At 43.0% G+C, this 122313-nt stretch overlaps 5 protein-coding genes across 5 annotated transcripts; 4 read left to right on the forward strand and 1 right to left on the reverse strand.

Moving 5' to 3' along the window:
- Positions 1-24693: 24693 nt before the first annotated feature.
- LOC306914966 (cytosolic carboxypeptidase 1-like) lies at positions 24694-28107 on the forward strand (the record flags this gene model as incomplete). Its single annotated transcript, XM_079492208.1, has 1 exon — positions 24694-28107. One exon carries the CDS (start codon positions 24694-24696, stop codon positions 28105-28107), a length of 3414 nt encoding a protein of 1137 aa, XP_079348334.1.
- Positions 28108-59509: 31402 nt separating this feature from the next.
- On the forward strand, positions 59510-67535 carry glp2r (glucagon-like peptide 2 receptor; the record flags this gene model as incomplete). Its single annotated transcript, XM_079493587.1, has 10 exons — positions 59510-59603; positions 60428-60534; positions 62626-62782; positions 63741-63900; positions 64233-64293; positions 64396-64462; positions 65740-65828; positions 66444-66582; positions 66830-66871; positions 67161-67535. The coding sequence occupies exons 2-10, from the start codon at positions 60434-60436 to the stop codon at positions 67533-67535; spliced, it is 1191 nt and encodes a 396-aa protein (XP_079349713.1). The 5' UTR covers positions 59510-59603; positions 60428-60433.
- Positions 67536-68605: 1070 nt separating this feature from the next.
- Positions 68606-70829, reverse strand: rcvrnb (recoverin b; the record flags this gene model as incomplete). The annotated part of the gene is made up of 5 exons (XM_079492719.1): positions 68606-68724; positions 68844-68955; positions 69074-69224; positions 70417-70554; positions 70738-70829. The coding sequence occupies 5 exons, from the start codon at positions 70827-70829 to the stop codon at positions 68606-68608; spliced, it is 612 nt and encodes a 203-aa protein (XP_079348845.1).
- A 2776-nt stretch (positions 70830-73605) lies between these two features.
- On the forward strand, positions 73606-79281 carry pts (6-pyruvoyltetrahydropterin synthase). Its single transcript, XM_079492648.1, has 6 exons — positions 73606-73730; positions 74506-74585; positions 75813-75835; positions 78427-78483; positions 78571-78641; positions 78763-79281. The coding sequence occupies exons 1-6, from the start codon at positions 73633-73635 to the stop codon at positions 78878-78880; spliced, it is 447 nt and encodes a 148-aa protein (XP_079348774.1). The 5' UTR covers positions 73606-73632; the 3' UTR covers positions 78881-79281.
- Positions 79282-95542: 16261 nt separating this feature from the next.
- LOC306914967 (uncharacterized protein) lies at positions 95543-120567 on the forward strand (the record flags this gene model as incomplete). The annotated part of the gene is made up of 6 exons (XM_079492209.1): positions 95543-95800; positions 112954-113181; positions 116150-116254; positions 117691-117777; positions 118761-118906; positions 120528-120567. Exons 1-6 carry the CDS (start codon positions 95669-95671, stop codon positions 120565-120567), a joined length of 738 nt encoding a protein of 245 aa, XP_079348335.1. The 5' UTR covers positions 95543-95668.
- Between the last annotated feature and the right edge of the window lie 1746 nt (positions 120568-122313).

The following is a 122313-nucleotide window of genomic DNA, read 5'->3' on the forward strand; positions in this document are numbered from 1 at the left end:
TGCCAGTTGAATAGTAATTCACCCTTTGTCAGCCTTCTGATTGGTCCCTGACTGACTAACCAGCTGTTAGTGTTAGCTGTTGTTGTTGTTGCTGCGAGAGTGAGGTCTAGCCAACACCAACTCGGGATTCCTGGATCGCTGCCCTCCACAATTTCCTATCCAACATCAGGTTCTTGAGCTCTGCAGTGTTGTCAGCCAAGCTGTCGCACCGCAGCACGTCTACATAGGTGGTACACTTCTTTCCCCTCCTGGCTTTGCCCTGGGTTGGCTCCCATAGGGTCAATTCATAACGAAATTGCTGTTATGACCGATAACCGATATTACTGATGTTGATATGATCTCATTCTGTATTAAAAAATATATAATAATTTTGTCCATTCTGAAAAATACATGTAACAGGGTAGCACCGTAGCAGGCTTACACTAGTCAGATTTAACTTTAATACCTTTATATGTAATATTGTGAGCTTGTAGATCTGTTCAAGCTGTTACTTTGTGGCTTATTTATCTGTAAAGACGATTAATCTAAAAACAACTAGAATCGTCCGATACCGATGTGTTTGCCGATTAATCTCCCATCACTAATGCCCAGTCACCGTGCTGCACCTCTGATGTTCCTTTTTACTGACACCAAGTTTAAAATAACAATTGAGTGCACAGAATATCAATATGAAGCAACTGACAAACATGTTATTTCAATGGTAGTGGATGGAGAGAGAGAGGATTTTTTGTCCAACCACAAAACGGCAACCAATGGGTGCGAAGAGGGGGCACAACCACGGGCGGGACTTGACAAAGGGTGATATTGGTGGCAGTGAATTGCCAATTAGTTTTGTCCCAAAGGGACTCTGTGTCCCTTTTAAAAGGATTAAATAACACTTTTTAGTCTGGTATAGCCAGACTTTAAAAAAATTGCTGTTTTCATTGCTCTTGATACTTATGCATGGGCAATTTGTCAGGGCGGACACATAGAGAAATTGACTGGATCGGAGAAGTCTGGAAAGCTGGCATGCCATATTAATTGCCATCTGTAGTCTGTAAACTTAACCCTATACGTCGTCGCCATGCTCCAAAGCTGTATGGATTAGTTTGCTGTCACTTTCCGTTCCGGAAACCTTCCATTGCGATTAAGGGGATTAACCCATTTAGGCCTGACATCGAAATTTCTAAAATGTCTTCTAAATCCTGACAGTTTTCTGTCAGGATTTGCGCCACATTTTCACGATGTTTTCAAAAATAGCAGACCTACAAGCTCATAGCGCGCCACTCGGTGGCGCGCTATGAGCTTGTAGATCTGCTATTTTTCAATAGCTAAATTATAACATAATGTTTAAAACACCAAAGGGGGTTCCCGCCCAAAATGGATTAAGGCTAGGCTGGACCCAAAGAACACTCCTACATTTAGTAAATAATTCTACTGGTTCCATGGCAGCCATGGACTACATTGAATCATAACCATGTAAATACATCAAAAGAGTAGGTTACAGATGAGACTAAAGGTGCTTTGTTTGGTCTTAATCCAACCTGGAGCACATTTGGAGTTCACCGTCTCACCACTTGCCTCGCATGCATTCTAATGAACATTGAAATGTCACAGACAATAAGGAGGGGAAGGTGAACCACAAAGGGCCGCGTGTAGGGGCCAGGATTAGTATGCTATGCAGCAGAAAGGACTCCTTTTCGTCTGAGGAGTGTCATGATGTGTTTGGACCTTTTGAAGGACACTGTCACACAGACGGTGTGTTTTTGTGGTGATTTGTAGGCATTTATTGGTCGATTAATGACGGAAATTGGCAGTACTTATCTGGTTAAATGTGTGCTATCTTGTGATGAGGTTCGACGAATCTAAAAGGGGGGAACACCCTCCCATTTCTTCACTTGATATTCAGATTCTCCGTGTACAGCAGCATATAATTGGCAATTACATTTTAATTTGAATCACTTTTATCGTCAAGACAAGGAGGGAAAAGAGAAAAATCTAAAACAAAAGAACAAAGGTACATGATATATTTATGGTGGGTTTTTTGATCAAACAGAGAGATTATTAGTGTTGATGTGATGTGTTGGTGGGTGGGGTGAATCACTAACGCCATGGAGCATGCTGCGTGGGTCACACGACTCACGACTGAAAGAAGTGGCTGGCAATTCCCTTAGGGATAGGATAAGAAGCTCAGTCACCCGAGAGACTAGAGTAGAGTTAAGGTGGTTCGGGCATCTATAGTATGGATGTCTCCTATCTCCCTATAGGGAAGTCTTCGGAGTATGTATCCGGCTCGGTAAAGGCTAGCCTGGCTTGGCCAGCCTCATAGCGGGGATTCACTGAAGATTCTTCCCCGCATATGAGTCTGGACTTCGGCCATAGGCAGCTTGAAACATCAGTGAACCCTCGCTATGAGTCTGGCCGCGCCAGGCTAGGTAAAGGCCACGGGCAGACCATGGACCAGATCGGGGGTTTATATCTCCATGCTGGCCTTGCAATGCCTCGGGGATAACACAGATTAAAGGAACTAATGTGGCCCGGGAAAGAGAAGTCTGGGACTCTCTGTTGGAAGCATTGTCATCAAACAAGATGGGGGTAGCCTATATGCTCATTTCAACACAATTAGACATTGGGGAATTTGGGAGTTTCAATGTTTGAATGTTTGACCTATGCAGATAGTATCAATGTGCATGTTTTACGCATGCATCAATCATAAACTAACTACTGTATCACTCCTTAAATGTTCAGCTCATTTGTGATGACAGCCTAAAGTTGTTTACAGGCTATTTTCCAAAAACATGTTGGCATGGAGGGATGCAGCTCCTTCTGTGGCATATAGACACGTCTCTGGGGCGTTATTTCCTTGGTGATGCGTTAACTTAATATTCAAAAAGTATTCCAATGATATACCTGGTAATCCCACAGGCAGGCACACCATACAGACATGGAGGCTCGACAGTGTGCCCAAATACGCACAGTAGAACGTTTCGCCATCGAGCTGCTTGGATAAGTGAGGTGGTGTGGTGTTCTTCACAATATTGGGATAATCTAGAGCGTTGCCTAGCGGTCTGACTCTGCATTTGCTTGCGAACCTGCACTTTGGCACACAGTAAGGGGAAACACACTCTGAAGTTTGTTCTACTTTTTCTTCCTTTATTTGTACTATCTGTTTGTCTTAATTGTCTTCTGTCTGTGTTTTTTATACTCTGGGCCAATCTATCTGTTTACATTCAGAGGCTCAGTTGGCACACTATCAGTTTGTATTTCTGAAACTGAACAAAGAGAGTAGGACTAATTGCAATCAACTGAGCTATCAATAACAGCCCACTTGATCATGTATTCCGCTTCCTGATGTCGTAAACCCGATGGCATCTGAAATGTGAATATTTATGGCCGTGATATTTAAGCGATGATCGTTTTTTCAGCCGTCACATTTATCAACATCCGTCAATTCTTACGATGTGATATGGCTGTTTCATAAATCACGTGTAAACCCTCGTCGGGTGATGATTCCTGTGGTCAAATCTGCATCGGTTCCTACATTATTTAGATGAGGGCCTGCGAATGACAGGGATGTAAAAATATGGTATTTTTACTGCTGTGATTGAGAGTAGACAAAAGACATGTTCAAGTCACTCCATCTTGTCATGCATATGGTGGGGAGTAGATAACAGATCCCCACCCCTCTGTCATGATACAGGATGTATGGTCCATGTCAATCCTTTCAACCTAAAAAAAGAAAAGAAAAAGAAGAAGACAGAATAATTTTACATTGTCACTTCCTTTCACAACATAATAATGAGATGGATATTGAAATTCCTCAGTCGCCACTCACCGCCATGTCTGCTCATTCCAGGATTTCATATTGATCTGATTACAAATGTTCAGATGTCATCACTTTCATGGATCAATTTAGATAAAATTTGTGCTGAGAGTTAGTAGGTCGGGCGTGGCTTATTGTCGGTATCAGCCGGTAACACACAGGAGTATATCCCCGTTACAACGCGCTAGACCCCTGGGAGATGGATTGCTGAGGTGGAGCGCCACACCTACCATCAGCTCCCAGTACTTCCCACACGACTTGCCGCACCCAAGCCGTGCTACTCATACGCTGAGTTAGCGGTGCCCGGGATCGAACCCATGAACTTGTGGTCCAAAGGGGAGAGCTTTATCGACTGAGCTACCCGGACACAGGTGTTCCATCTGATTGTCAATCAAGGGAGAACCCAAATGCTGATACGTGAGGTACTATTATGTGAAAATAAGGCCTTTATTAAAACCAGCCAGAGGTTGAGAATCGGCAGCAGGTGAATTAAATAGGCTCGGTAAGTGGATCCACTGATATCCATGCGGTGGTTTGGCAGAGGCAAACCCGAGGGAAAGAGCAGGCTGGCTGTTTGGCAGACACGTAATCATGAAGACAGGCAGGCATGCAAGCAAAAATAAAAAAGAGAAAAAAAGAAAATTGGCAAAGAGACCGGTGTCAGTCTTAGAACATCATGGCATATTGAGAAACTGTGCATGTGCACAAGGACTGGTTGTTGTTGCAGGGTAGGCCTACTAACTTGTGGTGTCATGGAGATGGAGATTACTCAACGATAGCCACTGATTGCTGCAGATGAGAAGGTGTCCAGAGAGAGCAGAGAGGAAGGGAACGAATTGGCGGACAAACAAAAACACACCACCACACATGCCAGAAAAAGGATGGGTTGTAACATTGATGTATTCTTTCATATAAAAGTAGCACATCTACACAGCATGTATACACATTTATAAAAACGTAATGATACTGTATGTAACATAATTCCGTCGTGTGACATCACCAATAATTTGTGACAACCACAAATTAAGATTACGATTTTTTTTATTTTTACGCAATGTTTTGAAAAATAAAATGAATAAAAAGTAGAAATGGCTAACAAAACAACAACAACAACAACGCGATATTTACTGCGTCCCATAGAATACGTCCCAAACCCTATGTTTGGAAACACTGTTCTATTTCATCAGTCACAAGGTGGCATAAACAAGTAACAATGGAACCATGTATTCGTTTTTGTTTCTTGTTAACAGCAAAGTACAGCAGATTCAGCAGAATGTGCAATAATATGGCATAACCTGTAGTATTGGCTTATACTGTGGTAGGAACCTTTGTATCTGGGCACGGGGGTTCCGGGGGACAGTTGAATAAAGCACACTAGTATTAATGCAGCATCGTGTTGACTCTCCGTCTGTATACAATATTACAATATACTGTGCATATATTACACAACTCAACATGGTATCAGAAGTGGCCAGTATTGCGTGCCAGTAATAGCAAGTACTTTGGAACCCGCCGTTTGGTGTTTTGCTTCCGTGAATAGTAACGTCGTTGTTGTGTGTTATTTTAGCCGGCCGGCTAACGTCACGACAGCGCCATGAATCAGTTTCAAGTTCCCCCGCCGGAGAAGTTCTCGTTCAAGACGGTGGATTGGCCGAAATGGATCAAACGTTTTGAAAGGTTTCGGATCGCATCAGGATTGGAGACGCAGGCGGACGAGAACCAGGTTAATGCTTTGATCTATACTATGGGAGAAGAGGCAGAGGACATACTTGTTTCACTGCATCTGACAAATGCGGAAGCTGCCGACTACACTACAGTGAAAGATAGGTTGGATGCCCATTTCATAACACGCAGAAACGTGATTTTTGAGAGGGCCCAGTTTAATCAGAGACACCAAGAAGTGGACGAGACTGTGGACTGCTTCATAACAGCGTTGCATTGTCTGGCTGAACACTGTGGATACGGAGCCCTGCATGATGAGCTGGTGAGAGACAGACTGGTGGTCGGGTGTAGAGATAAGAAACTGTCTGAAATGTTACAAATGGACCCTAACTTGACATTGACAACAGCTGTTACCAAGGCTCGACAGAGTGAGCAGGTCAAAAAGCAACAGGAACTGCTAAAGTCTAATTTTAAAGGGGACATGATGAACACACAGCTTGACAGTGTATATGCCCAGCAGCGAGGTGGGGCTAGGTACAAGCAGACCAAGCCACAATTCTCACAGCCTCAGTCATTCAGGAAAACTGCACAGACAGAGCCCTTCAATAAGAGACAGTGTAAATGGTGCGGTGACACCAGGGGCCACAGCCAGCAGCAATGTCCAGCTAGAGAGGCTGTGTGCAACCACTGTAGGAAGTTTGGACACTACGCTAAGGTCTGCAGAGCCAGGATGGTCCATGAGGTGAACGTTGCCTCACTGTCACTAACAGAGGATTCGGAGGATGAAGCCGCATTCCTTGGCTCAGTGACAGCTGAGGTGGATGAAGGTCCATGGATGACAGAGATAAAAATGGACGACTGCAGTGTAGTGTGTAAGATCGACACAGGTGCAGATGTGACAGCAGTCCCAGAAACATTGTACAGCCAGGGCCAGTTCAATAGGCTAGAGAGAACATCAAAGCATATATATGGCCCAGGGGGGATGCCATTGAAGGTAAAGGGCAAGTTCACAGCTACGCTCTGCAAGGGGAACAGACGCACGGAGCAGGACGTTTATGTGGTGGAGGCGTTGGCCACACCATTGCTTGGCCGACCGGCTGCCACGGCCCTGCATTTAGTAGCCAGGTTGGATGCTGTCAGCCTGTGCTCAAAGGACACGGTGAGTGCCCAATTCCCCAAACTTTTCAGTGGTCTGGGGAAAATGCAGGGGGAATACAACATTGTGCTGAAGCCGGGGGCAAAGCCTTTTTCCCTCTCTACAACCAGGCGCATCTCCCTCCCTCTCCTACCCAAGGTGAAGGAAGAATTGGACCGCATGGAACAGCAGGGGGTCATTTCAAAGGTGGAAGCACCTACCGATTGGTGTGCGCCCATGGTGGTGGTTCCCAAGCGCACAGGGAAGGTCAGAATCTGCACTGACCTCACAGAGTTGAACAAATCAGTCATGAGGGAGAGACACCCGCTCCCCTCAGTAGAACACACTTTAGGACAGCTTGCTGGGGCCCGAGTGTTTTCTAAACTGGATGCCAATTCAGGCTTCTGGCAGATCCCTCTCTCCAGCGAGTCCTCCCTGTTAACGACCTTCATAACGCCGTTCGGACGATACTGCTACAATCGTTTGTGCTTTGGGATTTCTTCTGCACCAGAGCACTTCCAGAGGCGCATGTCTCAAACACTCGAGGGTCTGGAAGGCGTTCTGTGCCAGATGGATGACGTGCTCATCTGGGGGGGCACACAAGAGCAGCACGATGAAAGGCTGCATGCAGCACTGTCACGGCTCCAGGCGGCTGGAGTCACGCTAAACGAGAAGTGTGAGTTCTCCAAGAGAAGTATAAAGTTCCTGGGGCAGGTCTTGGATGCATCAGGGGTAACTGCTGACCCTGACAAAGTGGATGCTGTGAAAGCCATGACAGAGCCCGACAACATCAGCAAAGTGAGAGGACTGCTGGGGATGGTGAACCATCTCGGCAAATTCTTGCCCCATTTAGCTGAGAAAACCCGTCCACTGAGAGACCTGCTGAAGAAATCAAACATGTGGATGTGGGGGCCCCCACAACAAGAGGCTTTCAACCAACTTAAGAGAGAGCTGACGACACCCCCTGGCCTAGCACTGTATGACGCCAACGCTGAGACTTTGGTCTCCGCCGACGCCTCATCATATGGGCTTGGCGCTGTCCTCCTCCAAAAGACTGCAGCCCAAGGGTGGAGACCAGTGGCATATGCTTCGCGAGCCCTCAGCGGTACTGAACAGAGGTACGCACAGATAGAGAAGGAGGCACTGGCCTCCACGTGGGCCTGTGAGAGGTTTGCTGAGTTCCTCATCGGAAAAGACTTTCATCTTGAAACGGACCACAAGCCTCTGGTCCCCCTTCTTGGCTCGAAGAGCTTAGATGAACTGCCACCACGCATACAGCGCCTTAGAATGCGTCTGATGAGGTTCTCATACACTATATCACATGTGGCAGGGAAGCACATTGCAACGGCGGATGTGCTGTCCAGGGCCCCCGTACGCAGCACGGCGGAGGGCCTGCGGGAGGCTGACATAAACCTCTATGCTGACTCAGTCATGTCGAGCCTGCCGGCTACAGAACGGAGGCTCAAGGAGATACAGACCCACCAGGATGACGACGACACACTCCGCCAGCTGAAACGCTACTGCATGGATGGCTGGCCAGATAAATTCTCAGTTGAACGTGAGTTCCAGCCTTTCCTGCCATTCTCAGGAGAGTTTACTATACAACATGGTCTACTGATAAAGGGGGAGAGGATTGTAATCCCCAAATCACTCCGAGCAGACATGTTGAGCAAGCTGCATGAAGGACATCTTGGCATCACAAAATGCAGAGAGAGAGCTAGACAGTCTGTCTGGTGGCCAGGCCTCAGTAAGCAGCTGCAGCAGTTGGTGGACACCTGTGACGTGTGCGCACGTGAGAGAACAAACCTTAGAGAACCGATGATGCCCACTGAATTCCCTACTAGACCATGGTCCACTGTGGGGGCAGATCTGTTTCAGAGAGAGGGCAAAAACTACTTGCTCATTGTTGACTATTTCTCAAGATACTTTGAAATTGCCAAGCTGGAAAAGACAACGTCTGAAGCTGTGATCGTGCATTTCAAGTCCATATTTGCCCGCCATGGCGTTCCGGCGGTGGTCCGATCTGATAATGCGGGTCAGTTTGTGTCTGAGAGCTTCCGCAAGTTTGCGCAGGACTGGGGCTTCAGCCAGGTGACGTCCAGTCCTCGTTTCCCACAGAGTAATGGGGAGGTGGAGCGAGCTATAAAGACAGTCAAAAAGCTCCTGAAGAAGTCAGGGGACCCCTATCTCGCTCTCATGGCCTACCGTGCTTCCCCACTAGCGAATGGATACAGTCCCACCGAGCTCCTCATGGGGAGGAGAATCAGAACACCTGTTCCAGTCATCCCGTCCCAGCTCGACCCGGGGTGTGTGGACATGGAAAAGCTGAAGGAGACAGAGCGAGCATACAGACACAAGCAAAAATGCAACTATGATCGACGACACAAGGCGCACAACATGTCTCATCTGCACCCAGGTGAACATGTGTGGATCAGAGACACTATGGAACGAGGCACAGTGGTCTCTGCAGCAGGCACACCCAGATCCTACATCGTGGAGACACCAGGAGGCACCCTACGGAGGAACAGGTTTCATCTCTCTCCAACCCCAGTGGCTCCGGAATCTGCTACAGGCCTATCTGACTCAGCGGCGGAGACAGACACATCAGCGGAGACGGACACCGGTCCATCAGCAGCAACATCGCCTGTCTCACCGGAGGTCCGGGGTCAGCATCAGCAGCAGCTGAGTCCAGAGGTGGCGGGCCGATACCCATCCAGAGTGAGGCGACCTCCAGGGTACCTACGTATGTATGTCACCGAGTGAGCATGGGGCAGAATAATCCCCACACCAAGTAGGAGTGTGGGCAGTCTACCCCACACTTCAAAAAAAAAAAAAAAAAAAAAACACTCGCACACACACTTTGAGATGGGACGTTGAACTTTGTTTTTTGTTATTGAATTTCCCTACTGTTGAAACCGTAAAAAAAAAAAAGAAAAACTACTGTGTTATGGTGAAATTGTTTCTTTCCAAAAAAAAAAAAAAAGAAAAAGGAAAGAAGAAAGGTTGTTAATGAAGAAATATGTTGAACTGTTCTGACTGAGTAGTGAGTTAAAATGTTTACTGTTCACACCTCCAGGAAAGAGACTCTATCCCAGAAAGGAGGATGTAGTATTGGCTTATACTGTGGTAGGAACCTTTGTATCTGGGCACGGGGGTTCCGGGGGACAGTTGAATAAAGCACACTAGTATTAATGCAGCATCGTGTTGACTCTCCGTCTGTATACAATATTACAATATACTGTGCATATATTACACAACTCAACTCATGTATACAAATACATCTGTATACCGCCCTATACATTGTGCTGTAACAATTTGAGCAAATTAGTTACTAGTACACAGGATTAATTTTGAATTCAGTTAACTGGTTAATTGGTTTTGGTTTGGGTTTGATTATTCATATAACGAATAGCGGAACTAGCCGATCTACAAGCTCATGTCACAACTCACAATGCAATGCGGTAGGAGCTTATAGATCTTTTTTTTAAGTTTGGAAAGATGTCACCTTTAATGGCATGCCCTCGAACATGCATGGACATTAGACACACATGGACACCACATGTACAATAATAATTATGCACTGTATACTTTGTATCCTAGGCCTACTATTGTTACATTTAGCTGATCGTGAAGAAAATGCAGATTTTTTTAACTACAGCAAAAACGAAAAGGGAAAAATAAATCATTGAGAATAAACTAGTTTTCTTCCCCTTTTCATCCTTTGTATAAATTCCATAGTGGATGCTATTCTTGAAAGCAGCCATGCATGGCCATGTGGGTGTGACTGTATGGGGAATGACTTACCGGTTCAAACACTAAAGCGCTACGCGGGATCATCTGAAGAAACGGATCGGAAATCCCGACACAAAGTGAGCCGCCCGCCAGTGTTCTCGTACTTCTACTGCAGCCTAATGAGCACCGTTGCCCCCACACACAATTCAGGCTGTTCGTCAGGGATTCTCAAAGTCTTTTTCAACTTAACTTTTTTTGTACCAGAGTTTCAAGACTTTTTTTTTATTTTCCTACCAATTTTTTCAATTTACAATTTTGGCATTTAGCCAGACGCTCTTAACCCATTTTGGACTGATGGCGATTTAAAAAAATGTTGTTCCAGGGACCCCCCAGAAGCAAATATTTTAGTTAAAAATGTTCGCTCTGAAATATATATTCAAAGATTTGCACCACATTTTCACGACTTTTCAAAAATAGCAGATCTACAAGCTCGTAGCGCGCCACTCGGTGGCGCGCTATGAGCTTGTAGATCTGCTATTTTTCAATAGCTAAAGTATAACATAATGCTTAAAACACCAAAAGGGGTTCCCGCCCAAAATGGGTTAATCCAGAGCGATTTACGGTAAGCAAGAACAACACATGGTAATACATCAAATACATACAAAGAGTCATCAATAATCATGCGTAAGCAAAGAACCTAGCAGACACCGAGTTGATCGGTGTGAGTCTTCACTTTAGGCAAGTTGCATTAGAGACCTTCCTTCAGAATGATACATTCACACTGCGAGCCCCTTGTAAAAATAGTCTTGAGAAAAAATGCTGCTTTTGTTCCAAAGTGACTGCAAATAAAATGCAGCTTTTGTCCCAAAGTGACTCCAAATAAATTGCTGCTATTTGTCTCAAAAAAGCTTTATACCCTGTATAACGTCTAACGACGCAATCTGACAGCTCTGTTTACAACATGCTGAACCCCCTCCAACTGTATATACTTTCCCCAACTGTTTGTATTATATTTTGACACTTGCTTTGGCAATTAAAAAAGCCGAATTCAAAGCTTCGATGTCGGGGCCATAAATAATGAGTCAGTGAATCGTAGAGCTCAAGCACATGGCTTTGAAGGGTAGCAGATCTATAAGCTCTCAACATGACATGCTGCAATGTGTTGTGGGCTTGTAGATCAGCTATTTTGATCAAATGAAAATATAAACTGAAACAATAATTTCTTTTCAATTTCGTGCCTTCAAACGAAGCTTCGTCAGCCCTACCGGAAAGTCTGCATTTAATAGTCATGAGGGAAGTTGGAGAGGAGAGGAGAGGAGAGGAGAGGAGAGGAGAGGAGAGGAGAGGAGAGGGGGGTATAGAGGAGAGGAGAGGAGAGGAGAGGAGAGGAGAGGAGAGGAGAGGAGAGGAGAGGAGAGGAGAGGAGAGGGGGGTATAGAGGAGAGGAGAGGAGAGGAGAGGTCTTCTGGGTTTAAACATGGACTCTTTATGCCTCCGCTTCTTGAATCGTCTCAAAGGGCTCTTGGTTTTTAGGCTTTATAAAGCATACTAATAACCCACTTAGATGTGGAGCTGTGGAAACAATCTATCATGAATTCTCAAACACGTTCTCGGGTTCGGCCAAAGATTACAAGCTAACTGACAGGCTCAGCTCTGAGCAGTGGGGTGTGGGGGTGGGGGGGGGGGGGGGAATAAACCAGTAGTTTTCAACCCTTTTCATACTCTTTTCATTATCGTTGGATAAGATTTTGTCCGCAATTCCATGCTGTTAGTATCATAGGAGATATAACAGGCAAACGACAAAAGATGAAAATCAAAATAGCAATAATTCTTCTACATTCTCTCTCTCTTCTTATGTTTTGGATAATCCTCCCTACTATAAATTGTGCTGACCATATAAGGAGTTCCTCCCTGTCCCCAGTGAGCCCCTGGGGTTTGGGCTTTGGGTGGCAAAGCTTTCATCCAATCAGGATGAGAGGGGCCTTCCTCCAATCATGATTGAGTGGGGCGGGCCTTGGTGCACGTGCTGTTGGTCTGTTGTACTTCCCCCACTGTAGCGTGTGCATGTGCACATCTTGTTACCGGGGCGGACCAGGGTTTTTTCCAAACCACCCAAATCACTGAATGCTCCTTTAAGTAATACAAAATGTTTAACAGTAATTCAACTCTTGAGAGCGTAACATTTTTTACGCTCTTTTTGCACTCTCAAGAGTTCATTTGGTCACCATCATTTAGCTGGGGACCACCTGGAACCCCCTCAAGGCCCAGTGGTGGTCCCCGGACCACTGGTTGAAAACCACTGACATAAACTGTTAACCCTCACACTGGACAAGAACTGCTACTGAAAGTGAAGTACAGGAAGTAGCCTACCTCCCAAAGAAGTTAACATTGATGCTGTGCAGATCTGTTTACATTCCTAGGGCATGAAAACCATGCTGTGATTGGTAGGGGAGGAGGGGAGGGGGGGGGGGGGCTGCTCCTGGGGGAAGTATATACTGTACAACAGAAGTCCCACAACCTATAGACAGTTTCGGGCTGTATTTTCTTTCCATGCTTTTCCCCTCATGGGATGACAAAAGGCTGGTAGCTGCCTGTTCCACAACAGCCTTCCCAGCGCCCCAGGTGGAGAAGAGGTGTGGAAAAGAATCACCCACATTGTGTCCTTGGAACCATATGCACGTTTCCAGTCATTTCTAATTAATCACATTTCCCAATGACACTATGGTCATTAATAGTCTATAATAGCCTATCAGGCTATATAGCTGTGTGTGATTGCATACGCACAAGCCTTTTTCTGTGTGCGCAGGTACAATATAATACTTATACTTATACTTATACTTACTTATATTGTACAGTGTATTATTGCTCAGGCGAGTGCATGTCCATGTGCTGCAGGCTAAAGCACAGACGCTCTGTGTATTCGCAAAAATATGGTAGATAATTTGCCATGGAATTATTAGCCTACTTTACAAATTACATGGCTGATTCGCACAGGAATATAACTATAAGAAGTGCCCCTCGGGGCACAGTTCTCCACCAGGATAATAGCGTTTGTGATGTTTGGACAAAATGTGCAGGAGTAATATGAACATGTTTTTTTGTTTGTTTTTGTGCAATAATCTGACTGTCGTCTGGTGGTTGTATACCGGGGCAATACAAATGAATTAAATATAAGACGTAACAATGTGTTCATAATGTGTAGTAGTGCATATACAAAGTTGTACACAGATCGGTGCAGTTATACTGTAGGTGTAAAGATTTAAGTTGCATTTCGTCCTCTGCCTGGTGGAAATGTGTGTGCATAATTGCATGGAAATCACACGCTGTGTGTGTTAAAGGACCACTTCACCACTTTTCAACTTCTCTTCCTATAATTGGTCCTAACTAATGTTCATGATACAATACCACCATTTTTTCCTACTCAGTCTGTGTCTCATAGGAAGGCTGTGGGCAGTTCAGAAACCCGTCCACCAGTGACATCATCAATGGTGAATCCAAGCTAATAGAAACGGCAGGCTTTCTTTTCCTGAAAAGTTGCAATGCAAAAGTTGAAGCCATCGTTCTCACGATAAAAAAAAAATCTGCCTAAGGATTTTGTTGAAAATGGACCAATCCTACAAAGTTTGGAAGGCAATCTTAGCCAATCGGGATGGAATATGGGAAAGTGGACAGATGCGTGTTGATTTCATTACTATGGAGATAGTGTATACCGATTTGCGTGATGTATGGATAAAATATGTATGAGTAATGTACAGAAATGTGTTTTACCAAAACCGGCCTCATGGTGGCGCTCTAACCGGCAGATGTGGCATTTCCTCCTCGGCCTAGTGGGAATGTGTGCATAATTTCACGGAAATCGCATGCTGTGTTAATAATTTAACAAATCCTGCAAACTTTGGAAGGCAATCTTAGCGATTGGGGATGGAATATGGGGAAGCAGACAGGTCCGTATTGATCACATGACTGTAGAGATATGTAGAGATGTGTAGCGATTTGCGTGATGTATGGATAAAATCTGTATGAGTAATATAAAGAAATGTGTGTAACATTGCACCAAGTGCAAAACATACTCTCTCCCTATGCCTTCGGCCTGGTGGAAACAATAACAGATGTCCTCCGTAATTATTGCAAACTAGATGTTCAGCTCACTGCCCGTGCAGCCTTCTAATCTATTCCTATAGTGCACTGCCCAAAACCGGTTTGGAAGTGGTTCATGTCAGGAAATAAGATTCGCACCTTATGGCACCCCTTTGTTTATGTGTTTATGACCCTGGTGACCAAGATCTTTGGAACGACGACGTGTCTGGAACACTCGAAGGAGAAAAAAAAGATGCAAGTCCATCCATCTTTCTCTAGCTGCAGGTATAATTCCCAGAATGCACTGCGTTGACTGATTTTTGATTAAAGGCCTGTGGCCTCCCTTTTGGCCAGTACGTGCCAGATGACATGAGAAATGTATCTGTATTTTATCAAGGTCCATAAAAGCAGAGACACTTTCAGACAACGGAGCTGGCACAGTGGCGCCAGTGTAATGTTTTCCCCCGGTTTAGTTTGTGTGTGGGTCCTTGATCTGGGGGAATAACTGCAAATCAATGCTTAATACTCATCCTTTCTCGGGAGAAAATAGGCTCTGGTCTGGACATATCTGTCTCTTGGTTGCTGCAGCAACACAGGGTACAGTGTGTACCACTGGTAAAAGGATGTGACACGGCCACACTGGTGTGTGGAACACAGCCGCCTACAGTACGCGCCCATGTTCAGCATGCATTTTCTATTCATACACCGTGTATCACTGATATGGACTGGAAGGTGAAACGTGACAGAAACATCTGAATAGTAACACTTCATGCTATTGTACCATGCACTCTAATTAAATATGCATAATTAATTTAACAAAACATATATCGTAACTGTACATTCATCTATTAAAGTGCACTAAATTAATTATCCTCTGAAGCCTAATGTACTTTATCCGTTTATCGTATGACAAATGTTTTTTTTTGTTATCAAATGTTTTTCATTTAAGACAACATAGCACAATAAAACATGTTAACACCATGAATGAATAAAGAAAACAAAACAAGTAACATGTACAACAGCAAAAGAAAGGAACACAAAAACAAACAACAAACAAACAATCCCACCCACCCCTCCCCCCGGGACCAAAGATGCCACAAGCTCACAGTGTGTTGCGATGTTAAATATAGACAGGTCTGAGGAGAACGCACAAGTTCTAGATCTCTGTGTGTGTGTGTGTGTGTGTGTGTGTGTGTGTGTGTGTGTGTGTGTGTGTGTGTGTGTGTGTGTGTGTGTGTTCGGGGGGATTGTAAGCACCAGCTTCCCTGATTTGCTAACCCCAAACCATGGGCTACACGGATTGGTAAAGCATCACATCACATATAAATGGAACGACGTCTTGCATCGTTCCCGACATGCTTCACAATTCACACCAGGTGGGCCAGGGTGCACCATTTCTCATTATAGCATGACACCATCTCTGTCTATTCACTAGCTGAGTTTCTGCTTCGGAGATGGGCTGTGGGGACAGCCCATCTCCGAAAACAAAACCTGTCTACCGATGATATCGTCGGTGGGGATTCCAAAGTTAATGGAAGACACAGCCTTTCTCTTCCTGGGAAGTTAGCACATTGAAATAAATTATCTCTCTCACTTCTCTCTTCTCACTCTCCCTTTCCCTCTCTGCCCTCCCCCTCTCTCCCCAGGTTGTATTTGTTTGAGGTGACCTCATAGAGAGGAGCTGGTGTATGGAGTTGCACTGTACAGAGCCAGGAGACGACCTTTCATCTCCAACAGCTTCAACCAGTACAGGGAGCAGGAGACAACATGCACAGTAAGCAATATACGTACTGTATGTACACACGCACTTGTGTGCATGCGCAGTCGTGCACGCACACGCAACACATACTGTACAGTAAGCAACCTTGAACCTACACACAACACATACTGCACAGTAAAACTCAAAATGGTCAGTTATACTGTACAGCAACTTTCAAAACATTGCATTGTGTATTCATATCTTGAAAGAAATCTTAGAAAGACATTTGCCGCTGATCGGTCCAGCAGTTTCCGAGATTAGCTCTGGAGTGGATTCACACAAAAACATAATCTCTGTCATTCCTTTCTTTTCAAAATCTTTTTATTTCCGTTTTATAACAGTATGGGTGTCAAGTCACAGGTTCATAGAAAAAATAAAAAATAAAATATCAGATTTTATTATCAGTGACTGAGGTAAACAAACGTAGCCTACTGTATGAATCAGAGATCGTGGGCAGACATAATGAAATTACTTATTGTGCAAAACATGCCCCTTCAAGACAAAATAAAAACATTTTCTCCCTTTCAAGTCCCAATTTAGTAAAGCCAATTCCCAATTCCCCAGCCTCTCTACAAGTACTCCATCTCTGCTAACCCCCACAATCAGTCATTGGGAGGTCTCTGTCATTCCTACCTGGTGGCGATAACTATTCCTCAATAAAGGCAATACGCAAGTCAGTAAGTCCACTGTAAATGCCATTGACCTCTCCTTAGTGATGTTTAATAAGAAACTATTATGGCCTTTTCAAATTTAATTGGTCAATTAGAAGAAAGAAACAACAGCTTTTCAACTTCTCTCAGTATTGCAAAAAAAAAAACCCCACTAATAACTGTTGATTATAATTACTCAAATAAGTGGCTTGAATCAACCGTATAATTTGAATCACACAGCATTGGAAAGGTTTCCATCATGATAAATCAACTTCATTATTTTAAATTTGGAACCTACAACTGCCTCCTCATGAAGGCAATTAATATTGATGAAGTCATCTAGCATCTCCAATATGCTCTTCTATTTATGAAGAAGATTCTGCATCGTCGTCAATCTATTTGTCGTGAATCTATAATCTGCTGGCATGCTGACAATGCACACATCTGTCTTTTCATATATGTGACTAAATTTGACTGAGGGACTGCCATTGGATTTTATTGAATTTTCGTTTTTTCATGTCATATGAAAGCAGCGAATCATAGCTTCAAATTGACATATTGGTTGTCTTATAGAGTAGGGGACAGATTACATCAATCATTTGAAATATAGGCTGCTACACAGAACAATTTACAATTTAGGCATTTAATCCAGAGCGATTTACATTAAGCAATAACAAAAGCATGGCATACATCACATATATAAAAATCACACCCGTGTGAACTGAGTGGTGTAAGGTCTTATATAGCCTGTCTGACGTAATGAAATCATGTCTGACGTAATGAAATCACACCCGGGTGAACAGGGTGAACATAGCAACCATGCAATTTTTTCTGCACAGACTAACAAAGCCAGTTGTAGGAGTGGTTTACACCACTCAAAAAAAGTAGTTATCATGAATCATGCGTAAACTAAGAACGTAACAGTGGAGTATCTATGTAAACTATACATACTATATTATATATTATACATGTGTACTATAAAATGCTATGACTACATAAAATGCAATTCTAGTGCTGTCTACGTAACAAGCTATAAGTCTGTTTAAAATACCGTCTTAAGTCTACATAAAGTGCTATCTAAGGGGCTAGGCTAGGGCAAGTGCTACGGGCCATGGTGGAGTCTGAAGAGGTGGGTTTTCAGACTACGGCGGAAGATTGGGAGTGAACAAATGTTGTTCAATGTTGAGTTTAGGCTACATTTACATTTATTTAGAAACACATTTGAAAAGCAAAGGCCTTGTTTTCTCCTATTCATTACTCTACTGAGTCTACTGACATGATTAATTCAACGTTTCGATCACTGGGATCTTCTTCAGGAATCGTATGACAGGACATTTAAACATAATGGGTGCTTTCCAAGGGAGCCTTCAAAGAGTCCATGATCGATGGTGTTTTGTTTGTGATGTTATTCTCCCCCTGACTCCTCATCTTTAGTACTTTTCCTACTCTGTATACAGTACTGTATGTACCTCAAGTACTGAACTGCTGAATTGTCCCAGAGGGATCAATAAATGTCTATTGCAAAATGGCTAGTGAAATTAGCCAAACCATATGCTCTCAATACAAGCAGTGGCGTGCACAGATAGACACTAGGGGGTGCTAGAGCACCACCTGTTATATTATTTATGCCCCAAAATCTATAAATCACACTATTAAGGCAACCGGCCGGTTCCACGCGCTGCACAAGGTGCCCTTTTTTCACACGTGTCTGTGTACTCATCCCTGCAACCCGCCTCCCCAGCTGACCCCACCCATTATCCCCATTATAATAATTAATTTACCCCCCCCCCCCCCCCCCACCCCCAGGCCACCAATTTCAAAACCTGTACCTTAGTTCAACTACTTAACTAAAATCTCTGTATTGCTTTGTTGAATTATCGACTTGTATTTCCTAGAGAGGACATACTCGTTGATTGATGATGTTACAGACGGATCGCATACCAAGAGTGACGGCGTTGGTGAATTACGACTTCGATACTTTTGTCTCTATCCAGAGCCATTTGATACAATTGTATATTTGTATAACATGCACAATGATTTGCTAATTGCAACAAGACACATTACAGTACAATAATTTAATGTCATGTCCCAGAACATCAAACATCATCTATCTCTCTTTCTCTCTCACACACATGCACATGCGCACACACACACACACACCACACACACACACACACACACACACACACACACACACACACACACACACACACACACACACACACACACACACACCTTAGACACACACTCGCCAATTATTTTTCTGTCATGATATGACGTATTGTTTCATTATCACCGTCGTCACCTCGGGATCAGGTAATTACACCTTTGAAGCAGAACGGTAATCAAACCTTCCCTGTTTCATTAGACCTTCATTAGGAATAACCCGCAACCTAGTAGATACATTCTTGATCTAACGCAACATGGTCACAGCAGAAACATTCAATTACTTGCCTTTTGTACTGTACATACATGGACTTTTGTTTGTATTTATTCAGTGTAGTGATTGATTGATCGATTTAAATATTTAAAACAGTTTGCAGAATTACAGTACATTTCAAGCACAAACTCAATACAAAGGCTGTTAACTGTGAGTGGACGACCCAATTAAGCATTACACTTGTTTACAAGAGGGTCCACCATGTTCAATTCATCAAAACATTTAGAGACGTACAAATAGACACTTCTATATAGACAAAGAACAGAACAGGAATTCATCATAATGGAGGTAAAAATGGAAAAGAAATATATACAGTGAGGGGAAAAGGGGGGGGGGATTCAGATTTTACGGGGGCCAGTTTCGAATTGCAGCCGTCCGTAGGTGCCCTTTGAGAGCGGTTTTGAAGGAGTCAAGGGATTCACATGTCTTAATGACCGTTGGTAGGGCGTTCCACATTTTGGTGCCATAGGAGCGAAAAAAATGTAGTCCCTTGTTTGTGCCTTGTTTGTTTGTGTCTACTGTATATACAGTTTTTACTCACCAGGGTATAAGGCTTGAAGGATGGGGCTATGGATTTGAATGCCGTTCTTTCTGCATATTATAGATATGAATATTTTCTATTTATTATTTTGAACTCATAATATTACTTCTAATATTTAAAAGTTAAAACAGCTCCACTGTGGAACCAACGTCAGTTTCGAACATTGAGAAAAGAATCGATGAGGAGACTTGCAGCATACTCTTTTTTTACTGCCGCACATTCGGTCTCCCTGGATCTCCGCCGTTTATATTCGTCAATCGACAGACACAGTGGACAGTGTTTGTATGCTATCCCTCTAGATTTATTAATCGCCATCTGGTTGTGTTTGGTGTATATTAAGAACCCCCTTTGGTGTTTTAACTAAGCATTATGTTATACTTTAGCTATTGAAAAATAGCAGATCTACAAGCTCATAGCGCGCCACCGAGTGGCGCGCTACGAGCTTGTAGGTCTGCTATTTTTGAAAAATCGTAAAAATGCAGCACAAATCTTTGAATATATATTCTTTCAGAGCGAACGTTTTTTTTATTTCGACGTCACGCCTAAATGGATTTAAACTACAGTAGAGTAGACTGTAGTGTAGTTTATTTTCTGGGGTAGATGTGCATTGAAGGACAATAAAGACAGCAGGTATGGAGGCTCTATGCAAAAAGAGAAGCCTAACAATAACATGTGTAGTCGCACAGAGAGGGATTATGCTAAAGTTTCTTCAAAAACAGTCCATGGTATGTTGCTGACAGATTGTGGGGGAAAAACAACATGTACAGTTGGGTGCCACCGATATTGACCCATTTAGGCCTGACCTCAAAATTTAAAAAAATCCTTCTAAATCCTCCAGTTTTCTGAAATAAATATTTTCACGATTTTTCAAAAATAGCAGACCTACAAGCTCGTAGCGCGCCACTCGGTGGCGCGCTATGAGCTTGTAGATCTGCTATTTTTCAATAGCTAAATTATAACATGTTTAAAACACCAAAAGGGGTTCCCGCCCAAAATGGGTTAACTGTCCTTTTGCGCAGATCACGCAAACCTCAGCAAAAAGAAAAGGACAATATCGATGGCCTCCAACTGTAAATCACAAGTGCATCGATTGTCTGAACAATCAATCACGCACAATGGAAATCTCTGAGGTGCAAGAACTACCGAACACAGTTTTAAGAGGCACTGCCAGAGTTTTGAATGAAGTCATTTTGTTCTTGGCCTACATTTGCCGGACAAAGTGTGTGACATTTGGTTTGGTTGCAGTATAGTAGGCTGCGGCCTTAAAGGAGAATTCCATAATAAATGGCTTTCTTACCTTTCTGTGTAGTTGTTACGTCCCCACCAAAGAGGTCCAGGTGTTATTTTGTGCAAAAGCTCCTTATTGGCTATTTCCCCTACCATAAGCCCTAAATTAATTGCATTGAATTGAATGGGAATTGAATGGGGCTATGGGGTGTTGTGCTAATTCGCTTATTTCCATCGCTCAATTTTCTTTTGGTATATATCCTCTCTTCATAATGTAAATAATATCCCAAGCGGCACACTTTACTACTTATTTCGATGGAAATAAATTATGAATTAGCACAACACCCCATAGCCCCATTCAATTCCCATTCAATTCAATGCAATTCATTGAGGGCTTATGGTAGGGGAAATAGCCAATAAGGAGTTTTTGCACAAAAAACACCTGGACCTCTTTGGTGGGGACGTAACGACTACAAAGAAAGGTAAGAAAGCCTTCTAGCATGGAATTCTCCTTTAAGAGAAGTGAAAGTGAGAGTGAAGAAACAGAGGGCAGAGAGGTTAGTGATGAGGGGCAGGGAGAGCTGACACCAGCCAGTGAGCCAGCAGCTCAGTTAATCACATCTATTGAACACCAGACACAGGCAGCTCTATTTCATGCCTGACGTCTCACATCTGGTATAAAAATCTAAAAAACACCTCCTGGTGTCCATTCGACAGGTGTTCATAATTCCTGATGATATTGTATGCAAATTGAACCTGGGCCTGCAGGGATGCTACTTCCTTGGAATGTCTAATGGAGGAGCACAAAAGACTATAGTAATGGAATTAACAATTCAGTCAGACAACTCACGAATAGATTTACCAATATTTATTACAGAATGAGTAATGAGTGTGCATATGATATTTGACTTGGCGTTCGGCTCTGCTGGATTTCTCCCTGCTCGGCAAGATTAAGCAACAACATAAAACATTAAGAGCAGGGAGATAGATATACAATAACCCCCCCATGGGGAACATAAATAGCAGAGCCCACCGGTGGTGCTGGGGTGGTGGTGGGAAAAAACATCATACAACCAGGGACCATATGCAGAGGAAGGCAGGAAGAGCATGCAGACTGGTGAGCTTAAGTAGCCCGCCCAATTGGTCAGCTGACTGCCGCATCGGCGAATGACATGAGGGACTTGCACACACTGAATACACCCACATAGTAATGCAGCATGTTAACCCCTTGAGTATAGTATGCGCCTTTGAGCATGGCATGAACCCCCTTGAGGTTGTCTGAATGAACTAACTCCGCAAGCTACGTCTCATTAATGAGAAATGCAAAAACTATTAACCACATGAACCCTAGTGTCCCTATACTGGGAATGCAATAATAGGCGACCAAAGCCGACCATTCTGCGAAAATAGGCAAACGTTTACCAAAAAACATTAGATCTACAAGCTCCCAACGTGTTGTTTTGCGACAAAAGATTGTAGATTGGGGGAAAAGGAGGGACCAAATACAAATCCCTGTGGGATCCCCCATGTCAATGAAGTTCATTAAAATTGGGAATGCTCTAACATGGAGAGCAAAGTGGTGTTACAGATTCTCATATTCCATACTGATGCTGACTGCAGCATATTTACAGTGGCTTATGAAATGCTTTGGGCTGACCTGTTCCACAAAGATTTAACAGACCAGACTGAAAATATTGTTGTGCACGCTGGGCACTTGTGACATGTACTTCCACTAGCCACTAGAGACTTGCACCCTTTGTGGACATTTTTAAAAACAGCCTTAAAACGTTCCTCTTTGAACAAGCATTTGTGGACGGTTCAACCTGAATTTGCTGATTTATCCTATATTTATTGATTCTTCATGCTTGTATTGTCATTTGTTTGAGTTGAATTGTACAGCAATTTGTATCTGCTTTGTTTTCGTTGTCTTGTATTTTATTGCATGTAAAGCATTTTGCGAGTCCTCTCTGTGAAAGCTATATAAATACAATTTACTCACTTACTTACTTACTTACTAAAGTTTGCAACACAGACCTCCATATACATAATTCCAGGCCAAAATAAACTGTTACCATTGCGCTTTTGTGACAGGCACAATGTTTTGTTTTTTAGCTAGCAAGTCTCTGTAAGTACGTCTTTAAATGAATTGCTCTGGAATGTGCTTTCCACATATTCCTATAGTAACAGTTACATATAGATGTTAACCAACTTAACCAGCAGGTGTAGTAAACACCCAAATGACTCTTTAGTCTTTACTCATGTTCCATTGATTGCAGACACATGATGAGCAAACCATTAATGGTATTATTTTAATGAAAGTGTTTGGCTTGCAAATTTACTACAGACATGAATGCATTGAAACATATACATGAAGCAAAGAACACTGCACATTTACTACAGACATGAATGCATTGAAACATATACATGAAGCAAAGAACACTGCACATTTACTACAGACATGAATGCATTGAAACATATACATGAAGCAAAGAACACTGCACAAACGCTACGAGGAGACAGAAATCTTCTTACTTTAATCAAACACACATTTGACTGCTCTCTGGTGATGTACGGAACACTGCTCCAAATCTGTGGAGTAGTTAGTCACAAAATAAGTGGTGCATGGGAAACGCGAAGAAGTAAAAAGTGAAGACACTATTCTTATTCTAATGTCGTGGATTGTTAAAATGATGGTACTCACACCATCTTTGTTTAAGATTGGTTGACTTGGTTCTCATCGGTCCAGTGGTTTGTGATATTAGACACACAGACACACACGGAGCTCCTCCTAGGAGCGGAGCCATGAAAACAAGACTGGTGTGACTTCCCTCCCTGTGCTGTCAGTACCTGAAGCTCAGCCTGGAGCCGTGTGTGTGGAAGCAGTATTGATTCCCTCTACTAAAGCTATGACGATTGTTGGTCGACTACCTTTTTTCACTGATGAAAACTAAATAAAAACCAAGCTATGATGACATAACACTAAGACTAAAGGTGGCCTTACACTAGCCGATTTTTTTCAATCTGAAATCTGATAGCACCACACACTACAGGATAATCGGAGCGGGGCAGAGCAAATATCAAACATTCTTGATGTTGATCGGGCCGATCCCGATCGCGCTTTGAGCGGTCGGGCACCCCCCGAGCGGCTAGTGTAAGGCCACCTTAAATATATTGACAATTTCGCAGACAAATTAAAACTAGACTAAAATGTAAAGGAGGGAGGGAGAAGAGACACAGTAGAACCAAAAGATGAGTCATTTCATGTTTGGTTGCACTTGGGACGGATGTTGTGCTCCTAAAATAGCCGATCTGCAACGCGTTGGGCTTTTTTCAGCATGCAACCAAGTGTAAAATCAGGCATTACGACGCCCTCAAGGCCTGCCGAAATACATTTTTGTCCACAAAATCAACTGTAAACTAAATGGCATTTTATTCAGCTGACTCAGCTGATTGATTATTCCTATGAATAATGTTTCTTAAATCGTGAATGTTAAAACCGCAAAGAATTATCTCCCCTGCCTTCAGCCTGGTGGGGTTTCTTAATTGGCTGACAGTGATGTCAGTGTGATGTCATAATGTGATGTCATTGGCTCACTCACTGCCTACGGTATATACGGTATGTCATATGAGATTCATTAAACTATTAGGAGCCAGGATCAACGATCTGAATGAAGAAGCCCGACATGAAGCAGCCCAATGTCGTTTCGGGGAAAGGTGTTTCCAGCAGTAAGAAAGAGAGAGTGCTGAAATTGCTGTGCCATTTGGAGAGAATAAGTGCGGATGCCATGATGACAGATGTTGAAATACCTCGACAGCTCACCGCAGATATCCTACACATCTTACGGACCAAGAAGAAGACTAGGACACACGTGTTATTGGAGTCCAATGGCTCCAATAACATGGAGGTGATCCTGACCTCACTACAGAACTCTCTGGATCTCGAGACCACCCTGAACATTCTGTGCATTCTCTGCAACCTGCTGACCGTCGGTTGGAGACTTGGTGTGTTTGTGGCTAAAGGAGGAACGGGCATATTGCTCCAGTTGCTGATCACTGCCGGTAAAGAGTCTCCTCCCAACGGGGAACTTATGTTTCACCTTCACTCTCTACTGGCCAAGGCTGGGCCAAAAGACAGACAGTTTGGAACAAAGGCACGTCTGTACGGTGCTCTGAATGTCACAGCCAAGCTTGTGAAAAAGAGCTGGTTGTTGAATAACACCAAGCTGTTGTTGCCCTGCATGCGCGTCCTCAGGGTGTACTCTTCCAACTTGTTAAACGTGGTTGCCTTGACGAAGATTGGATTGGTGGAATTTATGCTCCAGCTCGTGGGGCCCTACAGGAGAAAGACCACCAGGGAGTTTGACCTCGCCCTGGACACGATGGAAGCTATGCTCCGAACCAGAACGAGTGCCCGTCGTGCGGTGGATAATGGTCAGGTGCCCGCTCTGTTGAGACTGCACCTGGACTGGCACCGCAATGACACGCAGAATCGTCACATTCTGGTCCGCAAAGGCCTCCTGGCCTGCCTCATTAACATCACCAAAATCAAACTAGGCAAGAGTGCTTTCATCGAAGCAGACGGCATGAGGATCCTTTTCAATTCCTCTGCCGAGTGTATATCCAGAGATGACTCTCACGCTCTGGACCCTGTTGTCAACGCTGCTAGTGCCATCATGCTGAGGTGCCTTCCTAAGAATCAGCTGCCTCTGCTCAAAGTCACATCAGCTTTCCGCTACACACCCAATGTAACTGCAGAAGCCATGGCACAGCTGCGCCTTCAACAACTTACAGTGGATGACAAAAGTAATCAACCTGCAGTGGATGACGTGGGAAACGAAAGTGATGACGAGATAGAGGAAGACGCAGAAAATGAGGAAAGTACGGAGGATCCCCATACTGTGAACAATGACATAGAGACCATTCCGGAGGATCCCCATACTGTGAACAATGACATAGAGACCATTCTGAACGGGTTCCATCCTAAGGAGGTAAGCGGCCGTCCATTTGAGGAGCTGAGGGTCTATGAGAGGTTCTTCCTGGAGTTGTCTGACGACTTCCAGGATTTTAACATTGACCGACCAGCGGGTGTCTCCTCTACACCATCTTCAACATTGTACATTCAGTCTCCTGCGGTGAGAGGCTTTGTCGCACGCCAAGTGGGTGGAGGGAAAGGAAGCACAGCGCATTCCGCCTGCATCTCTAAGGCTCTGGGGCTACAAGGCTCCTCAGAAAAAGTGATGTTGAGAGTCCCAGACATGGTCCCGCTCCCACTCCATGACCCCGATCTGTATGTGGAGATGGCGAAGGGAACACGCTCTGTGCATCAGTACTCAGAGGTGGCATATCCAGACTACTTTGGACATATAACTCCGACCATTAGGGAGCCCATTCCGGAGAAAGTCTATTCTGTACAGGGATCGAAGATATTCCAGGACATTGAGAGGCTGATTCATCCCAATGAAATCCTCGATAAAGTGGTGTATGATCTGGACAATCCCACTAGCCCAGTGATCAATAACGATGGCAAGTCGCTGAAGTTCAACTCTCTGTTTGAATCCGGCAACCTCAGGAAAGCTATTCAAGTCCGAAAGAACGAGTATGATCTGGTGCTGAACTCGGAGATCAACAGTAACTTCCACCACAATTGGTTCTACTTTGAGGTGAGCGGCATGCATGTTGGAATCAACTATCGCTTCAACATCATCAACTGTCAGAAGACCAACAGCTGCTTCAACCATGAGATGCAGGTGCTGATGTACTCTGTGACGGAGGCGACCAATGGCAGGCCTTATTGGGTCAGAACGGGCACAGACATCTGTTACTACGAAAACCATTTCGAAAGGATCCCCACCGAAGCTGAAGGCAAAAAAAGGAAACCGTATTTCACAATGACCTTCAGCACAGACTTCAGCCATAAAAATGATGTTTGCTACTTTGCCTTTCACTACCCTTATACATACTCCACTCTAAAGATGCATTTGTCCAAGCTAGAGGCATTGAGGACACCTCAGATCTACCTCAGACAAGATGTCCTCTGTGAGACCCTGGGGGGAAACGGCTGTCCACTGCTAACCATCACTGCTATGCCTGATTCCACCTCGGATGATCACATCTGCCAGTTCAGAAACCGTCCAATTATCTTCCTGACTGCCAGGGTGCACCCATTAGAGGCCAATGCCAGTTGGGTGATGAAAGGCACACTGGAGCTCCTGATGGGCACCAGTCCGTTGGCACACAGTCTGAGAGAAGCTTATATCTTTAAGATTGTTCCCATGCTCAACCCCGATGGAGTGATTAATGGAAATCATCGCTGTTCTCTGATCGGACTGGATTTGAATCGCCAGTGGCAGAAACCCAGTCCAGAGCTCCACCCCACCATCTACCACACCAAGGGCCTGCTGCAGTACCTTGCACATATACAGAGGGCTCCACTGGTGTTCTGTGACTACCATGGCCACTCGCGTAAGAAGAATGTGTTTATGTATGGCTGCAGTGTGCAACAGACTCTCCTGCAGTCAAATGTCAGAGTGTCATCCTGCAACCTGCGAGAAGACCCAGGATACTTAACCTTGCCCAAGATCCTGTCCGAGACGGCCCCCGCCTTCAGCATGGACAGCTGTAATTTTGCGGTGAGGAAAAACAAAGAATCCACTGCTCGTGTGGTTGTATGGAGGGAGATTGGAGTAAAACGGTGTTACACCATGGAGAGCACGATCTGTGGATTTGACCAGGGTGAATATAAGGGTCTCCAGATTGGCACCAGGGAGCTAGAGGAGATGGGAGCACAGTTCTGTGCAGCCTTGCTCACATTGAAAACATCGACCTCTCCCGACCACCTTCTGGATTTGGAGAGTGACCTCGTAGAGTCACTCTCTAAAGAAGACAAGGGGATAGTGGAGAAACACAGTGCCAAGAATAGTGACAAAGAAATGGAGGAGGAGGATGAGGAACAGGACGAGGCGGATTATAAGGATAATGGTGAACAGGACGAGGAGGAGGAAGACCATGAGGCTGAATATGAAAACAACCACAGGAACCATCTTCAGGAAACTGCTGTTAACTTTAACCAGCTGTCTGACTGACCAACTACAGGGATTGACAAATCACATTTACCCCTGGAGCAAGGTGGGAAGCGGCACCAGTCAAATGGAGGACGGTCACAGACAAAGTCAGAGAGAGGAGGATGAGGCTTGCAGGGCACTGCGTCAGGCACCCAGAACTTGAGGCAAGTAAATTGACCCTATGGGAGCCAAGGGGAAAGAAGCGTACCACCTATGTAGACGTGCTGCGGTGCGACAGCTTGGCTAAGAACCTAATTTGGATAGGAAATTGTGGAGGGCAGCGATCCAGGAATCCCGAGTTGGTGTTGGCTAGACCTCACTCTCGCATCAACTAACTAGAATTGATAGATGAGTTTTTGTTGTTTTTCTTTTATTGTAATGTATTTAATCAAAGTTATATCAAACAATTTGACAATAAACATATAACATTCAAGACTTAATGCACTTAAGCTTGTTCACCAGTATTTTGAGGTGTGGTACTATACATCATGTATTTAAGTATTCTGCTACATTGTGCATTTGCGGATATAGCAGACAAATAATGCGGGACCTTTTATTCGTTCATTTTGCAAGAGGGAGACAATGCCATGTGTTTGGCATGAGAATGCCGCTTTGTGTGGTCTTTATGATGAGTTTGGACAGTAAGTCCACCATCTGGACAACAAAGCATGCATGGCTGGCAGAACATGCTACTGTATGTTTGGAAGAGGACACACACACTGCTTGAACTACCTTCCTGTTCTTTCACTTCGACCACTTAGGTATTAGAGTCCTCCCTTGTCCTGTCTCAAGGTTGGCTACCAATGGCAGCTGTTTAGTGCCTACCTATGGGTATTCAGGGATTATTGCATTTAATTCTTATGTTTATCTTTTACTAAAGGTGTTCTACACTCTACAGCAGTGGTTCCCAAGCTGTGGTGCGTGCACCCCTTGTGGTGCGTGAGCGCCTTCTAGGGGGTGCGCGACATGAAAAGGCTAATGGTGCTGCTATGGTTTTATTTTAAATACATTAACATATGCCAATATATGGCAGAGTATATGCCATATTCATATGGATATATGCACATATGTGGATATAAAAAATATATATGTCTCTATATAGCTAGAGACATATATTATGCTCTATATGCGTCATATGCAGGCGGCCAATTTCGAATAATACCGTATGTCACATATATGTTGCACATATAAAAATAAATATGTTCATATATTTCATTTTGTGGGGGGGTGCGTCAGCTAGGTCGGGAGGCAACAGGGGTTGCATGGCTAAAATAGTTTGGGAACTGCTGCTCTACAGTATACTGCTTAGTTCTGTATTTTATAAGGATTTTAAAATGCACACAGCGCTGTGGAGAGGCCACTTATAAATACCGCAATTAAGTCCAAAGGAAGCTGCCATAGTAGAGATTAGGAAAGCTGACAGCCTGTATTTCACTGATGGTCTTTGATGACATCATGAATCAATGTCTGATTATTCTTTACCTGACTAATTAGGATGTAATCAAGTACTAACCTGCTGTACATGACAGTACTGAAGGATATGGATGACTATCATTTTATGCTTATTAAGTCAGTCAACAGCTTGGATCATCAGTGGAATCTAACAAAGTACATTTACTTGAGTACTGTACTTAAATACATTTTCCGAGTGTCTGTACTTTGAGTATTTTGCTTTTGACGGGCGCTAGCCCCTCCGATGCATGGCATGTGCCAGCCAAGTCTATTTTTTTTGTCCAGCTTTTGGTGTGTGTGTGTGTAAAAACAAACTAACACAAACATTAAATGACATTGACAATGAATGGACAATTTTGAGTGTTTGTGTAAACACAAACGTTGTATAACACAAACTTTGAGGACGAAGGTGAGGACGCTAATTGTAATAGGCCGGAATGAGATGATGTATGATGATGTACGATGATAAGAGCACCCCTCATGTCACACAGGTGTGATTTCTAATGTTTGTTTAGAGCTTACTTAGACATAGGGCTCCATTTTCCTCACCGCTAAAACCCCTTATCCCTTTTTTTACTATTTTGCTAAACATTTTTGAATAGTTAAAATGGCCAGTCTACAAGCTCACAACGTGTCAATGTAGATTGGCTAGTTGAACTATTCAAAAATGTTTTTCAAAATAGTAAAAAAGGCAAAAAAGTTTAGGGATAAGGGGTTTAGCGGTGACGAAAATGGAGCCCTTAGACTTAGTTCCTCCCGTTCCTATTGGAACATTGGGGTGACGAGTCCCCTCCATTTGCTCCGTGCCAGCTGACACCCATCTCGCATAGATCTTCCTTGGCTGTCTACTCTGTCTCCATGTCTTCTTTGACCTCCCTCTCTTCCTCTTTCCACCTTCTGGCATCCAGTCCATTCCCACACTTGCCGGTCTCTCTCTTGGCAGACAGAGTATACGTGCCCAGCCATTCTCCTCCTCCTTTCAGAGACGCTGTCAGACAGTGGCTGGTGCTACCGCTGCCCTTCTCATCACCTCCTCATTGTTCTGTTAGCCCATTCAGGCCTGACGTCGAAATTTAAAAAAAAAAGTTTTCTAAATCATGACAATTTTCGGAAAGATTTGAGGCACATTTTAACGATTTTTCAAAAAATAGCAGACCTACAAGTTCATAGCGCGCCACTCGGTGGCGCGCTATGAGCTTGTAGATCTGCTATTTTTCAATAGCTAAATTATAACAATGTTTAAAACACCAAAACGGGTTCCCGCCCCAAAATGGGTTAATGGTTAATGTGGTTAAACGCTAACGTGACATGGATGCGTTCCAGGTCTCAATGGATTAAAGCACTTATGATGTAAATCTTTTGCCAGCCAAGTTTATTTAGGGCACTAAAGGATGACATAAGACATCATGTGGCCAATTTAAATACATCTTGTGACTGATTTCCTTTTTATATACATAATAACACTAACACACTGCATTCATATGTCTCGTAACCTATATAGTGGCAGTGAGTGAATCTGCAATCGTGTGGCAGCCACAGTGGTCAAGTGTGATCCTTTTGGGATACTTTTACTCCCTAGTTCAAAGACTAATATTCTAATTATGTGTCCGTTACATTTCGAGGAAGGCTGTAGAAAGTACTCGTTACTTTCAGGTCAGCTCTCCCCGAAGAGCTGACCTACATTACATTTACTTTTACTCCACTACATCTGAGAGGAAAATATAAATACTGTACCTTCACTCCACTACAATTATTTGAAAGCTTTTAGTTAATAGTTACTTTGTACATTTTGATAATTACAAAACATACATTATCACACTTCAGCGGCTGAAGTGGATAATGGCATTTTAAAATGGACAAAATGTATATGGGGCTGAAGTTCAGCCCCATATACTACTTTAAGTACATTTTGATGCCAATACTTTTGTACTTTTACAGTACATTTCGAACAGAGTCTTTTTACATCGTTGAAAATGTAAATTGACTTTTACTTGTACTTTTGAATACTCCTTTTAAAAGTATGTAGGCTAGAATATGTAAGTATTTACTCTAGTACTTCCAGCGCTGGGGTTGAGCGCTTTGTCCACCGCTGTCAACCACTTAAGGCCTATAGTTCGTCGTACGACGAAGAGCGAAAATAGCTCACAACACTCGAAATGTATTAACACTTTTACATCTTTTTAATATAATGACATGCTGAAAAATAAGCATGCCACGTTGAAAGGGTGTCCGGAGAACTCGCCAGTTTTCTGACTCGCCGCTTTTCTGACTCGCCGCGGTTTAGTGCATTTTAGTTTTACTTCACCTTCATTTAAATTGCATTGAATTGAGAGAGAGAGAGAGAGAGAGAGGCTAGTTGTTTAGAGTTAACACTAGAGGAAGTAGGAATGCTAAAAGTTTAAACACCAAAGTACCGAAACAATATAATTCATTAGTAAACAATATCCTGAAATGGTAGGCCATTACTATCATTGGTATTCACATAGGCCTACTCACCCTTTTATCATCATCTAGCTGCCCATTTAATTGCACAAAATAATTTGATCACTTTGGAAATTAACTATAACACCTGTGGGTGTTATAGTACACTGATGAAGACAGCATGTTAGCATAACGATGAAGAATTTTCACCGCAGTGAGTTGGTAAACTGGCGAGTTCTCCGGTATCCGTTGAAAGTGGTTAAAGCTAACCTGCTCCAGTATCAAGCCTCCAGTATCAAACCTTACCTGCTCCCTATCGAGCCACGATATCTGGCCACTAAGTAGTAAATCAATCGTCAGTATACTGTACAATTCATGATATTTATTAACTCTGAGAGTGGAAAAATCGACCCACAAGGTTCCATCTTCACACACACCGCGTCCATTGAAAAATATTTATTACTTTAACCCTGACGCACCAATTGTGGGCATGCCATTATATCTAGACTGAAATGTATTTTGGAAAATATCCATTCTACAAGCGCACGAGGCGTGAGCTTGTTGTAGGTCGGCTATTTTCAAACATTATTAATTTAGAATGGTTTTGTGGTTCGGTTGTTCTGTGCTTGACTCTGGATTTTGCAGTAGACTTGAGAGAACAGATACAATACTGCCCCCTTGGGGTAGTATGTGGGAGAAGAATGCTCACTGACAAAACACATTTTGCTCATGATTTCTCTATACCTCTCAGAATGAGGTCATATACAGTTCTTCATACTGAACTGACAGACAGACAGACAGACAGACAGACAGACAGACAGACAGACAGACAGACAGACAGACAGACAGACAGACAGACAGACAGACAGACAGACAGACAGACAGACAGACTCCATCTCCTCAAGGTTTAATTCCACACGCTCCAGGAGATGGGAAGGTAAAAGTCATGGCACTGATATAAAGCCAACAGCTCGTATTTTAATAATATAATGTTAATGTTCATGTAAATGAATGGTCAGAACTAAGAGTGTGTGTTTGTTGGGGTGTTATACTATATTTACTAGACACACCATAGATATAGTATATTAGCATAGATGGGTCATAAACTCCCTTCTTCCTGTCATAGCCAACTACACTTAATACGCTCTTTGCATAATTGTAGTCCCCAGGAGGTTCATTTTATGCCTCTGTTGTTCATTAACTTTCGTTTCATTGTTCATTTTGCTGGACTCAGCTGGACCAGCTGATGAACCATAGAATCACCTTACAGTGTTATATTAGTCCCATGGGGGGAATTCTGTTATGATGTGGGCGATAGATGTCTTGTTTAGGGACACTTCGAAACTAGCCTCGGAAACCCAGACGTTTTTATTTCCAGGGAGAAAAACTTCGAAACAGACCGGGGGGCCGGGAGGTGAATCAGCAGTGACCTTCTGATTACCAAACGGCTTCTCTGCCCTTTAAATATTCTTGCATTTCTTTTCATTGCATAGTTACGTGGGCTGACATCAGAATCGGAAGGGTTGAAGACCTTTTATAGAAGAGAGATTCCTCACGCAATGTATAGCTCTACTGAATATAGCTGTCAAGCGGACACCTTGTTTCTCTATATTCCATCTTTTTACGTTTTAATACATGAATGCCTTATTCAATACCTGGTCCTTGTCGTATTTCTGAGGGTGCCCAGCTTTGTGTGTGCGTGTGTACCCCATAGCGATGGGGTAAACACAAACATTGAAGACAAAAGTGAGGTCAGAAAAGTGAGAACGCAAATTTGCGATTGGCCGGCGTGATTGGGCGGGAGATGTGCCATTGGTTAAGCATCGCATAACGATTGTGCCACGAGGCCTATGCCCAGCTTTCCGGGTTTGTGTACACACAAACATTGGCTTGTGATTGGCTGATCGCCAGTGGTGATGCCAGTGTTGAGCGCACCTCATGACATCTCTCTACTTCAATCCCAATAGGATTAATGGTTGAAACACATTTGGTTACGTCATGGCGCGCTCTACTTGCGCACAAGTAGGCCATACATGGCCTACTTGTGTGCAAGGCGCAAGTTGGCACCTCGACAGAGTGCATTTCTATTATTATTATTATTTTTTTAAATATTCTTTTATCCCACGATTTTGTAACCCATTTTTCACCCCTGTGTCAATTATCTAATGTGATCCTGGGCTCTACACACCCTCCGCCAACCTAGGGAGAGCAACGGACTTGAACTAAATGCTTCCTTCATGCATGAGTGTCCAAGTTGCTCCTTTGCACCTGACAGGGGGGAGTTTCCCTGGTTGGACGTAGCGCGTGGAAGTTATTCCAACCAGTTCCTTTCCCCTCCATCAGGCGCCCCGGCTGGCCAGGGGGAGGCAGTTTAGAGACCAGGATTACTGCATGTTTTTTGTGAGGGTACCTACCCTAGGGTACACGGGGAGAACATGCAAACTCCACATTTCTAGTTGTATTATTATTTTTGACATGATAGATAATGACATGCCCAAAATCGGGACAGCAGGTTGTAAGTGGTTAAGTCTGTCCGTAGGTTTTGAGAAGAAGATGAAAACTGTTGAAGAAGAGCTTGTGAGTAATTCATAACTTCAGTACATTCTGTCCATATGGGCACAGGTTCCTTTTTCCACTTACGTGAAAAGTAACATATTTGGACATACAAGGTTTCGGCCCAACAGCGACAATATGCTAAAAACTTGCACTACGATGAACTTCTCACTAATGAGGAATCTGAAGCATTTCCAGACTTTCAGTACAATTGATAATCCCCCATTATCCCTGATGCAAAATCCCTCTGTCATGAACCTCATTTACTGAACTCACACAGTCATTAGTGAGGGGATAATCTCTCAAGACAGATTCACAGTGCACTGAAAAAGGTCTTTGTCTTTTTGGAAGGAGAAAATGTAGATAAAATAACTCAATTTGACGTTCGATGTGAATGCTACGCTTGTCCCAGATTGGTGAGGCGACAATCAAGTTCCTTGTATTGTACACTTGAATACAATACATTAGGGGGCGCCGTGGCTCCTGATATAGAGCTCACATGGACCCTCAACATCTCTGGACACGGACATTAGCTGGATTAGAGCAGACCAGGGGTGCCCAAAAGGTAGATCGTGATCTAAGTATAGATCACAAAGGCTGTGCAGGTAGACCGCATGACATGCCCCTTAAATATAAATAATTTAAATTAAATCAAGGACCCCCAAATTGACACTAATTAGCCCGCGGACCCCCACTTGAAAAGATATGCCAGGGACCCCAATAAGAGAAGATTTTTTTACGATTCTAGCAGTGATTTTCAACCTGTTTAATTTCAAGGACCCCCAGTTTGACATGCATTAGTCTACTGACCCCCATTTAATAGCATTTCTATCTCTGGGACCCCCAATTTATATTGTAAAATCAATGCTAATTTAACTCTGAGAGCATACAAACGGGTCCATTTGGTTCCATTTGTACACTCTGAGTTACAGATGACTTGATTGATTGATATCAAATAGTAGCCTGGCGCGGCCAGACTCATAGCGAGCGTTCACTGATGTTTCCTCCCCGGAAGAACCCTCGCTATGAGTCTGGCCGCGCCAGGCTAATCAAATAGGTCCTGCCAGGCTGTTTTCCTTATTATTATTATTTTTTCTTACTATGTTAATTAGTACTTTCAATACTAGTTTACTAATTACTTTTACTGTCTTGTACTGTTGATGTATGTTTATTCATTGCTGCATCAAGAAAAAAATCATACTTTGTTTTCAAGATGTTGCACGCAAACATCAGTATAGCATTACAAAGTTATATACAAAAAAATAAAAGAAATACCCCTTTTTTTCCATTCCGTACATTTATCTAATATGTAACGACAGAGCCCCCATTCCTAGAAGCGTGCACGTGCGCACATGCATCCATGCATGCTTACGAACGTTGCACGTGCATAGTACGTGTGCTAAAATTGAAAGTGTACACCACCACCACAAAATCTGGATTGTTAGTTCAACCGCAGCAGCCTTGAATCTTTGTTGTCGGCACGTCTTAAAAATAGGGGGAACATTCGGCAAAAAACAACATTCATCTACCAGCCGATGCATACTGAGCATGTAGATCCGCTATTTTCACTATTATGCAATATGCACATGGTTTAACCCATTTTGGGCGGGAACCCCTTTTGGTGTTAGCATTATGTTATGCTTTAGCTATTGAAAAATAGCAGATCTATACAAGCTCATAGCGCGCCACCGAGTGGCGCGCTACGAGCTTGTAGGTCTGCTATTTTTGAAAAATCGAAGAACGACTGACATAGAAACATAGCTTTTTCAGAAAACTGTAATTTTCAAACCTGATCTGATCTCAGGTCAAAATGGTTCAAGTGGTTAACGGAAGCCAGTCATCCAAAGTGGAAGAACAAGAAACCGGCATTGAAGGAAATGAAGGACACATGAAGTGCAACCAGAGGCAAATACTTCTTATCACTGTCATGGGTGTACCTCTGTCCCCCGTCCCCCGTCCCCCTGTCCCCTGTCCCCCTGTCCCCTGTCCCCCGTCCCCCTGTCCCCTGTCCCCTGTCCCCCGCCCCCCGTGCGAAAGAAAGGTTACTGTACTGCAACTTTTATACACTACCTGGCAGGTTCAAACAAAAGCCACCATATTAGCATTTGAATGCCCATAAAGATGTGACTATACGTGACACAACGACATGGGGGAGGGAAGCTCGGGGGTCTAATTTGTGTTCCTATTTTCTTTATGGGTGCACCCACATACTGTAGTCGGCGTCGCTGAGTGCAACTATGCAAATATAAATATTCCATTACATGGGTGTTGTGTTGTCAGCACCATTCAGAATAACACAGCCTTCCAGAGAAACATATACACACAATGGCATTACAGCTAGGGGCCAGTAATATATATTTTCATAATGGCAATTAACAGCAAAAAGCGTTCTCTTTTTATTACTCCAGGGACCACAAATTGGCCTTTCAGGCTTCTCTATCTTGCAAACCGTACGTTATTCAAATGTTATTCAAAGTGAGTGGCTTATTCAAAGAGGGTGCATAATGCATGCACGCCATGCACGCACACACTCACGCACACACACTATATAAGTGATCTAACCTAACCGCTAACGGAAAGACACACACACACACACACACACACACACACACACACACACACACACACACACACACACACACACACACACACACACACACACACACACACACACACACACACACACACACACTATCTAACCTATAACCCCTAACGGATAGATGTCTAACGTTAAACCTAAAAAACTTGGGGACACCAATTTTTGTGTTCACAATTTGACATGCACTCGGTACACACACACACACACACACACACACACACACACACACACACACACACACACACACACTCCAAAGCTCCCACAGGTACATTTTTTTACTATTTTCAGCAATGGGAAAATATATTTTTCTTGGTGGGTATCTTGTTGAGCTGGTCATTTAGCACCTCATTTAGTAGCTCTCAAGTCAAAAGTAGACCCTTGATATCAACAACTGGGCACATACACTGGCCAATTAATAATGCATTGACCTTCAATTGGTGAATTGTGAGTGTCCTCTTCCCTAATGGGGCATTTGCAGCATCTCATGACAAGAACAAAGGGAATATTTAAGACGTACTAAGCTGCTCAGCTAAATGAACATGCAGGTTTTAGTTGACACAGCATGAAGTGTTCAGGTGAGTATAGGTTTAACACAGGGGGCAGGTCTGCATATTGTCATTGAGTACGTGTCTCTTGACCTGAGATCTTTATCTTCTGACGATCTTATGTTTTTTCAGTAATAATCCCTCTAAACTGAAAAAAGGTGAGGTGCTGGAGTCACAATGATTTAGATATGAAAAAATAAAGGGCGGCTCCACACAAAATCGGGTATTTTTATTATCTATTTAGGACAGTGGTTTTCAACCAGTGGTCCGGGACCTTGAGGAGGTTCCAGGTGGTCCCCAGCTAAATGATGGTAACCAAATGGACCCTTTGACATGTGTGTAGACGTGGAGTCATCCGGAGGAATTTGCCAGGTGGGGGCAGAAGGGCTGAACAGGATAGCTATAGGCTACAGGTCAAGGGTAGAGATTCATGAAAGTAGACAGACACGGTTTGAGTCAACATGTCTTTCCGAATCTTATATATTATATTTTTTCTGGCTTCACGAGGATACTGTTATGTCATGTTATGTCTCTGGAGAGCAGTGGTAAGTAAAAGTATCAATACTGCAATATAGAAATACTCCATTACAAGTAAAGGTCTGGAATTAAACATTTACTTTAGTAAAAGTACAAAAGTATTGGTATCAAAATGTACTTTAAGTACCAAAGGTAGAAAGCAGGCTACTCTTTATGCATAATGTCTCATTTCAAGATGCGACGACATTGTGAGCTTGTAGATCGGCTATTTTCAAATGGCCAAAATGTTCCTTTCCACCACAGCTGGAGAGGTAGGGATGGTGTTCAGGAGGGAGACAGGCAGAGCGAGAGACAGATAGCAAGAGACAGTCTTCCTGTTTCCAAGTGGGAGATACTTGTGGCCAAATCTGGGCAGGATGGGAGAAAAGACACAAACAGTCTCCGACCGTGGGCCTTTGGAAGTCCGCCCAAAAATGGAGGCTAAATTGATAGTGTTTATATTTGAGAATACATTGCAGGCATATTTCGAAGAGATGCAGGATGTGTGTTGATTTGTATCAACATTTTTCCCTTAAGCCTTTTTCACGGGGTGTTGCATCTATCACAGCATTATTTTGGCGAGGCACTCGGAGGAGAGTACGGTAATATGCATCTCAGATGAAGATATCCTGACCCGGGGGCCGTGCTGTATAGTTCAAGTTCGAGTGATGACAATCTCTAATATTATTAGTATTATTCTGTTCCTCATGGGTACGGAATCTGCGGATGGAAACATGAGAGCATCCTGGAAGGAAGGAGGATTAGGGAGGATAGACTGATATGAAGAAAAGAAAAAGAAAGAAGAAAAAAAAGAAAAAGATATAGAAGCGAATTTTTTTTTCAGTGAATTCTTTTTTAAAGGTATATTCAGTGATTTTACTTAATTCAAATATCACTTCTTTTTTTCTGGATAATCCTCCCTACTATAGAGTGTGCTGACCATATAAGGAGTTCCTCCCTGTCCCCAGTGAGCCCCTGGGGTCAAAAAACCCTAGTTTCGGTTTGGGCTTTGGGTGGCAAAGCCTTCATCCAATCAGGATGAGAGGGGCCTTCCTCCAATCATGATCGAGTGGGGGCGGGCCTTGGTGCACGTGCTGTTGGCCTGTTGCACTTCCCCCCACTGTAGTGCGTGCATGTGCACATTTTGTTACCGGGGCGGACTGGGTGGTTTTCCAAATCACCCAAATCACTGAATGCTCCTTTAAAGGATTGTGTCTCAAAACAATGCTGAAAAGAAAACCAGCCATTTTGAAACAGCTGAAATCCATCAATTCCATTTTTTGTTGCTCATTTTAACCATACTGTAGATGTGCGTTTGTTTCCATGCAGCAACTCGTACAAACTCGTTCAGTCTGACCGACCGACAGAATGTACCCTGTTTGTACCTGTCGAGTCACCAACCACGTGTTCTACAATGGCATCTCGCCGTTGTATACATTTCCGATGACAGACTCTCTGGTTTCTCTCAGTGTCACAGCCAATTCCACACAGACTCTAGTCCCAGCACTGAACCCGCCGCCGACGACTCGCTCACAGTCACTGCAGTTCGTTGGCCCAGAAGATGGAGGTCCCAGCGATGTCTTTTAATCATCAAGGGAGGGAGTAACTCAGGGGGCCCTTATGTGCATGCCATTGTCAAACTGCTACATGTGAAAGACTTAAGGCAAGCAGAACATACACTACCACGGATATTTACGTTACTAGAAAGCAAAGCGTTTTCATCTAAAACAGACAAGAAACAGTTCTTCTAGTAGGATCTTGCAAAGTTCATCTGTAGGCTGCATTCAGAATGGAAGACCAGGGGCATTTGTTCTTCACTAAATGAAAATATAACGCATATACAATCACATACATCTTGTGTTTCCAATAAGCAACACTGCTTTTTATCTGACACTTTTATTTGCTATATTTATAGTGTGTGACATCCTATAACACAAGGAGGTGAGAATATAGGGTGATTATACAGACCAGACCGGTACAATAGCATTGAGAACGCTCAACTTAACATGGACCCTAGAATACAGGTCTGTTTTAGGCATGGCAACATATGGCAAACATTCAGGTCACAACGCGATGGCTTGAGCTTGTAGATGATGAAAGGTTCCAGCTCTACAACCTCACAACATTGCGTATCTGTGCATTGTGAGCTTATGAGTTTGTTTATGAAAATGTTCTTTTATGACATGCCCCAAAATAGGGATGCCAGGTTGAAATTGGTTAAAGTATATAACAGCAGTCAAAGTCAGAGAAATACAATAACCTTGTGTTGGCAATTGCTGTATGGCCATTGGAGCTAGGGTTCGATTTGTTTGGGGGCTGAGGGGGGAAATCCCCCCCCCCTCCTCATCTGGTCAGACCCTTACTGGCATATTTCGTATTTATGTTTTCTAATATCAGAATCAGAATTTGTCCAGATTGGTCAAAATGTTTCTAAATTTGTAATTTGTATATAATTAATATCTTTCAAATATAACTTCTTTTTTTTTAAATAGCCGATCTACAAGCTCACAATGCATCACATCGACAATGAGTTGTGAGTTTGCTTGTTGTACATTAGCATTTTTTTTGTATAAGGAGCTTAAATGGTTACGAGAATGTCCCCTCTCTAATTTGGTTATAGTGTATGTATGGTTGAACCCTGGAGCCCTGTGCTTGTTTGATGCGTCCTCCTCCTCTGTATCTGTGTTGGTTTGCATCCTTGTCTTCCATCATGAGTGTTGTTATCATTCGCCTCAGCTACAAGAACAAACAGAACAGAACAACACTCTGTTGCAATGACGAGCGCACATAGGACACGAGGAAAGGGACTAACCCCCGCGAAAGGATTAGGAAATTGCAGCCAAAACCATTTACGTCTCTCCGTGTCTGTATACAGAGCTGTCGGAGGAATAGATAAACGTTTGAAAAATTTATTATTTGATCGTAATCTGCAGGCTGGAGCAAAACAATCTCAAGCTAAAAGCGTCAAAGCATGCTAACAGAGAGACAGCATTTGACATATTTCAGGAGGGATTGGAATTATACAAAGCAACAGAACAGACAATAATTCACAAACCGCTTCATAGCTCTTGGCGCTTTCGAATGTAATGACTTTCCTTGTGCTTCGGACGTTCAGAATCTCAATTATTCCAGGACATGGTGATTATTTGAAAGACCATTTCTCTCAATATCTGAGAGGTTGAATCGTGATGCAGTGGGATGATGTCTTCTGCTGCCACTTCAGTTTTGGATTGACAGAAGATGTCCTAATGTGGAAAAAACCTTTCAGTTGAACATTTTGTGCTCAGTAACATCTTGCGCTTTTGTCAACAGAAACGGCCTTAGATAAACCAACTTTTTATGAGTTCTTTTGAAAATATAAACTGCTAAGCTATACACAGCCCATGAGACATAAACACATAAAACATATTTTATTAGAACAATTATAGGTAAATAAATTGTTATGAGTGCCCTCTGCTCTGAATGCCTTATGCAGTCAGTTAGTAGGAAATAATCATAATAATAGCTCAAATTTATATAGCGCTTTTCTAAATACCCAAAGCGCTTTACATAAGAACACTAGGAACAGACTTTATTAGGAAAAAAAACCAAAGCAAAACAAAACAGATACAATAACAGTACAAGGTTAAAAAGAAATGTTCATACATGGAGCTTATCCCTTAACCCATTTTGGACTGATGTCGATTTAAAAACGGCTTCTAAATCCTAATAGTTCTCTGAAAAAGCCTTGTTTCTATGTGTCAGTGGTGCTCAACCTTTTTCATGTCAAGGACCCCCAGAATTATCTGTATTGGGCCACGGACCCCCATCTCAAAAGTCAAAATATGTTGTTCCAGGGACCCCCTAAGAAGCAAATATTTTAGTTAAAAATGTTCGCTCTGAAATATATATTCAAAGATTTGCACCACATTTTCACAACTTTTCAAAAATAGCAGACCTACAAGCTCGTAGCGCGCCACTCGGTGGCGCGCTATGAGCTTGTAGATCTGCTATTTTTCAATAGCTAAAGCATAACATAATGCTAAGGGGTTCCCGCCCAGAATGGCTTAAAATGTTGTACTGTTACGTTGCATCTCAAATATGACTCATGTTATTCCTCATATTTGGAATATGTTGCTCAGTGTGTTCAGGAGAATGTAAATGGATGATAAATCACTGGATGTTAGGCTGACAAAATCCTCCCTTTCTGTGTTCCTGGACCAGCTGCTATAATCTCTCCCTCCATCTCCAGCAGGCCCCATCCAAAATAACCACAACTATGCATCTGCAGCGGTGATATGACTACACGTCCTGCATGATGTATGAAATTCTGCTTCGGATGATGGATAAAATGAAGAGAAAGGGCATTTTTTTGGTGGGAGGGGGGGTTGGGGGTATTGTTGCAGGAGAAAATGAGAGAGGCAATTGGATTGGAGGACGGGGGGTGGATTTGCAGAAGATGTGCATCGTTCATCCAACTCTGTCCAAAGCCTAAGGACATGTAGGCCTATTGAAAGGGAATTAGTGGGTTGAGTCCAGTGTCACCACCTTATTAACCTTGCCAATTGCCTGCTTTATGTCTCTCTGCTGGGCGCAGGCAACAAATGAAAAGTGCTTTGGGCCATTTGGGTTAAAAAGCGTTCTTCATACTGTAGAATACTGTGTAAAAAAAAAGAAGAAAAAAAAATCATGAGCTGCTTTCGGTACTTTCACTCTCACTCTGGTACAGAATAAGTAAGAATAAGTGTATGTGTTGTGTATGTTTACCTACACTGTGGTGCTAGTTTAGCCTATATTCAGAACAGGAAATGTAGTTGCATGACTACCCAGGTCAAGGATGACCGTTGTTTACTCAGCCCTTCGTTTCCTAGTTCTGTGCATCATCATTCCAACATGGAAGTCACAGTGCAGTACCTACAGCATGTTTGCAGAGTGAACGACACGCTTTCGTTAATGTGTAGCATGACCCCGTACTGCACTGTTCTTTTAGGGGTTGGATGGCTGGTACACACTTAACTTTGTAGATGAAAACAAAACCCAGTTTTCCTTATTATACAACAGTTGGTTGTATAACTCGTACGCGTTACAAAGGAACACGTTAGTATACTATGATTACATGTAATGAGTAATGTACAAATGTTTTGCAGTTCAAGTAACCTACTCAGTTGCTTAGTTTAGTTTTCCAATAAATAATCTGTTACTTAAAAAACATTTCCTGTTCCTTTTGTTGCCAAAACTAAAAAATGTAATCCTGACGGACACAAATTTGTTTAATTCCTACTTCTTGACAAGTCACACAGGAGATGTTTCCAGTGAATTTGTCAGTGTGAATTGTGCAGCTCAGTCAACTAGAGATTAAGCGAAGGCAGAGAGATCAGTCGGTCAGCCTTTACAGTATCTTAAATATTCAAATTCATTTGTTGGTGAAAGGGGGTAATTAAGTGCCAAAATATTGGCACTTTGGCTATCAGTGTGTGCGGCCACTTTCTTGTTTTTTCAAGATTCCCTCTTCAGTTTATTCTCCCGTGGACCGGCACTGCTACAAGGACCTTGGTGTGCATAAGCATCCTCGTGCATAGTGAACATCACATGCAAATTATGCCTGGGTGAGAAGTACAGTATGTGTCAGGTTCTATTTGAAGAAGTATCTCCAAGCCAAGTAAAAGACCACTGGAACACTGGTGGCCAGTGCACTCTGGTAGGCTACACTCCTAAAGCGATGTGAAGGCGATAACAGTCTTTGTATTGAGTTGTGCTTGAATTTTACTGTAATTCTGCAAACTGTTAATACATATTTCAATCAATCAATATATTGCATATGACATTCCTGCTATTAAAGGTTATATGGGCTGTGAACTATGCTGTGCAATGACGTAGAGTTAATACATTAAAAGGTAAAGCTACAGTAGAGGGCCCATTGAGTGAGATACACTCCCTCTGGACATTATAACCAATTTGAGCAAGAAATCGCAAAGGGGTTTTCATTTTCAGTAATGCAAAAGTACCGTAATGACTGAGTTACCTTTCTCTTTTTAACAGGTCTATTCTGGAGAGGATGGAGGAGGACATTGTTGATCTTCAGCAGCAGATTTGCTTCCACAATTTCAACTCTCCCCATCGTCGTGGAGCTGCAGTCACTGGAGTGGAACTCACTCCAAGGCGTCAAACTCATTCACCATGAGAAGGCGGACCCACAGGAAGCTGCTCCGACACTACAGGGTGCCAGAGAAGTTCAGCAACATTGCCTGCAGGGTGATCCATCAGCAGGGTGATCCATCAACTCACCTTCCAAGTGTGAAGAGAAGTAAGGTAAGGTGGTTTGGTGTCACCATTTTTGTCATGCTGGCATCTACTCCTAACATCATACTCTAAGGCGTGCACACACATACACGCACGCACACACACACACACACACACACACACACACACACACACACACACACACACACATTGACAGTTCTGGACATCTATTAATTGTTGGGTAAGAATATCACCAGTTTGACCGACCTCCCACTCAGCACGACACTCCTCAGAGATACATGTTCCGAGTTTGAAGTAGATCCGTTAGAAAAGGATTCTGGGGATATGCAGGGCCGGGGATTCACAGACATGCAGTTAGAAAAGGATTCTGGGGATATGCAGGGCCGGGGATTCACACACATGCAGTTAGAAAAGGATTCTGGGGATATGCAGGGCCGGGTGATTCACAGACATTATAAAAGGATTCTGGGGATATGCAGGGCCGGGTGATTCACAGACATTATAAAAGGATTCTGGGGATATGCAGGGCCGGGTGATTCACAGACATGCAAAGGATTCTGGGGATATTCAGGGCCGGGGATTCACAGACATGCAGTTAGAAAAGGATTCTGGGGATATGCAGGGCCGGGTGATTCACAGACATGCAGAGATTCTGGGGATATGCAGGGCCGGGGATTCACAGACATGCAAAGGATTCTGGGGATATGCAGGGCCGGGGATTCACAGACATGCAAAGGATTCTGGGGATATGCAGGGCCGGGGATTCACAGACATGCAGAGATATGCAGGGCCGGGGATTCACAGACATGCAGAGATATGCAGGGCCGGGGATTCACAGACATGCAGAGATATGCAGGGCCGGGGATTCACAGACATGCAGAGATATGCAGGGCCGGGGATTCACAGACATGCAGAGATATGCAGGGCCGGGGATTCACAGACATGCAGAGATATGCAGGGCCGGGGATTCACAGACATGCAGAGATATGCAGGGCCGGGGATTCACAGACACGCAGAGATTTTGTGCATTTATAGATAGACTATTTATAGATAGACTCTTATCCGGGGCGAATTACACATGCAATATCAAAGGACATGACATGACCCCTATAGCCAAGAAGAATCACACTCGTGTGAAGTGAGGGGCGCTCTTATCATCATACATCATCATATACTAGTATACATCATCATACATTACATTCCGTGCTCAGCCAATCAAATCATCACATTCCGTGCTACGGACACACACACAAAGTTGTTTCAATAACTGTAAATGGTCACATAATTAAAGTACAAAGCAAAACATTTTTATAGTGCTCTTCTCCAAAGCGCTTTACATTCAGCGCTGTATTTCACATTCACCCATTCACCCAGTGTACATGGAACCAAATGGACCCTAACGGGTCCATTTGGTTCCATTTGTACACTCTCAGAGTTACAGACCCATAAGGGCCCATTTGGTTCCTAACTATCATTGTGCTCAGAATGGACATCAACGCAATACCAAGAGTCGTACTACACTGGACCCCAGAAGGAAAGAGAAAGAAAGGCAGGCCCAAAATGACATGGCGTAGGACGATCGAGAAAGAGCTCCAGCAACAACATCAGAGCCAGACCCCACTTTGGGAACCACTGTTGTACAAGGACACTTCGACAGGAACTGGTATAATCGAACCCGTTACCTTCGGATTCCAAGGCGGCCGATCTACCCCCTGCGCCACAGTAATTAAGATACTTACTGTAGGATATTGTATATCGAGTGAAGCTGCAACCAGATCTATAATATTATAATATCAAAACAATGTTAAGGGGTTCTGGTTTGAATGGCTTGGCTTTAAAGAAATAAGTGAAAGACCACGAATGAAACCATAGCTGATTAGACACAACTAAATTAGTAAACCATGGGACAGTGGAAAACATTTCTAGAAAGACGGTACTACTTCATTTGTATACATGTTTGCCCTGCAGGCTCTGTCCATAATGAGAGCGCGGGCTGCGTTCAAGTACTGTCAAGTAGGCTACTGTACAGTATCAGTTTCTGCATCCAAGGGTACTTGGCTAGTGATTTGCACTTCATTATTCACACCACAGTTAACGGCGGAGAGCTTAATGCGGACACTCCCAAGTATACACGTTTACAGAGAAATGGCCAGATGGAAGTATACGTGACGTGTGAGCAAAGCGACACTTATTGCTAGTTTAACCTGATGTGAAGGTCAGGCGTCATGAACACATCTTGTGTCTGTGCCGTGTTAACGCTGATGCTTCCCAAAACAGACAGTCATCGTCTTATTCTGCACAACGTTGGCCCGCAGCGCAGGCCTATGATCTGTTTGTGGTGGTTGTGGCTGGTTAGCGACAGAGCCATGCGCTGCCTGGAGGGGTTAGCCGGTGTTGACCAAGGCTGACCAATCTGGACAGGATGTTCCAGTGCCCCCCAGCCTCCATGCTCTGTCTCAATGCCCCCTCGCCCTGTTTGTTTTTCCATGCAAAAGCTGCCGCACTCCACTACCACCCCACCCTCCCCCCAAGAGGCCCCGGCCGGCCATCACTCTGCCGCAGCAAGAATGTAAACGCGGCGAAGATCCTCGCTGTATGCCAGCGCATACATCCTTGCAAACGTCTGTGTATTATGCCTATAGTATACACGATGGTTATGTATTATGCACAATGTCGTTGACAGTGTACATGTATGGGAACAAAAAAGACGGGGAGCGAGTGAAGTATAATGATCGCAAAGCAGTTTGCCGTCGCTTGCTGCACCTGTTGCACCTGCACAGCATGTAAATAGAGGCTATGCATACATTGTATGCAAACACACTGTCCGTCTCTCTCTGTCACCGTTGTCACGTTGGAGTGACGGTGGCCAAGTCCTCTGGGTTTTCTCACGCTAGCCTCTTGTATGTATATCCCACATCTCCCATTAGGAAGTGTTTGTACTTTTTCCACCTGAAAAATGATACCCAATACCCAACCACATGAGGGAGGACATACAACCATTAGAGAATCCAAACAGTTTATGCACCCGTGCCGTAACCTGTTTAACTTCTCACATAGCTAAACTAAACACTTTTGTAGCCCATTTGCAGGAGATTGTAAACATTTGCACGTTGCACCCCATTCGGGGGCCTCTCCTCATGTCGAGTGCTGTTTACCTAACGTATGTAACACTTCTGACACTCGCTGCTGATGCTGCATGCAAGAAGACGTGCGGAGAGTTAGAGGCATGTTAATGTGGCTGACCCGTTTGAACTTTCACTTGAAGTTCACTTTGTGAATGTTTGTGCGTGCTGATGGGTTCTCCTTGCCTTGCTTGCAGACATAAATTCATGTAAAGTTATAATGGCATTGATTGATTGATTGAAATATTTATTAACAGTTTGCAGAATTACAGTACATTTCAAGCACAAACTCAATACAAAGACTGTTAACTGTGAGTGGACGACCCAATTAAGCATTACACTTAATTACAAGAGGGTCCACCATGTTCAATTCATCAAGCAGGGAATTGTCTTTCCGGTAGCCTGTAAGTGAGAGTTACAACATTATTTAGCACCCGTGCATTCAGTGCATACACACTATGGAACATTTCCCCGACCTTGATATAAAATCTCTTTTTCAAATGGACCGAAAACTTAAACACAACTTTCGTTTCCCGGTAGTATGCTCAGCACATGTACAAATATTGTCAAAGATATACGTATTACGTATATATATTACATAAGGTTTGCATACTGTATTATTATTATCTAGTGTGGGTTAACCCATTTTGACCTGAGATCAGATTCTAAAAATGTATTCTACATCCTGACAGTTTTCTGAAAAAGCTATGTTTCTATGTCAGTGGTTCTTCGATTTTTCAAAAATAGCAGACCTACAAGCTTGTAGATCTGCTATTTTTCAATAGCTAAAGCATAACATAATGCTAACACCAAAAGGGGTTCCCGCCCAAAATTACGAGAACATATTTACTCACAATAATTACCTGCATAACCTCATTGTTTTACAGCCAGGAATCCAATACCCACGACCCAAATTGAATCTTGACAGGTTCACAAAACAGATGTCATAGTTCTATAGCAAAGAGGCTATTTGAACATGTACTGTATAGCCAGTAGCCACTAGCCAGCCATTCATCAATAAGTCATTCAGCCAGGAATGCTGGCACATGTTTGTTCAGCCCAGATGGCCTATACTGGATAAGTGGTAAAATGTTATGTCCAATATTGTCTTCTTGGAAATCTGGAATTTTAAGATGGCCGTAAATCATTATACTCTTTGCTGAGAATGAAGGACATAAAAGGAAGCTCTCTTTGGTAAAGAAAAATCTGTTGTTCGGCCAGTGTTTATCTTTCGCCTTCATAAAATATACATCTTATCCCTGTGTCCCAGATCATGGGAAAACACTTGAAATGTCTTCAACTCGCACGTGTTTTACGACACAACCCAATGAAATGGGTTGTCATACGTGTAACTGAGCACGTGAATGCTGTAATCTTTTATTCTTTTATTCAGATGGATCCCCATTAGCTGCCACCGAAGTAGCAGCTACTCTTCCTGGGGTCCATGACAAACAATACATATAACACAACACAATAAAAAATAACACTGCACAATAAAAACAGGTGCAATCTTGAAAAAACTACATTCATAGTACAAAATACAAATGCATTTAAGACATTAAAAATACAGAGAAAATAAAAACACTAAACAAGACATCCCCTTAAATGATGTCAGTTAATTAAAATTGGGGTAATTGATCAGGTGTCTCTTAAGGAGCCTCTTAAAACTAGTATAAGGTATGTCCACGCACAGAGTGTGATAGATATTATTTTTTTACTATAATTTTTATCCCACGATTTTTGTAACCCTGTAATCCTGGGCGCTACACTTCCTCTGCCAACCTGCGGAGAGCAACGGACTGACCTTATGCTTCCTTCAATGCACGAGGAGTCCAATCTGCTTCTTTTTACAAAAACACTATTCCAACCAGTTCCTTTCCCCTCCATTAGGCACCCCGGCTGACCAGGGGGAGGCAGTTTAGAGACCAGGATTGCTGCATGTTTTTTGTGAGGGTACCTACCCTATGTGATAGATGCATGTGATAGATGCATGTTTTTTGTGAGGGTACCTACCCTATGTGATAGATGCATGTGATAGATGCATGTTTTTTGTGAGGGTACCTACCCTATGTGATAGATGCATGTGATAGATGCATGTTTTTTGTGAGGGTACCTACCCTATGTGATAGATGCATGTGATAGATGCATGTTTTTTGTGAGGGTACCTACCCTATGTGATAGATGCATGTGATAGATGCATGTTTTTTGTGAGGGTACCTACCCTATGTGATAGATGTTTGAGATTGTGCGGCTTGAACACTTAATAACAGAGATTTATATTTCTTTAATCCCTGCCAGTATCAATGGTAAGCTTGTTGGAAGTGATTATTACAGCTATACAACCCTTTAATGTGTGAAAGGACACAGGACGCCTGCAGAGAGAGAGGAGAGAGGGAGGGAGAGAAAGTGTGTGTGTGTGTGTGTGTGTGTGTGTGTGTGTTTTGATTGATTGATTGAAATATTTATTAACAGTTTGCAGAATTACAGTACATTTCAAGCACAAACTCAATACAAAGACTGTTAACTGTGAGTGGACGACCCAATTAAGCATTACACTTGTTTACAAGAGGGTCCACCATGTTCAATTCATCAAATAGGATTGTGTGTGTGTGTGTGTGTGTGTGTGTGTGTGTGTGTGTGTGTGTGTGTGTGTGTGTGTGTGTGTGTGTGTGTGTGTGTGTGTGTGTGTGTGTGTGTGTGTGTGTGTGTGTGTGTGTTAACCAGTGTTTTTATGAGATTGGTCTGTGTCTTAGAGGAGGACTGTGGACAATGTTTTTTTGTATTAATGCCAAAACAATGGCTTCTAATTCAGCGTGCTAACTTTCCAGGAAAGCTTGGAATCCCCATCGATGATGTCACTGGTAGGCAGGCACTTTACACCAATGAGACGCAGAGTATACATAAATTATTCGCGCCATCTAGTGAGGACCAATTATGTGAAGATAATGGCTGAAAATGGGTCAAGGGATATTTGTTTATCTTTGAGTTTTTTCCTGGTTAAAAAAAAAACCAAATGAGAAACTAATGGCCATATTGGCAATATGGTTATTTTAACAATATTTTGAGTGGTCCAGTCTCTTTTAAAATTGATGTAAAACGGTATCTTCTCTTGCTTTACATAGTGAGGCAGACATGACAGTATTATGCATGCCATGATTGATTACAGTATGAAGTATAAATGAAGTATAATTTTAACAATGCTCGGGGGAGTCTTCATAACTCCCAACGCATTATGTTGGTCTCAAATGGGCACACTTTTCCTTCTTTGCCCTTGGCCTCTTCTAGTGCTCACAGTGAACTGCACAGCAACACCACCACCATCGCCCCCCGGGCCAAGTCCACATGAAATTGCTATAATCTCATTTCAATTCTCCTTAACCCACATAAGGAATATGTTTGAGATATATTACTTATATAATACTTTTCCACTAAAAATCTTAACCTTCTCTAAACGTGTTTATTGGTTATGAATACAATACCAGACTGATGGCGCCTGTCACAACTGCATTATGGACCCCGCTTATGTAGACGGATGGAGAATGATCGTATTACACTTGAGGTTTCTTATATCACCGTCACAATTGATTGCATGAGTGCGTGCGCCATGGCATCCATGATGCACATCTGGTAATATCCCATATAGTATAAGGCCTCTGGGATGGATTCCCTATCACATCCACTCCATGAATGCGACTAGGCACTATATGTCACCATGTAATGGAAACACAATTACTGCACATGATGCATGGCTGACGTTAACTCCTATATTTCAGTTCTCTGTTTCACTCCTTATTGTCATCCAGCTTTTGCCGTCTAGCTATTTTACCTTTCCCTATATTCTACTTCTGACACTTATTAGGATAAGTTGCATCGTGTGGCGGATCTAATATAGTGAATATTAGCGTTATGCCTTTTGTAGCTAGATGAGTTGTGCCTGTGAAACTGTATAAATGCAGAGTATTTGAGTCAATATCAGCCAGGCACCCATATTAGTCAAAATTAACTTATTGAGCCTAACACAATTGTCCTGAGGAGTTGAGTTGCATTTCTTTTTGATTCATTATTATTTTCCGTTTGGTTCACTTTTAATGTATTATATTTATTTAGTCTTTTCGAAAAAACCCTCTTACAAAACGCCAGCAACAATCATGGTCTTATCTAACTTTATAATTTCTAAATAATTGAACTCTATATAGACTGTTAATATAACTTGGGCAGACTAAAATCTCTTGAATCTACGAGGCTCACAAGGCTAGTTCTACGGTACATCCCCCCGATTTGGTTGCCTGTATGTTTGTCTTCGAGGCCAGCGGGGCCTTTGTTGACCCATTAGTATACATCAGATCCCCATTAGTGTCAAGAACTCAGGATGTGTCCCACTTACGTAGGGAGAGAACCACCCACGTAAACCCACAGTACCACTTTCCCTATTCATTGGGGTCAACACAGTATCCCCCCCTCCAGAATATAGGCAGTGTGTACTGTCTCTGTATGCATGCACATTAACATATGTGTTTGCATGTGATTGTGTGTAAGTGCACGTGTCGTGCATGCGCCTGCGCTTCGTACAAGTGAGTATGTGCGTGTGCTCCCATTGGCCTCACATGCATGTGATCACGTCCCTTCTCCCAGACAACAAAGTTAGTCCAGTGAGTATGTGGCCGGTTTCAGAGGGGCCTTATCTTGATTGGTTATAGGCGAGGACTGGGTGGGAGAGGAGAGGAGGGGAGCTGCTGGTGAAGATCCACAGGCGCTTTTCAGTTGCCATCGGGTCAATAGGGAGGACAGACGTGACTCCACAGCCCTGATAGATCTAAACCAAACACGCGGGCAGACTGGCAGTGAAGTGGCCGAGGACAACTTCAACCAAACAACACGCGGCGGAGAAACACATCTGTCATTGGGGGGCCGATAACTCCATCCCTGGCTTTGCAGGTGGCGAGTCATGGAAATTTACAACATCACACACCAATAGGCTACTACTGTACCTTATGGGAGTATTGCTTGGACGAAAGAAATCAAGAGGATTGTCGCAGTTTTTTTTAACAGATCCCCAACAAGAACAGTCTGGGATACCTGGACAACCGTCACTCACCACCCAGCGGAGAACGGCTCATGCTGCACAATCTAGCGGGATCGCCCAAAAGGAAATGTCTCCTACAGCAATACCGGAGCCTGGACATTCCCCAGGCCACCACAGAGACGATCAGATCTGAACGCTTAACTGTATTCGGACTGGAGACCATTAACAAGCTCCTCGTAGAAGCCTGTGTCCATGTGTTGAGATCCCTGTGAACTGAAGAAGGAGGCAAAGGATGAGGGAGAAGGAACGCAGTGCAGGCTGGTCCAGGGATGTGGCATGAAGTGACAAACCAGCTGAAAGGGCGCATGTGTGTGTGTGTGTGTGTGTGCGTGTGTGTGTGTATGTGTGTGTAAATAGAGCGCAATGGCAAACCTAATGCCAGCCTGGCACGAGGCCACACTCCTGCTCTCGCTGACTGTTTTTCTCTTCAGCTTCCAGGTAAATCGAACAGCTTGCACATGTCGTGGATGTGCACACACTCACACGAGCACGCGCGTGCACGCACGCACAGTTTACACACACTTTGCATTACTCTTACTCTCATGCACAAAACACATTGATGACATAACGCTCAGAGGTGTCACACATTCTTTCTCCAGTATTTGACTTGATTGAGTTGTAAAAGATCATACAGCAAAACTAATGTGACATTCCATGATGAGGTAACTGATAACAGACAAGAATTCTCCAACTGATTTATGTCACACCCCTGCCAACAGTCACTACACACTTCTAAGAGCGTGCTACAGTCATGTCAAGTCAAGGTCATGTCCATCAAAAAACGCACGGTTCCCACTTCCCAGGGTCATGATAGTTCCTGGGAAATAGGAAAAACTATTTTTCAGGTCTGGAAAGGGGTTTGCAATTAACATAAAGTTTTGGAAAAGGCTTGAATATACATTATGTTTGGTTATTGATTCTAAAAAACATGCACTTGTTCATAAAAAAAACATTGCCAAATAGCATTACATGACATATATAACTTGTATTACTAATAAAATGGTGTGCTACACTGCATAGGCTGCGTGATTTATATGTAGGCTATGTCAGGTGCACGAATAAGTACAGAACTAAGCTAACAAAACGTTTCACAGTAATAACAAGATTTGTTATTTTTGCCACATGACACTCAAAAGTTTGCAAGCACAAGCAGTTTGCTTAAATGCAAAGTGTGTAAGTTGAATATTGTACTGTATGGCTCAAGAACACCAAGTATAGTAACTGTCTCAGAAGAGAAGTAGACCCAAGCTGTGCTGGATGCCGGGCAGGCTATGCACCCAGACTTTTGATATTGGCAACATAAAGACAAGAAGAAGGTTGCTAAAAGAGACTTCCAGCCTATATGCACATATTTCACTGATGTGAAGCCAGATAATGTTACCATGCTTCTACTGTACAAGCACGGCAAGACAACTACAACCGACACTCGACCAATCCATTGTGGCATCATTCGACATGCTCTCGGCCGAAGTGACAAAAAACAATGGACTCGCATTTGTACAGACCTGTGCTAACCCACGTGAGCACTTCAGAGTGGCATAGTGGCCAAATAGTAGTTGTGAGGATGCAAAATGTGCATTCCTCTCCACATTTGGAATCACACGTTTACTTTCGCTTGTTGTCAGAGAGGTGACCATGGGCAGACTGGATACACAATGAATGATGATCAACGAAAGCCAGAGCAAAGCTCTGGCTCTCTACTCAAACGGGTTCATCCGGATTTGCATGAGGGATGGGGTGTATATATATATAAACCTGTGCAGTACCGTTGACACTACAGGTTTATATACAGTACTGAGCCTCTACAGTGTACTGTAGAAGCTCGGAGGTTCCTGTGTAATTCAGCATGCAACTCCTCGGGATATCGTAGAGTGCATACAAAATATGCTTTGCCTGCTTATAGCTTCATGGAAATGGGGTAGAATATTGTGGAAAAGGTATATGGGAAAGTTTGGAAAAATGTGAGAGAACCCTGGCATCGACCACGGGAGGTGGAGGTTTGGTCTCAACATATATGGTGTCTCTATTTTGGCCATTATTGTGATCGCTTTCAAAAATCTTAAACAATAGCCAAAATAACATGTCTACAAACGTCATGCATTGTGAGCATTTTGACGCTCAGTTGCCGAACATAATTATTCACAGAGAGAGAGAGAGATTTTTTGTGATATCTTTGTGACCCCTTTCTGGACAGTTTTATGACAGGATGAACCATAATGAATTGAAACGTCTCACGAGTATTTGAAGATGTTGTGACACAGGTGGCTGAGCCTAGCCTGGCTAATAAGCCAGACCGAATCAGCCGTTGGCAAAAAAAAAACGGCCTGCGGGCGGCGACAGTGTTGTGTGATATTAGTCTGGCTTATTAGCCAGGCTAGGCTGAGCCACCACCAGGCAGACATAAAGAGGTTGCATCATGCAGCATCTCGCTGGGGTGTGAACACAATTATTATGTCATCCAAAGGTGGCATTCCCATGAATCCCATCCCACTGTTATCATCGGCATCGGCCTCTGATCTGTTTTCTTCTCAAATCAAAAGGAGGCTTTATTTGTTTCAAGAATGACAGCAAGATTGAGAGTTTAATTAACTGAAAAGAGCATCAGAATGTATGGCAAAGATTGTGACATGGGCAGCTATGAGGCCACGAAACAGTCAGTAATGTTGAAATAGGCTAACTGATATCAACTAATAGGCAAATGTGTGAGAATCCAAATGTGTGAGAATCAGACATCTATGCATTTAGCAGTAACATTAGCTGTACATATCTCCTGTTAGAGACGTGAACTGGCCCTATAGTCCGGCAGCCGGCAGTCGTTTTTATTGGCCTAAATTATTGTCTATATACATACATTCATGAATCCATTTGCTGACCGGCTGTCAGTATTGGGCATTTTGTTTTCCATTGACATCCTATGGCAGGCAAAATTGTCAAAAATGTCAAACTTTCCTTATGCTTTAAGTAGCATGTGACTTGTCAAACTAGGGGGTTTTCATGATTCTGAATCCATTCCAATCATTAGTTTTGCACAACAAACACTCCTTGGGCTAAAAACGGCCATAGACGTCATGACAAATGGGATGAGGTCAGCACAAATGTGATGCACATTTTGGGCAAGTGGCTATGGCTGTTTTTAGCCCAAGGAGTGTTTGTTGTGCAAAACTAATGCTTGGAATGTATTCAGAATCATGAAAACCCCCTAGTTTGACATGTTACATGCTACTTAAAGGAAAAGGAAAGTTTGACATTTTTGAAGACTATATAAAAAGACTATGAACAGACTATATACCAAATTTCCCACCCGTCCACCTCGACTGTCGGACTACTAGCCTAGTAGTGTTGCCTGCCCTCTCCACAAGCCTGGCATCCGAGGTTAGCCGTAGTGTGACTAAATACCTCCCCCAAGTGGATAAATACATGTATTACATATTCCATAGAATTCCACTCAATAATCTGCATTCAAGTTGCATGGTGTATGCTTTCAGCTGCTGATGGATAATAAAGTGAATTTAAGGCAGTGTGTAATCAAAAACACCCTTTTTCCTTAATTTTTAATGTTTTTCACGGAAGGTAACCCACGGCTCCCAGCTTGAGGGTATAATAGCCCAAAGGACTGAATATCGGATGAACTGCACCAGCACTCTGGAAACAGTCACACTCCCCAAAACTGGTGAGCTACCTTAAAGTACTGGTATCTGTAAAGATTAGAATGGATGGAATAAGAAATGCATCCAAGATATATACTGTGAAGAGAACATTGGGGGAATATATGTGTGTGTGTGTGTGCGTGCGTGCGTGCATGTGTGCATGTGTGTGTTACATATTTGCCTTGTATTTTTTGAAACTTCTGAATGGGTTAATTTGACCCCCAGAGTAACAGGATAATTACTGTAGCCTACATAGTCATCTATGTTGCATACTGTACAGTGCGTTATAAAAAAATATATAATTTCTGTCCAAGATTTCATGTTCACCCTCTCAGTCCACGTGTAAATTGCTATTCTTGTTTTACAGGAATCCATTGTAATGGGACGTTTGACCATTTTGTTTGTTGGCCCCATTCACCACCTGGAAACGTTTCGGTTCCCTGTCCCTCGTATTTGCCATGGATCAATGATGGTAAATATTACAGTTACACTACACACTTAAGTTAACACACATTCTGGATTATGGTTAAAATAAAACGACCAGCTCTGCAAGCTATCACTGCTGAGTTCACCAACTGACTTGAAATGGTGATCTTGTGTTCCTCGCACATTTCATGTTCACTCGAATGCCAGTCAGAACAAGACGGTGCCTGACCCGCTAGGCCGGCCCAGGCACCTAGGCTGGATATTCCGGGGTTGAGTCCCCGGAATAGGTCGATTAAAAAAAGGTCGATTAAAAAAAAGGCTTCCAAATCCTAAATTTTTTCTGAAAAACATATGTTTCTATTTCCGTGGTGCTCAACCTTTTTCATGTCAAGGACCCCCAGAATTATCTCTATTGGGCCACGGACCCCCATCTCAAAATATGTAGTTCCAGGGACCCCCCAGAAGCAAATATTTTAGTTAAAAATGTTCGCTCTGAAATATACATTTGCGCCACATTTTAACGATTTTTCAAAAATAGCTAAATTATAACCAAAAGGGGTTCCCGCCCAAAATGGTTTAAAACACAAGCAAGCAGTAAAAACAATAAAACAATGGCAAAGAACATAAAACGGAAACATAAAAAACATAAAACGGCAGCAAATCAGTCAGAACAGAGTAGGAAATTCACAGGCACAGATATTAAAAACTCAACTAAAAGCAAGGGTGAAGAAGTGGGTCTTGAGTTGAGCTTTAAAGATGTCTACAGAGGGTGCGTGACTGAGCTGTAGTGGGAGTTTATTCCAGGCCCGTACAATTTTTATTTTTATTTAACCTTTATTTAACCAGTAAAAAACACATTGAGACTGCGTCTCTTTTACAAGTGGGAACTGGCCAAGAGGCAGAAATAAAACTACACTTCAATACCACATCGTCAATGTTACATTTTGGACCAGCAAATACAACATCCATAATACACCTCAAAGTACCTATGAATAAATAGTCCTATTTTTTAGTAGCAGGGCAAAATACACCATATATAGGCATGAACATAGGCTAGTACATATCCAAACATGTGCAGATGTTTGACTGTACATCAAAGATGATCCTTTTGAAACTTCTCAAGGGAACTTTCAAAGCCAATTTTAGTCTGGACTGTAGATCATTCCACGACCAGGGGCCAAAGAAGGCCAGACATTTTTTACCCCCCTCGTATTTGAATGCTGGTACTACACACCGCAGCCAAGCAGAAGCAGAAAGGATTTGAATGCTGGTACTACACACCGCAGCCAAGCAGAAGCAGAAGGGATTTGAATGCTGGTACTACACACCGCAGCCAAGCAGAAGCAGAAAGCTGCCTCACTTTTTTTTTTTGTAGACATTTTTTAGGTAATTCAAGCAGGCCAGCAGTGGAGGACCTGAGGGGGTGTTTAGGGTATATCTAGGTAAGACCATTGAGAGCTTTATAAACAAGTAAAATCATTTTTAAATCAATCCTAAAACCCACCGGGAGCCAATGCAGTGAGGCTAACACTGGAATCATCTGTTCTCTTCTCTCTAGTTGCCGCATTTTGAACAAGTTGAAGTTTATCCGTTGTTTTCTTTGGCAGGCCAGAAAAAAAGGGCATTGTAGTATAATCGAGTGGAGAGAAGACAAAAGCGTGGACCAATGTTTTTGCATCGTCTAAAGACAGATAGGCTCTTCTAATGCGTGCAATGTTTCTAAGATGAAAGTAGCCTGATTAATGTGCACATTGAAATGGTACATACCCCTGGGGGACCTCGGTCGTAGGGGTTAAGTCGTTATAGTCATGCCTTTCAAATGTAAAGCAGTGTTCTGCAATTGTCAGGTATTGATTGATTGGTTTATCTTATCACATCAAAATCCATTTTCACGTCATTGGCTAGTCAGTCAGCTGCGCCTCTTGTGCACTTGCAAAAACACACACGTGTACATTTTACGTTGTGGAAAAAGTACTCAATTGTTTTACTTAAGTAAAAGTACCAATACTGCAATTCAGAACTACTTTGTTACAAGTAAAAGTACGGAATTGAAAATGTACTTGAGTAAAAGTACAAAAGTATCGGCATCAAAATGTATTTAAAGTACTATTTTCAAATGGCCGAAATGTATAGGGTTGTAAGTGGTTAATGTATGTTTTCTAATCAAAATTAAAATCTCCAAAGTAACTAGTAACTCAAGTTTTCAAATAATTGTAGTGGAGTAAAAGTACAAATTTTGTAGATGTTTTGTAAAAGTAGAAGTAAAAGTATTGGAAATTGGAAATACTCAAGTAAAATACCTCAAAATTCTACTTAAGTACAGTACTTAAATAAAAGTACTTCCACTGCCATTTTCATGTCCTAGGCTAGTCAGTCAGCTGCTCCTCGGTGCACTTGCAAAAACACACTGTGTACATTTGACGTTGTTTTGTCCACCATGTGCATTGTGTGCAGACCAGAGGCGTATCTACAATAAGGCGAGGGCAGGCGTCCGCCTGTCCAAATCCATTTCTGGCCTGGCCAAAATCCATACAATGAGAAAAAAAGAGGACAAAAACAAGTCCTGAGAACTATTAATGGACAGCTGATTGGCCGTTGCGGTAGAGCGCGACCCTCAATCACCCATTGGAATGTAAATGCATGCCTTTCAGCCTTTGTATACTACTCGTCTGGCAGGTATATCTCTTTGAAACCCTTTAGTGCTACAATTGTGTGCGGGGAGACGACAATTAACACATCTTGTCTGCCCAAAACGTAATTCCTGGATACGCCACTGGTGCAGACGACTCGAGGAGTGCGTACCGTGAATGTCTCTTTGATGGTAGATGGCGAAGGAAGGAGAACTCCTCTGAGCCCTGGAGGGAGAACTCAGAATGTAACGAGAAGGATGTGCACCATTTCTTTAGAGATAAGGTGAGGAGGAACTGGAAACCAGTAGAGTCTTGTGTGTTGACGTCGATATTTAAAAAATGTCTTCTGAAATCCTGACAGTTTTCTGAAAAACCTTATGTTTCTATCAGTGGTGCTCAATATTTCATGTCAAGGACCCCAAAAATTATATGTAATATGCCTCCGCCCATCATCTGAAAATATGTTGTTCCAGGGACCTCCCCACAAGCAAAGATTTGAGTTAAAATGTTCACTCTGTAATAATATATATTCAGATTTGAGGCACATTTTCACGATTTTTCAAAAATAGCAGACCTACAAGTTCATAGCGCGGCACCGCGCTATGAGCTTGTAGATCTGCTATGTTTCAATAGCTAAAGTATAACACCAAAAGGGGTTCCCGCCCAAATTGGAACTCTGAGAGAATGAGGTACGTGCACACTTGGATTGATGCAAGATTGTTGAATAAAAAATGCCGTCTGACCGTCAGCTTGGCATTTTATATCAAAGAAACTTTGATCCCCGTTTGCAGAACCACATTCTTCTTTATTATATATAGTATATTTTTCAGCACCATGGCCATCTCAATAGTAGTGATTTTGTTAGTATAACTATTGAGCAACACAAATTGTCTCTGAAGATTTTACTGTCACTTCTTCTTCAAGGCATGGAAAATCTTTGGAACTGTCTGTTACTACAGTATATCTGTGTGTGTGTGTGTGTGTGTGTGTGTGTGTGTGTGTGTGTGTGTGTGTGTGTGTGTGTGTGTGTGTGTGTGTGTGTGTGTGTGTGTGTGTGTGTGTGTGTGTGTGTGTGTATGTGCGTGCGTGCGTGCGTGCGCGGGTCAGGAGGACATGATGCTCCGCCAGACCGCCCTCAGGGTCATCTCAATCATTGGCTACTCGCTGTCTCTCTCCTCCCTCACGTTGGCTACTCTCCTGATGGCCATGCTCAGGTCAGTGACCTTACGGAAGGAAAAGGTGTGTGGTCACTGAAAACACGACACAACATTGGCTGTCTGTCACTGTGGTGGCTTTATCTTGCCGGGCATCGAACCCGGGGCTTATATATATCGGCGCCACAGCAAATTTCTCAAGATATTTGACCATTTTCGCCTCCAATGACATGCCACCAATAGCGATGCCTGGCTTAAAGTAGTTAAAGACAATTCCTTGCAATGTTTTGAGAGAGGCTTCTGAAAACAAACACCAAATAGCATTGAGCCAACTCCAGTCAGCTGGGAATTTGGTTATTGTTTAATGGAAGCTATTTAATTTGGTTTGTTTGTGCTCTCTTTGTGCCATCACGTCCCCTCTATCAGTCATTTTGACATATACAATCAATAAAGCAGAGGACACAGATTTACCAGCATTATCTCTGTGTTTGACTGATGATATGCACGCATGGGTTCTCAGTGTCACCGAGGCTACCACTACACATGCATAATGAGGAGACTATAGGGCTTGGCAGTCGATCAGTATAAATAACCCAGAAGCGTTTGTTTCTGTGCAGATCCATGTAATGTGATCATTTTTCATTCCTGTGAGCCAAGATGTATGCCCTCAGCGATCCATTCTCCTGCCATGTCCGTTGTAGCAGCGTTCACGATCAATCGCTTCCTGTTTATCGTTTTGACAGTGGTGGAAAGTAATAAGTACATTTACTTAAGTACGGTACTTAAGTACAATGTTACTATTTCCAATTTCCAATATTTTTACGTCTACTCCACTACATCTCAGAGGCAAATATTGTACTTTTAACTCCACTACATTTATTTGAAAACTTAGTTATAATTACTTTGTAGATTTAGATTATTATTACAAAACATACAGAAGCCACTTCAGCTTCTTCACTTTTGTACTTTTACTCAAGTATATTTTTTATTCTGGACTTTTAGGGGCGACTCACACCTTTCGATCTAGCATACAACATTGATGCATGCTAGATGTAAGCAAGATGTAAGTGTCATGGCCGCATTTCCAATGGAAGTCACATGGTTTGTGTCACACTCTGGTCTGAGTGAAGGTAGTGTAGGCCAAAATTGGCACTGAACCAGCTCTCAAAATACTCCAAAAAAGGCACTCATGGCAAATCCTTCAGCAAAATCAAAACAGTTTTTAATTCACCTTTGCAGAGTCACATTAAATGATCATTCAAAGAAACCAAACACAAAATAGGTATTTACAGCCCACTGGCCAGGTTGGCTCTTTCAAGGTCTGCTCTGCTCCCTACAATCCTACGTTGATCGCTGGGCAGTGGCAGGTGCTCCTTATAAAGGCTAGGCCCCTCCCATTTAGACCAAACCAACCCCGGATTGATTCCACAATCGAACCAGTGCATCAATGTCCAGAGACATCACAAATCATTCATAAGCATAACACATTTTAAAGTGTCTCATACTACACTATAAATGATTCCCATAATATAATCAAAGTCAAGAGTTCTCTAAACAAAACCCTCCCACTGTTGGCATGTTCCCCACACCCCACAGCTAGTAGTTTCTCCCTTCAATGGAGTAAACAGTCAATTAACTACTTTGATCAAGCATCACACAATATATATATCTAGTCAAAATAACATATCACTCTGCAATCATAAATAATACATACAACAATACAACATGTTAACCAGTCAATCCCAGTGGCAGGTTGAACTGCCACAGTTTGATACAACATTTTGGACTACAAGCTGTTGCATGGCTTTCGGCTGTGTTTCGACTGCCCCCCTCCCCCTCATACAACACAAATGTTGTGTTGTATGTGTGACTATGTGACTCCCATTGGAAATGCATTGCGAGCTTGCATCAGCTATACATCTCATACAACAAGCATACATCAATCTGTTGCGACTGTGTGAGTCGCCCCTGAGTCGCCCCATACTTGTAACAGACATTACTACATTGCAGTATTGATACTTTTACTTAAGTAAAATGTGTGAGTACTTTTTCCACCACTGCCAGTCGTAACTATGGGTTCACGCCACGGATCAATAAGCTTCCTGTTTATCGTTTATCATCTGTCGATCTGTCTCTCCCTCTGCTTCCCAGAAAGCTCCACTGTACCAGGAACTACATCCACATGAATCTGTTTGTGTCCTTCATGCTGAGAGCCACGGCGGTCATCGCAAAGGAAATCATAACGCACGTCATGTACGCCAGGAAGTTCAAAGATGACCCCGGGTGGAATTCCTACTCCAACTCTGGGGTATAATCATAACTTATAACTTAAAGGAGAATTCCATGATAGAAGGCTTTATTACCTTTATTTGTAGTTGTTACGTCCCCAAGAGGTCAAGGTGTTATTTTGTGCAAAAGCGCATTATTGGCTATTTCCTCTACCATAAGCCCTGAATGGATTGCATTGAATTGTATTGAATTGAATGGGGCTATGGGGTGTTATGCTAATTCGCTTATTTCCATCGCTCAAAAATCTATATTTTTTGTATATATCCTCTCTTCATAATGTAAATAGTATCCCGAGTGGCACACTTTACTACTTTTTTCGATGGAAATAAGCGAATTAGCACAAAAACCTAACCCCCATTGAGGGCTTATATTAGGGGAAATAGCCAATAATGCACTTTTGCACAAAATAACACCTGGACCTCTTTTTTGGGGACTTAACAACTACAAATAAAGGTAAGAAAGCCTTCTAGCATGGAATTCTCCTTTAACTCGTTTTAATAGAAGAGGAGAACATCATCTCAATCAATATGATTAATTTCCTTTATAGAATTCGACCAGTTAAAGGTAAGGTAAGGGATATTTTTTGGTTCAAACTAAAGGTATTTTGTTAAAAGGTCAAATCACTATATTCTGATAGTAATCATTGCAATAGTGTTTGTTCAGTAACATGGGTCTCCCTGTCTCTCCATCTCTTTAATTTCTTTGTGTCATCACTTATAATTCCACCATGTCTCTCCACCAAAAGCTGGAGAGACATGGAGACTCCTGTTACTGAACGAACACTCTAGCAATACGTACTACGTCACAATATAGAGCTTTTTAACACTTATTTTAACCAAAGGAAATCACTTACCCTACCCTACAGTACCTAGTAGTGTTGCACCATTTCAGTGTCTGTCAATCCATTTCAGTTGAGTCACCACACCATATACTGTACACTATAATATTTTCAGCATTCCAAATGTGTCCCCAAACAGATAGCACTGTTGTGCAAGATCTTCAGGGTGTCCATGGAGTACTTTGTGGCCTGTAATTACTTCTGGTTGCTGGTGGAGGCCATTTTCCTCCACACTCTCCTCTTCACAGCCTTTCACACCAAGAGATGCCTGCTGAAGAGATATATAGTCCTAGGATGGGGTAAGAGACCTGTGTGTGTGTGTGTGTGTGTGTGTGTGTGTGTGTGTGTGTGTGTGTGTGTGTGTGTGTGTGTGTGTGTGTGTGTGTGTGTGTGTGTGTGTGTGTGTGTGTGTGTGTGTGTGTGTGTGTGTGTGTGCGCGTGCGTGTGTGTGTGCGTGACTTGTACGGGTAACTACACTTTCACACACTTCATAAAGTTAAATGCTATGGATTTGACTGTGTGTGTGTGTGTGTGTGTGTGTGTGTGTGTGTGTGTGTGTGTGTGTGTGTGTGTGTGTGTGTGTGTGTGTGTGTGTGTGTGTGTGTGTGTGTGTGTGCGCACATACTTTCAGGAACACCCTTGTTGTTTATGACACCATGGACAGTGGTAAAAATTGTATATGAAAACAAAGGGTGAGTTTCTGCGATTACCTCCCACATGATGACATTCTTCATTGCGTGAATCACGTTGAATTTCTCATTTGATTAATGATTATTATCCATTCCAATTGTAAGGTGCTGGGACATTCTGAATAAATGGGTCTGGTGGATAATAAGGGGCCCGACTAATTTAGCGGTACTTGTAAGTATTTCAGACCAAAACTCCACACTGCATTATTGTTATTTCCATCCTTCCTGATAGTCCGGCAGTCGAGGTGGACGGGTGGGAAATTTGGTATATAATCTTTTTTATTGGCCTAAAGTATTGTCTATATACGGTACATACATTCATGAATCCACTTGCTGACCGGCTGAAAGTATTGGGCAATTTCTTTTATAGGGGTTTCTTGTGACCCAACCATCATGACATTAATGTGATGAGGTCAGCACATTTTGGGAACATTTGGGCAAGTGGCTAATGGCTATGGCTGCTTTTAGCCCAAGGAGTGTATTTTGTGCAAAACTAATGCTTGGAATGGATTCAGAATCATGAAAAACCGCCTAGTTTGACATGTCACATGCTACTTAAAGCAAAAGGAAAATTTGACATTTTTGCCTTCCATTATGGGATGTTAATTGTAGGGTCACAAGAAACCCCTATAAAAAAAGATTGCCTGATACTAACAGCCGGTCAGCAAGTGGATTCATGAATGTATGTATATAGACAATATTTTAGGCCAATAAAAAATACTATATACCAAATTTCCCACTTGAACCCATTTTGGGCGGGAACCCCTTTTGGTGTTAGTATTATGTTATGCTTTAGCTATTGAAAAATAGCTAAATTTTTGAAAAACCGAAGAACCACTGACATAGAAACATAGCTTTTTCAGAAAACTGTCAGGATGTAGAAGACATTTTTAGAATCTGATCTCAGGTCAAAATGGGTTAAGCAAAAGAAGCCTGTGGGCTGCCGGACTATGATGTACACATGAGTAGGACTATGATGTACACATGAGTAGGACTATGATGTACACATGAGTAGGACTATGATGTACACATGAGTAGGACTATGATGTACACATGGGTAGCTCACATGAACTGCACTCATCTGACTGTCGGTTAGATGAGACTATGATGTACACATGAGCAGCTCACATGAACTGCACTCATCTGACTGTCGGTTACAGTACATGCTGCAATCTCATGCTTACTAATGGATGCCTTTGATGGCTTCTCGTGAGATCATGTGAGCTGCAAACAACATGGCCAATTACTGATTCCTGTCCTTAAGCCATATACTACTGTCTATACTTTGTCATACAAGTAGTAGGCTCACAATAGTGAAAAAAAGAGATGTGAAATATTACAGTAAATAGACACACAAATATGTATTATACTCTTTATTAGTTCATACACATTTTTCTTAGCAGTCATAAGCTGTGTTTTCACTACAGAGTCTTTGATTTTGTGTTGCAGGTTATTTTCTGTATATTCATAAAGATTCTGATGCTGCTGCTCTCCAAGCTGAAAGCAGATCAGGTCAAATTCACAGACTACAGATACAGGTGTGTACAATTCTACTTTGAGGTTTCAAGTGATTCCAACTTCGAATGACCTTTGACCTTGACCTTTGACCTTGAGGGCTGTTGGAGGGTTTAAGTGGTTACGATTAACTGTTGTAACGCACGCATGCATTGCTTAAGTAATGTACAATTTTTATGTTTTTAAGTACTTTATTTGAGTATTTCCAATTTCCAGTACTTTTACTATTGTACTCGGACTCCACTCCAATTATTTTAAAACTTTAGTTACTACTAGTTACTTTGTATAGATTTTGATTATTATTGCAAAACATACAGTAACCACTTTAGCCCTATATACATTTTGGCCATTTGAAAATAGCCGATGTACAAGCTCACAATGTGTCGCGATGCGACGCATTGTGAGCCTGAAGATCTGCTATTTCCAAAACTTGAAATATGGGACATTCTGCATAATGAGTACTTTTACTTTTAGTACTTTAAATACATTTTGATGCCAATACTTTTGTACATTTTGAATTCCGGACTATCACTTAGTTGTAACAGAGTATTTCTACATTGCAGTATTGATACTTTTGCTTAAGTAAAATATGTGAGTACTTTTTTCCAAACACTGCTTAATGCCTGTAACCCCGTTAGCCTGGCCAGAGCCACGCTGGTGCTGATTCCTCTGCTGGGGGTCCATGAGGTGGTCTTCACCGTGCTGGTCGATGAATGTCTGGAGGGCAGCGGCCGCTATGCCAGGAACTTCATTAACCTCACGCTCAGTTCCTTCCAGGTTAAGAGTGTTTACCTATAAACTGATTCCTAACCCTGCCCACCCTTTAAGAGGGTACAAATGTAACCCAATCAATGGACCAACCCGTAAGCGTTCACTCACTGGGTTACAATTGTACCCTCTCGGCATTACAAATGGATACATGAACACGTATACATTGTACTGTGCAACGTGTGGCACAGATAAGATACAATGATAATTTGAATATGCCATTAACCTTCGCCGCATTGTTTTTTTTTTTTTACAGGGTTTCCTGGTTGCTGTGTTGTACTGTTTTTCCAATGGAGAGGTGTCTGAATCTCTTTTGTTATTATATACGACTGTATGATAGCCATCAATGTTTCTTGAACCGTAAAACTAAAGGGCAGTATTATGCGTGTCTTAAGTACCAGGTCTTATGACTTAACTTAAGACCTGGAGGCGTGGTCAATGCTGTTTGGCTATTCTGAGTGGCCAAACAGCATTGACCACTGCTCCAGGTCTTAAGTTAAGTCATAAGACCTGGTACTTAAGACACACATAATACTGCCCTATATAAATTGTGACTTATTATTGGACCCTCCATGTATATATTTTAGGTGCAAGCGGAGCTGAAGAAGCGCTGGCAGCTCTTCCTGTTCACCAACCACTTCCAGGTCAGCTGGAGCTGCTTCCGGGGCACGCCCATCAAGCACCTGTGGAAGTGTACCCGCGGCCGGCGGCCGCACGGCTCGCAGCAGAGCGAGTCCTACGACGAGGGCGGGCCTTCGCCGACACACCCGCACCTGCTCCAGGTGGCCGTGCACGGGGGACCGACCTGGCTCGGAGTCGGAGAGTGCAAAGGTCAGAGAGCGGGGGGTCGCGGCAACCCAACGGGACTCGAGTTCCTCACCAGGAAGAGCCTGTCCAGCAGCGATGGAGAGATTACGATGGGAGAGACCTTGGAAGAGATCCTTGAGGAGAGCGAATTCTGACGCTCTCAGAATGGAGTCTTAATGCTGTCAATCCACTACTATCTTTCATGAATAAAATGTTCTTTGGACCAGTCTGGATGGTACAAGTATGGTACATACAGTATAAGCCAAAACAAACTGGTGGTTGGAGGCGCTCTACCTGCGGCTGCGCCTCTAAAAGTCTCTCCTGCCCAAACAGGCTTTCCGTCTTGGTACAGAGGATTTGGGTAGGACATCAATCTTAGGGATTGCAGATTTAATTCAATACCGGATTAAATGAACACTCAGGAGGATTTGTCTAGTCCGCCTTCCGTTTTTCAAAAACTCTTATTGACTAAAACCTACACATTGAAGTAATGCAGTAATGCTTAGTAATGCAGAGAAGAATTGCAAACCAAAGGACAGCGCTGTTCTAATGTTTCATTTGAAATTATTCATTGCTGTTGGTGTATTCACTTCATGTGTATTGAAATGTACAGTACACCTCACAGTAGTACGCTATAGCAACACAAAGGATGTAAAAGTATAGATTAAGTGTACAAACTATGAAGATCTATGTGGTATAACATATAGATTGAAGTATAAATAATTAATATAAATACAGTGTATTTGTTGTCTAAAATGTGAATGATGAATATAGTCAACAGTAGAATGTGAATGCTACTGTATATGTATTGCAGATTTTGCTGGCTTGTACATTACCATTTGTTATGAAGCATATGAATCTGTTGAATCATTTCAATTTAAGTCAGTTACAGTTGAATCCACTGCCTTATATGACCATGTTGTTCTCATTCAACGCGCCGGCTTCCTATTCGTAGTCGTACTATGAATAGCTAAAACAGCCGTTCTACAAGCTCACAACGCATCGCAATGCAAGCCATTGTGAGCTTCTAGATCAGCTATTCTTTGGGGGGAAACTTTTAACAATTGTGTGAAAGTTTTTAAACATTTTCTGAAATATATTTTCCCCCCACCTAAAATAAGATGCCCAAAATATGGACACCAGGTTACCACCAAAAATAAGAAATCAACCAAAGCTACTGTACTATAACATTAATAATATAAATAAAATGTTCTGGGTAAATGAATCATTGCTTTTTCTCCTTGAGCCTTTCCTGGACTTTCTGCGGCTCGTCAAACTGGATGAGTCGAAGGATGTTCTTGTTGTCCATCACTCCCTGGATAAACTCCCCCTCTGTGATCTTGTCTGTGAAGACATTATGCAATAGATAAGATAACCGCAAACCACAGAACTAACCTACAAAATCCCTCCCTGAGGTAAAGAAGAGATTTACAAACATATCTATCTGCATCTAAAGTAACTACCTTGCTCTTTCTTGCCAAAGAAGTCCCAGATTTTGTCGGCCCTCTTCTCTGGTGTGTTCTCATCTTGAGGAAGGTTCTTCTGATCCTCTTTGGAGATCATGTAGAATATGGACTAAAAGAAACACAGACATGGGTTAATATCAGATCGAGTATAAAGTACCGTATTCATGTGTTTCTGCCTTACAGAAGTTTCTGTTTCTCCACATTTCTATAGCTCCTCCGCCCCTCACCTTGACTATTTCCTGGATCTCGTTCTTGGTGATGGTTCCGTTGCGGTCCACATCGTACAGGTTAAAGGCCCACTCCAGCTTCTCAATGGTCTTCCCTGAGGAGGTCAGGTGCAGTGCCACGATGTATTCTTTAAAGTCCAGTGTGCCATCACTGTTTCAATTCAGACAGGAGGTCAAGTCAATGTACAATAAATACATCATGTAGCAATGGGGTTCTCAAACATAATTATAGCCTCACATTTAAAACGTGTACATGTAAATAATATGGGTACAGTATTTTGTACAAAAATGAAAACAGGAGTTCTAGAGAACACTTAAATACTGAAACGGTACTGAAAAACAAGTGGTGCCAGACACAACAACAAACCCTCCTGGCAGAGAGATGTGTTTTTGATTTGGGTATTGATCCATTTTGAAACAAAATCTGACCTTGTATTTGACCATTTGCACGTTCGATCAAGGACAAAAGGCATGTTGCCAAATGAAAGACCATATGTGACTTATTATTTGTCAATTATAGTAAACATGTTTATCTTTAACTTCAGCCGTTTCATGTTGTAGTGGTAGCCTGAATATAAATGTGATTTAATGCTTTTGTGGAACCATTGAATTTGAACCCCAAAATTGAATCAGGTCGTTTAGGGACCACTGTTCCATGCACCTTTTCCTGAAAGGTAGGCAGTGTCATTCATTCCATTCTAGATCTTTATCATGATATCTCAAAATCCCTGTACACGGTGCGGACAATATGCTCCTTTAAATAACAGAAGAGACTAATCTGATGAAAACAATACCCCTCCCTTGGGGGCTGTTAACAATCGGTTACAGTATAGGTCAGGGGTAAGCAAAGCTGGCGGCCCAGGGCCCACATGCGGCCTTCACTTAATGCGGCCCGCATGTTAATACCAGCAAACTGATAGTAGTAGACTAGTAGTACTATCAGTAATGATTGAAATGGTATTGATTTCAGCTGTGGCAATTCCAAACCCGCTTTAATTACTTCAAGACTAGTATTAAATGACTAGTACTTAATGACTAGTATTAAAATGTTATTGTCTTTTTGTGTCCAATGTCAACAGTTCATAAAGTTAACATAACTATAACTAAATGCATTTGAAATTCAATAAAAAGGTTACTTTTCAGGATTCCAATTCAAAAATAGCAAAGAAATATTCCGGTTTTTAATTCAAATATAGCAAAAATAGCTGATCTACAAGCTTTTGAGCTTGTAGATCGGCTATTTTTGCTACGACAGTAATATGCAATGTGGCAATCTGGAGTTAGTGTGGAAATATAGTGGCCCTCTCCATCATCAAAGTTGCCCACCCCTGGTATAGGTATACCTATCTGTGTCAAAGCTCCTGAAGACATGGCAAGCATAGGACTTGGGGTCAGCATCGGGGAAGAAGCTGGCGTAGATAGCTTCGAACTGCTGCCTGCTGATTCGTCCACTGGGACACTCCTTCAGAAATGTCTGATACCTATGATACAGTATGGAGGAAGTGACAGTCAGATATTTCAAACACTCTCAAAGTTTTGCCCATGACATATTGCCGTGGATATACATAACAATTTCACACAGACAGTCAATCACATGTCACTTGATAATCGAGTCTTCTGGTCATAGCATGGCTTTCCCAGTGGTTGTTGTTGTTGGCATTTACCATGTAGAAAGCTGCTTCTCATTGTACTTAGTGTTGAGCTTGAGATCTTCCAACAGGTCCTTCGACAGAGCTCCGCTTCGACTGTTGCCCATCGTCCTCTTTCCTTGCTTTCACGTCTTCAGTTCACCCCCTTTTCTATTACAGTATCTATCTTTTCTCCAAACTGTTTCTCTTCACGAATAATGCAACACAACACGGTCTTGTAGCTGTTCTGTACCCGTTCCTTTATTGATAATGAGTTTTCACAGTGGTAGTTGGACTGTATTTAAACCTACAGTAGATTACAAAGACCTCGTTCTGGGATTAGAGGGAGGATTGAATTAAACACACATACTAGATTGGCTTCTGAGAGGCCTGGTTAAGCACACAAACACATGTAAGCTATACATTTCAAGCACATGCACACACAAGCAATACTGTATGAACAGTAGGCTACAACTTTTTAGATTTATATCCACCATCCATGTACACCCTAATAACATAGCCTACCATGTTTCTAGATTCAGAAGTTATTGAGTAATTGTAATTGCAGTAATGCAAGGCTTAACAACTACAGCAGGGTGCTTCACAATCTTATCTGAATCCCTCTGATTAAATTGGTACGGTCTGTTGCATAATTAGAGCAATTGGCTAGTTGTAAGTCGGAGGAGAATTGTGTCTGTGGAGTGTTAGTACAGCAGCTTAGCTCCACTATATAAATGAATCGTTCAGTTTGTGATAAAAGCATGACATTGGATGGGATGGGAATCCCAGTGCCATCTCTATTATTTATATATCTATGCTCAAACCAAGTGGAAGTGTGTAGGGCAAGTGGCGAGGAGCTAGTTTCAAAAAGGGCCCAGGTAACCCTTTTCTTCTGCAAAAGCATGCGAGAAACGCCACCTTCCATCTGTCGCAGATGTTATGGTTAAATAACCATGGTTATTATATAACCTTCGGGGTTTTTTTAACTGTTTAACATCTGCTTCCAGATCGCATGTGAGATCTCATACACTCCCTTCGTTATCACTTGAGAGAGAGAGAGAGAGAGAGAGAGAGAGAGAGAGAGAGAGAGAGAGAGAGAGAGAGAGAGAGAGAGAGAGCGACCATCCCTGGGATTCATCAATCTACCAGTCAGCCCTCAGTCTGATCTGGAGAGATATGTTCAGAAGCCCAAGGCTCAAGAGGTCCCTGACCCGAGGGCCTTGCACACATGCCAGGAGCCACACTGTCTACTGTATGTCAGTATTGTTAAAGGACCACTTCACCACTTTTCAACTTATCTTCCTATAATTGGTCCTAACTAATGTTCATGATAAAATACCACAATTTTTTTCTACTCAGTCTGTGTCTCATAGGAAGGCTGTGGGCAGTTCAGAAACCCGTCCACCAGTGACATCATCGATGGTGAATCCAAGCTAATAGAAACGGCAGGCTTTCTTTTCCTGAAAAGTTGCAATGCAAAAGTTGAAGCCATCGTTCTCACGATAATAAAAATCTAAATATATTTTAAAACAAATCTTGTTTAAAAAAAATCTGCCTAATGATTGTCACTGGTGGACGGGTGTCCGAACTGCCCAAAGCCCTCCTATGAGACACAGACTGAGTAGGAAAAAAATGGTGGTGTTTTATCATGAACATTAGTGAGGACCAATTATATGAAGAGATGTTGAAAAGTGGTGAAGTGGTCCTTTAAGCGAAACAAATCTATCATGACAAATCTATACAATATTACTACATTTCAGCAATATTGTACAATAGTTCCATTAACAATAACTTGTTATTGTAGCTTGGAGGTAGTCTTAGTATGAACAGACATTACCACATACCATACAGCATCAAATAAAAGCTAAAATGGATTTTCAAAGTTGATGCCAATGTCCAGGTGGCAAGCAATGTGCCTGAGCACCCCAAGCTTTCTGAAATATTGCATCACCCTGATGTACCAATATAGGCAATTTGTGACAGTATCCAATAAAACGCTCCTACTTCACTGCCAATAGGGGGCTCCTGTTAGGCTGTTAATTGCATGACAGCCAAATTGGATGATATTTATTTTTTGACCGCTCTGTCTGAGAATAAATATTTTGTTTTGAGTTAACATTTAACGTTGAGGCTGCTATTATATTATGTTCTTTACCATGCATATGAAATAATGCTAAAGCTATACATTGACTGGAAACAGGTAGATTGGAGATGAACTGTTTGGAAGGTCAATTTAACACAAAACATGACATCACGTACTTGTTTCACTGTTTTATTGGTTATTGTAGTATTATTTTAGATTTTGGATCACCTTCTCAACTGGCATTGAAGAGGATTGGGTGCATGGTTGCAGTTGATATTCGGTTTAATATACATCTAATTAATTAATGATTAAACAGCTGATAGACAGCTGGATATATTTTGTTGTTATATAAAGCATATTAAAACTATTCATAAATAGCACTTGCCCAATGTTTGGAGAAAAAAAGGGTCAAAGTCAGCTAACAACAGTGACATGAAACATGTGAGAAACAAAATGTGAAAATAAAATGTATTTGTAACAACGAATTGTACATGTGATTGACTCAAAGTAAAAAAGAAAAAAAAAGTGTTAGGCCTATTTATTAATGTTTTTTGTAATGGTGTAATACCCATGTAAAGGGTCTACACTACAGCCTAAAGTAGGACAGGCTCTGACTACACTGCCAGCTTTATTAAAGAGAAAAGAAATCTATGCAGCAGTGGCACGTGGAAATTGTGTGCTTTATTTACGCCCAGATGTGGACCAATGGCATGACTTGTTGTAGCGTAGGCCTACAGAACGGGGAAGGGTCTGTTTAGCAGCGGAACAGAAGATTATCCTTCCCTCAGTTCCCTTCGTTCTCTGTTCGTCGCCTTGTTGTTCCTTTACAGATCCCAACACGTGTCCTCATGGCCGGTCCCAGCAGCAGCACTGGCACACATGTCGCGGAGCGCATTGGATACATTACCCGAGTTCAGAGTTTCAGCGCTTGTCACCGACTGCACAGGTTGTTACAGCCTACTACCGTCTTCAATGAAACTACAGGGTTGGAGAGTGCCGCGCATCCTAGTCTGTGCTTTTATTTAACGTGATGAAGCTGGATAGATAGATGGATGCTGCACGCGGGGTTGTTTAGCCTAATGGAAACGGGAATGGCTTTAAAGGTGGTTTTATGTATGTTGGTTTGTTGCCAGTCAGAGCGTGTCTTTCCTTTTGTGTATATTACAACTCTATGGTAAATACTGAGCAAAATATGACGTCCGTGAACGAATCGGCCGCAGAGGCCCATGGGAGTTGTAGTTATCTTAAGAGGCTGGGAGGGAGCGCTGCACGGTGGTACTCCTGGTAATTGTTTCCACTTGGCACTATGGTTTCTTGTTCATTCTTGATTCTTGTAAATTTGAAAAAAGAAGGCCTATTGACCATAAAGAATGGATGCATACATTTTATATGTTGTCTTCATGAACACCTAAAACGTGATTATTATTGCAGCCAGAGCCAGCAGCTAGCCTATAGTCAGTCAATCCCTTTAGTTTTAGGTGGCAACAATTCATTCACCTACACCCCCCCACCCCCCAACTGTTTACTGTACATATTTTTTCTTTTTTACTTCTAACCGCCATTAAATGTTTTCACGAATTGAGTAAAGGATCCCAGTGGAATCAAGCCATATGCTTTATTGGGTTTAAATCCTCCTAGCAGACCTTGTATGGAACTGTACTTTCCTGTGCTAAAGTAATCAATCAATCAATCAATCAACAAGTTATGTGTTTCTTCCGTAGCACAAACCTGAGTGATGAGGACAACAAAATCATCTTCGGAAAATGCAACAATCCCAATGGCCATGGACACAACTACAAAGGTTTGTTAATTACAGTAATCCTTATCCATCACTAGAAAAGGGGTGCTTTTATCTCCGCCAGGCTGGGTTGCCTAGGCCTACCTGTGTTGTGTAAATACTGGATTGCAGACATCAGGAACAAAGGAAGCTGTGGGCTAAATAAAATGTCTTAGTTTAGTTTCAATTTGCTTATTTGAATTGCAAACAACCCACATACCGTATGACAATAGAGCGTTGCAGTCCCGCCCCTACCATGGACCAGGAAATTAAACCCAATGCATTTTTCCCATAGACATTTCATAAAGTATTTATTTAAAGACGGTTACGCCACGGACATAGCCAACTCGAGTCGTGACAACTCATGACAACACAAACAATATTTTGGACCAAACAAATAATTACAAAGAAGAAAAACAACAAAAAAAGTGTTGTAACCTGCCGTTTTTTTCTTCTTTCTAATTATTTTTTCGGCCCCAAAAATTGTGTTTGTTGTCATGATTTGTCACGACTCGAGTTGGCTTTGTCCGCGGCGTAAACGTCTTTAAATAAATACTTTCTGAAATGTCTATGAGGAAAATGAACGGAGAATCATTTCCTGGTCCATGGTAAGGGGCGGGACTGCGACGCTCTATAAGTCCATTATTACATGGTTCCTTCACATAAGGTGCATCTTTTTGGAAATGTGGCAGGCAGCTAACCTGACCACCAGATGGTGGCAGGTTAGCAGGCACAGGCAGCCTAGGCACAGAAGTGAAGGCTTTTTTTTGGAGGTGCATTCTATTGAGCTTGAGGAAAAGAATAGTCTAGAACAGGGCGCCACTTCTACATTGAACTCAATGGACGGGCCGGGGGCGCCCTGCTACTTTGAATGGTGTGCTGGTTCTATATAGAAGCCCCTTAAATGTCATTGGCACTTAGGGTTGATTTGATGTTGCATTCATAGGCTATGTTATGATATGAAGCCAATTACAGACAAACGGTATATTGTACGAACACGTCAAACAGATATGAGTCATTACTTTTTTTATGCAGATCAGTCCAGTCAGGCAGGCACTCACTCAGTCACTCATTCGCTCACAGGGGCGAAAACACTTCACTTGACGATCGACTGCATGGTGTCATAGATAGTAAGAATCAGTTTACAACGCATGCTTCAAATGCACTTGGAAAAAGAGAGACTGAAATAGAAATTATGTTTTTTTTTTGTCTTATTAATTCCATGCTCTCTCCTATGCTCTCTGTCAACAGTGGAGGTGACAGTCCGGGGGAAAGTAAGTTTCATTCATTCACTCTGCTCTCACGTGCTTCACCGCAACGTTCCAGAACAAGTAATTTCAATGTGAATAATTCAGTTCAGTCAGAAGCCAGAAGTCACATGGCTTTATTAGACTGTCACACTAACGTCCAGAAGCTAAAGCTACTGCATATTTCCTCAGCCTTTTATACTGTGTCTGCAGCAGTGTTGATTTCGTCGACTAAAACTAAGACGAAAAATGTTCGTCGACTACCCTTTTCCACTGACGAAAACTAAATGGAAACTAAATAAAAACTAAGCTATGATGACTAAAACTAAGACTAAATATACTGACAATTTCGTCAACAAATAAAAACTAGACTAGGGAATAGTAGACAAGAGAGTAATTTTACAATTAGTAATTAGAAAATAACGTGTCGCAAAACGTGACGCGTTGTGGGCTTGTAGATCGGCTATTTTCAGCAAGTGAAAAAAACAGTCATTACGAGTCCCCGACTCCCCACCCAAATACATTTTGTTCGACTAAATCAACTGTAGATTTAGTCGACTAAAATCTTATGACATTTAGTCGACTAAAACTAGACTAACACTAAAACATTCCGGGTGACTAAAATGAGACTAAAACTAAATTAAAACTATTCGAGAGACTATGACTAAAACTAAAATCAAAATTAGCTGCCAAAAACAACACTGGTCTGCAGTGACAGATTGGTCATCTGGAAATTGGGCAAATGCCAGAACAGATGAATAATGCATCACCCTACTATGTATGTGCCACTCATTGATAAATAAAAAAAACATAATAAAACTACTTATCATTTAGTCTTTGATGATTTTAATTCAGTACATTATTTTATTTATCCAGCCTAAAACAGGCACCCACAATTCCAACATAACATACTGGAATAGTTTTTCAACTTAACCCACATAAATTGGCTGACCAGTCAAGAGGGCATTTTGCTGCAAACATGGCTCACAATGTGAATGGGTCAGCTATCATGCCGAGAATCATTCTTTATTTTGTGGAGTGTGCCTGGCATTTTCTTATTTCAATAAAATAGACAAATCCATTCATGGACGGATGTACGAATGGAAGCACATTCTGTACATCAGAGGCTAAACGAGCATGGAAAAAAACAAAACTCACTGCGAAAGCATAATATTATTGGTAATGGTAAGTCAAGCAGACAATCCAATGTGTGCAAACAACATTGTCAATTTGATAGTCTAACTCAGTTATACAGGGTAAAATATGATAATTCATACTCATTAGCTGACACATGTTGATCATGGAAACATTCTGGAAATTATTTTGCTTCTCAGTAATTGTGACTGTGATTGTTTTCAACAACGTGTACAGGAGTGCATAATTGAACAAACAAGGCAGACATCACATTAATTTGTGAGATATCATTATTATTATTGTGTAGGCTATTATGTACTGTGTCTTAATGTAGAGCCTATAGTATGTATTTGCTGAATGTGCCTTTAATGGAGTGTATCATGACATAGCAGCCGTCACTCTCAGAATCGTCAGCATCACATTTGAGTGTGTATTCTGTGTTGTGAATTTCTGCATTCTAGGTTTGAATGGTTTTATCTCAAGCTTTGGTCTTGGGTTTGAACATGAATGGTAGCATTTATATAGTGCCTTTATCCAAGGCGCTTTACATAGATTGTGCATTACATTCAGCCATTCACACGCACACATTCATACTGTACACCGATGGCGGTGGAAACCATGCAAGGCACCAACCAGCACATCAGGAGCAATTAGGGGTTCAGTGTCTTGCTCAAAGACACTTCGACACTATTCAGTGTCTTGCTCATGGACACTTCGACACTAGCTCTGGTCCATAGCCTTCTACTGCTTCTACGATTCTGCCCTGCAGTATAAGGCTATGGGACTTTCAGTTTTAAATCTCAAATCGAAATCAGACCAGCCTCTCCTCTTTAGCGTATTTTAAAAGAACGTTTTTGCTACTCACCAAAACAAAGGCGGGTTGTGTCATTAGAAAGCCTACTTTCCTTAGTGGACGCACTCTGAGCCCCCCACCACACGTATACACAGTACTTTTTGGCCAGAAAGGGATTTTTTTTCACCGGAGGAAAAATATTCTCTATGAGGCAGTTCTCTGGGCAATATCGGTAGAGGGCGCATTGGAGTAACTAAAAGTATTTTTTTTCCGGTGGAAACAAAATCCCTTTTTGGCCAAAAAGTACCGTTTATATGTGTGGTGGGGGCTCAGAGTGCGTCCACTAAGGAAAGTAGGCTTTCTATTGACACAACCCATCTTTGTATTGGTGAGTAGGTCAAACGTTCGTGAGATTTCCACTAAAGAGGAGAGGCTGGTCTGATTTCGATTTGAGATTTAAAACGTCCCATAGCCTTATACTGCAGGGCAGAATCGTAGAAGCAGTAGAAGGCTATGGACCAGAGTTACTTCGACACTAACTCTGGGGTTCGAACTGGCAACCTTGCCGTTACCATCCAGCCACTCTACCCCTGAGCCACCGCCGCCTGAACATAGGGATGGTCTGTTGGCTGTTGCAAATGCAAAGGCCATTTTTTTTTATCCCAGTCCATCACTTTGTGTCTATCACTAGATTGATCGTGTCACTGGAATGGTGATGAACCTAACGGATCTGAAGCAGTGCATTGAAGTAAGCTTCACTCATATACAATACTATACATATTACTTGGAATTTAGCCTCGCCATACATTAATTATTTTTCGCATTTGCTCTGCAGGACGTCATCATGATTCCACTCGATCATAAAAACCTTGATAAGGATGTTCCATATTTTGGAAATGTTGTCAGGTACGTGTCCAGCTACACTCTTGCACGTACTGTAAATGAAGTTGCCAGAGATTGAAGTTTCTGTGTGATATATTCATCATTTTATTCCTTTTACTTCTTGCTTTTATTTTCCGATCTTCAGCACAACCGAGAACGTGGCTGTTTACATATGGGACAACATGGTGAAGGTCCTCCCACTACTCTTTGAAGTTAAGATACACGAGACAGACAAAAACATTGTTGTATATCGAGGAGAGTAGTCCTGTGACCTTTTCTACGGATGTCTCCAAATGTGTAATGTTTATATTAATGCTGCATTGTGCGAAGCAAATCCCCTACCAAACAATCAACACCAGCCAACCATCCCTCCCTAGTCCCACCACAACAGCGAAGACGAATCCTTAACATTTTACATATTTATATATATATATAGCAGAGTGGCTCACGGCTTCAACCTGATGATGACCTAAAGTCTAATATCTTTGGCCTGGGCCGGCCTAGCGGTCCAGGCATGACAATGTGTCATGCTGGATCGTCTGGATCGAGTTCCGATCCCAACAAACTTTGCTGTGTGTCTTTCCCCCCCGTCTCTATCCTTGTTTCCTGTCAAGATACTGTATACAGTATCTATCAATACAAGTTAAAAAAAAAAAAAAAAAAAGCCCCAAAAATTTATATATATTAAAAAAAAAGTCTAATATCTCCCCTGGATTATTAGTCTAGTGGTTAAGATGTTGGCTTTCCATGGTTAGAATCCCAGGCGCACACGCGCGCATGCACGCACGCGCGCACACGCACACGCACACAAAATGCAGCTTAATATTCCTCAAGTGCCATTATGTTGAAATTGTATTAAACTGTGTATCACATGTACACACATGTATGTGATGAATTGAACATGGTGGACCCTCTTGTAAACAAGTGTAATGCTTAATTGGGTCGTCCACTCACAGTTAACAGTCTTTGTATTGAGTTTGTGCTTGAAATGTACTGTAATTCTGCAAACTGTTAATAAATATTTCAATCAATCAATCAATGTTTCAGGAGCCAAAGTATTAAAATACTGTTGTGTCAAGTTCACTGTTTGCGCTCCATGTACTAGTGGAATCCATACTGTATGTACAATAAACTCTGGCCTCAGCAGGGGGACACACAACGTCTATGTTGAGCCATGAAAACTCATTAACACATGACGATTTAGATGCTAGGATTCAGCTTATTTTGTTGCACACAGTTATTATTGGTAGTATTTTTAAATCATTAGTATTGTTATACTGTTGGATTTGGGGAAAGTCCCTGCAACATACTAGCGTCATGTCCAGGGGGTGTACTTAGTTGTACATCAAGCTGCCTCGCACTACAGAAACTGTAGATGAGCTCCTGCCCTATGGGCCACATGGCTCGGCCAGACTCGCTACATTGATTGTACATGTTTTTCATCGACTTGTTGCAACACAACCAAATTTCTTTCTCTGTGAAGTCTTTAATAGTTTGCTACAATAAAAAGAAAATGTGTTGCTGAATATGTTTTTTTTTTTTTTTACTCTAGCAGCAGTCAGGGAAGCATTGAACCACTAGAGGGCGAGAGTTGACTTTTCCAGGATAGCCTCGGATTTTAGGTACTTCTGTATTGTAGGTTGAGTTTGTGAAATTGTCTATGATTTACCACCACCATTCAAGTTAAACTTTCTTCTGTTGGATGTTATACAGCATGGGTTGTGCTACTCTTTTCCCTGAGGGTTTTGAATAGGGGTAACTCTCCTTGGCTCCTTGTATAACCCAGTATATACATACTTATACTACATATTCCAGACACCTTAGTTACAACAGAAACAGCCCTATTTGATTAATGGAGTTATTTCTCATTGCTATGCAAAGTTGTTAGAAAGCTGTAGTAGTAGCTGGGTATTCCATCTTCTAGACATAGAATAACAATGTGAACAGATGTATCACCGTCCCGATTGTAGAGGTCAGGGCAAGCAATGGCAAGCATGTAAATCTTGCAAAGTGTATCCTTGTTGTAAAGAGGAAAGAAGTTTTGGCCTCCCTAAATGCCGCACTGACAAATTGTAGTGTGTGTGTTAGTGTGTATGTAGTGTGTATGTGTGTGTGTGTGTGTGTGTGCGTGCACTGTGCATGCGTGCGCCCGCGGGTAACTTTGGCACTGTTGGACGAGTACTAGGCCAATGACATTTTTTCAAATCACTATACCGGCCTGCTTCTTCGTTTTGGCCTATAACTCTTGAACCGTAGGTCGTACAGTAAAACGTTTAGTAGTGGGTAGGCAAACCGGCCTGACTGGGACCTGCGCTCAGGAGCGCACTTTTCTTTGCATATCTTTCCTTGTGCTAAAAACTTTGCTTTGTTTCTCTCACATACACTACATAGTTGATGGGTTGTTCTGATCCCTCTAAAGTTCTTGTGAACTTATACACCACAACTAGAGATGTCCCGATACTCTATCGGGAAAAGTATCGGATCGGCCCTTATTTGTCATATCGGGTCATATCGGTATCTGTGAATACCGGTCTAACCACCGATCCGACACAAGGGTAAGGGGTCGACACTATGGCAGGTAAATCAAATGTTGGGACATGTGGAGTTTTCTTTGGAGTTGCCCAAACTGCAAGTGCACATTTGAGTGAGGAGTCTGCTATAAACACAACACGAGTTATATAACACAACATGAGATCACGACACTGCTATCGGTATTCGGCATCGGTATCGGCTAACACAGGAATTGAGGTATCGGGATCGGATCGGAAGCGAAAAAAGTGTATCGGGACATCCCTAACCACAATATGAATGAATGCTGAGGAAATGCATTCATCAACATAAGGGGGCCTTTTACCAGAGTGGTAATCTTTATGTCAAGAATCAGCTGGCAGTTTTGAAGGAGGCATAATGTTATGCAGGCTCAAACCTTTAATTAATCAAATTCCCTAAACATGTGTCATGCACAGACACCCTGTAAAGATTCAAAGGACATGCCGGAGCAAGACGGAGAAACTGTTTATGTGCCCCTCAAAAATAACCCTGATCTAAGATCAGAATGACTGTTCTCCTCTCAGGTTAATGAATTGGCCTTTGCTGATCCTAGAGCAGATTGAATGCAGAACATCACACAGTGGCGGGTAAATGCACAGTATAATTAGATCCTAATGGTAGGTGGTGAGATCACAGCATTTACCAGGTAAAAACAGTTATTATGCTGCTACTTCATAAAAAAGATTTCAAAAAGCATTTTCCTACGAGTGAAAGAAATTAATATTACTGAATCAACTTGGCTTTATTGTTCTTTTTACTCCTGGAGCAATACAAAAAAAACCTTCACAGTCAGAGGTATAGTAACACTGCTGTGTACTGTAGTTCTAAGCCAGACAAATAGGTTGGATTACCTTCCCCTAATTGTCCTGATTGCAGATTGTGTGCCTTTCAAACAAGAACGTACACTACTACAATAGTGTTATTTGTCCTGACGATTAGTGGTTTGCGTGTGCCTGTGGCTGAACAAAGTGGTGCAGGGTGTGGGGTTGTTTTCTCAGTGTTATGTGTGTTTCTCGTTGTCACCACCGCCTTTAGTGACATGAGTCTCAATGGCCATGTATGGCACGCACGCGCTTTATCACCTACTTTGCGTATTGGCCCGCTGACAATAGCTGCGATTCATCGAGACATGGCAGGGCGCCAAAGTAAAACCTTGCCAATGATAAAGCCGCACACGAGAACCCCTAAAGGGTTCAGCGCGGACCACCTCTCATGGGAACAAGTGCTCGACTGAGGCGGAGACGCAATTGATTGATAAGGCCGTTGGGAAAAGATCAGCACGAAATTGCTCTGTGCATGTCTTTGACTTCACCCACCCTTTTCCAGTAGTACTTGTACGTCAACACACACTTGTAATTTTGCAACAGAAAGGACCACTTGTTTCATCAGAGATCACACAGAGTACACAGGTGTTCTGTAAAGTAAACCGTCTGATTCAATCACACAAATTCATTAGATTTGTATTAATTTGCTAGATTAGAAATACCTTCTAATAGAATTTCCCTAGAAATGTGATTTGCAGTTGTAGAAAAATGTGTGCTTTTAGGTGAAGTCTGCTTACTGTTTGGGTGAAATGTATATTGACATTGACAGACAGAATTGTATGCTTTCCCTGACTGTAAGGTCACATTCTTCAACCTCACACATCCACTCAACTCGGGTGATTTGGGAAGAAAAAGAAAATCCCCCCAAAACTAACTGTCATCGGCTGTCAGATAATAAGCTGTTAATTTATTTGTATTTTTCCACTGCCAGGTTGGTTTAAAAAGTTCAATTGCTGTACCTGCCTCCTCCATTCTCCAAGATGAAACAAGTGAATCTTTCCCCCTGTCATTTTTTCCAATTGTAAGGTAAACATATCATTTCACGCGTGATTTCCCAGCAGCCAACCTGCACTATCTCTCACCGTACCTTTAGTATCAACATGACTGACAGTGTGTCTACAAACCAGGCAGACAGACAGACAGACAGACAGACAGACAGACAGACGGACAGACAGATTGCGATATAAAAGGTACGGTGGGAAGGCACAGAATCTGGAGTCTTAAGTCAAAGTTTTGCAGAAAAAGTGCTTCAATCTACCCAATGTAATCTCTACCTATTTCATTGATAATACTGTTATTCATGGCCTGGGCTGTGGCTCAGCGGTCCAGGCACCTTGGCTGGTAATCCAGTTTGGCAGTGTGCCGCGGGTTCGACTCCCGATCCCGACGGCCTTTACTGCATGTCACTCCCCCATCTCTCTCCCCATTTCCTGTCAGCCTACTGTCTGTCCCTCTATAAAAAAGGCAAAAGCCATTCAATCATACTTGTAGTGTAATATACGTAGATGGGTCGACTGAAGGTAATGGTATTAATTCTGGCTGTGTTTCATTTACTGTGTGCCAGCATGGATGTCTCCTGTACAGTTCACATCAGGCTGGCACACAGAACCACATAAAACAATGTTTTATCACTCTCAGAGAGTGATAAAACATTTCCTTCAGCTGCAATTAACAGTGTAAAAATATGCGCTGTGAAACAGGTCTATAGAAAATGATTAGATTGGCCAATAACAGCTATTTTGAATTGAAAGGGATTAAAGTTAGTGCAAGTGGTGTTTTTGCTTACTGTTTGTTCAGTAACCGGGTCTCCCCGTCTCAAGGTCAAGGTAAACTTAATTGTCCACAATGGAAATGTATCTTGGGCTTTCACCCCTACTGCAGCCTCTTCAACTCAATATACAGAAAATATATTTTCAGGTGGGTTCACTGGGTTGCCAATTTTATAGTGTTACAGTTCCAATTCGGTCTGCTCACTTCCAATTTCACTTGTTTATCCTGTATGAGTTATCTCTAAAATTGGTATCCCAACCTGAATATGTATTTTCTGTGTATTAAAGAGTTGTAGAGATGGCTAAACCCCATCTTACTGAGCAAACACAAGTGATGATTGAGATCAGAATGCAGACCTATTAACATTTGTTTTAACAAAAGCATATACTTTGCATGCTCTCTTAGCAGATACGTATATTCAATATATTGCGTGCGTACGTGCGCACGTTCTCCCGGGTGATTTGTATTTGTATTTTGTATTTATTTATTCAGCACAATATAAAAAACAACACAGTGAGCATATAAATATAAGAGGGGTAAAGTGCTAGGCTGAGGCAAAAAAACCCAAGGGGCTTATACGAGGCCTCTACCTATGTAAATGAAACATTGTACAAGAAATATAGAACATCCAGAAGACATAGTTGCAGTATATAAAACAAGAACAAAACAAAACAAAAAAACAACAAGAACATGATTAGGTTATCATGTTCTTGTTCTTGTTCTTGTGTTCTTGGTTATCATTTAAATATTTCATTCTAGTAGCATGGGGGTTCCTGGCTCTGCAGATAGCTGTGCTGGAGGCTCCCAGTCTGTCTCTCCACTGCTGTCAGTGGGTGGTGTAGCTTTAGGCAGGGGGGGGGGGGGGGGGGGGGAGGGGGGTGTTGCTAGAGTGTGTGTGTGTTGCAGCCAGTTTGTGTTTTGTTTTTTGTCTGTTCCCTCCTCTTCTCTCCCTCTCTCTCTCTCTCCGTCCCTCCCTACCTCTCTCCTCACATCACAGCTTCTCTCAGGGTCAGGTAGCAAGAGTAACACACTTTACACACACTTTACACAAACTTTACACACACACACACACACACACACACACACACACACACACACACACACACACACACACACACACACACACTACCCAGAGCCTCAGCATAGTAGTAGTATACACACTTCCTCCCCAGAGCCCAGTGGGTGAAGACAGCAATGGGCCACAGCTCCCTGAGCGTGCTGTGAGGATGGAGAAGAGGGTGTGTGTGATTCAGACAGACTTCCACCAGTACAGACCCACCAACGGCTTCCACAGCAGGACCCTGGCACACGTAAGGAATGTTCCTCTGGCATTCACTTCTCCTTTTGCCTCTCTGTCTGTCCTGTCCCTCTTTTGGGGGGAGGGTGGGACGCCTTCCAGCTGACTTTCTCTCTGCGTTTTCTTTTAGCATATCTTATCTCTGTTGCATTTCTCCACTCTGTTGCTGCGTACGGCTCCTCAGTAGTCTCTGCCTGTCCCTCTCTATCTTTTCATTGAATGTGGACGCGCTCCAGCATACAGCTGTAACACTACTGATGACCCCCCCAGGGCCCCTCCTCACTGCAGGCCCTCCCCACTGACAGGGGAGGCAGGTCTCTCGTCATCCGGCAGGGGGAGTCATTGTGTGCATGTGTGTGCGCGTGCATGCGACCGTACACTTATTGGTTTATGCTTGTTTTCTTTGCCCATGTACTAGTATGGTGTGTGTGCAGGGCAGGCAAGTGTTTGCTGTATATAGTACTATGGACGTATGGTTGTTTTTATGTTGTTCCAGATTTCATTCCTTCTGGTTTAATACAACTCCACGCGTGCTGACAGTTTGCAAGGCAGGTTTATTGGCTCGGCAACAGACAGCGCTAAACTGTTTGCAGAAGAATGCACATCGGGACAGCTCACAAGAACGCCCACAAGAACGCATGAAGACCTTGTAACAGTAAATTCCACCCACATATTTGCAACTGATCGAGCTACAGGGAATAAATCCCGTTATTGATGATGACTAGTTATGGTCTCAATTTGTTGCGTGGGTCGGGTGTCTATGATAACAATAGACATTCAGAGAGGAGAGCTGCTGTTGCTGTGTGCAGATTGCATGCTTGGTTTGTGTTTGAGCGCATCTCAAGGCCTTATCTTTCGATCTATGATGCACGGCTGTGCATGTGCGGCATCACACGCTGCTTCTCTCCACTGTAAACCATGGTGGCTCTTATGAGTTGGGGAGATCAGTAGGGGAGATCTCTCTCTCTCTCATGCACTCACGCACACACGATCCTTCTCCTGGCATTGGTTCCACAGGTGTGTCCTGCAACAAAGACATGAAAAGCTGTGTGATCTCTTTGAGCATACTTATTGCATGTGGGTCATCAGAGTTTCCATGTAAGAATGACACAACACAGGCACATGCCTCTTGTCTTGTAATAAAAACTGAATGGGGCCGAAATTGGAAGGAAGATTTCAATCTTAGTAATTTAATCTTCGCGCTAATATTATGGCTGGGTGAGGTCCTTTCAAATTTGACTAGTAGTTAGAGACAGGGTAATCTCTCAAGAACAGATTCTGAGCTGCACTCAGATTCAGAACATGTATACGTTGTTGTTGATAGTGGGAATGAAAACACAGGCGCACCACAGGAAGTGGAGGGCTGAGGGCAGGCCAAAAGGGCCAACATCCTGTTATACACATTCTATTGAGGCCTGCCCATAGAGTAATAAAAGGATAGAGACTGAACCGGAGCGATAGCCCTGCTGCTCAGTGGCGTTTTGAAGCACCCGGAAGAAACCTCTGCTTCCGCATTTGACCACCAAAATTTGGTGGTCAAATGCGGAAGTGCAACCGAGCGCTCAATGTTAATGCCCAGCTGCACGGGGTGTCCCGGTCATCAATCCACGGGTCCGCCTGCAGTTCACGCTCCAACCACTAGGGCAGAGTGTTTCAACGCTGGAGAGCCTCACTGGGGCCTTGGGCCACGCCCCCAGAGGCAAATTCAAAGGAAACAAACAGCAGAGGGTGCTGTTTTTCCTTTTTTGCCAATGGGTTTCCAGATTGGAGAGGGTAGGATCCATCCATCCATCTTCAACCGCTTATCTGTAGTCGGGTCACGGGGGAAACAGCTCCACCAGAGTACTCCAGACTTCCCTCTCCAGAGCAACATTAGTGACTTCCTCCTGGGGGATTCCGAGACGTTCCAAGGCCAGTGAGTCGATGTATTTCCTCCAACTGCGCCTTGGTCTGCCCCGGGGTCTCCTCCCAGTGGGACGTGTGTCGAGGACCTCCCTAGGGAGACGCCCGAGAGGCATCCTAACCAGATGCCCGAACCACCTCAGCTGACTCCTTTCCAGGCTGAGTCTCTCTCGTGTGACTGAACTTCTCACCCTATCTCTAAGGGAGATGCCAGCCACCCGTCGAAGAAAACTCATTTCGGCCGCTTGTATTCGCGACCTTATTCTTTCGGTCATGACCCACACTTCATGACCATAGGTGAGAGTAGGAACGAAGATTTCTCGGTAGACAGAGAGCTTTGCCTTCTGGCTCAACTCTCTTTTCGTCACAACAGTGCGGTACAGCGACTGCAATACCGCCCCTGCCGCTCCGATTCTCCGGCTGATCTCCTTCTCCGACCTCCCCTCACTCGTGAACAAGACCCCGAGATACTTGAACTCCTTCACCTGGGGTAATGCCTCATTCCCTACCCGGACTGCACAATCCACAATCCAAAATTTGCTTTTGATGATGTTTTGTGATGATTGTATCCGTGTCGGACTATACTTTAACTATTCAATTGTATATAGGCATTTGAACCAGTGCTTTTGGGAAAAGGCCAGAACCACATCACATTTCATAAAACACCATCAGTGATCGCTTCTGCTCAACATAGACCGAGTGTCTTATTATCTTAGAAAAATCATGTCATTTTTTACATGATGTATATAGTATTATAATAGCAGAGCCAGCTGCCCGTCTTGCACATCAGAGGGGTGTGCTGTAAGTTAATTTGGAGGTGCTCTGTTGATCAAAGGACTGCTGTGCATTCCTCCGTGACCCAGGCACAGAGTTCAGCCAGAGGCCAGGCTTTGGGCCACTACACAGCCTTCAGTCCACTCACCTGGAAGCATTTTACTGCATTACAGTACTGTACATGTACGCCTAAGTCGAAACCAGCTGGACTTTGCCTGTGTATAATAAATAGCTCACAAGGCGTCTGGATTTAAAAAGTTTCAATGGGACATTCCGCATAAGTACTTTTACTTTTCGTACTTTTACTTGTAACGGAGTACTTCTATATTGCAGTATTGGTACTTTTACTTAAAGGACCACTTCACCACTTTTCAACATCTCTTCATATAATTGGTCCTCGCTAATGTTCATGATAAAACACCACCATTATTTCCTACTCAGTCTGTGTCTCATAGGAAGGCTGTGGGCAGTTCAGAAACCCGTCCACCAGTGACATCATCAATGGTGAATCCAAGCTAATAGAAACTGCAGGCTTTCTTTTCCTGAAAAGTTGCAATGCAAAAGTTGAAGCCATCATTCTCACGATAATAAAAATCTAAATATATTTTAAAACAAATCTTGTTTAAAAAAAAATCTGCCTAATGATGATGTCACTGGTGGACGGGTGTCCGAACTGCCCAAAGCCCTCCTATGAGACACAGACTGAGTAGGACAAAATGGTGGTGTTTTATCATGAACATTAGTAAGGACCAATTATATGAAGAGATGTTGAAAAGTGGTGAAGTGGTCCTTTAAGTAAAACAAATTGAGTACTTTTTCCACCACTGGTGCTGGGCAATTAACCAAAATAATATCGAAATAGATATTTAGAACCAATGACAGAAGCATGTTTTTATAACAAATAGACAGGGAAAATCTGTATAGATTATTTTATGATCGACGTAACTTGTCTGATGAATCACTTAAACCTATATTATACTTTGTTGCACAATGGTGGCGTGCAAAAGAAATTAGTGAAAATAGCAGATCTACAAGCTCACAACATGTTACAATGTATTGTGATCTTGTAGATCTGCTATTTTCCCTATTTAAAAAAATAAATAATCATTTATTAATCGTAATATTGCAAATTGAAATAATGGTGATACTGAAGTCGTATCGCCCGGCCCTACTATGAAGTTAGTTTGGCTCGACATTATCTGCGTGGTGCGAATAATGGCCATGATAATATACACTACAGTGCTGAAATGCTCAAGGACTTGAGGAAATATAGTCGATGGCATTCCAATCTGGCATTCCATTCTCTAACTCTAGGTGTAAATGGGAGTAGAGATGGCATACAGCTGTTAAAATAATACATCTGAGTAGGATGACGATCATGGGAATCATATACCACCTTTACACATTGTGGAGAAATCTAAAAGGATGTGGAGTGTTTTTTTTGGAAACTATACACCCGCCGTATTGTAGAATTATGAAAAGGGTGCGATGCCTTGGACTGGAAGAGCGACCGGCATTTACAGAGCTGCAAATGAGATGGAAAGTTGGAGAGTTCCGTTCACAGTGGAAAAGGGCATAAATCGTGTCACAGTCACGAACCCCTGTGTGTGTGTGTGTGTGTGTGTGTGTGTGTGTGTGTGTGTGTGTGTGTGTGTGTGTGTGTGTGTGTGTGTGTGTGTGTGTGTGTGTGTGTGTGTGTGTGTGTGTGTGTGTGTGTGTGTGTGTGTGTGTGTGTGTGTGTCAGTTAACCTGCACTTTCAACCTGCCGTCCTCCTATATTTTCGTCATTCAGGCGAAACACATAAAATATCTCTCCCCCTCTCTCTCTCTCTGTCTCTCATTAGCAGGCAACAGTGCAGCACTATCTCTCTCTCTCTGTTTCTGGCACAACAGCGCCACTTTTGCCCCTACTGGTACTCCTAGTCACATAGTCACATACATAGGTTAACACGGACATTGCTGTTCCTTGGAGTGGTTGCACCACTCAAGAACATTGGACAAACCAATCGCCCTTTACTTCAAGTCAAAACACGACCACTTCGCAACGCCGTAGTGACTGTTCATAGTGCACGGAGGGATCGCACTTTAACAAAGAGAAGAGTTTATCATGGGTTTTAGCTGGTGCTCTAGAGTCTACACCATAGTGACTGTTCATAGTGCACGGAGGGATCGCACTTTAACAAAGAGAAGAGTTTATCATGGGTTTTAGCTGGTGCTCTAGAGTCTACACCATAGTGACTGTTCATAGTGCACAGAGGGATCGCACTTTAACAAAGAGAAGAGTTTATCATGGGTTTTAGCTGGTGCTCTACACCATAGTGACTGTTCATAGTGCACGGAGGGATCGCACTTTAACAAAGAGAAGAGTTTATCATGGGTTTTGGCTGGTGCTCTAGAGTCTACACCATAGTGACTGTTCATAGAGCACGGAGGGATCACACTTTAACAAAGAGAAGAGTTTATCATGGGTTTTAGCTGGTGCTCTAGAGTCTACACCATAGTGACTGTTCATAGTGCACGGAGGGATCGCACTTTAACAAAGAGAAGAGTTTATCATGGGTTTTAGCTGGTGCTCTAGAGTCTACACCATAGTGACTGTTCATAGTGCACAGAGGGATCAGACTTTAACAAAGAGAAGAGTTTATCATGGGTTTTAGCTGGTGCTCTAGAGTCTACACCATAGTGACTGTTCATAGTGCACAGAGGGATCGCACTTTAACAAAGAGAAGAGTTTATCATGGGTTTTAGCTGGTGCTCTAGAGTCTACACCATAGTGACTGTTCATAGTGCACGGAGGGATCGCACTTTAACAAAGAGAAGAGTTTATCATGGGTTTTAGCTGGTGCTCTAGAGTCTACACCATAGTGACTGTTCATAGTGCACAGAGGGATCAGACTTTAACAAAGAGAAGAGTTTATCATGGGTTTTAGCTGGTGCTCTACACCATAGTGACTGTTCATAGTGCACGGAGGGATCGCACTTTAACAAAGAGAAGAGTTTATCATGGGTTTTAGCTGGTGCTCTAGAGTCTACACCATAGTGACTGTTCATAGTGCACAGAGGGATCGCACTTTAACAAAGAGAAGAGTTTATCATGGGTTTTAGCTGGTGCTCTACACCATAGTGACTGTTCATAGTGCACAGAGGGATCGCACTTTAACAAAGAGAAGAGTTTATCATGGGTTTTAGCTGGTGCTCTACACCATAGTGACTGTTCATAGTGCACGGAGGGATCGCACTTTAACAAAGAGAAGAGTTTATCATGGGTTTTAGCTGGTGCTCTCGTAAATGTCTCAACAATACCCTCTGCCTTAGGTGGCAGAGCCCTGTGATCATCCTACTAAAGATGAACTATTGATTCATGTGTCACGCTTTATCTTCTCCCTCTGTTTGGCACAGCTGAGGTGTTCGACGTGCAGAAAGATGTTAAGTGTGCAATAAATCCTCCACTGACAGGCAATATATTTGTGTTTTTTTAACGGACAATTCCCAAAGGAAATTCAGAAGTGGCAGCGATGATTTACGAGACTTTCTGCGATGGTGTGTCGGATGTGATGCGTTGTGTGAGCTGCCTGTCTGTCCTCATGGATGCAAGTTAAATCCTAAAGGTGGCAATTATAGGCCGATGTTTAAAAGATTTCCCTGCTAATTTCCAGCTGACAAACTGTGTGTCAGTTTTGAGAAGTAAATTTCACTGTTGGCGTTCGGTTTAAAAACAGTTGAGCTAATGACAGCTAATTTGAGAAGTAAAGTCACTGTTGGCGTTTGGTTTAAAAACAAGTTGAGCTAATGACAGCTAATTTCACAATGGCACGGATGCCAGCTATAGGGCTCAAGCAACGACAGGTTTTTGTTGTTGTCTTTGCCTGTGTGCAATGTGCGTGTTTGTGTGTTGGCGAGAGAGAGATGGAGAGAGAGACAGTTTATTGTGCGTGTGCATGTGCGTCTGTCACTGTAAACTCGGTTTTCTCGTTCAAACCCTGTCTTCTTCGGAGCTAGCTGTGGAAAATTAGCTCACATCTGTTTTTCCAGGCAAGGGAAATACAAATTTATGCTTTGGTAGCCAGGCCAAAATTACTTGTAGAATCTTGTTACTGCACTAGGTGTGGAGAGAAAATGAAGGGAGATTGATTGATTCTGGCATACACAATAATGCGTACAATATACTGTAGGCATTTGCTCTCTGCAAGGTACATTAGCAGTCTTGGACAATGCATTTAGGTCAAGGCTATGGACAAAGTAAATATCTTGCATGGAGGAAGGATGTCTCATCCCAGAGGCTCTCATGACCTTGCTCACACAGCTGTTGCTCTGAGCTGCAAATGGCATTATGTAGATTTGTTTTTGCTTGACCACGAATGCTAAGATTTTCGATAGTATGTTGTTTAGTCCCACTGTGCTTATGTGCATGTGGCCCTGTCATAATTTTGTTGACGAGGGTTTGTGCTATTTTCTCTCATGTCACTCTCGGAAGTTGCTATGGATATTAACATCTGCTAAATGCCTACATTTTAAATCGCTAATGTCACAAAACACATCATCTTTCTTATGAAACAGTTGAGTACACGTTCAGCCGGAGCAATGATCATAAAAGGTATAGCATTATTACCTCCCAGAGAGATGGCATTTGAACACATGATTTGCTACTTGACCACTTCACCACTTTTCAACTTCTCTTCCTATAATTGGTCCTAACTAATGTTCATGATAAAATACCACCATTTTTTTCTACTCAGTCTGTGTCTCATAGGAAGGCTGTGGGCAGTTCAGAAACCCGTCCACCAGTGACATCATCGATGGTGAATCCAAGCTAATAGAAACGGCAGGCTTTCTTTTCCTGAAAAGTTGCAATGCAAAAGTTGAAGCCATCGTTCTCAGGATAATAAAAATCTAAATATATTTTAAAACAAATCTTGTTTAAAAACAAATCTGCCTAATGATGATGTCAATGGTGGACGGGTGTCCGAACTGCCCAAAGCCCTCCTATGAGACACAGACTGAGTAGGAAAGAATGGTGGTGTTTTATCATGAACATTAGTGAGGACCAATTATATGAAGAGATGTTGAAAAGTGGTGAAGTGGTCCTTTAAGTTCTTTTACATAAGTGCAACCTAATGAACTCAAATGATTCACATCAACCACATGGATTGTACAACACAATCCTCCACAGAGGAAAACAAAAGCCCAGATAACGATCTCAGGTTGCACTGAATTCCACCGTAAATCTCCCAGGTTAGTTGCAGTATGTGTGGGGCGTTCTGATCAGATTCAGAACATTACCACATGCTCACGGAGGGCTGTTGGGGGGCCCACCTCTCGACAGAAGCCTCTTTAGCAAGTGAGTACGTCTGCCTCTGATCTGGTCTGGTCAGGGAGGCAGACAACCGTTTTCTACCCACCCATGAGTGGTGGAAAGTAACTAATTACATCTCGGATCCTTGTACTTTTACTACAATATACATTTATTTAACCATACAGGCTTTGCACCTCGGAGGAAAGCATCAGCCTTTCGCTAAAAAAGTGGTAGTAAAAAATGTGGGTACTTTTTCCACCACTGCCCACAATAACATGTACATACCAGAACAGTCCCAGGTCACTGTCTATCCCTGACTGAACTACACCACAGCTGCTGGAACTCCAACTTGATCCCGGGTCTTTTGTACCAGGTACTTGTCTGACCTGGGTCAAACACTCGCGTGAGTGTTTGTTTTATCTGCCTAGCAGTACCAGATGGGTGTGGTTGGGAGCAGTAGTGCAATGATTCAGATGGCGACGAGAAAGATTTTCAGGGATTCTTTCAAGGAGGATCGTATATGGACCGACAACCAAATACAGTACATGTCTCTGTGACTGTCTAGATTTAAAGTCCTACTGTACCAATATATAAGCTCATAACACGTACTTGAGCTTATTTGTTTTTTAAATTATTATAATTTATTTTGCAAGCTTTCGGTCTACTGACCTTCTTCAGGCATGACTGAAGAAGGTCAGTAGACCGAAAGCTTGCAAAATAAATACTTTGATTGTGCGGAATGTGCACATATCTGAGTGTGCGGAGCTTCCCTTTATTTTTTTCATTACCCCTTTGTGACTCCAGCACCTCTCTTAAGTCTTTTCAGCAGATGAGCGGTGGTTCTTTTTACATTTTTGTCTAATTATAATAATTTACAATTTGTTTGCCTATAATGACATGCCTAAAATAGGGAGGGGTTGAAACTGGTTAAAGTGATGATGAGCTTTGGTAGAACTGTTTTTTTTTTGTAACCCATTATTTTTTTCACCCAGTGTCAATTATCTATTCTAATACTGGGCGCTATACTCCCTCTGCAAACCTGGGAAGAGCAACGGACTGACCTCATGCTTCCTTCTATGCATGAGGAGTCCAAGCCACTTCTTCTCACCTTCTTGGAAGTAGCGCGTGGAAGGAACACGTTATTCCAACCAGTTCCTTTCCCCTCCATCAGGCACCCCAGCTGGCCAGGGGGAGGCAGTTTAGAGATCAGGATTACTGCATGTTTTTTCTGAGGATACCTACCCTATAGGGATACGGGGAGAAACTCCTCACAGAAAGGCCCTTTCGCCAACCCCACCTAGGGTATCGGCACTGATGACGTGGAGGGGAGAACATGCCCCCAGTGCCCCCAGCGGGAGGCGAACCCAAGGACCTTCTAGCTGTGAGGCGACAGCGCTACCGACTGCGCCTACGTGCCCCTGTGGGTTGTTTACTGTAGCTACCTGGCCATGATATCAATCAAAATATTGTCAATCATCTTTACCTGTTACTTTGCTGCTCTGTGATCGAGGAACTGTAAAATAGCGATTCCAAAACTTTCAAAGCAGGTCTCAAAATCACACTTTTAGCACCTAAAACATACATGAATGAAGCAGATCCTGCCAATACAGTATAAAAACCTAAGTCACCGGCTAAGTGAAATAGGTGGATAAAAAGAAGCAACGGATAAAGATAATGGACAATATTTTGTCAATTATTTTGTCTATATCATACCCATTGTATAGGTTCTTTAAAATAACTAGAAGAAATACCTTTTGCCTCCTATAATCTAATCTGGCACTGATACCCATTGACGTATTATTATATATGAATTGCTTATAGCTGTCTTTTACACCTGTACTGGCTCCTGGGAAAGATGCAACATGCCGCAATCTGGAAACGATTGCAACAAGTGGTGGAGTGTTTTTTGTGGAGAAAGACTTCAATAGGTCTGAAGCTGTTCTGTTTTGATTAATGTTCATGTGAGTCTTTCTAAACTCCCGGAGCTATAAGGCCCTGTTTACATTGTCTTAATGCCTTTCATACGGTATCGCACGCACACACCTCCGTCCACCTCTGAAGGGGGAAATGGCTCTGGACACGGCAGGGCGTTGGGCAGCGGTGCTGCATCGGCATGAGGAGGACATTTCAGATTGTTTTAGTGAAAGGGAGCCAGCGGGAGGCCCCATCTGGAGGAAGAGGGAGTTGTGTGAGTGTGTGTGCGTGCAATGCATCGTGTGTGTTGCACGGTGCATATACAGTACTGCCACATTTATGCGCAGGTATGTGCATAATGTGTTTGAGGCCATACACTAGTTGAACGATGGAAGCTGCAGAGTAGTGTGCGTGCGTGCGTGCGTGCGTGCGTGCGTGTGTGCGTATGCACTTTTGTGTGTGTGTGTGTATGCGGAAAATGAGACGGGGGGGGGGGGGGGGCTGTTCAGACTCCAGACATAAGTGAGAGTCAGACAGCCAGCCAGACAGCCACCCAGCCAGGCTGAAATATCAGGCTTTGTGTGTGTGTGAGTGAGTGCGTCCGTGTGTGTGCGTGCGTGTGTGTGTCGGTGTGTGTTGCCTCAGGTTGCGTCTCTGTCACAGCAGCAGCAGCAGCAGCAGCAGCTGCTGCACACTCAGACACACTCAGACACAGGAGGCTGCAGGGATGAGGGAGAGAGAGGAGCTGAGGAGAGCCGTAGAGCAGAATGAGCGCCTGCTGTCCAGGGTCGGAGAGCTGGAGCAGCAGAACGGCCAGCTCAGCAGAGACAACAATGAGGTGGCCACTCTGTACCGAGCTGTAAGTCTCATTATATACATACCCACCATCTCCTCTCAGCCTGATCCTATCCTAGAGTCCATCTGTCTCTGTATGGGACTAGGATGCTCTCTCTATCTCTCTCTCTCTCTCTCTGCGCCTCTCTCTCTCTCTCTCTCTCTCTCTCTCTCTCTATCTCTCTCTCTATCTCTCTCTCTGCCTCTCTCAGTCTCTGCCTCTCTCTCTCTGTCCCCCCTCCCTCCCTCCCTCCCTCTCTCTCTCTCTCTCTCTCTCTCTCTCTCTCGCTGTCATATTTTCATTTGTTTCCATAAGAAGAAAAAAAACACTTTCGTAGTGATTATTCAAGATTGGGTTGAGTTTCTGCTCAATAAGGACTTTTTCCAAACATGGTCATTATTCCATCTCTGGGTGGATGATATTAAATGCATAATGATACCCTTCAGGAAGGGGTGAGATCCGCTCACAATGACAGACATGGCTTGTTCTAGGTATTTTATTGCCCCCCCCCTCCCCATCTCTCTCTCTCTCTCTCTCTCTCTCTGTGGTTTTTACTGCTGTGTTGACCAATTTCTATAGTCGATGGTTTTATTGAGAAACAGTACAGTGCGTGCGTGTGTGTGTGTGTGTGTGTGTGTGTGCGTGCGTGCGTGCGTGTGTGTGTGTGTGTGTGTGTGTGTGTGTGTGTGTGTGTGTGTGTGTGTGTGTTTAATGAGACCGTGCGTGGCGGCTGACTCACAGCCTTCTGTGTTGTCTCCCGGGGCATGCCTCTGATTGAGTGCTTTACAGTGAGGTGAACCCAAGTTTCGACACGCCCCCTTTTGTTGCAGGGATCAACATATCGGGCTGTAATGGTGTTTAGTTTGACGTATATACTGCTTATGCGACTGTGACTGTGGCTCAAGAGGTAGAGCAGGTTGTCCAATGATCCATGGGTCGGTGGTTCGAATCCCGGCTCCTCCTGTCTACATGTCGAAGTGTCCTTGGGCAAGACACTGAACCCCAAATTGCTCCCGATGTGCTGGTTGGTACCTTGCATGGCTTCCGCCGCAATCGGTGTATGAATGTGTGTGTGAATGGGTGAATGTAATGCACAATCTATGTAAAGCGCCTTGGATAAAGGCGCTATATAAATGCACCATTTACCATTTATGCCAGTGGTTCTCAACCCTTTTCATGTCAAGGTCTATTATTTAATCGGCCACCATGGACCACCATTTGATGAGATTTAGCCTCGACTCGGACCCAAAAGTAAAGAATATTTTGTTGTCGTTGGATAATATTTTGTCCACAATTCCATGTTGTATTGATGTGGTACCATTAGGAGAGATAACAGGCAAACGTTGATCAAAATAACATCTACATTCTCTTATTGTGTAGACTTCTTGTAAATTAAGTAATGCAGATGTTTAACAATAATTTAACTCTTGAGAGCGTCCATTTAGAATAGTTTAATTTTACACTATCAAGAGTTAAAGCTCTATAAGGGTCCATTTGGTTACCAACTCTCCATCATTTAGCTGGGGGCCACCTGGAACCCGCTCAAGAACCACTGGTGGTTCCCGGACCACTGGTTGAAAACTACTGGTTTTATACCGATTGCTCAGCTGTTAGGAAGAGGCCAGCCGGCGTTTCTACGAAGACATGTGTTTCTGCAGGAACAGTTTGTTCATCCTTTAATCACTCAAAAGTAACTGAAGTCAAAGTCGTACGATTAGTCACAGATGTTACCGCAGTGAAATTTGTTCTCCGCATTTGACCCATCTCTTGGAACGGTGAGCCGCAGCGTGCGCCGCACTCGGGAATCATTAGTTGATTTGACCCCCAATCCAACCCATTGATGCTGAGTGCCAAGCAGGGAGGCATTGGGTCCCATTTTTACAGTCTTTGTTATGACCCGACCGGGGATCGAACCCCGACCTCCCAGTTTCAGGGCGGACACTCTAACCACAAGGCCACTGTCTGGTCAACTGATGATCCTCAGACAGTAGGATTTATTTTCCCGAAACACCTACATGATATCCATCGTGTGTGGCCAGATTAGATCATCATCAATCAAATAAAATACAATTATCATCTACAATTGCTGCATTTCCTGTGCAGCAGTCTTACCAGGCGGCGGTGGCTCAGGGGTAGAGTGGCTGGATGGAAACCGCAAGGTTGCCAGTTCGAACCCGGGCTCCCCCAGAGTTGTCGAAGAGTCCTTGAGCAAGACACTGAACCCCTAATTGCTCCTGATGTGCTGGTTGGTGCCTTGCATGGTTTACGCCGCCATTGGTGTATGAATGGGTGTGTGAATGGGTGAATGTAATGTAATGATCTATGTAAAGTGCCTTGGATAAAGGTGCTATATAAATGCACCATTTTACCTCTTAACCACTTTTCAACCCAGCGTCCCTATGTTGGTCAGGTGATTATAGGCAAAAAAATAATAAATAAATAAAAGTGAACATAGCAGATCTGCAAGCTCACGTGTCACGCGCATTGTGACCTTGTTATAGATATATATTTTTTAAAGTATGAAATAGGGCAGGCCTTAAATCACACTACAAAGTAATATTCCACGTTGAGTTTGATTCTCATGTCTGTAATCATGTTGTCAGTACTGTAGTTGTCACATTTTTCAAATAGCCATTATGTAACGGTATGAAATGAAACTTGCATAAGGGCAGCAGAGGACTTGGCGCGGCAGCCAGGAAAGGGAGAAGGAGAGAGGAGGAGGAGCAGTGCTGCTATACTGCCAGTGTTTGGAGAAAGTGCTCCAAGGGTTGCCCAGGGGATTTAGTCATTACTGGTGCTGAGTGCCTTAACAGACCCTTCAGATGGCTTCAGAAGAATGCTCTGAAGAAAGAAAGAAAAAAGAAATCAAAGAATCGGACCACTGCTCCTCCCTCGCTCTGCATTTTACTGCTGGTCTGGTTCCGACAAATCAAACTGCCGTTGAGATTTGAGAATTCCGCTTATTGTGGCCATCTGTTGGTGGCACTGGATATCCGTACTGTATTGTTACTGTATATGAGGTATTACCTGCAGAGTCTGCGTTAGATGATATTTCCTCCCAGTGCATGGTGTGGAAAGTACATTTACTCTGGTACCGCACATAAGTACACGCAACTTTGAGTATGTCTATTTCCTATGTCCAGCTTTTAGTGTGTGTGTAAACACAAACATTAACCCATTTGACCTGAGATCAGATTCTAAAAATGTCTTCTACATCCTGACAGTTTTCTGAAAAAGCTATGTTTCTATGTCAGTCGTTCTTCGATTTTTCAAAAATAGCAGTCCTACAAGCTCGTAGCGCGCCACTCGGTGGCGCGCTATGAGCTTGTAGATCTGCTATTTTTCAATAGCTAAAGCATAACATAATGCTAACACCAAAAGGGGTTCCTGCCCAAAATGGGTTAAATGCCGGAATGAGATGATGTATGATGATAAGAGCGCCCCTCACTTCACACAGGTGTGATCTTTCAATACTTCATATCTTCTACTGATCTACTCCACTACTGTACCGTACATCTTAGAAGTAAATATTGTGTGATTTTTACTCCACTAGAGTTATTTGAAAATCTTACAGGTTACTGGTTATACTTTGTAGATTTAGTTTATTATTACAAAACCTAAATTAACCAATCAACCGTATGTTATACTTATTTTATCCAAAAATAGCCGATCATCGGTATAGGCAGGTTTGGTCCTTATTTTTGAGTGGTGTAAACCACTCCTACAACTGGCTTTGTTAGTTTGTCTGTCTGTCTGTTCGTACCAAAAAATGAGCATGGTTGCTATGGTCACCCAGTTCACACGGGTGTGATTTCATTACGTCAGACATTACGTCAGACCACAGCTGATCAGTCTATATAAGACCTTACACCACTCAGTTCACACGGGTGTGATTTCATTACGTCAGACATTACGTCAGACCACAGCTGATCACAGTCTATATAAGACCATACACCACTCAGTTCACACGGGTGTATTTAGATGATATTTAACTATTATAGCATGCTAACTTTCCATGAATAGAAAGCCTGCAGTTTCTATCAGCTTGGATTCCTCATCGATGATGTCACTGTAGACGGGTTTCTGAACTGTCCACACAGCCCTCCTCTGACACAACAGGTACTGTTGACCAAGCAGACAAAAAAATGATATTTATGAGGATAGGTTGAAAATGGGTGAAGTGGTCATTCATGTAAAAACAATCGTACTTCTTTCGACCGCGGATTCGTCATCAACGCGTCCACATAGTCCACAAACACTTTTTAGACCAACATAACATTACATTTTTATCATTTTTCCCCCCACTTCTGACTTCCAACTATACACATAATAGAGTGAATCAGTGGAGGAGACGGAAACAGGCAACATAATTCATACCGTGGAGCCTTTCTGATTTGACTCCAGTGAGAAATGTGACCCTCTAGTTGTCAGAGCTATTTGGTGCTCAATGGCTCCAGGAAGGTGTCCAGGTTTCCATGGGAAGTTTGTCCCTCTGTTAAGCCAGAGATTTAGCATAGTGGATTCCTTTCTAATAATCACCCTACTGTTAATATAAAAAGTCAACACTGTGTGTGTGTGTGTGTGTGTGTGTGTGTGTGTGTGTGTGTGTGTGTGTGTGTGTGTGTGTGTGTGTGTGTGTGTGTGTGTGTGTGTGTGTGTGTGTGTGTGTGTGTGTGTGTGCGCGTGCGTGTGTGCGTGCCAACAACAACAACAAATTCATCCTTGTAGCATCTCCAGAATACTTACATACTCAATCCTCTTCGTGCTGGATAGCACATAAGGTGCTATACAGCATTGGTTCCCAACCTTTTAATAAGTACCACCTCAGAAAATATTTGGCTTTCCAAGTACCACCATAATAACTGATGTTAAAATACAGGAGCGCATTATACCTGCCCTTTTTGTTCCATTCCTAAGATAATAATAATACTGCTGCTCTGACAAAACTCTGTCTAACCCATTTTGACCTGAGATCAGATTCTAAAAAATGTCTTCTACATCCTGACAGTTTTCTGAAAAAGCTATGTTTCTATGTCAGTCGTTCTTCGATTTTTCAAAAAATAGCAGACCTACAAGCTCGTAGCGCTATGAGCTTGTAGATCTGCTATTTTTCAATAGCCAAAGCATAACATAATGCTAACACCAAAAGGGGTTCCCGCCCAAAATGGTCTAATCACTAATCTAATCTAATGTGATTAATCCGTTCTCAGATCTTCTATTAACGGCTAGATGTGCTGTCATGCTCATTTCAGCACGGCTGGATAGCCTATTTCAACCAATTGCTTGGTTCAGAAGAACTATACCTGTAGCAATATAAATATTTCATTCCACTTTTCCACATTCCACACCCAAACTCTTTAATTTCTTTCTCCACAGCAGGTCTCTCCAGATCACATTTTGACAGTGGGGTCAGGCCTGTTCTCCTGTACAGGTCTTCAGTGGAGACTGCCAAAATATCCTCAGTATTCACCTAAGGCAGTGGTTTTCAAACAGAGGTCCGGGGGACCACCAGTGGTCCTCGAGGGGGTTCTTTAACTGGAGAGCGTAAAATGAAACTTTGCAACTTTTGCATCTGAGTGGCTAAATCTCATCAAATGGCGGTCCGTTGCTCAAATACCCAATAAATAATGGCCCTTGGCTTGATATGAAAAGGGTTGAAAACCACTGTCCTAATGCATCTTCTTTGGAATATGTCCAGCTTGTGACAGATGGCCTGGGTCATTTTCCATGACTCTGCACCATCCAGGAGAACCACAAGGACGTTGCTCTTGAATATGGTTAGGTTTGGTTTCTATACTGATCTTGCATGATCTCCATTTTGTTAAAAGCTCCCCGTGCCTTACAGATCCTACTCTCTACATCTGCCCCTGAATAGCCTTCTGTCATTAACCCATTTTGACCTGAGATCAGATTAAAAAAATGTCTTCTACATCCTGACAGTTTTCTGAAAAAGCTATGTTTCTATGTCAGTCATTCTTCGATTTTTCAAAAATAGCAGACCTACAACCTCATAGCGCGCCACTCGGTGGCGCGCTATGAGCTTGTAGATCTGCTATTTTTCAATAGCTAAAGCATAACGTAATGCTAACACCAAAAGGGGTTCCCACCCTGGAATGGGTTGACTTGCTTCCCAGGTATAGGTACATCCTGGACTTCCTCCACATTTTTATTGAGGGGCGCCGCAGGCCCCGCCTATGTACAGCTTTGAGGGTTTGTGTTAAACACAAACATTGTTGTTTAACACAAACATTGAATGTCATTGAAGGGCCAGCTTTGAGTGTTTGTGTAAACACAGACATTGAAGACGAAAGATGAGGACGCAAATTGTGATTTGCCCGGAATGAGATGTTGTATGTCTGATAAGATAAGCTGATAAGAGCGCCCCTCACTTCACACGGGTGTGATTTTTTATTATTTATGATGGTTGGTTTGGGGATTTAGCTTTATCAGTTTTGTCTTTCCTGTGTTAACACATTTTGTGCCCAAGACGTCTGTGGACGTCTTTGGTATTACCGCACGGGCATAGCCCAAGACGTCTGTGGACGTCTTTGAAAAGGAAAAAAATATATATTTTTTTATTTTTTTTAAAAATCATAACAATCAAAACAATGATTTATTTTTTATTTTTTATACGTGGTGCCAAAGTTTGTGTTTTCGCCATTGAGAATGCATTTGGCGTTTAAATTAAATAACTCAGAAACTATAAAACATTTCAAAGTAAAAAGTTCCAGCATGTGTCTCCACAGTCAGCTGAATTATAAAAAATGTGAATGGATATTCTAGGTGAAAGTGATTTTTGGGCAGTTTTGCGTGGGCTCTCAATGTGTTTAATGGTGAGACCAATCTTTGCCATATCCATATATTGCATCTCCAGAATGCAGGACGATAAACAGAAGAGCAAAGTGCACTGTTTCTAACTTTCTATACAGGGAAATTAGCCTGAGCTAATTTCTGGTCTAACCCATTCTGGGCGGGAACCCCTTTTGGTGTTAGCATTATGTTATGCTTTAGCTATTGAAAAATAGCAGATCTACAAGCTCATAGCGCGCCACCGAGTGGCGCGCTACGAGCTTGTAGGTCTGCTATTTTTTTAAAATCGAAGAACAACTGACATAGAAACAGCTTTTTCAGAAAACTGTCAGGATGTAGAAGACATTTTTAGAATCTGATCTCAGGTCAGAATGGGCTAGAGGGGCGGGTCACGGCAGAGATTTGCGCACGCCCTGATTGGATCTCACCCCCCCAGTGCAGCGCTACGTCACATAATTTGGAGCGACTCCTCCCACTTTTAGACCAGAGCGACCAATGCGTTCCTCCCATAGAGTATATAAAAGGATAGAGACTGAACTGGCGCGAAGCTCCGCCCCCCCAGCTATTCATGTCAGTGGAAGTTGCTCAGTGGCGTTTTGAAGCACCCGGAAGACTGCCGGAAGTACCGTCTCAGAACGTCTACTTCCGCATTTGACCACCAAATTTTGGTGGTCAAATGCGGAAGTGCAACCGAGCGCTCAATGTTAAAGCCCAGCTGCACGGGGTTTCCCGGTCATGAATACACGGGTCCGCCTGTAGTCCCTCCTCCTACCACTAGGGCCCAGAGCTTCAACGTTGAATAGCCTCACTGGCCCCTTGGTTCCTCCAGACTGAAAGCCTGGTACCGAGGCTAATGGGAAATCAATGTGGAGTGCTCCCTGGGTCCTCCAGAGTGATTCGGATGCCCCAGTTAGCCGTGTGGAAAATACCTTATCGTCTGGATAACCCTGGCTCTGAGGGTTTCTGGGAGGGACCCTTTGACTCTGGGGGTGAAGAGGTGGCTGCAGATGGAGAGAACAGACAAGTGGGCAGAGGAAATGATGGAGTTTAGATGTTCAAGGGCAACAGGAGGGAAGCGGAGAAGCATGTGGAGAAGAGAAGAGCGGTATGATGGAGCATTCAGACCATGAGTGTTGCAGTTGCACCTGATGGTTCTGGCAGCAGAGAAATCAGTGTTATACACATGAGAAGATCATTGAGTGCCTTGTTCTGGCAGTTTTAAGTTACAGTTTTGAGGGGCGCTAGCTCCTCATATGGCCAGCTTTGAGTGTTTGTGTAAACACAAGCATTGAAGACACCCGGGTGTAATCTTTATTTTAATCAAGTACTATTGAAGCATTTTTATTGAATACTGTTTAACCTATTTAGACCGGCTGCCGCAGCAGCGTTACTTGCTCTGAAGTAGTCTTTTTTTGTCAGGTGACTAGTGAATGCTCATGAAATGTAGAAGACCTAGTCATACACGAGTCATACTGAGGACCAGAGCCATAACTCTGTTCACTTCATGGGGCCAGTCCAATGGCAGCTCTCCCTACATAGACTTCTATTGAGAATGGGGACAACAAATAGGGACAAGTCCTGGACCGGAAGTAGGCAGAAATGCATTGGACTCAGCAACAGCCCAGCTTTAATGATCTTAAATCCCTTTTTAGTACAACATACACATTACAGAGACTGTAGGGTAGGTTTAGATTGAGACTGGCTCATGGACAATTACATCACCATGGTAGCCTACAGTACATCGGTCAGAATATACAGACAAGGAGAGTTCCGTTTAAGCCTTTATTTTCCTTTGCGCCTATTTGACCCTTCCCACAATAGCTTCTCTCATGAGACCACACACACACACACACACACACACACACACACACACACACACACACACACACACACCACACACACCACACACACCACACACACACACACACACACACACACACACACAATTCAACAGTGCATAAACAATGACAGTTAGGTACCTAAGACAATTAGACTCAAGGGGGGGGGGGGGATGGGTAGGCCTACCACTACATATTAGGAGTACACAAACATGGGAAATAAACATTCAATATTATCCAAGTTACTGATACTAAAGTGACTATGTGCACTGCGCATTACACACATTCTCTACAGTTCAGGAAAACAGATTAGGATTACATTTAACACAAATAACCAATACAATGCAATATACAAATGAACATGAACAAACTGAACTCACTTCAATGACACATAACCAAGGACAGAGGGCTCTCAGGTGGTGGCGTTGCTGCTGCTGACAAACAATGACTACATGGACAGGCACTCAGGCAGTATATATAGCAGGCCACTGATTGAGGTGTGAGTGAGAGCAGGTGAGATTACTGATTGGTAGGGAGTGACAGCAGGAAGTGGGTGGATCCAATCCATGAGTAGGCCAGGGGGAAGGTTGCTGTTGGTAACTAGGATGACTCTTTTCTACAGAGACTTTAGTTGTTACTGTACAATACTTTAAAACAGTTGGCATGTTGCACACATGCCTAAAATAGCTCTTATTTGCGCCGCCCTCGTTGAAAACAATGTATTTCAAACTCCAGCTTGGCTCAGTTCAGGCTGCATGAACAGCACTCGAGTGCCCGGTTTCTTCCCCCTCAATATCGTAACTCTTCTATTATATGGCTAGTCCTAGTCCTGATTGGCTGCCACACACAGTCACACACTGCTTTCATGTATTGGTTACTCAGGTCACATGACCAGGAACAGGAAGCACTGCAGGTAACAGAAATCTCTAGAGACACTCAATGTTATGTAACGTATGTTATGATTGAGACCGGCCGGTTGAGAGGAGCGTTCGTTACTTAAATAAAGAAACCAGTGCTTCTTTCACCTGACAAATATCACTATGTGATCATTTCTTGTTTTTGTACTTTTCCGGATTTCCGTATTCAATTCTGTGAAGTTTGTCAGAAAGACCTCAGGTTTTAGGGTGTCTTTCATCAAACTGCCTTATGGCCAGAACCAGTCTCACGTCTAAATGTGTTAACGGTACCGGTAGTAAGTACAGTAAGTACAGTCAAAGGTTCTGCTAAAAGGATAACACAGAAAGCCGCAGGGGGGATGTTTCCATTGTACTCCATCCATCTCCAACCGCTTATCCGGAATCAGGTCGCAGAGGTAACAGAGATTTCCAGACTCCCATTTCTCCAGCAACATTAATTCATCAATTAGCACAGGGGTTCTCAACCCGTGGGTCGCGACCCCTCGGGGGGTCGCCAAATTATTTTAGGGGGTCCCCAAATTATTTTCAAAAAAAGATTTCTTTTTTAAAAAAAATGTTCACTATTTTTCAAAAATAGCAGACCTACAAGCTCGTAGCGCGCCACTCGGTGGCGCGCTATGAGCTTGTAGATCTGCTATTTTTCAATAGCTAAATTATAACATAATGCTTAAAACACCAAAAGGGGTTCCCGCCCAAAATGGGTTAAGGTTATTGTAGCAGTCAATTTATATTGGGGGTCGGGAGGGGGCGGGGCGGGGGTCCCGAGACATTGCCAAAGCATTTCCGGGGGTCCCCGGCCAAAAAGGTTGAGAACCCCTGAATTAGCAGACACTCTTATACAGACGGATTTACAAAGTGTAGTTGAATTGAGTTGAGAAGTGAGGGTGAGGTGGAGTCTGAAGAGGTGAAGTGTTGTCAGGGGAATAATCGTCTGTGCATCCAGAGCACTTTCCAAGTCAATTTGTCACTACACCTGTCTTCTCATTACCTGTAATTATATCCTGGGCAGTGTCTTTCTATATTAATTTAAGTTTGGTATTGACATACATCTGAAAAATGACTCAATTCAGATGATGTATTAAATGCAATGAACATATTTGAGACTTTGTAGAGATTGTATTCTGGAAGTGCTTTAGGAAATTGGTTGAGAGAGCAGGCTAGATTTCAGTTATTAATTTCGTTCCGTGTATAATGTATACAGTCAGAGACGAAATGTTTTTATAATCGTCATGGGGGCCCGATGGGCCCGCCCCCTCCCCCCCGCTTAAAAGAGGTGTTAAGGTGCGTTCAGACTTGGATGGTATTTCTAAGGCTCTGGATGGTTAGAGCGGCGCGATTACATACAAAGTCAATGCAAAGACGCGAACGGTCGCAGCGCGACCTGGCGCGGCACAAACGGGACGGACCGAGGCGAATATATATATTCCATAGAGTAATGATATATTCAGGTCTAATTCTTCATGGGGGCTCCAGCCCCGCCGCCCCCACGGAGTCTACGTCACTGTATACAGTAGTATAATTAAGTACAATTAAGTAGTAACTTAATTATCAAACATGATACACAATGCAATGACCACTGGAATGGAATGGAATGTACACATGGACAATTTGGTGCATCCAAGCAGTAAAGTGAGGGCTCCAACCAGGGAACCAGCATGAGGTCAGTCCGTTGCTCTCCCCAGGTTGACGGAGGGTGTGTAGAGCCCAGGATTACATTAGATAATTGACACTGGGTGAAAAAAATGGGATAGAAAATCGTGGGAAATTATAGTTAAATAAAAAGGACTCCCAAAAATGTATTCTGAATAAGGCTAAGGGTTATAGTTTGTTTATTTGTTATTATATATACTGTGCAGTCAAAGAAGATTATTCATACTTCTGAACACAAACACAAGCTCTTCTAATACTCCACGAGGTGGTCTGGAATCTCTGGATGATCCGCCAGGCTGATCTGATCACACAACGCCAGCTCAGCGTGACTTCTTCTGAACATCCACACCTCTTAGCTAATGCAGCCTGTCGTGATCGGATCACATTTTGGGTGACTGGCTACAGCAAATTTAGATTTTAGTTTTTGTTATAGGGCTCCATCTTGCGCCTTGTCCCTTATCCCTTAACTTATTTTGCAATTTATTTATTTTGAAAATCATTTTAAAATAGTTCAACTAGCCGATCTACATCTACATGTTGTGAGCTTGTAGATCAGCTACTTGAACTATTTTAAAAGGTTTTTTAAAATAGTAAAAAATGGCAAATAAGTTTAGGGATAAGGGTTAAGGGGTGGCGCAAAATATAGCCCTAAAGTCTCTTGAATAGTCACCTGGAATGTTTTAGTGTTAGTCTAATTTTAGTCGACAAAATATAAGATTTTAGCTGACTACAGTTGATTTAGTCGAGTAAAATGTATTTTGGCGGTCCTTGATGGTGTCGTAATGGCAGATTTTACACTTTGGTTGCATTCTGATATTAGCCGATCTACAAGCTCACAACGCGTCGCAGTGCGACGCGTTGTGAGCTTGTAGATCGGCTAATATCAGAATGCAACCTACGGTAGCTTAAAACTGGATCTCTTCTCCATTAGTCCCTCCCTAACATTTTAGTCTAGTTTTTATTTGTTGACGAAATTGACAATATACTGTATTTAGTCATAGTTTTAGTCATAGTCATAGCTTCGTTTTTATTTAGTTTTTGCTTAGTTTTCGTCAGTGAAAAAAGGGAGTCGACGAACATTCTTCGTCCATAGTTTCAGTCGATGAAATCAACACTGCCCCAAAGCCAAAGGTCACATTGAAACAAGTGTACAGCCTAGTCTTTGGCAGTCGACCCCCTGTCAGAAATAGTGTTAGTGTTGGAGGGAAGTGGTGTCTCTTGGAGGCTGAGTCTGGGCTTTGCTTATTGTCTCTAGCTTCTTCAGCACCCGTGGGAGTCGTAGTGGACGGCCATGAACAGACTCCACTGTGCTGCCTGTCTGCACAAGAATTCTGACCACGTTGTCAAAATTAAATGTGGGGGGGAAAAGAGCGAGAGAGAGAGAGAGAAAGAATTCTCTGAGAAAAGAAGTTTGTTTTAATGTTCTTGTGGTTGGATTGGATGCCTTCCATGGGCCAGTGGTGGTATTGGCAGGGTGCTTATCCTCCAGGACATGGCCCAACTGGATCCAGTTCTGGTCATTTTTAGATCCTGTGCTATTTTAGCTTTATATAATCAAGAGAGGTTCAGGCTCCATTGCATGAATACAACAGTATTCTTCTGGACACTCTGGTCGTGTCGGATGCTCTACAACAATATTTATCTCCACCAAGCTGGAAGTCCGGGGGGTGGAGATGATGTTTTGTTGCGTATTTGTGTCTGTCTGTAATCTTGGAAACCGCAGGTCCGATCAGCGGTCATACTTTGCATGCAAGCTGCCAGTAGGCCAAGGAAGACTCACATTGTTTTTATATCGGCCTCATGGTGACTCTATACCAGGCTGCTTTAAAGTTTTTCATATAACTCTTGAAGCATATACATCTTTTTGGATCATGGCTTAACTCCCCATAGTCTATAGGCCATGCCCATATCCACCTACCTAACTAGATGTCCGCCAGTTTGTTCTACTACTTGTACAGATTTGGGCCAATACTTCACTACACACTATCTCTGGAGTGTATCAGAGTTGGCCTCCTAATCTTATTGGCTATGGCTTCCAAAGTTTGCAGGCTTGCGGGAAGGAAGTATTAGGTCACATTCCCACCTAATACTTCGGTAGACTCGATGCGAATGGGAGGAGAATTGGGACTTCTTGCATATTTAATTTGTTGCGGTTTGCCTTCACAGTCACACTGTCATCCGCAGCTATTGGAAACGCAGCAGGGGCCGGACCTTTATCAATGTGTTCCATTCATAAACTATAGCCTACACAGTGAAATCTATGGTGATCAAAATTTCAAATTATACTCATAACGTGCATGTTTCGTGCCAAATGAGCCTTCACACCTGCCAAACGAAGTGCACTTTCTGACAATGCGCAGCAGGATTCGTTTTAATCGCAGCAAAGCTTTCTGGTGTGAATGTCACCTTAGTTTCAAAAATCATGACGCTTTTGTGATTATACATTGGAAATTGTCTTGGTGTCTTCATTCACTTGTGTTTTCCCTGAAGTACCTGCATGGTTGTTTGTAATGCAATACAATACCTAATAATGATTCTGCCCGCATCACTGCTCCATGTTTACCTCAGATATAGGATTGCTTAGTCTACTAGCCATGCAAGTCCTTAGTCTACTAGCCATGCAAGTCTTAGTCTACTAGCCATGCAAGTCTTAGTCTACTAGCCATGCCAGTCTTAGTCTACTAGCCATGCAAGTCTTAGTCTACTAGCCATGCCAGTCTTAGTCTCCTAGCCATGCCAGTCTTAGTCTACTAGCCATGCCAGTCTTAGTCTACTAGCCATGCCAGTCTTAGTCTACTAGCCATGCCAGTCTTAGTCTACTAGCCATGCCAGTCTTAGTCTACTAGCCATGCCAGTCTTAGTCTACTAGCCATGCCAGTCTTAGTCTACTAGCCATGCCAGTCTTAGTCTACTAGCCATGCAAGTCTTAGTCTACTAGCCATGCAAGTCTTAGTCTACTAGCCATGCCAGTCTTAGTCTACTAGCCATGCCAGTCTTAGTCTACTAGCCATGCCAGTCTTAGTCTACTAGCCATGCAAGTCCTTAGTCTAGTAGCCATGCAAGTCTTAGTCTACTAGCCATGCCAGTCCGGGTGGCTTCATTCAAGAACATCAGCTGTGCTTTACTTCTAAAGCACAATATGCCTCGTTGTTCTTGCTAAGATGAATGGCGTGGCATTGTGGGAATGATGTGGGCGTGGGCATGCAAGAACGTTATGTCAATTACAACATGGAACACAGAGAATAAAAGTGCATTTCTGACTGTGTGTGTGGAATACTGCCCTCGTATTCCACGTCTTTGTGTGGTGGTGCAGCTGCAGGGCTTTGATGGTGGAGCTGAGGGTTGTGTTTCTGGGAAGAGAGAGCGGCACGTCGTCCAAGGACTTTTCTTTTGCATGTGTGTGTGTGTGTGTGTGTGTGTGTGTGTGTGTCTGACCTGACATCCTACACCAACGATCGTCCCTCTGGGAGACACTTGGATCCCGGGGAAACTGGGGAGAGACACCTGCTTTTCGTGAGCCAGAGGAGAGAGAGAGGACGGGACAGTTCAGCATTGAGAGTGGACTGGGGGTATAGCTGCCAGTTGCACTGGCTGAGTAACTGTGCGTGTGTGTGTGTGTGTGTGTGGAACTGTAGTGGGACCGGAGGCTTAGAGGAGAGGCCAGGTAGAAGGGAAGTTAACAAAAGAATGTTTGGATTTCAGGCAGCATAGTATTATCTGAAAAGAGGGGGGGTTTGCATGGGATGGTGGACTCTCTGAGAGTAGAGAAGGAGCAATGAGAGGGAGAGATAAAGCACGGTGCGGCTGACAGATTAAGGAGCTGCTGTGGGAGGCAACGGCGGCAGGTGTGCAGAGTGTTTCCAGAGCTGTACGCAACGCAGCGAGGAAGAGGAGTAGGGGATCGGCTGACCGGAACAAGAGTGGGATACCTTACAACAAGGGAAGTGGAACAGAACATCCAAGCCTTTTTTTGGAGCAAGGGGATGGTTTGGCAGTAGTACAGGTACAGTCAGTACGTTTATTTTCCATCGAGGCAGTGCAGGTGAGGTGTTGGATTACTGAACCTCACACAGAGGTGAGGTTTACTGTACAGTAGTGCGAGACGTCTTACAGTACGAGAGTTATACGAGATGGAGGCGACGCCTGCGAGGCGCCGGCAGCGTTGCCACTCCCTCTCTGACGACTCTGAGGAAGCCAATGGGAACAGCCTGCTGCAGGTGGAACCTGGTCCCGAACCGGAACCAGAGGACCTGGCCTGGGATAGCTATAGCACCGCACTGGAGCACAGACTAGCAGCTGTGGGTATAACTTGTGTGTGTGTGTGTGTGTGTGTGTGTGTGTGTGTGTGCGTGTGTGTGTGCGTGTGTGTGCGTGTGCGTGTGTGTGTGCACCTACATCTCGTGTGCCTTATGCAGAAGTCATGAATGAACACGTCCTACCTACCTGCATACTGGTTTACACACCTGTTCGAGAGGTGAAAGGTGACACCGTCATATGGTGCAACTAACAAATAACAAATTATAACTGAATGCACCAAAGTACGAACAGTATTTGCTGAGGTCAATTTTTTCGAAAAGCTAATTCTCGGAAAGAGCACAAGCCAAGCACTTTTATGGAAATAAATGCAGATGGAAATGTGATGATCTGGTGAATGCCCACATATTTGGGTATGTTATTAGCCGAAGTGCAGATGCCTTGCCCATGATGACTGGGTTCGTAAGAAAACAGAGGTAATCGCAACAGACTCTCGCAATCAGCCCTTTTTGACAAAATGATGTACTGCTCAGTAGAACTCGCTTATCAGGTCCGGTCCATACGTCACCCAGCTGCATTATATTAACGAGGAGGCAGGCTAATGAGTCAACGTTTCGTATTTGACTTGAGGGAGGATAAGTTGCAGCTTGTGGCATAGCCTGCGGTAAGACTTCACAAGAGCATGCTACTGTATCTCTGCCTTTGCTTTCATCATCTATACAGAAATGTCTCCGTACTATCTAAACTGTTTCCCTCTTCATATCTCCAATCTGTCTACTCCCTCTCACCTCGGCTTTCATCCTTCACCCCTGATATTTATTATGTCAGTCCCTCTCAAGCTTCCAACCTGCTTTTAAACACTCACTTTTTGCTGCGTACATGTGTAGAAAGAATGATAATTGCTGACATAGGGCATATTCCTTTATCTGAACCAGTGTTCATTTTGACAGCAAAATTCTGATTTAGTCTTAGTCTTTTGAATAACACATTTAGTTTGAGTCCTATTTTAGTCATCCGAAATATGGTTTAGTCTTAGTCTAATCTCAGTCGACCAGATCAAAATCTTAGTCTTTTAGTGTTGGTCTTAGTCATGCCAGTGTTCATTTTGACAGCAACTTCAGATTAGTTTTATGACTCCATCTATGTCATATTTTACTATTTTCCTAATTTTATCCCATGATTTGCAACCCATTTCTTCACCCAGTGTCAATTATCTAATGTAATCCTGGGCGCTATACTTCCTCAACCTGGGGGGGGGGGCAGCGGACTGACCTCATGCTTCCTTCTATGCATGAGGAGTCCAAGCTGCTTCTTTTCACCTGACAGGGTGGAGTTTCCCCGGCCGGAAGGAATACGTTATTCCGACCAGTTCCTTTCCCCTCCATCAGGCGCCCCGGCTGGCCAGGGGGAGGTAGTTTAGAGACCTGCGTATACTGATGCATGTGTCCCTATACTCCCTAGCGATGACATCAGGGAACGACGGTTTTCTACCTCTGGTCTGCTTTGAGGCAGGATTCCAGAGAAGAAGGGAAGATATAACCTCATTGTCAGCTCTGTAGCAGTGGCCGGCAAACTGTGTTCTTCTGGATCGGACTTAGTGTTTAGTCTTTTAGCTTTAGTGTCAGTCCACAAAATGAACACTGATCTGAACCAAAGCCCCTCATCATCCGTCCTATATCTGTCCTCCTCCCCCACCACCTTCGGCCAGGAGCAGGAGAGCACCCAGGCGTCGGAGCAGCGCTGTGCCCAGCTGGAGAAGGCGCGCCGCGGCCTGGAGATGGAGGTGTCGGGCCTGTCGGAGCGGCTGGACGAGGAGGAGGCGTGCTCGGCCCGGCTGGCCCTCCACCGCGAGAGGCTGGAGGCCGAGTGCGGCAGCCTGAGGCGAGACCTGGACGAGCTGGAGAGCGCGCTGACCGCCACGGAGAGGGACAAGCAGGTACTGTACTGTATAGCCAGTGGTGGAAAGTAACTAAGTACATTTACTTACATTAAGTACTGTACAATTTAGAGGTATTTGGACTTTACTTGAGTATGTCAAATTTTCAGTACTTTTTACTACTACTCCAGATGCAAATATTGTAATTTTACTCCACTACAATTATTTCACAACTTTAGTTACTAGTTACGTTGTAGATTTTCATTGTTATTACAAAACATACATTAACCCCTTCAGCGCTATATACATTTCGGCCATTTGAAAATAGCAGATCTACAAGCTCACAAGCTGTTTCCTCCAACTGCGCCTTGGTCTGCCCCGGGGTCTCCTCCCAGTGCAATAGATTCAGAATCATGAAAACCCCCTAGTTTGACACGTCACGTGCTACTTAAATCATAATGAAACTTTGAATGAAACACAAAGTTGCCCAAGGGATTTGGGTTGGAACAAATTGGGAGGTTATAGTAAACACCTTTTATGAACACATTTGTGAAGAAAGCTAGTAGCAGATTTGCCACAGATTTCGCGAACTTTCCCTAAGTATCCGGACAACAACATGTATAGCTGAAGACAGTCTGTACAGAGTGAGGGAGAGGGTTAAAGAAAGACAACTCTACAGAGAATAAGAACATAATCTTTTAGTATTTTTTTGTTCTTGCTGTACTTATTTGATGGATATAATTTGACAGAGGGGAGCATAAGGTAGCTACAGCATGTGCCATTATTCTGTCTTTCTTCTCCGACCTACCTAATTACCGGGTGGGACACCCGTGCAGAATTCACAGCGTAGTAGCGTCTCCCCATTGATTCTATATACCGCGTGCTCCTGAAGGACGCCAGGCATTGTGCGACCCATTACGAAGGCCTGTCTCATGGAGACTGAGAGTAACGACAGGGGCTGCCTTGACATCTACTGTTACAGTCCCTCAGCAGTATTTTCTATCTATCTAATTGAGGTGTATTATAGGATTAAGATGCTATCTTTGTTCAAGAATTCTTAAAAGAATGTATTGCATTCACCGCAAGACCTGTGCCAGTGGAAAGAAGAGGAAAAAAAAGAGTCCCTGTGTGGTATTCGTTGTTGCAGGAAGGCAGCGGTTCAATCACAACATATTTCTGTATCTTTCCTTTTACATGTTGTCTTAACCACCATTGGCAATTTGATCTGGCCGTGTGCACTTCGTGGAAGCGCGTTCTTAAATTCCCCAGGGATGTGAAGTGAACCGTGTGGTGAAGATGTTTTAAAAGGAAAGCTTGTGGGGAAAATCAGCAAGACTCGACCTGCCCATGTGACACACGGCTCCGGGGCATGGAACTGACATGACTTTATGTTAAATGTCTGAGGGTATTTGTTACTGTAATCCGAGTTACTTTGAATGGACATGATTTATTTAGATTTTTCCTACGGGGGCAAAATTGTTTGAACAAGAGCACAATGAGCCATTTTGTTCTGACGGATGTATCATAGCTATCGCGTGAATAATTCATCTTTTCTTTTTCTTTTTTTCTTTTGAATAACGTACAAGTACTCCGAAATATACTCTCCCCACTGAAGAGAGCATGATGTTTCGCTGACCTCTCCTGCTTTCTCCTCTCTCTCTCTCTCTCTCTCTCTCTCTCATCCACCCCCACTGGCTCGCATGTGCGCTGGAAACCTCTTGACAGCTTCCCAAAATATCCACGCTTGTCTCATTAGTTCCTGGTTGTTTCAAAATGAAGACCGGGATGCCACATGCATGAGGAAGACAGTTTGTGTTGACTAGAAAAGAAAAACAAAGTTTGGGTAGTGAGTACTAGTGACATGTGTTTGGTCATAAAGTTTGGGTAGTGAGTACTAGTGACATGTGTTTGGTCATAAAGTTTGGGTAGTGAGTACTAGTGACATGTGTTTGGTCATAAAGTTTGGGTAGTGAGTACTAGTGACATGTGTTTGGTCATAAAGTTTGGGTAGTGAGTACTAGTGACATGTGTTTGGTCATAAAGTTTGGGTAGTGAGTACTAGTGACATGTGTTTGGTCATAAAGTTTGGGTAGTGAGTACTAGTGACATGTGTTTGGTCATAAAGTTTGGGTAGTGAGTACTAGTGACATGTGTTTGGTCATAAAGTTTGGGTAGTGAGTACTAGTGACATGTGTTTGGTCATAAAGTTTGGGTAGTGAGTAGTACTAGTGACATGTGTTTGGTCATAAAGTTTGGGTAGTGAGTACTAGTGACATGTGTTTGGTCATAAAGTTTGGGTAGTGAGTACTAGTGACATGTGTTTGGTCATAAAGTTTGGGTAGTGAGTACTAGTGACATGTGTTTGGTCATAAAGTTTGGGTAGTGAGTACTAGTGACATGTGTTTGGTCATAAAATATATCATTGTTTTTTTACGGTTGTGGGATCGGCAATCACGGTTTCACAGCGTCATTATTGTTTCCGCAAAGGGAAAACACTTAAGGGCTGGGAGTATAAATCCCACATTAGTGATCTCAGAATGGACTGAATATAAGACCTAATTCTCTGGATGATTTATGTGGAACAAAACGGACAAGATTCTCTCTTGGAGGAGTTTCACAGCTAACGTGAATTCATTTGACTTTACATTATCAATATTGTTAGAGGGATGTGAATTCATTCACACTTTATAAATAAAAATATGTTCAAGCCTGCTGTCTCAATGTCTTTATAATCCCTAGTGATTTATATTCTGCTGTGGGGTTTCTCTCTGCTTGACCTGTCTGTCTGTCTGTCTGTCTGTCTGTCTGTCTGTCTGTCTGTCTGTCTGTCTGTCTGTCTGTCTGTCTGTCTGTCTGTCTGTCTGTCTGTCTGTCTGTCTGTCTGTCTGTCTGTCTGACACACACACACACACACACACACACACACACACACACACACACACACACACACACACACACACACACACACACACACACACACACACACACACACACACACACACACACACACACACACACACACACACAGTCTTCTGACATAGAGGTGAGGAGGCTATCGGAGGAGCTGTCCCAGAGAGATGAGTTGGTGCAGAAGCTCCAGAAGGAGAAAGAGCATCTTGTGGAGCTCAGCCAGGTATGAGACAGAACACAACACACCATCATTGTGGCCCTGGTGATTTTGGGAGCAAATCTTTATTTTGTCACAGCCTTTCGAGGCTTGTCATCTGAAATGTCTTATAGTTTTAGTCTAGTTTTAGTCGACTAAATATCACAAGATTTTAGTCGACTAAATTTAATGTTGTTGTCTAAAATGTATGTTGGCGGGCCTTGATGGCATCGTAATGCCTGATTTTACACTGATTTTACAAGCTTGTAGATCTGCTACACCGGAGAGCAACCAAACACCAAACACCAAAAATTACTTCGTCTTTTACTAGTTTTATTATTATTTTATTAGTCCCTCCCAACAGTCTAGTTTTTATTGGTTGACAAAACTGTCAATATATTTAGTCTCAGTTTCAGTAATCAAAGCCTATTTTTTTTGTTTTTTTTTTGCAGTGAAAAAAAAGTTGTCGACGAACATTTTTCCTCATAGTTTTAGTCGACAAAATGAACACTGGATTTGGGAAACCAAACCAGTTCCACATTTTGGGAACATTCCAACATGCTTGTCCTCTTCTGGTTACGTTACTGAGTAGCTTTTAATGCAGTGTGGAGGTTTTTGTCTATACGGCCGACCGTGTGTTGTTGTAACTCCTAGATTTGTCACATTTGTTAACGTACAACGGTGTGATGTCTCTCTCTCTCGCTGCTGGAAGCCAAACATGAGGAAAGTGGAACCATATGAGGCCGGCCCGAAACTGGCACTTATGATAAATGTCCTCCCTATCTACACGCACTCACCCCGCGCACACGGACACATACACACTCAGGCGCCGGGGCCCGCTGTGCTTTCCAAAGTATTACACGCGCTTCAAAACCGTAAATCCCGGGCCCCAACAACCTCATCACATTCTATGGCCGACTACTATAAGAGGCCCCCTCGCGCCATAATGCTTGCCAGATGATGCCTTGACCAACAGTAGCTAGCCTGCCTCTCCATGTAACTCGCGACGGCAATTTAGAATCGGATTCCATTATCATCCTACTGTTTATTGAACATGTCTTGTGTTATGGATGGAGCCGGGCACACAAAGGGAAGATTGTGGAAGAAACTTCTGAAGGCTCATAATCATTAGATAAACTCGTACAGCTGTTTCGGTTTGTTTGGCTAAAAGAAATCTCTTTTTATTTTGTTCACCAGATGTCCCAAACTCATTTGTACCCACTGACGGGGGGAGTGGGGACGGGCTCTCTGATGAAACAGGCGATGACTAGTCTTTACATGCAATTTTCCGTTCAAGCAAATTAAGTCCCATCTTCTCGTTGAATGTGGCCGGCAGATGCGTGTGAAGCGCGAAGTGGTGGTGGTGGTGTGGGGGGTGAGGGTGGGGGGGGGCGAGTGATTTAGGGACACATGTGCGGACCAGGCTAGCTCAGCCACCATCTCCGTTTCATCCCCAACAACAGCAGGCCATTGAGGACTTGCAGAGCGAGGAGGAGAAGGTGAACCTTCTGACCAAGGAGAGGGCCAAGATGCAGATGCAAACGGAAGAAGTGAGTTCATTGTTGATAGTCTGTCGTCCATTGTGTCCTCCTCGCGCTCTGTCTTCATCCCAGTGTTCAGCGTGCACACCCGCTGCACTCCATGCACACCCGCTGCACTCCATGCACACCCGCTGCACTCCATTTTATACAGTCCTTAAGCCATTTAGACCCGAGTTAAAAACATTCACTTTGAAAGAATATATATTCAAAGATTTGCACCACATTTTTTACGATTTTTCAAAAATAGCAGACCTACAAGCTCATAGCGCGCCACTCGGTGGCGCGCTATGAGCTTGTAGATCTGCTATTTTTCAATAGCTAAATTATAACATAATGTTTAAAACACCAAAAGGGGTTCCCGCCCAAAATGGGTTAATACATTGTGACTATACAGTATGACGTAATTAAGCACCACAAGGGTTTGGTTTCAGACCCAATTTATGAAATGGCTTTGCGTGTGTTCATTAAAAAAACAAGTGTGGAGTTTGCATGTTCTCCCCGTGTCCCCTAGGGTAGGTATACCTTCACAAAAAACATGCAGTAATCCTGGTCTCTATACTGCCTCCCCCTGGCAAGCTGGGGCACCTGATGGAGGGGAAAGGAACTGGTTGGAATAAACGTGTTCCTTCCACGGACGCGCTACGTCCTACCGGGGAAGCTCCCCCCTATCAGGTGAAAAGAAGCAGCGTGGACTCCTCATGCATAGAAGGAAGCATGAGGTCAGTCCGTTGCTCTCCCCAGGTTGGCAGAGGGAGTGTACTGTATTACTCCCTCAGGATTATATTAGACAATTGACACTTGGAGAATAAAAATGGGTTACAAAAATCTTGGGATAACCGGGATATATCTGGTGCATATTTCTGTGCGTTTGCATGGTCAGCTGGAGTACCAGTTGGAGCAGGAGCATATCATATTTCTGTGCGTTTGCATGGTCAGCTGGAGTACCAGTTGGAGCAGGAGCATATCATATTTCTGTGTGTTTGCATGGTCAGCTGGAGTACCAGTTGGAGCAGGAGCGGCGTCAGCGAGCAGAGCTGGAGAAGAGCAGGAGGAGGCTGGAGGGAGACGGCAGGTCCACCTTGGAGAGTCTGGGAGAGATGGAGAAGATGAGGAGCAGCCTGGAGGAGATCATCAGAAAGTCAGTCAAACGGATGTCACACAGTACAATGCCTTAAAAACCCCATTTTGACCTGAGGACGATTCTACAAATGTCTTCTAAATCCTGACAGTTTTCTGAAAACGCTATGTTTCTATGTCAGTGGTTCTTTGATTTAAAAAAAAATAGCAGACCTACAAGCTCGTAGCGCGCCACTCGGTGGCGCGCTATGAGCTTGTAGATCTGCTATTTTTCAATAGCTAAAGCATAACATAATGCTAACACCAAAAGGGGTTCCCGCCCAAAATGGGTTAAAAACCCCATTTTGACCTGAGGACTATGTCTTCTAAATCCTGACAGTTTTCTGAAAAACCCCATGTTTCTATGTCAGTGGTTCTCAAACAGTTTCATGTCAAGGACACCCAAAAATATATGTAATTGGCCGCCGACCCCCATCTGAAAATATGTTGTTCCAGGGACCCTCCCAGAAGCAAATATTTCAGACGTTGAGACGTTCGCTCTGAAAGAATATATATTAAAAGATTTGCGCCACATTTTCACGATTTCTCAAAAATAGCAGACCTACAAGCTCGTAGCGTGGCACTCGGTGCCGCGCTATGAGCTTGTAGATACTTGTAGATACTTAATGCTTATATAGATAAGCATTAAGTATAACATAATGCTTTAAAAAACCAAAAGGGGTTCCCGCCCCAAAATGCCTTAAAAACCCTTAAGACCTGGAACGCATGTGTCACTTGGTTGACACTAAGGTCTCAGAGGCACTTGCCCGTTGGGCAAGTAAAGTTCATGTTCCACTTGCCCTCAGCTCATGGCCACTTGCCCCCCAAAATATATTGTAGGCCTACATTTTGCATTACTGTTTATTTTAATGTATTTTTTACTTTCTACTTGCATGCTTTGAAACGTTTCCTTTCCCAGTTTTAAGTCAGTCACAATAGGCTACAGTAAACAATCAAGTTATGTAAATACTATATTTTATTTTAACAATACAAGGTTTATTTTAACATTAGAGGTAGCTCTCTTCATTACTGGAGGTTCCACTTTCACACATCCATTAGCATACTATCAGTATCAGCATGAGATGAGTATTGAATGACTGGCAACCATTAAACAACGACGTTCTGAAAACACAATAAACCAACCAGTGATGGTATTGTTGACAATTGGGCAGGCAATGTATATTGATGTGTGCACTGTGCAAGCGTTCTGCGAGATTTACTTTGTGGTACAACGGTGTTGTGTGCCGAAAACAGCTGATCCACACACAAGCTCACGGCGCATCGCATCCCAAGCGTTGTGAAGCATGCATGCAACATTCGAGGCGCGACACCGCCGTACGACGGAGCATCGCCACATAGTGTTGCTCGGGCAGAGCTTTATTGGCGACTCGCGAAGCGGGTTGTGGCGTCGTCATGATGCCATGTTTATATTGTTTACCGACTGAACATACCGGTCAGAAAGCTGGGGAAGTCACGGCAAAACTTTGCAGAGAAGGACGGTGCTGTAGTAGCAGCCATGGAAACGCGACAGTCCACTCCTCGAGAAACTTTCGCTGACGTTGTTCTGACTCATTTACTTTTTCTCGTCGTCACTTTTTCCTCTCTGTGACTGTGTCCCGTAGTATTTTTTACCTTTTCCCCAGGCTGCTGGCCTGTTTTGGGGGGCTCAAGATTTTGCTGTGAGCAGGGACCTCTCTCATAGCTTCACGCGTGCTAGTAGAGCTACAGTGTGTGTGGTGGTGGTGGTGGTGGTGGCGGCGGCAGGGGGTTGCTTCGGGAGAGAGATAAGAAAGCAGGGGAAGATGCGGAGGCGGCGCGTAATGACCACGTTCAATATCTCATGTTGTGTAAATGTTTATATAGCCAACTAAACTAAGACGTTCACTCAAAATGCACACTTGCCCGACCGAGGCAAGCCGGTAGCAACCTTCACCTGCCCCGACCATTTTTTTTTACTTGCCCCGGGCAAGCGGGCAAGCGTTAGTGGTCAACCCCTGCTTTAGCTTTTAACCACTTTTAAAACCATTATTTATACTTTAGCTATTGGAAAATAGCTGATCTACAAGCTCATAGCTCATAGCTATGAGCTTGTAGATCTGCTATAGTACTTATTTTTGAAAAATCTGGATTGTATTATGATTGTGATTATATTATTCTTTCACAGCAAATGTGTTAACTCATATCTTTGCTTCTGGGAGGTCCCTGGGACAACATATTTGAGATCTGAGGGTCTGCAGCCCAATGCATATAATTCTGGGGGTCCTTGACATGAAGTAGTTTAGAGAACAACTGAAGACATTTAGAAGACATTTTTAGAATCTTAATGAGTTAACTGCATGAAGCCTGATCCAATCTGGTACAACAACCAGACAATAAACTAACAACATGTGGACCTATAATACTGTATCTAAACGAGTCTTGAAACGTATGGCAATATTGATTGTGGTGCTCCAGACTTGAAGCGAAAGAGCCCAGTGTTATCTCTGCACAGAGCCGTGTTATCTAAACTTTGAGGTGCCGGCCGGGGCCCCCCGGGCGCTCGGTGGAGTGGTTCCAACAAGTTGCTATCTGCCCTCTGTAACACGAGAGCAAAGGCATTTACTATACTGTACTATACCTGGAAATAAGGACCAACCGCAGACAGGGATCATTCCACACGCACGCACGCACGCACGCACGCACGCACGCACGCACGCACGCACACGTACACGTACACACACTTCACACACACACACACACCACACACACACACACACACACACTGCAAAACCCTTAGTGTTTGACACATTTTGAGTGGTGCAACCACTCCAAGGATGTCCAGTGTTAAACTGTTAACCTATGTGTTAACCTATGTGTGTGGCTATGTGTGTGGCTATGAGTACCAGTAGGGGCAAAAGTGGCCAGAAACAGAGAGAGAGAGATAGTGTTGCACTGTTGCCTAGTGCTAATTACACAGAGAGAGAGAGAGGAGAGAAGAGAGGCAGGGGGAGAGGGGAGTTGCACCACTCAGTTCACACAGGTGTGATTTTTAACTTGTGTTTCATTTTCTGAAAGTTATTGAACCATTGTTAGATATGTTAGGTTTGTTAGATGCCTATATGACCCGTGGGTTGGAAGTGGTTACGTCCGACAGAGTCAGAGTGGCCCCGTAGGCGTGTAGCAGTGGGAGTCACACACACATACTATAATTGACGAACAATAACCTAGCTGTAAAAAAGTGTAAAGCGGGTTATTCCTCTTTGACGTCAGTGACCCCCAGTGACCCCGCGCTGCATGGCCTTCTATAGGCCACTTCACTTTGAACATTAATCAAACGAGTGACTCACTCTCTGTTGCTATGGCGATCTGAGGTCTCAAACAATCCCCGGCGGCGGCGCCTCGGACCAAATGAAATCTGTCATTCAACTTTGCTCTCTCTTCCTCTCTCTC

The sequence above is a fragment of the Electrona antarctica genome (genome assembly GCF_951216825.1).
Source record: "Electrona antarctica genome assembly, chromosome: 22".
NCBI lineage: Eukaryota > Metazoa > Chordata > Actinopteri > Myctophiformes > Myctophidae > Electrona > Electrona antarctica.

Bases quoted from the DNA above. Each gene is read 5' to 3' on its own strand.
- pts (XM_079492648.1), top strand. From the start codon at position 73,633: ATGGCCGGTCCCAGCAGCAGCACTGGCACACATGTCGCGGAGCGCATT. The intron at 74,586-75,812 runs GTTTGTTAATTA...CTCTGTCAACAG, and splicing joins CCATGGACACAACTACAAAG to TGGAGGTGACAGTCCGGGGG. The intron at 75,836-78,426 runs GTAAGTTTCATT...GTCTATCACTAG, and splicing joins AGGTGACAGTCCGGGGGAAA to ATTGATCGTGTCACTGGAAT.